The sequence below is a fragment of the Tamandua tetradactyla genome, chromosome 6 (genome assembly GCF_023851605.1).
Source record: "Tamandua tetradactyla isolate mTamTet1 chromosome 6, mTamTet1.pri, whole genome shotgun sequence".
Taxonomy (NCBI): domain Eukaryota; kingdom Metazoa; phylum Chordata; class Mammalia; order Pilosa; family Myrmecophagidae; genus Tamandua; species Tamandua tetradactyla.
In genome coordinates, this window is record NC_135332.1 from 156,599,088 (window position 1) to 156,740,431 (window position 141,344).

Below are 141,344 nucleotides of genomic sequence, written 5' to 3' on the forward strand. Positions count from 1 at the left end.
ATGCTACTGGAAGATTGGCTTACCAAAAGTAAAAAAACAAATAAATAAGAACTGAAAGGATCATGGACTCTTTGCTGAGAAGGGTGGCAAAGAATGTGCTCATCTTGTTTAAAGTAAGAACCAGGCCTGTAGCTGGGAGCAGAACTAGGAAGCAAACCATCCAGACAGAAGGACCCAGAGCTCCAGGGGAGTTCACCAGAAATACAGATGGATCTATAATCAGAGGTATTTTAGCATTGCACCTCTGAGTGAAAATTCATGGTAGGTTCAGAGATTAAAAGAAAGGGCTAATGAAAACATGAGGTAGAAACTTACTTTAGGAGAAAAAAGCACCATACTTTACACATACAATCTGTGAAGCTCAAATGCATACATCAGATATACTCACAATAATAAAAAATCTAAACATCAATTTAAAGTTTGAATTAATTAAAATTTTATTCATACCATATTGTGAGGTTGGAGCTAGAGAATGCATGTTTGTTTTTATATGTGTGGATAAATGTTCCAAGGGTGTGGGTGATATAAAAACATTGAAACACTCTTCTTGAATTGTGATAATTCTATAGCATCTAATTCATAAAAAGAAATTACAGAATAAATGAATTATTTATTTACAAAGATGAAGGTAAATAACATGAAAGATTTCAAGATAATTGTCACTGGAGAACGTATTTGGTGATAAGGAAGACATGTTGCTATTTTACTCTAGAATTCTGTTATGTTTTTAAAAATCATGAGCACATGTGCAGTAGTTTACCTGAATAAATTCTAGGAGCCTTGGTGTAAGGATGCAATACTCAAGAGGATTTGTGTTTGCTCAAAGTAGTTCCAATCTAGGGCTTCTTAAATTAATTTCCCAGACTGGACATTTTTTATACCACATATGTCATGGGAATTTAAACTCCAGTATTGTCTGAGGTCAGCGTATAGTAACGAATTCTCAGGAGTGACTTTCATTTTACAAATAAGCACCTAATCTACAATAAATTTGCTAAATGTCTTCCTTTAAAAAACAGACTATTTTTAGTGTCTTTGACACAGAGGTTGTGTCTTCAAAGCTCTTTACATGGGTTTACTGATCTGACTCTCCACGCTGCGCAGAAGGTAGGTCTTCGTTCTTTTCCTTATTGCAATCATTAAAACTCAGGTTTCTAACAAGAATGCCCATAGGGCAGCCACAGATTCAACAAACCCTTACTAAACTGGTTTCATGCTCCTGGCTTATATTTAACCTCTGAGGAGTTGACTTACTTTCTTCAATTCAGCTATGTACTAAAAAGAGATATTTTCAAACACTTCATTGAGAATTTAACACTTTTATAACAACTTTATTGAACTATAATACACATATCTTCTAGCATTTTTAATTGTTTAAATGAATATCTGCAGGATAATTGGGAATTTTTAGTATATCTTTTGTTATATTTTACCCTTTTTATCGCTTCCCCTTTTTCCTGGATCATTTGTCAGATACTCAGGTTCCTAGGCTGATCTTCAAATTCACTTTTCACTACTCCTTTTTATCTCATTGTCTTTTTACACACTTCCTCTTTGGATTTCTTTGTCTTTTTCTTATCAGTCCTGCTATTCTGTTTCCTTCTGCTGTCATATTTTTGAGTCCAAGAACTCTTTCCAATTTTCTGAATGTTCCTTTCCATATCTTTCTATTTTTTCCTTCAAAATGCAGTATCTTCTCATATCTCTGAGAGCATACGAGAATATTAGAATTTTTTAAAGTTTTATTTTCTTCCTTATTTTTCTAAGTGGGCTTTGTTTCTTTTCCTTTGATGTAAGAGTACAATATCTCCTGATCTGAAAGTGTGTGGTTTTGTTAACTCAGAGGTAGAAATGGGATGTGGGAGGATTATTCCATACAGTGTGACAAAGCCAAGTACCTTGCCAGTTCCTTGGAGAAACAACCAATTTTACTACCCGAATTCTTTGGGCTGCTTAATTTCCCCACAGAGGAATCTTCTATTCTCTTGCCTGAGGATATACGCCTGGTGGATAGCTTCTGAATGAGGATGAGGAAAAGGGATCCACAGTCTCATCATGTACTATGAATACAGACAGTTGTATAATTCCTCTGTTTTTCAATAAGGTGCTTCATCCATTGCCCTTCGCTGCACCTGGGATTTTTGAATCTAGTGTGTCTTTTTCAATTTTTCCAAAACATAAACCTTTCTTGTCTTTTCATAGCGGGGGAGTGGTAATCACCTGGATATTTGGAATGGAGGAGGCAATCTGAAACTTTCCACAAATCCTTCTATTTCTAGCCCCACCCTTAACCAGTGACCAACCTGAGAAGTATCCAGGGCCTAGAATTCTGACCATAGTGGACAGGAGAAGCAAATCATCTTTTTTCTTGTTGTCAACCCCCTTTGCCCCACTTAGGTTTAATAGCCTCAGCTTTAAATCAGCGACCACTTATTCATTTGCTTTCATCTTGCACACTTATTTTGACACTTTTCATCCAGTGTTGCTTTTTTTCCCATTCTCTTTGTTGCTGAACATTTATACCATTGTCATTCATAAAAAATATTTCGGGCGGGCCACGGTGGTTCAGCAGGTAAGAATGCTTGCCTGCCAAGCCCAAGGATCCGGGTTCGATTTCCGGTGCCTGCCCATGTAAAAAAAATAAAAAATAAAAAAATAAAAAAAAATATTTCACTACACTATGGAAGTAATGGGAGTAATGAAAGTAAAGTTTTATTTAATACACCATATTTAACTGGAAGTATGTAAGTTATTTTTATTTGTCTAGTGGCTGCATGTAGCTATTTAAGATCCATCTTTTTGGTATTGTTTTCTATTCAAATTTTTAAGTTTCTCATTATCAATATTATCTACTAGAGCACAAGAATCTCAACTATCTATCACCTTGTCGTCTTCACTACACACAAATCTATTACAATCATTCTAGGGTTTTCATTGTTGAATTGTTATAGTTTATATCTTTGGGGAGTGAGTTAGGGGAAGGGAGTTGGCCATCAGTTCAATGAAAACTGCAATATCGTTAAGTTAATAACTTTCTTGTCCTTGCTACATTTAATAATTTCCTGCTTTTTGAGTATTCCTTTCATGAATGTTTTCAAAGACGGTATCTTTGCATGATAATACATTTAAACTCTTTTATAAATGATCTTTATTTCAATCTTGCATTTAAGTTTCATATATATTTGAAATTCCTTTTCTTCAAATTTTTGGAAACCTTACCCCATTTTCTTTTTACACTCATTGAGGTTGTTGAGAAATTTCTGTAAATATAATGCTTACTCCTTTTCAGATTCCTTTTTTTATCCTGGGCACAATTATCATAATTCTTTAGCTTTGACTCTTTAAGTGGTTGAGTTTAGATGTGAACATTTTGCTTGTTTAGTATGTGTTTTCTTTAAAATCCTTTCATGTCTTCTTTCTTTCATTAATTTTGGAGAAATCTTAAATAATTGTTTCATCTAATATTTCCTCCCTTCCATTAATTTACTGTTTTATTCCCTATTTGGTTTCTTAAAACTTATACTTCTAATCTCCATAAATTTTTTAACCTGGATTTCATTTTACATTTTATGTTTGTTAATCCCTTCCTTTTTATCCACTGCAAAAGTTCCTCAACTTGATATTTTGACTAATTATTTTTCTTGCCATATACTATGATTAGCCCATAAATATACTTACTTTTTAAAAATGTTTTTGCCTGTTAATATTTGACACTAGCATCTAAATTTTTTGTTCTTACTTTGTTTCCATTATTCTTTTTAAGTCATTGAGCGTATTGATTGTGCTTATTTAAAATACTTATTTTTATGGTCTATGATGACTAAATTCATATGTCAACTTGGCCTAGGTGATGATGTCCATTTGTTTGGTCAGGCAAGCATTGCCTGATTGCTATTGTGAAGACATTACTGGACTTAAATCATCACTAAATTAATTGTATCTATGGCTGATTATATCTGCAATCAACTGAGGAGATTGCCTTCAACAATGAGAGAGGTCTCATCCAGTTCAAGGCTTTAAAAGAGAAGTGTTGTAGAGAACCCTGACTAATACATGGCCATTAAGTTTGCCTATTTTCGATTAAATTTAAAGAGAGAAAAAGTAAGCCTCAGTGTGGAGTCTCTGACATAACCTATAGACTAGCCTTCCCTCATTTCCACCCTCTTCTACTGGGTAGCATTCAATTCTGATGCTTTTTTTTTTCTCCCAATACCTACCCTCTGGGGTTTAATCACATAGTCTCTGGAACAGGGTAGAGAGAAGAAGGGAACACTCTACATCTGGTCAGGAAATTTTACCTGCCATTATCCACCTACAAAACTGATGACTATTGCAAGACTTGCAATATGGGAATAAACAAAAAGATGAGAGTGTAAATGGTTCTTCGCTAGTGTCTTGCTGTTCCTTAGAACCGAGCCGTCTTCATTTCCTCCTCATACCACAATCAACCTCCTTTGCCCTCCACAAATTTATCTCAGTTTAGTTCTTATGTTAAGTACCTGGATCTGTCCAATTCGCTCACATTTCTGTAACATCTCCAATATTATATTCAGAGAGATGATTCAGCAACAACCTTTCTAAGATAGTCATTTTTCTATGATAAAAATGTAAACTAACATCACAGTCACTCTGTATCAAATGATTATCTGAGTTCAAAAGGGCTATGTAATTAAAAGCCTAAAAGATATGGATTAACATGCAATCTACATAATGCCTGATTTGTCAAAATCATATCCAAAGAAGTTACAGAAATAAATATCTAGGAAGAAATCTAGTTCCTAAGACATGCAGTGATGAAACCTCATGATATAATTATTATGTCATTGAATCAATTGGGCAAATTTCTTCCTGTAAAGCAATTATATTAAAATACTTTGTATACTCTTACAGTGCAAAGTCCTGGTATATTATTGTCTGTTACCAATCAAAACAAACACAGAATAGCCAAAGACATCCAAAGAAAATCTCACCAATTTTAAAGTGATTCCATTTTCACAGATAGAATGAATTTAAAATAATAGATATTATTCTGGGTTTATTTTAAAGAACCAGAAAATGCTCTACTCTTTGAGAAGAGCCAAAATTATATTGTTTAATAAGTATAAAACATGTTGGAGAAGATGTGGTCTGTAGGCAGAACATCACTATGGGTCAAAGATTTATATAAATCTACATAGGTATCAGTCCCAGATGCCATGATTTGGAATTTTATGCATTGATAATCTTAATTTTAAATCAGAGTGGCACAAAATAATCCCAGACTCTGCAAGAAAATCTCCTATATCTCAAAGTGATTAGAATTCACTCTAAATCCCACCACAGTTCTTTCTTTTGTTTGATTTACAATGGAAAAATTATTTTATACACATATATTTTAATTATACATATACATTATCAGATACTCATTTGGAATGGTGATACGAGTCAAGCTTTGATCCATAAGGAATGAGAACAAACCTGGAAACTGGATTAGTTCCCTAAAGCAGAAATGGATTAAGTCAGGGCAAAATACAGATTACATTCTCATCCTACTGAAGCTTTAAGCAAGATTAAGAAAAACATAAACTCATGGAGTATTCCTGATTCACTTTTAGTAATTTGTTTAACCTTGTTTCTTTTTCTTTTTTTCTGGTTGATCAATGTGGGATTATACCCAACAAGTTAGAGTGGCAGCTTCTTCTCCCAATAAGACAGCAGCCTCAGAACTCAGTGCTATACCAAGGTTCTGTCTTGTACTTTTTGGATATTCCCTTCAAGTGGAAAATCAGAAAGTGAAATAAGATTTCTAAGACATAGTGAAGCAGAAAATGCTTCAGACAGTAATATGTTCTGCAAACATCGTGAATATAATGATACTTATTCTGGACAAGTGATGTCTGGACAAGTGTTATCCGGAAACTAAGCTTCCCTGCAGTCATGACTATTTCCCTTATCTGCAGTCTCTGATGAAGTTTCTAGGAGAGATTAAATCAATCAGGAAACCAATGAAGGCTTTATAAGCAGGCAGAGGATAATTATCATGAAGGCAAATTAAATTTATTTTAATTTGCCTTCATGATAAAATAATATTGCCTCAACTTTCTCTCAAGCTCTCTCATGTAGTATGTGTTTGGAGTGTTTCATGGTACCGTTTTATAAGATTTCATCATCAATTCTTTATTTACTGGAAGCTTAGCCTTCATTGACTATCTCAGTCTCAAATCTCAAAATAAACTTGCAACCTATTGGAGCACAAGTTATAGAATATATTTTTCAAATCCTGGCTTCCTCAGAAGAGATGGGATCCATGTCTAGAGAAGTTGATTTTCATGATTTTCACTGTCGTAAGAGGCAGTGAGAGGAGGTTCCCTATGTACCATGCTTTACTGGGGATATCATTATGATTACTTGATAATTGGTAAAAGATGAATATCTTATAGGATCAGGAACTGATGTGCAGTGAGACATGGGTATCTAAGTTCCTCATTACTAGTACTTTATGGCATTGTGAATTCTAAGGAACATCTGACAAGGGTTCAACATGGTTTGTCATGGCCAGATCTTAATCAGAATAGATAATAAGATCTAAGAAGTTTATCTTGATCTTTCGAGACACCTTTAAAGACGTTGATACTATTAGGTTATTTTTTTATTTGATTATCCACAAATTACAAGTCAGATGAGGCCATGGTACAGAGGTAAGCTTTCCTGTAAGAGTAAGGACTACTCCTAGTTCTCTGACATAGACTTCTTACCCAGGAAGGCAAATGTTCACTTTTGGGACTATTTTTAAATGCATGTTGTCAACAATTTTAGCCACTTTGATCTTCAAAATATGTTTACATTTTCACCTGATCTTTAGAATTAAATGAAGAGTGCAGCACTTGCTGTATATTAAATTTTACTGGCCCATTTAAGTATCTCAGCTGTGAAATGTGTCTGTCTTCCATTGACAGTTAAAACAGGCAATCAATAATGAAAAATGGAATCATTGTTTTTAAAGTTGTTGTTGTTAGGTAATTGAATCCACTTTCTTGAAAGGCTTAATTAGCATGAAAATACGAATACAACTGGTTAACAATTTGTATACAGCTTGAATTGTGTCCCACAAAAGATATGTTGAGGTCCTAATCCTCAGTACCTCAGAATATGAATGCATTTTGTAATAAGATTGTTACAGATAGAATTAGGCAAATTTGCATGAGGTTATACTGGAGCAGGGTGGCCCCTTAATCCAATATGATTGTGACTTTATAAGGAGAAAGGAGACACAGACAAAACAGAAGGAAGACAGCTATGCAATTGAGGCACAGATTAAATTATGCTGCGGTAAAGCAAGGAATCCCAAGGATTGCCATCCACCTCCAGAAGCCAGGAGAAAGACGTCCACCAGACTCTTTCCTACTGAATAAGAGACAGCCCAACCCTTCTCAACCTCAATTTCAGACCTTTAGCCTTCCAGAACTATGGTACAACAAATTCTTGTTGTTTAAGCCACTTACTTGGTGATAATTTGTTACTGCAGCCCTAGAAACTAAGACTGTTTTTTGATTACAGTGAGTGGGATCCAGATGTAACAAATACCTAAACATCTAGTAGTGACTTTGGACTTGGGTAATGTGTAGAGGCTGGAAGAATTTTGAAGCACTGGATATAAAAACACCCCTACAGACCTCAGACTTCTAATCTTTGGAAATTTGAGAAAAATTTCTGTTGTTTTAAGACATCTGACTTGTAATATCTGGTTATTACAGCAACCCTAGCAGAGTAAGACAACATTTTTACCAATTTCCCCAAAATAAGATTGGTCATCTCTTCCCCTTGCTCATGAAACAGAATAAGATTTGACAGCATGATAGGGAAAAATAATCTGAAGTGCCACCTGCCACCCATCCAGAGGTTGTCACGAAGTTTCTGTGTGTAAAATTAAATTGTCTTTTTTATTATCATTTTAGAAACTTAGATCCTGGTCTTAAAAATGTTTCACATCTTGGAGAGAGGGTTTTTGAAATGGCATAATTATTTTTAACAGAAAAAGAAAAAAAGTCAGCCACCTAGGAGGATAAAAAAGATGAAGACCAATAAACTGAATCCAGAATCATCCAAGGTGTTTTGTTTGCTTTTTAAAGACTTCATTCGTGATTTCTTTTCAAAAAATTGTCAAATTATCTTCAAACTATGTTTACACCTTACAAATCTAGATGAGATCTCCTCGTGGTACAATACAACAATGTGTGTTTTAAAACCTTTAAAAAGAAAGAAGAAATTGTAATATTTCCCCACAGGTGCATTAGAGAAAATAAAAATATGAGACCTAATATAATAATTAGAACCTCATACAGTTAATAGAAAATGGCAATGAAAAGGATAATATCTTTGAGATTTTGCTTAGAACTTTTCTTTAACACTTCGGTCTTATGTGTCAGGTGTTGAACACACAAATTTTAAAAGATATTTATGTTAAAACAGGTGTCATTTATTTATTGGCCAGCAAAGTATTCACCTTATTTTTGACTCTTACCTGACTAGGTCTAGTATCCTATTTTTAGCAGATTTGGTTTCTAATTCTACTGTTAAAATAGCCTTTGCACACAAAACTCACAGGGATTTAACTACTTTAAAATGTTCCTGGTAATAAAAACTGGGATTTTTGTTGTTTAATTTTTCAGTTCAATTAGTATTCTGTTCAATCAGAGAGTGGAGACACCTCTACCTGAACCCAACTTCTAGGCCACCGTTAAGCCTTTCTACTACCATTCAGGAAATATCTCATTTCCCCAGGTGAAAAGGCTAAGGGACCTCGCCTACATCTTCATGGTGCCTCTGTATGGTACCTAACTGCTTTGCTATAAAGTGCTTCCTTTTGACCAGCTTCTCATCTGAGTCCTCATATTCTTATACTTTCCTTTGGTCAAAAAGAGGCATGGAAGCTCAAGTTGCACTTCCCCAGAGATGACTTCAAATCTACATCTATGTTAACATGGCTAAGTCCAGGCTGTGCGTAGGTATACTGCAGGGAATTCATGTCCTGGCCAGGGTTTGGGAAAATTGCCAGTAATGTGTGCATGCATAAGACCCCTATTTCATTCCCAGGCTTCTGATTCCAGAAATTTTGCTACCTGTTTGGTCAATTTCTTTAGCTTGCCAGGGCTGTTATGACAAATACTACAAAATTGGTTGGCTTAAGCAACAGAAATGCATTATCTCACAATTTTAGAAGTTCAAAAATCAAAGCCATGATAAGCCATGTCTTCCCCCAGAATCTGTAGTGTTCTGGCAGTCCTTGGGGCTGTGAGTCCTTGGGGTTCCTTGTCTTGCGTCTCTGCCTCTCTTACATGGCAATCTCTCTTTCTGGCATTTCCTATTTCTGGCTTCTGTTTCTGCATCCAATTTCTTTTGCTTATAAGGATTTCAGCCATATGGATCAAGGCCTACCCTGATTAAATTTTCTCTCACTTATATAAGATTTTCAATGATCTTGTATGCAAATGAGTCCATATATTAACTAATTATAACTGCTGTAAACAAATGGTTTCACATCCACAGCACTTTGTTAATAGACTTTGCTCTGATTAAAATAGCCTATTAATAGCATCCCTTCCCATACGTGCACATAAATATACATATCTTTCATTGAAGAAAGAGAATAGATAGGAATTTGACAATCCTTACCTACTTTCCCAACTTGAAATCCCAAATTATTTTTTCTTGCTCCATGACTTGCCATCTTTGCAAGGCCCAAGAACACATTCACATTTTCTTTATATCTCAGCCTAGGAAGATCCATGCCAACCCACGATCACATCAGAGAAAGGGAAAATAGTTACTAAGCATTTTAATTGCCTGCTTGCATATGCTTTAAGTTCACTGTACTTAACTTAGAGCCAACAAATATTCATATACATTTAACCAGAATAGTCACCTGTATTTTTATGTTACCAGTTCAGAAAATTCACAATGCATATTTATTTAGAAAAAGGAGAAATTGCTTTTTGCACACCATATAAACAAAAGATCAAAGTCTTAATTAAGGACTTTTGACTTTCAACTTGGAGGGCATCCTGTTGAAATAAATAATCATTCTTAGTGTGCCTCTAAATATTTTCTCTTTGAACTCAATTATTTTGTGCAACTCACAGAGTCTCATGGCCAGAGTTCAATAAAAGAGAAAAATTTAGAACACATTCTAAATAGAGTTCCATAGTAATTGTGAGAAAAAGGAACTGAAAGGCATTCATTTTAATTTTTCACATAATTACCTCTCTTTTAACATCTGTATATTAAAATTATGCATTACTTCTTCAACATATAGAGAAACACAAATATTTTATTATTTTTTACATCAACATTGCTAGTGCATAGGAGAAATCTAGCAATAGTAGTAGTAGCATTTAAATGCCTATTTTTATTGATAAGTCATGATCCCTTGACCATTTCTCTCAACCTGTATTTTAATATACTTTGGTCTAATGAAAGGACTGTGTCACTTGGGCATACCACCTAACCTCTCTGTGTTCCAGTTCTACATTTACAAAAATTGTCAGTCATAGGCCACATAAAAGACTGAAGGACTTAATATACGCAGAGGACTGTTTATAGTGCCTGATGCAAAAGAAAAAAAATATATTGCTGTTATCCTTTTGAGTTAGTCCCCATGTCCACTTTTGTCTGAAGTTTTTCTCATTTGAGGGTATGAGAATTTTCTTCTTTAATTTCTGTGCTAGATTTCAATTAGAATTGTACATTTAGTGTTTTACCCTTGCAAGTTTTATTTTCTCATATCTCAGTAAATAAGAGAGACCCACAAAGAAGGGATGCTGATCCATAAAAGTGGTAATGCTGGCATGACATGACAAATTTTGCTCCTTACAAAACTCACTATCTGGCAATACTTCACTTGGGAATATCTTTCTTACTACTACTTATTGTACTGCAATGCTTAGTTCCATGACTCTTTCCTTTTTAATATGCTTGAGAAGCTTCTCTGAAAAAAGGAGAAAGTGAAGTGGCTGTCTTAAATTTAATCTTTTTCGCAAAAATACTTGGTGCATGGAGAACAATAATCATTATATCAGTTCTTTATTCAATGTCTAATTTATCAATACTTGCACAGTAATGTTTTTCAAATAGATGCGTGATTAGAGCTAACAAATAAGTAGAATTTTAGCAAATTATAATTGTACAAGCATCTAAATCTTCATTACACAATTAATGGCTTAAAGTTTTTGATATGAATGTCAGCTCTTTTTAAATACTTCACCCACTTTAAACATAGGTAACAAAAAAAACAATTAATTATAACAGGTTAAAAAAATTGATACCAGCTTTTAAATTTCCTCTTTATTGTCTCTATTTTTTTCCTTTTAATAATTAGGTTTTTCACCTAAAGGGAAAATTTGGTTCATTAAAGTCAGTTTTCACTCCCTCTCTCACTCTATCTCACATATAAAATCTTAGGATTTAATTTATTCAATTCCCCTTGTTTTCTTATGATTCTTACCAAATTTTAAAATAGGTTTTAAGTCTAAAAGTTTCAGCTTTATATTTTTAACCAAAATGAGGGGAGGTCTACCCATTATATTGTGTGCTTTTAATCTATCCAGTTATGGAAAAACTGATAAATTGTGCTTCCAACACCTATAGAAGATTAACTATTTAGCTAAGTCAAGTTATCCAGTTAAAAACAATTAAATTGGAAGTACCCTACCCTAAAGAAATGCCAATTATTCAAGCACTTGTAACTATCTTGTTTACAGTTTTGTAGGAATTCATTATTGGCATTTTTTAATATGATCCAAATTCCAAAATGAGTTTTAGGCCATTTCAGGAGTTAGAAATATAATGATATAGACTGTGATGGTAAATGATTTTCTCACAGTGAGGCAGGATAGAATAGGGTATCAAGGCTGTGGTCCCTGGTTTCCTATATATCTTTGAAGAAGTGAATGCACAACTGCAAACTCCCTAAGACAAAACCTTTCCCTAAGCCACCAAACCATAAAGCTTGTAAAATCTTGAGCCCAAAGCAAATTCTTAGTAAGTAACAGAAAGCCTGGGGTCCTAAAGATTGTTAAACTATGTGACCAGAGCAAACTCACAGTATGAGACAGGAGATCACTAACACCTATAGTTATCTTTCCTTGAAACAAAGAAAACAGGTGGAGTTCAAAGGTCAAAATGGAAAAAACACAGCTAGCAAAACCTCCCTATAAAAAAAGCTAAACCCACACCACTCAATGCATATCTCTCTTAAGCATGCCCCACTAACTTCTGCAGTGTGTACTAATCTTTGAATAAACTTCACTGCTTACCTCAACTTGCTTTCTCCTGCTTGAATTCTTTTTAGGGGCTAAGATGCCAAGCCTGGATCAGAACTCGCCTCTGGTTTCAGCAGAGCTCTGGTAACAGCAGGAAGAAGTAGCTCATGAATTCTACCCTGTTGCATACATCTAGGGCCTCTTTCGTTGAAACATTCCTTTTTTTGTTGTACAATTTACAGACAATAAAATATAAAGCATATACATATATATATATGTTTTTGTATGGGCAGGCACCAGGAAAAAAGCATATATTTTAATAAATGTATATATTTATTTCAATGCCACATTACAAAATGCAATATTTCTTTTACCCTAAAAACATTTCCTCCCTTTCATCAGCCTGGTCCCCTGGGAGCCCTTATCTGCTTTCTTTCACTAGAGTTTTGTCTTTTCTAGGCTTTTATAGAAATGAAATCATAGAGAATGTAAGTTTTTGTGCCTGGCTTCTTTCACCTGGGACAATGTTTTGGATATCCATAGCATTGGATGTATCAGTTGTTTGTTCCTTTTCGTTGTTGAGCCGAGTTGATATTCCATTGTATGTTAATCACAAATAGTTTATTCATTTCTCAGTTGATGGACATTCAGGTTGTTTCCTCGGCTAGTATGAATTAAATTACTATGTGAGACTGGGGGCAAGATGGTGGCATAGTGAGGTGTTGAATTTAGTTCATCTTCCAAAACAGCTAGTAGCTAGCCAGGAGCAGTACAGAACAACTGCTGGGGGGGACATCAGTGACTGGACACACAACATACACCAGTCCAGACCAGGTGGAAAGACCCCACACAGAACTGTAAATTTCCCAAGCTACAGAAGCCAGCATCCCTCCTTCTTGGGCATGGCAGGATGGTTCCCTGAAGGCAAAGGAAATGGACTTTACTAGCAGCAAGGGCTTTGCATAGTCAAGCTCCAACTGTGGAATTAATTAGCAAATTCTGATTACTGAAAACAGGCCTCCAGCACAGATAAACTGGAATAAGCACTAAAGATAATAAGAGTTTTTACCCCAGCAGAGAGGGAGGGGGGCTGACAGAAAACAACAACAACAACAAAAACAAACAAACAAACAAACAAACAAAAAGAGGCTTTTTGAGTTGGACAGCACAAAATACAGGAAAAGGTCTGGACTCCAAGAAAAGGGACACATAGAGCCTGGGGACATACAGACTCACATGCAAACTTGATTAGAAAACCTGGGGAGTGAGGAACCTCCTCTGAAAAGGCTTCTTTTTTTAAACTTCTTAAATGCTCACTAGATAGACCTACATTTTTTAGGGTTCAGTAGTATCCTAGGCAAGGAAGGAATTAAGTTTGTCTGAGAAACTAACTAGTTGCGTGAAAGGAGTTAACTCCCTAAAGGGTATATCTTCCCCAAGAAAAAGGGGGCAGGGCCCAGCTCAAGTGAAATTCCCCCTTCAAGGAATTCAGGCCCCAGGGGCTGGAAAACTGAAGCAATCACCACTGTCTCAACCACACCCCCGGCAGGGAGAGTCTGCTGAAATTAAAGGCATCAAATTGGTGGGAAGCTATAGGCAGACAAGTGTCAAATGCTGGAAAGGATAGGAAAAACACAGAGACTAGAGAAAGTTTGGCAACCTGCTGGATCTCACTTTCTGGGAAAACTGATGCTGGCAACTCTCTCCTCCTGAGACATGGGACTGTCTAGTTGGGGGAAATTTGACCAGAATCTATAACATCTAAGGAGACCCTCGTCAAAAAAAGAAAGGCTCCATATAGGCAGGGCAAGAAACAGTGAAGTAAGAACTGAAAAATTCTGATCAATTAAAGAAACCTCCTAGCAGGAGGTCTAGAATAAGTTGAACTGAATGTCAAAGAACAAATAGAGAACAAAGCCATTCAGCGAGAAAACCTTATACAAAAGAGTGAAAACAACTTCCAGAATAAACTAATTAAGGAAATCAAATGCCTAGATGCAAGCAATAAATAACAAGCTATACTAGGAAAATCAAACATATGGCTCAGTTAAAGGAATAAACATCACTTCAAATGAGATACAGGAGTTGAAACAATTAATTCAGCATCTTTGAACAGACATGGAAAAGCTGATCTAATCAATGAGCTGAGGGAGGGTGTTCTAGTTTGCTAGCTGCCAGAATGTAATATACCAGAAATGGAATGGCCTTTAAAAGGGGAATTTAATAAGTTGCTAGTTTACAGTTCTAAGGCTGAGAAAATGTCCCAATTAAAACAAGTCATAGAAGTGTCCAATCTAAGGCATCCAGGGAAAGATACCTTGATTCAAGAAGGCCAGTGAAGTTCAGGGTTTCTCTCGCAAGTGGAAGGGCACATGGCCAACACAGTCAGGGTTTCTCTCTCATCTGGAAAGGCATGTGGCAAACACAGCATCATCTGCTAGCTTCCTGATTTATGAAGCTCCCTGGGAGGCATTTTCCTTCTTCATCTCCAAAGATTGCTGCCTGATGGACTCTGCTTCTCAGGGCTATATCATTCTCCTCTCTCTGAATCTCTCCTTTCTCCAAAATGTTTCCTTTGTTATAGGATTCCAGTAAACTAATCAAGACCCACCCAAATGGGTGGAGACAGACACACCTCCACTTAATCCAGTTTAACAACCACTTTTGATTAAATCACATCTCCAGGGAGATGATCTAATTACAGTTTCAAACATACAATACTGAATAGGGATTAGAAGAAAAAGCTGCCTTTACAAAATAAGATCAGGATTAAAACATGGCTTTTCTAGAGTACATGCATCCTTTCAAACCAGCACACTGGGTCTCATGGTAAGGGTGTCTATATCCTTCTTAAAACACTGCTAAATTGCATTCCGCAATAGGTTTACCATTTTACATTCCAACTAGCAATGAAATGGAGTTACAGTTGATTTACATTCTTGCCAACAATCGACATTTTCATAGTGTTATTTGAATTCTGTTTTAATTTTTATTAAGCCAATAATGCTGATGATGCTAAGCATCTTATGTTGTGCTTATTTGCAATCTGTATATTTTGTTTAATAAAGTATCTGCTTAAATCTTTTGCCTATTTTTTTATTCAGGAATTTTAACTTCTTACTATTCATTTGTAAATGTTCTTCATATAATATATCCTTTATCAAATATATATTTTGCAAATAATAACTATATGAGGTGACAGGTCAAGATATCCACTGGTTCCAGCAAAATTTATTGAAAAGATTATCCTTTCTCCATTAAACTACCTTGATGTATTTCTCAAAAATTAATTGATTGTACATCTATTTCTGGACTCTCTATTTGCTATCATGGATATTGACATCTAGACACCAATCAAATAGACTCTTCATTATTATAGCGTTATAACTTGTATTAAATTTCATGCATAATTAAAGTTTCATCATATATATCATTATATAATCATGAAGTCCCTTGATTTTGGAGGAATGTAGTTTGATATCTTTCTTTTTAAAGACTTGAATTTCATTATTTGTAATTTATGCATACTTTCAAAAACTGAATTTTTCTTTATTGTTTGATTTAAGATTTCCAATAGTGTTTCAATAAAATTCATCCAAAATTTTGGTGAATGTATTAAAAATTTTTAATTTCATTGTAGAAAACTTGAGTTAATTTGCAAATGATTGTTTAAAAGTTTAAATATTCTTAAACTCTGCTTTATTATAGGCAGAAAGATATAAACAAAGATGTTTTTATTTATATTTAACTTCACCTTTAAAAGTATGCTATGTATATGTAAAAATATGCATTTTATTTTTTACCACTATCACTTCTATTTTGAGTAGTAGAATATTACAACTTCTTCAGATGTGATTATAAATTATATGTTCACCACACCCAATTCTAAGAACATTTTTGTCCAGTCTTCCTAATTTAGTAAGAATGATGTTACAGAATCACATTTTGCTTTGGCAAAAATTATTTTATATTATCATGACAAAAAAAGAGTTTAGATTCAACACTGAAACTTTTACTTAAATTTAATATCTCATTCACAAAAGTATCAGAAATTTCTGATAGAATGAACTTTCAAAACTAGTTCTTTGATTCTATGAGTTGGATGAAATACAAATGATTATTGGAATTACTGACTTTCTGTTTGAAGCATCTGATAACACTAATTTATTGGCAGCATTTAACTGTTTGAAAATTCTTCTGCTAATGATCTAACACATGAGCAGCTATCAGCATACTCCTCATAAGTGCAAACGCACACACACCAACTTGGTATCAAACTGAACCAAATTAACTTAGCAATATAAACAAAAGGTCATGCTTTACACAGCACAATGTAAAAGAACCCTCTGCAACTGCACCTGAAAATTTCCATCTTAAAGCAGAATATTTTAAATACCTATTGACCTGTGAAAAAAATTTTTTTTCAGCAGATTTGAGTCTTCTAGTTTTCAAGTGGTTGATGATATCATCACAAACTCCAAGGTGAATGATAAATGGCAACTATTTTAGATAAGTTGCACATTTATCATCAGCTTTTTTGAGAAATGGAAATTCAGAATCTAATCTCTCATTTAACTGCACTTTTATTTTATTGAGTTCATTGCTACTAAAAGAGTTTACAGCAAAATTATTTTTTAAAAATGTCTTACCAATAATATCCAGTAGGACAAAGGAATTAAGTGTAAATTTGAATTGTGAAGTAAGTGTGTTTAATGTAAGGGCTTGTTTACTTTCTTCTAACTAATTTGAGGTTTTCCTCTCTCACAACAAAAGAAATCATTTATTTCAACATAGAAACAACTATTGAGCCATATACATTTTTTGTTTTGCAGATTTATTGAGATATAGTCACACACCATATATTCCATCCAGAGTAAACAATGTCTCACAGTATCATCACTTAGTTGTGCAATCATCATATGCAATTTTTTACATATTTAAAAGTTAAAACAAACATGAGAAGTAAGATATTTCTTCTCAACATTGAAAATCATAGTCAAATTTAACAGATTTTAGCACACTAAATGAAATATTTCACTTGACAGAAATTAACATTTTAATGTATAATTAATTCCCAATTAACAAGTAATTCAAGAGAAAATTAGGAAAAAATTGAGACTAACCCAGTCTCTTAAGTAATTAAATTGCAAATTTCAACAAAACGAGATACTATTTTATAACCACAATTGACCAAAACGAGTAGAAAAATATAATATGCTTTCTAAGATAGAGTAACAGAGCTGCCATGCTTCTCTGGAAGAAATGAGGATTGTTGCAGCCATTTCAGGACAACCTGAAAGTATTGACACTAAGCAAACATATACTCTAGGAACCAATATTTTACTCTTAGATAATATTACCCCCCAGAAATCTCTCATAGAACTATGCGGGTTCTTCTAGCTCTATTTGGCCTATGTTGAGGGAATGTAGGGGTGAGGGACGTGTCCATGGTTAGCTTCCATTAGAGAGTAATGATTAAGCAACATGTGACAAAAACATCCTTTGAGGTGCATTGCCACAATTAAATTTATCTGTGATAGAGATACATTGAGCAGTGCAGACCGATTATACAAAAAGTTTTAAAAATCAGAATCAGGATATATTCAATACCATAAGAGAACTGTTGAAATAAGACACATACATTTACTATATCAAATATGTTTTTAAAAAATATCTCATACACAAGAGCATACACTGTGGAGCAATATGTTATATGGTCTATTATGGGAACACAGGCTCAGACATAACAGAAACTTTTAGCAAATGATCGCCTTATTGCATACACAGCACAAAAGGTCCAAAGAGCAGGGAAAGAGATTCCATTGTGGACCACCTCTCTGAGAGGCAAACTGCTCGAGTCAAGGTCCATGGATGGCAGTACTACACACCCTACTTGGTTGGAGAGGTCGAGAGTGGGGTGTTTATACAATCCAGGGGGAGTGGGGCCTCACCACTGAAAGTTTGTGCTCTGATAATCTTGTTTCAGGGTTTAAGTTGAGGTCAGGCCTTTTCATAGATCTAGTATCTCCCCAGGGCAGCCAAAAGGAAAGATTGAAACATCTGTGCTCAGTAGAAAAGGAGGTAGGGGCAGGTAAGGGCCAGGAGATGGCCACTCAGTGTTTCCCTGATTTTCCTAGCCTACCTCAACATGTTGGGCTAGGTTTTTAAGAGGGGAGAGGAAAGGGAGAGAGGGCTGGAAGCAAAGGAAAGAAAAGAATAGAGTACAACAAGCAAAGCAAATGCACTGTGTAGCACAGCAAAGTTAACTAGAGAAGAGTCAGGCAAACACACTGATGACAATAGTGTGCTGGGAGCTGAAAAGTAAAACTAATTCAAGTGTTGACTCACACTATCCAAAGCAAAAAAAATATATATGCACACACACACACTCACTTATGAGGATTACAGCTTGTTATATTCTAAATGAAAAACAGCATGAACAAAAGATGGAACTACACTTCCAGGGAGGTACTTACAGCAAGGAGGAGAGTCAGGTGTTGAGATCACAGGCTTTGGAAAGTTGAAGATGAAAGTCAAGCAACGCCTACAGGTAAAATTGAGAATGATGCATATAGGTGATGGAGATCTTTGGGTGCACACTGTTAGTCCCACCCCTACCAGTGCTCAGTACAATCATGAATGCAGTATGGAATCTTACGTACCATTGAAAAACTATTTTGATACATTTGAGTTCACCTTTGAGAGCCCACTCTCATGTCTGAGTTTGATGAAATGGTTTGGGGCTGATAGACACGAAAAGCCTAAGCAGGTTAAGGAAGTAAGTGAAGAGCAGAAACCAGAGTAAGTCCTTTGAACAACCCCAGGCAAAAATCTATAAGAATAGCCCAGAGACATTTTTGCTAAGAATAAAGGCAACAAATATTTTCTGACATTTAAGCTTCTGGTGTCTGAATTTTGGAAATATAAAGATTTATGTAAGTAAATAGGAAAAATTTATAGTTTTTCAGGTACAAGATGATTAATGTAAGAACACACAAAAGTTACTTTTCTATATAAACCATTCAATTTTTCTTTGATTATGTTTAAGTTCATCATTTTGTTGGATTTAGTTTCACCTATTTCATGTGCATTGAATGAACAAATGACAATTTCAAGTATGCGTTTATTTACTACCTCACACACCATTATTTTATGGGGCAATGTTGTCCTGAATTAAAATGAAATAATGTTTGTCAAATCAATCCTATTCTTTGAAAGTTAATCCTATGCCAATGAAAGTTAGATGTCAATACTGCTTTAATTTATTTTCACATTACCTTAATAAAACATTTCCATGTTTTAATATAAAAATAACAGACTGTTAGGAAAATCAAAGATACTTAAATAGCAACATCTTATGTGAATTTCATTTATGTTTTTAGAAAGCACTATGCTATTAGGAAAAAAATAATAATATGTGCATGGAAATATTTGGCATTTTTCACATATGTTATTTGTTAATGAAATATATCTAAGATCAAAGTTATAATCATAAACATACTGGAAAATTCCAGTTGAATATAGAAAGAACATTCATTTGAAATGTAATTATGGATGTTAGCCCCATATTCTATTGTAAATTTGCAGAATTTAGCATATCTTATATATTATACATTATTTGGAAAATTTCTTTCTAGGTTTTACAGTAACACAGCATCTTCAACCTTATAAAATCATTAGAGAGTGGTTTGTTTGCATGTGTAGCAGTGAGGTATGTATTTCACCTATTTTAGATGATAGATTATTGATCTGAAATCCACTGAACCTTAAGAGATTCTAAGATCCTTGTGTGGTCAGTGACCTACTCCACAACATCTATATGCAAATACATGCAATATGCCTCTAAGTATTTTAGAGGGAAGCGATTCACAGCTTTCAGTATATATTTAATGTGATCCAGGAATCAGAAAGGGTTAGTGGCTACGGACTTAGAAGGAATGATATATTCAAATAACATTTGACATAAAATGTATCAAATTTTTTGCAAGATCTTTGTTAGAAATGATCTAAGATAACTAGGTTATTCAGAGCTGTCTTATGAACAGAATTGTTTCCCATCAGCTATGTACTTTTATCATCCAATTCTGGTTGCCTAAAAAGGTCAACGTTATCATCGAGACCTTTTTTTCCACTCATGGGTTCCTTCAAGGGTTCTTTGAGTTCTTACCAAGAAATTAATTATTTTTGTTAAAGTAAGACTCTTACGAATGTAAATCCAGGTGTTTCTATTCCTTTTAATCAGATTTTACTTACCTACTCTACCCTATATTATCTTCTATTTAAGCTCTTGTGACAGGGCTATGGCAGATCTCCATTTTTGCCAACACCCATGATCTAGAAAAGTGTGATGATTTTCCCTGGGGGGCAAACTGGGTCACATGTAATGAGATATCCTAATGAACTCAGAGAACCTTGACTCTCATTCATGTACAGGGAGTGCAAAAATATCGCTTTTAGTATAGTTAAATTGAGAACACAAAGATAGTACTTATTCTGGGACAGGGTACAGACGGTGATGGCTTGTTCCTGGAAGAGCTGCTAGAACACATCTATAACATCAGACCGTGGAGCTTATGTTGTGCTGTGGAGAATATTTTTAAGCCTTCAACTTCTTAATGTTCATTGTTCAATTTTTCTATGTATGTTTCTACTAATTTCGCATTTTATGTTACATTTCCAGATGTTTCAGTGTACAGAAATCTAAAACATTTTATTGCTCTTTAATATATAATTACTAGCTTTATTTATCTCTCTCTATATATATATTGAGTCTTGTCTATTTCTTAATCATTCTTGTCAGGGATTTGTCAATATTACTAACCTTTCAAACAGCAATTTTTAGATTCCTTTGCTATTGTTATTTTTTTCTGACTGTTTTGTTTATTCCTTTCATTGGTTTCTGCTTTTTCTTACTTTCTCCATGTTTCTTTAGCTTACTCTGTTGCTCTATTTCAAACTTACTGGTTGAACGATAAATTTGTGCCTCTTATTTATTGCTTTCCAATGTGTTTAAAGCTCTAAATATCCTCTAAGTTCTTATGCAGCTCTACATCGCAAAATTCAAAAATTTGTGTGTTCAAGATCATTCACTTATGAATTTCTAATTGATTTATAATTTCACTTATAATTTCCACTTTAATCTAGTGAAGTTCAAAATATTTTGTTCAGTTCTTCTCCCAGACTTAAAAAAATTTTACAGATTTTGTTATTGATACTGATCTACATAATGCCACATGTGCTGGTTTGAAAGGAAGTATGCCCCCTGAGAAAAGCCATGTTTTAATATAAATCCCATTTCATAAAGGTAGAATAATCTCTATTCAATACTGTATATTTGAAACTGTAATAGATCATCTCCTGAATGATGTGATTTAGTCAAGAGTGGTTGTTAAACTGGATTAAGGGACGACACATCTCCACCCATTTGGGTGGGTCTTGATTGGTTTATTGGAGTCCTATAAAACAGGAAATATTTTGGAGAATGAGAGATTCAGAGAAAGCAGAATGATGTAGCCATGAGATGCAGATAGTCCACAAGCCAGCAACCTTTGGAGATGAAGAAGGAAAACGCTTCCCGGGGAGCTTCATGAAACCAGAAGCCAGGAGAGAAAACTAGCAGATGACGACACCATGTTCGCCATGTGCCCTTCCAGCCAAGAGAGAAGCCCTGACTGTGTTCACCACATTCCTTCTCACTTGAGAGAGAAACCCTGAACTTCATCGGCCTTCTTGAATCAAGGTATCTTTCCCTGGATGCCTGTGACTGGACATTTCTATAGACTTGTTGTAATTGGGACATTTTCTCGGCCTTAGAACTGTAAACTTGCAACTCATTAAATTCTCCCTTTTAAAAGCCATTCTGTTTCTGGTATATTGCATTCTGGCAGCAGACAAACTAAAACAACACACAACATTGTTTGATGTTAATATTCCAGAATTATGAAGGCTTCTTTTGAGACAAAAACATCTTTAAACAGAATGGGAAGTTTATGTTCATGTTTGGGGAGCAAAGTTTTTTTATAATGTGTGTGTGCTATTTTGAGTTAATTAATTTTGTTAACCATACACTTTTTTATTTTTGCTTATATTTATATTGTTGATATATACATTTCTTAGATAAATGTATCATAATTTCCGGATTAACTGTTTTACTCTTTTTGCCGTTCCATTTTTTTCTTGTAGCTCTCTGATTTGTTGTTTTATACATTTTGTAGCTATTATGTTAGATGCATATATACTTGTGATTTTCATATTTTCTTACATTTTGTTCCTTTTACCAGCAAAGAGCATTCTGTCTTAACCAAATGACATTTTTGCCTTGAAGCATAATAATAATATTACATAATTATATTAATATAATATAATAATATTAAGATTTAAATATAGTCAATTGATATCTTTATCTATTGATTATATTTAAGTATCAAAATTTATATGCCAAACATCTTTGGATTTGCATTTCCCTACTGTATCAATTTCTATCTCTTTATTTTGTCTTCTGATAGCATTTTTTAAATGTAACATTTAGAAGACATATTGTCTTAGTTGGCAAATGTAATGAATCTAAGGGGGAAGCCTAAATCTGGGGCATTCTCTATGCCCTTTCCAACAGATCCAGTGTAGTGTGTCTTTGGCTGCAAAGCCTCTGGTCTTGTGACCTATACCTCTGCCCTGACACTGTTGATTTTCAAGATTATGCTGTCTCTCTGTGGAGTGAGTGGCTGTATGGTGCATCGTGGTAACATGACAGAGATTCTCAGCAAGTGACTGCTTTATGACTTACATAGTACCAAGGGTCCAAAACAGCAGGGAAAGAAGCCACTGGTCTCCCAGGAGGCCCGCTGCTCGGTCAGAGTTGATGGATGGCAGCTACTTCCACCCTACACGCGTCAGAGACAGCTGTGTCACCTGAGAGTTTGGTCTGTATACCCTTCAGAGAAGGGGGGCCTGGCCGCTGAGCCAAAAAACATGCATCAAGCAAACTTTGTGTTATATTTCCCCTGGCAAGCAGCTGGGGAGCTTGTTCCTGGTTTGGGGTTCAAGGCATGGTCAGCTGTTCCATTTCTGGGCAGCTTGCTTTCCACAGTTGAAACCTAACATCTCCCCTGGGCTGGAAGCATAGAAACATCTGCAGGCAAACTAGCAAAAGGAGTGGGTTAGGCAAGGGCTGGGAGATGGCCACTGAGCAGGTCCCTGATTTCCCTAGGACTCCCCCATCAAGAACTCCTCAGGATATAATGACAGGGAGAAATGGAAATAACTAAAAATCTCTCCTCAGACCTTTCTTCTCATGTATGATAACCCGGCCTATTCTTCCCTGAGATAACTTTCAGCACACAAATAAGGAGAGTCTCGTTGCAACGGCTTTTCCCAGCACAGGACATTCACACCATCCCAAAGTTCTCTGTCAAATGTGGTTTCTTTGACAGAAAAAGATACAGAAGAGAGTTAGAATCTAGATGTAACTGAAAATTTCTATTAAAGACTTTTTCCTTTTATCTTCCCAGCAAAGAAATTTCAGCTTCTGTTTTCTGTTCCGCGAAGACGGAACATGAGGGAGGATGAAAGTTCTGGTTGAGTTTTATTAATAGCAGGCTCCTGTACACTATCACAAATTATGTTTCCAGTTATATGAAGTTATCTAGCAATAATTCAGCTCTGAGACGGTGCTCTGAATTTTACTGTATGGTATTATACCATTATGCAGTTGTTGGCCTACATTATTGCATAACTCTATGTCCTCCGTGGACTAAGCAGAACCACGCTTTCTCTGACTCATCGGTATCACTAGTTGGGTTAATCAGAAGGAACTAGTAAAATTTATTCACTATTCTTTCGTAGTTCCCTGTTTACTGATAACTGGAAGTCTCTACTGGCATCCCTACTCTAATTTTTTTTTTCATGTTTTACTGTATTTGTTATAAATTAAATTGTAGTTATAAGGTATTTTTATTACTTCTCATTGAATTTTTCTGAAGCCTTACATTTAACCATTTCTTCACATTTTTTTTTCCTCAGGAACTTCATGTCTTTCTGCAGGAAAGAAGTCTCAGCCTTCCTTTTACCTCTTGTCAAGGACATCCTGCATCCCAGGTTTTGGTTAGACATGAATGTTCAGAAATGCCTGACTTGAAAAGGAAAAAAGATTGTCTCTTCTTTTTGGTGGCAGACTGTGCTGGCATTATTTCTGATTTCATTTCTTTGCTATGAGAGAAGCAAGTAGTTTCCTCAAAAAAAAATAAATTTAGCTGGCTCAATAAGACTAATTTTATTGTCTTCTACCAAAGAGTATATATCCTGCAACACCTGGGGAAAAATATTCCTTCTGTTAACCATGCTTTGACGCTATTGCTGCATTATTTTCTATGCTATGCTAATTATACCACACTATAGTGTGCTAATTATACCACACTATAGTGACAGAGAACCACCAAAATGGTTAAGAGTAACTTTCCCTTAAGTCAACTAAGGTGGCTTCTTATTTTCTCTAACACCAAATTTATTTAAAACATTTTTAACCCAACAAGCATTTGTTATATGACTATACCCTGCAAGGCACATTCTAGATTTTGTGATTTCAAAAATAAATAAAATGTATTGACCTGAAGAAGATCCTGGCACAACAACTACAGTTAAAGGATAAAGAATCTGCTATAATTTTCTAGGGTGGCTTAAAACAGCACTTCTGCAGACTAGAGGCTAGAAGTCTGAAAGTAAGGTATCAGCAGAGTCATGCTTTCTCTAAGTCCATAAGGATTTCATGGAGGCTTGCCAACAATCCATGACGGTATTTGGCTTGTAGCGTCATTCAATCTCAGCCTCTGTCACATGGGTGTCGTTCTCCCTGTCTGTGTACAGCTACTGAATCCATATAGCGACACCAGTCATATAGCATGAGGACCCATCCTAATCCAATTTGGCCTCATCTTAATTAATAACATTTTTAAAGATCCTTTTTCCAATTAGGAACATGTTTACAAGACTGAGAGATAGAGCTTAAATACCTCTCTCAGAGGACACAATTCTATTCATGACAGAGTCTAATATTAAAGTACCATAAATAAAGCAGGGCGGGATATCAGGTAGAAGGCGATAAGTTCTTCCTAGGAGGATTGCTGAATTCTTCACAGACAAGGTAATATGTTGGTAGTTCAGAACTGATTATGTTTATTTGGTAATAGAAAACTTCACCTACTCTAGAATACATGAATGGGGATTTGTTTCTCTTAACAATGAGAAATGTGGATATGGAAAGTGGGAGGCCTCATCAGTGAGCTGTAGTTGTTGAGCAGCAAGGTCAGACTAGGTGTCTCTTTGATTCTGTAGACTTTCTCCTCATGATTTAAAAACGGACACTGCAGCTCCAGATAATGAGTTCAAATGCAGGGAGGAACTGAAGGAAAACCCCTGCAAAGTCTGCCTCTTTTGTAAAGAAAACTGTATTTTCCCACCATGAAGTGCTTTTTATGTCCTGTTGATGAGAATTTTGCCACATGGCTATCCATAGCCTAAAGGGAATATGAGAAGAGAACGTTCAGATTTTCTAGTCTCTAGAATGAAAGACAGTAAGGGAGAAGGACAATGCAGTTAGTGTTGAGTTAGCCAACTTGTAAGATTAGCCTCTGATAAGTGGGGTTCTTTACGTTGAAGAAGAAGGAAATGGAGTTAACCTCAAGAGAACAGTAAAATTAAAGAGAAGACAAGGAAATATGACCATAAAAAATGTAATGTGAAAATAGGCTAAGGATAAGAATGGAATAACACATGAGTTCCATTTAGTTGTAGCATTAGCTGTTTTGGTAGGATAAAGAGCCATGTTAAAATATTAGAAATGTCAATTTCTAAAAGTTTACATAGTTATTAAACTACATTGAAAAACTTTCTTTTGGGCGGTACAATGGTGGCTCAGTGGCAGAGTTCTTGCCCGCCATGCCGGAGACCTGGGTTCGATTCCTGGTGCCTGTCCATGGAGGGGAAAAACAAAACAAAACACTCTCCTTTTTTTTTTTAAACAATATCTTGGAAGGCCTTTGCCTTTCTTTTTATGAAAAAAAAATACACACTGTGACATTCATACGCGCTCTAATCCTGTTCAGTCAAGTTTTCTGCACACTTTTTAGGTGCCAGACACTTTGTAAAGACCTGAAGTTATAATAATGGACCATACTCTTAAGAAGTTTTGAATTAGTATTCTAAACCCTAAAGTAATGTCCCCATATTTAAATGGTGCTATCAAAGAACCTAGGCTAATGATTCACTAATAATACTGAAAAAAAGTTATGACTTAGGAGGTCTTTGCCAAATAAACTAGAGTCCACGAAATTTTATGAAGATCATATTCCATTTACAAATAAAATAAACATATTCTTGTAATATATTCTTTGTGATTTAAAGTGTTTATTCAACCTTTGTTTAGAATGTGAAAATAAACCAGAGTAAAGTATTCTTTTAAAAATACATTTTAAATTATATTCAATAATTCAGCTAAAAAATCCTGAAAGGGAAGAATTAATCTTTAAAACAATAATTTAGAATCATCAAGGATTCTTTCAAACTTCATTGATTTGGAGGGGATTGGAAAACAACAATTGCATATTGGAAAAAATCAAAGTTTCAATTTAAAGATTTGCAGGATGAAAGTATAGGGAGACACTTGAAAAGTGTGGGCTGGATACTCAGGCACAGTCTTATAAAAGCTACACAATTGTGTGCCATATTCTAGAAATTCTGTTTCATTTTATAAGCTTGAAAATTTATGTCATGATCTTCAAATGCAATGATGCAATGAAGCTCTGGGTTAGACTTACATTACCTAATCGTTATCTACTTGCAAAAAGATAGGTTAGGAAAGAAAAACATGTAAACACCAATTTATTGATATGTGATTGAAATGTAACTATGATCAAGGAAATGATTAGAAACTTAGCATTTTTCATAATTAAAAAATATAAATTATACAGGAGACCTGGGTTCGATCCTGGCCCAGACACTTCCCAAAACAATCAAGCAAGTAAACAAACAAACAAAAATTCAACAAATGGTGCTGCACTAACAGAATACTCACGGGGAAAATGAATGAAATGTGACTTCATTGATTTGGAGGGGATTGGAAAACAACAATTGCATATTGGAAAAAATCAAAGTTTCAGTTTAAAGATTTGCAGGATGAAAGTATAGGGAGACACTTGAAAAGTGTGGGCCAGACAGCACTGCCATACAGCATACAAAATAAACAAATAAATAAATAAATAAATAGATGACCTTTTATGCAGCCAATTGTGTTCTAATTATTGTTCTACAGTAAGAAATCAAGATATCTAAGGTTTCTGTCACTGCAAGCCTACATACTGGTAGGGAGAAACAAAAATATTTAATATATGGAGAAAAGACAACAAATCGCAATACATATTCTTCAGAGAATTAAAATGGATAATATGAAAGGGAGTGGTCAGATGACTAAATTATATTAGCTTGCCATGTATTTTTTTCCTGCATTCTAAGGTGAGATGTGAGTATTAAAAAAAAAGAAAAAAAAAAATTCCAGCTATTAAAAGCCAAGAGGATCGCCTGCCATGCCGGAGACCCCGGTTAGGTTCCCAGTGCCTGCCCAGGTAAGAAAAAAAAAAGCCAATAGGAAAAGCACTAGTCAGAAAGGCTGTTTATGGAAAAACCCTAAGGTGGAAACAAGATTGACATACACCATTACCACCCCGCCAAAAATAAGCCACTGTGGCTAAAGCATACCAAATCAGAGTAAATAAAAAGCAGATCACATAAGCCTTGACCAGAGTAGGAGATTAGATTTTATCCTAAGTGCATTGGGAAAGTTCTGGAAAATTTTAAGCAGGAAAGTGACATAATACTGCAAATACAACCTCTAACTATTGTGTGGTGTGTTGGGAGCAAGAGAGAAGCAGGGAAAGCATTTAGGAGACCATTGTGCTATTTAAAGCCAGAGATGATGTCAATTTGACCTAGGGAATTAGAGGAGATAAAGAGAAGTAAACCTCACTGGAGATTTGAAAGGACTTGCAGATGGACTGGATGCAGTGTGTATATCAGTTAAGATGCTTTCAAAGCAGGGAAAAGACTATTTCATTGTAAAAGAGTTAAACAATTTTATATAACAAGAAATATAGAGGGAGGCATTTCCAAATTTAACAATGTATTCAAGGATCTGACTTTTTCTTTTTCTGTCTGCCATTGTCAAATATATTAGTTTGTTTCTTAGGCTTCTCCCTTCGGGTCACAAGGTAGCTGACGTAGGTATAGTCATCAAATGTACATATCTGGTTTGCAAAAGACAGAGAAATGGGTATCTCCTTCTGTCTCCATCTTATTATGGGAAAGCTTTTATTCTAGAAGCTCCAATGAACATGTCCTTTCAAGAACTGGCCAGTATCAAAGCACATATTCATGTTCAATGAGAAAATGAACGGGAGCAAGGCAAGCTCTGGCATTTAGCTTCTAATGTGACAAGTCAACTCTGCCACTGAGAGCAGAAGGGGACAGTTATTGGTCAGGTAACCAACAGTATCTGCCACAAAGCATGAGATAGAGAAAATAATCAAGATTAAATCTCAGATTATTTATGTGAACAACTAGGAGGATGGTGGTGCCACTTTCAGGAATGAAGAAGACAGGAGAAAATCATCAGAAAAACAAAATACCTCAACTGTGGAATGTTTTAATGAAGAACAAATGTTGTATATTGTCACATTATTCAACACTTGTAAAATGTGCCATAATTGAGTCACTAGCATTTAACCTCCACAAATTTCAAGAGTTGCTAATATTTCTAGCAATCAGGAAAGATTTTTAATATTTCACTCATAAGAAGTAAATTTGCTTGCAAATTCCATTAATATCATTTAAATTCAGTGGTTGGATTTTTTTAATTCCAAAAACCTCTTATTTATTGATAACTTTTTACTGTCATCAGTTAATAATCAAAAAACAAAATATTTATAAGATAATTTATCATTTACAAAACAATTTCACAAATATTATTTTTAGGATTTAATCTTGCTTTTGGAAAAATACATGTAAATTTTTCTCACTAGAACATGATGCTCAAAAAGTATCTTCAGAGACAACTGAAACACAAATATGTGAGGACACTTTATAAACTTAGAATTGTACATAGAAAACAGAGTCCTCAGTACTAACTTTCCTTTAGAAGCTTTTCTCTGTGACAGAGAGTTGCATGATATGTTCTTCATAAAGTTATTATGCTGCTGCAAGTAATTTACTACAAGATGCAATGATTTTTTTTTGCAAAACATAAGACACAATGAATTTTATATCCTTCTCTACCGTCAGGTGCTAAAACTTGGAAGATAATTCTTATACTTTTTCCAACTGCTTCATTCTAGTCACTAATAAACATTTTATACTGCTTTATATTCACTGATTTTTTTTTACCTTCTATATCTTATCTTTTTTTTAAATTCTAGTAACATATATGACCTACAATTACCCCTTTTACCCAAGAGACAGAATTTGAAGTACTTTACTATTCACAGATGCCATTTCCCGAAAGATGACTGCCATATGACTCTGATGTATATAGTGACCTATTTAAGTTATTCTATAACAAAACAGAGTTGGTTGATGGATTAATAAGTGAATGACAAATAAATGAATATCCTATAGATTGAGGGGTCCTGTGCTAGTTTGAATCTGTTATGTACCCCAGAAAAGACTATGTTTTTCTAATCCATTCTTGCATAGGCAGAGCCACTGTGGATGAAAACTTTTGTATTTCAATTGAGATGTGATCCAGACCATTCAAGGTGAGTCTTAACTTTTCACTGGAGTCTTTTTCAGAGAGGTTAAAAGGGCAATAAAAACCCAGAGAGCCTAGAGATAAAATGCTCCAGGAGAAGCAAGAAGGACAGGAGCTGAGAGAGGCATTGTGAAACCAGAAGCAGGAGAGAAGGACCAGCAGACATCATGTGCTTTCCCATGGGACAGAGGAACCCCAGATGCCAGCAGCCTTGCCTTAGAAAAGGTAGTTTCCCCTTGATACCTTAATGTGGGCATTTTCATGGGCTTATCACTGTAAATTTGTAACCTAATAAATCCCCATTGAAAAACACAACCCATTTCTAGTATGTTTTTGTGTGTGACGGCTTTCAGATATCCAGTCCTTTAGTTTACTAATCTTCAAGCACTTTGTTGTACGTTTCCATTGTTTTTATCATCCTTCTATTGTGTCTTTCATTCCTGTCAGTTCTGTGATTTGTTTTTTCAAATTTTTGAGTTCTTCTTTTTGTTCACCCAATATCTTCTTTATATACACCCTCAGCTTACTGATTTGATTTTTGATCAGATTTTCCATGTCTGTTCGAATATCTTGAATTGGTTGTTTCAACTCCTGTTTCTCATTTGAAGTGTTGGTTTGTTCCTTTGACTGGGCCATATCTTCGATTGTCCTAGCATGACTCATTATTTTTTGCTGACCTCTAAGCATTTGATTTCCTTAATTAGTTTACTCAGGGAATATTTTCACTCTTTTACCTAGAATTTTCTTGCTGGATGGCATTGTTCTCTGTCTGTTCTTTGACATTCAGTTCAATTTATTCTAGACCTTTAGCATAGGTTCTGTTTAACTGATCAGAATTTTTTAGCTCTTTCTGAGGAATTGAGAATTTGAATAAAACAGTAGCCGAATGACAGCAATTCTAAAAAATTCTCAAGGAAAGAAAGGATCATTTCTAAACTCATCAGGATGTCTGATTCTGATATCAGAAGATTAAAAATCAAGGGTAAAGTATGAAATGAATTCCCAAATTCACTGTTACCCATGCATATAACCCTATAGTCTTAAAGTTAATTTTCCTCCATATAATAATAGTAATAATCAAAATATACTATGCATGCATACATATGTGAATGCATTTATATAAACACACATCTCTAAATATCTGATTCCTGCATTTTAACTATGCTTATCTTTTCAAATTATGTACTGAAAAGATAGTGTTTTTCCAACTCAGAACAGACATGCATCTCTTTATGATTTCAGTTAGTTACTGTACTGTACATCCAAATTTGAAGAAACATGCCCTTTCTGGCAAGATGATAAAGAGGGGAGGGGTATCTTTCTACGCTAAATGTTAAAATCTCTTCTTGGTTTACTGTAGTGAAATTGGACCAGTAGCAATATTATTTGCTTCCTTGAATCCCATGATATGCTGCTGTTCTAAGATCAAATGCAAATGGGAGCAACAGGAACTCAGGCGGCCAGACTTACTTCTTTAGTCTTTCTTTCTTAAACTTGAGTTCTGTTACTGCTGTCACACTTTCATATACCCAAACAAGATCATCAAAGCTCTTCTCAGATTCTGACATTCAGAGTAATTTTCTTGGAGTATTTCTAGGAAAAGGTGTTCAGTTGCAAGTTGGGTGTTCATTGTTTCAGAATACTTTCTCTGCTATGTTTTTAGACTCAGAAGTTATACACTTCAGAAAAGAATCTTCACGTGTTCCTCATCTTAAATTCACATGCAAAAAATTGGCATTGCCAGTAGTAATAACCTTGATTACATCTATTGACTACATTTCCTAATTGATCTCTCTGTCTTCAGTATCATCCAGCTAAATTTGCCTTTTCTCACCTCAAAATAATGTTTGTTCAATAAGTGACCTCACTGTTATTTCTTGCAGGCTTGAAGATTTTTATCTCTATGAATTAAAATAATCATTTTCTAATTGTGGAAAGGATAGGACTCTCAAGTACTTTCATTCTCACAAATTATCAATGTTTTGCAGTCATAATTTTTATTTCCTCCCACTACCAGTAAACACTGTGACCCCTTTTAGGATACAAAAAAAAATACATCTCTTCCATTTACATATTTTGGCCAAATGCTATCACCTATCAGTTAAATGCATTATTTTAGTTGACTGCATTCAGAAAAGGATTAAGTTTTTCTTTCTTTTGCGTATGAATTTAAAAAATATCCAGTTTGCAAAATATCTAGTTTGAATCCTGTGTTTTGATTGTTGTTATTCTCAAATACAGCCAAGCAAATTGACCAAAACTTTCTGAGAACCGGATATACATGATTTTGCAGCTGTTACATTTACCTTTTCTTCACCTCTTTCCTTGTTTTGTTGAATTACCAACTCCTTTCAACCTCCTAGTAATAATTTAAATTTCCCTCCCTAGAAAAATAATACAAAGTAGCCTTCTTTATCCCTTGATATTCTTGATCACAAATTATATATTTTCTTTGTAGTATTTATCATAATTTACAATGACTTATCGCATAATTTCCTTTGTGCCTCTCCTACTCCAATATAAATTCCATTCACTTAGGTAACTTGTTTGTCCTTTTCATTTTTGAATCCTCAAAGCTTTAAGAGTGCCAAAGCCTAAAGAATGCAATAGGCCATCTGAAAATATTTGTTGTAAGAAGAAAGGAAGGAAAGAAGAATGTAAAGAAAGAAAAAAAGAAGGAAGGAAGGAGGAAGGACTGTTTTCTACTCCATTTGGTTTTCTTTCCTTTGTATTTGTTATGAAATATAGTGGGCTAAATGGTGGCCCCAAAGGTACATGGTCTTAATCCCTGAAGCCTGTGAATATCACATTATACTGTACAGTTTTTGCAGATGTAGTTAAGTTAAGGGCCTTGAGAATAGGATAATACCCTAGATTCTATAGTGGACTCTAAATGCCATCAGAGTGTCCTTATAAGAGAGAGGCAAGATTCGATACACTGAAACGACAGTGATGTAGATGAAAGCAGAGACTATAACAATGTGCCCGCAAACCAAGAATGCCAACAGCCAAGGACTCTGGAAGTCCCAAGGTACACATTCTCCCCTAGGACCTCTGGAGGAATGCAGTCATGTCAAAACTTTGACTTTGGCCCAGTGAAACTGATTTTGGACTTTCAACTTCCAGAACCATGAGGGAGTAATTTCAGTGGTTCTAATCCACTACATCTGTGGTAATTTGTTACAGTGGCCATAGAAAACTAATGCACAAAATACTTTTAATGTAGAGAAACAAAATAATAACACCTGTGCAAGGCCACCTAAATGTAATAAATATTAATATTTATTATATATGCTTCAGATTTTTTAAAAGGCATGAAATAATAGAGCTACAGCAATCCTTCCTATACCTCCTAAACTCCCTATCTTGTTTTGCTCACTGTGACGCAATCTGGCCTCATCTTAATGGGATCTCCAAAGATCCTATTTACAAATGAGTTCAAACCCACAGGGACAGGGAAATAAATGTTTTTGTGGAGGACATGATTCAATCTACCACAGTCCACCCTTTGGATCCAAAAAGATATTTTCTCCCCATAGGCAAAATGCTTTCAGCATCCCAAAATTACAAAAGCCCTAAGACATTTCAGTAACAACCTGAAATCCAAAATCTCATCAAAATCAGCTATAGGTGTCCTGGGGTAAAATTCTTCTGTACCTGTGGGCCTATGAGATCTAAAAAAAAAAAAAAAAAAAAGCAAGTTATCTGCATCCAAACACAAAGATGCAAAAGGCATAGTATAGATATTCCCATCCTAGAAGAGAGAAATTGGTAGAAAAATTGAGGCTATGGGTCCCAAATATGTCTTACACCCAGTAAAGCAACCTCAGTTAGATTCTAAGATCTGATAATCATCTATGGCTCAATCCTTTGTCTTCTTGGTCTGCTGGAGTGACAACTCACCCTCTCTGAGCATAGCCCCACCCTTCCCGGGAACGTGGCTATTGATTATGCTCTCCCCAAATGCCCAAGCAGAAGTCCTGCCCTTTCCAAAGGCCAGAGCAGTCTAGGATTTTTCTATCAAGCACCTCAAAATTCTTTCAGCCTCCATCCATTAGACTACTTCAAAGTAACTTGCACGCTTTTAGGTTTTGCTATTACAAAACCCCAGTTCTCAGTAACAAAACTATCTTGGTTTGCCAGGACTATTATAACAAAATACTACAGTCTGAAATAATGGAAATGTTTTGATTATGATGATGGTAGCACAACATTGTAAATATAATTAACAGCATTGAATATACATAGCTGATATCTGAATGCAATCAAAAGGTGAAATGTTAAGCTGTATATATGGTTCTAGATAAAAACTTTTTAAAAATCCATGGAACTGCACAACACAATCAGTAAACCCTATGTTAACTCATGGATTATAGTTAATAGCAAACCATAAAAATGTACTTTCATCAGTTATAACAAATGTATCACACCAATGCATTGTGATACTAACAGGGTGGTATATGAAAATCTTGTATTCTATGAATTTGTGTTCTGTAAACCTACAACTTACCTAGTAAAGAAAAAAGGAAGAAATTAAAGGATACCTTGAAAAATGCAAAGACATCCTACTTTCATGCACAGGAGGACTTGATATTGTTAAAATGGTAATACTCCTTAAATAATTTGTCTACAGATTTAATATAATTTTTAATGTACATAAATACAGATTTAACATATTTTTACCAAAATGTAATTTGGCTACTCCTAAAATTCATATAGAAATTCAAAGGACTCATTCAAGGGACAGTCAAGAATATCTAAAAAATCTAGAAAAAAAATTTAGAGGACTGGCTCTTCTTGATTTCAAAAGTTATTACCAAACTTCAGTAGTGAAGAGAGGGTGGTACAGACATTGGCATCAAGATAGACATGTAGATAAAACGCACAGAGTTAAGAGTCCAAAAAATAAAGCCATACATCCTTAATTAATTGATTTTTGATGAGGGTGCTGTTTTAGTTTGCCAGTGCTGTTGCAACAGAACACCACTGACTAGTTGGCATTAAGAAAAAAAATTTATTATCTAACAATCTTGTAGGCTTTGAGTCCAAAATCAAGGTGCCAACATGGCTGTGTTTCCTCTTAACGGGAAGAATCCACTCCACACCTCCTCCCTGGCTTCTGGTGAGTGACTAGCAATCCATGGTGTTCCTTTGCTTAAGACAGTATAATTCACAATGGCCATCTCTCTTTCTATCTTAGTTCTCTATGTCCATATTTCCTTTCCTTATAGGTCACCAGTCATATTAGATTGGGTCCCACCCTAATCCTGTTTAGCCTCATCTAACCTAGCAGCATCTTCAAAGGTCCTGTTTACAAATAAGTTCATTCATGTGGCAAGGATTTAGGACTTGACAGTGTCTTTAGGAGGACACAATTTAATGCAAAACAACCGTTAAACCATTTAATGAACAAAGAATATCCTTTTTAAATAAATGGCTCTAGAACAACTAGATGACTGCATGATAAAGCATGAAGTTAGACCTAAGTTGAGAGTCAAAACTATAAAACTCTAAGAAGAAAATATAGGGATAAACCTTCAGTACCTTGAATTTGGCACATGGTTTTTAAATATGATTCAAAAGACATGAGTACAAAGAAAAAATATATAGAAGTTAGACTTCATCAAAATTAAAATTTGTGTGCATCAAAGGGCACTATCAAGAGTGTAAAAAGACTTTCTACAAGTAGGGAGAAATATTTGCAAATCATCCAATAAGGATTTAGTATAAAGAATATTAAAGAAAAAAAAAAAAAACAACTCACAACTCAACAAGTAAAAGACAAATAACCCTATTGAAAATGGGCAAAGGACCTGAATAGACATTTCTCCAAAGAAAATAAATGGCCAATAGCCACATGCAAAAATGTTCACCTTTGCTAGTCATTGGGGAAATGCAGATCAAACCCACAATGACACATTATTTCACACTCATTAAGATGGCTATGATAAAAATCATGAAAAATGACAAGTGTTAGAGAGGACGTGGAGAAATTTAACCCCCACGAAATGAAATGAAAAATATTGCAGTCATTTTGAAAAAAAAAGTTTGTCAATTCCTCAAAATGATAAACATAGAATTTCCATTAACCCAGTAATCCTGCCCTGGGTATATACCCAAGAGTAATGAAAACACATATCCACATAAAACTTGTACATAGATGTGCATAATAGCATTATTTATAATAGCTAAAAAGTGGAAAAAACTCAACTATCCATCAACTGAACAATGGATAAATAAAATGTACTATAGTAATACAATGGGATTTTATTAAGCTATACAAAGCAATGAAGAACTGATACAAAGTACAACAAGGATAAAACAGTATCTAAGTGAAAGAAAACAGTAGTCACAAAGACCATGTATTTTATGGTTCAATTTATATGAAATATTCTGAACAGACAAATCTTTGTACAGAAAGCAGGTAGATTAGTGTTTGCCAGGAGTTGAGGGGAGGGGAGAGAATCATGAGTCACTGCTAATTGGAATGTGTTTCTATTGCAGGTGAGGGAAAGAAAACATTCTAAAATTAGATTTTGGTGATGGTCACAAAATCTGTGAACATACTAAAAAAAATTGAAATGTACATGTCTAACCAGAGAACTCTGTGGCATGCAAATTATACCTCAATGAAGCTGTTAAAAATATAAAGCAAACAACAACCTGGAAATAAGTCTGCAATAAAATATTCTCTACCCAGAATTGCTTATATTTATGAGAAATGTGTGAAACATTTATATATAACAAGGCAGACAAGGATTCACACAACACTTTTCATGTAATATAATTTTCAGTGTTTGTAGATTTTAGACACTTCTGTTCATGAAAATCTATTTCTAAAATTGAAAGCAAATGAAATAAGTGAGGTGAAATAGGAAATAAACAAGTAATATTTCCTAATTCACTGTTTTGCTCATGGCCAACTTCAGTGATAGGACTTTTTCACACATTTCTTCAAAGAAAGTCTTTATTTATGACATACAGTCACTCTTCATATGCAAACAATGGTATAGTTTAGTATTTGAGAACATAGTATTTTTGGTCAGACAGTTTGGGATTAAGTTGTGTTCCACCAATTTCTAACTTAGTGATCTTGGCAAATATTTTAACCTCTCTAAGTCTTGTTTTCCTCATCTGTAAAAAGGGATATGACTTCCTTTTTCATTTTGGGGGTGGTGATATAAAAGTCACAATAACTAAGATATAATAAAAGCCGATTAATGATATATAGAAACAGTATGCAAGTGCTTGTCATTTTTGTCATCATATTTGTCGTACTAATTTTTCTATTATTCCCTAAATTGTCACCATTAAAATAACATCTCCTTAACTTTTCTACCACAAGGCTGGTTTTATATTATAAATACAATGTATATTACATATTTATTTTATATATGCTAAATATTTTGTGGTATGGACTTTCATTGAACTAGAGATCAAGGGTCACCACTTTTCTTAGTAATGCAAAGAAGTGTCTCTTCCCACTTCTCAGACTTAAAGCAATCTGTCCTATACCTTGGTGTGAAGTCAAGATGTAAAGAAGGTAAACAGGTGTCCATTGAGTGTCTTCTATACTCTAGGCACTTTGTACTCTTTTCATCTAATCTCTGAAACAATCCTTTGATGTAGATAGTATGTTTTCCACTTCACAGATGAGAAATTTGATTTACATAAAGAGTAAGCAGCTTTACAAGTTTACTAAGCAAGTAAAATGCTTAGTAAAGCCTTTGGAACCAAGTTCAAAAGCAGATCTTTCTGATTTAATACTTTTTCCTACAACATGCTTATCATTTACTCAAATATATTTTCTTTATGTTTTCATTATCCCAGTGGGTCTGAAATTGCAAATATTAATTTTAGTCCTTTGAAAAACAGATATGAAAACAGAAAATTGTGCTGAAAAAAAATTTTTTTTCAAAACTTTTATTTTATTTTATTTCCGCATGGGCAGGCACGGGAAATGAACCCAGATCTCCAACATGGCAGGCAAGTGCTCTGCCCGCTGACCCACCATGGCCTACCCTGTGCTGAAAAATTTTTTTAAATATACATGTTCTTTTCACATATCTAGTACACTTTTTTTTTTCCAGAAAAGGGATAGTAATTATTTCATACAGGAGTTCTCTTTGTATATAGTAATATACAGTCTCACTATTGCTTTCTATATTACTTAACTAAAATGGAATGCAAGGCTCTTACATGAAGGATATCCTGTTATTTAATTGTTCATAAGATTTATCCATCCATTTCTACCATAATAAGTATTCTTTCAATAACCAAAGTAAAACCACCAAAGGTAAACAGCAATGAGTGAGAAGTGTCAAAGAGGCCTGTCTACAACAATTGAGCAATCTAATTATGATATAATTTGGGGTATAATTAAAATTAAATGATATTGTCTTTATTGCTATGTAGGGCCTTCACAGCAGGGTCTAATAATTATAATTATGAATGTTTCTGATAAATAAAGTAAAATATATATTAAAATAAATTGTAAGAGGGCGGGCCACGGTGGCTCAGCAGGCAAGAATGCTTGCCTGCCATGCCAGAGGACCCGGGTTCGATTCCTGGTGCCTGCCCATGTCAAAAATAATAATAATAAATAAATAAATAAATTGTAAGAATCTAGCTTTCATGAAGCATCCAGCTTTTTCAAGCTGGGATATTTTTGACAATGAAAATAATTTTTAAAATCTCTCAATATATTAAGACTCAAAACTAATAATAAAGACAATTATGAAAAAAGTGTTTAATTACATCCAAGTTTTAAATATAAAATTCATCAGGTGGTGGATTTGGGCCTTTTACTGTTTTTCATTGTTTAATATTATTCCTAAGACCTAGACACAAAAAAGTTGAATGTCCAGTTAGCATTATTCACCTACAAAGTTGTATGCCTTTTTTTCTCTCCTTTTCTCTTACTTAGTAGCAAAGGAAGCTTTCTAAAACTTAAAAAATCAGTACTAACCCAGAGAACCATTATAGATAATTTCAAACTTTAAGGATTTTACATAAATTATTCATATGGAAATTATGTACAAAACCCAATATGATTGTAGCACCTACTGCTTCTTTTATTTGTACTTATCCTGTCTATGAGGAAGTTCTGAGAAATGAATATTACTTACAATAATGCCATACATATTCATAGAGTAATATTAAAAGATAATTTTCATGGTGTCATTATTCACCATTTATGCATCAAGGCTTAATGGCCTTTGTATCTATAAATAATCTGAAAATTGCAGGCTTTGAGGAATAAATTAAGTCATTTAAAAAGAAAAACTGGAAAAATAGGAATATACAGAATACTAAATATGAGATATATATTGTTTAACAGATAGGTTGTAATTCAGACTGAGAAGAGGAATGTAATTTGGCACATTCATTTCCTTTAATATTTGATAGAATTTCATCTTCTTAAATGTTGATGAGTGTGCCAGAATATATCTATGTGTTGGGGGTAAGAATGTGTATTCATGTCAATTGAATAACAAAATGAATTTCTCAAAAAATAAAAGGTTTATAATTACTTGCCTTCCCAATGTCTGTCAAATTGGGTATATTATAAAACAGACATTGTATTTGCTCATCTAAAAGATTTATTTTAACACAGGAAAAGTTGCCTAGAGCAATTTTTTTTAATTAGAAACAAATATAACTAATTTCTTTAAAGGAAATCTTTTGAATATAGTACCATTTGGTGAAATATTTTAGTTGCTGGAAGAATTTTCCTCTGAATGCCTACCCAATCAGCATGGTTGAGCTATGTGACATGTGGGATGTAAAGAGCTCAGGGATATAGCCATACTACCCTTCAATCAGTTTAATAGCCTATCTATCAGTGTAATTCTTCACAACACAAACTTATTCTAATAATGGAGTAATAAATTCCAAGTCCCAAGCATATCACTGATTTGCTAATTTAACGGAATAACCACCTGCTGTCTTTCTAAAGCATTTCCTCTTCTATCCCCACTCCAAGTTCTCTGAACCTCAGCTTAGCCTCCGGAAATCCCACTAGTTTTCCACCATCCTTCACCTCATCTCATGCCCTCACTTTTCTCCTTGCCTAGCTTAAATTTCAACATCCTAATTAGAAACCACTCTCCTTTGAGTTATTGCTCAGCACCTCATCTAGAGGAACTTCAATGCGGGTCAAATCCAGTGCTCTATTTAATCCATGTCCCCACCCCCTAGTGCAACCCAGCGGGAGAATAACACCTTAAATTCTTGACCACCAGACTCAAGCTAACTCCTAATGCCATTGCTAATTACACCGCTACACTAGTTCAATAACACTTCCAGATATTCATTTTATAGCTTTCCCTTTTCTCCTCAAACCTGTGCGTTCTTCTTCATATCACTTTTAGTGCTGATACTACTAAATATTTAGTTAAGAAAATAGAAAAAAAAAAATCAAAAGAGAATGTCTACAAGTTCTGGCAACCACCTCGACCCAACCATGTATAGGAACATATCCTCTGCCTTCCCTTCCCTTACTGTAGGTGGAATGTGCCCACTCTACTAGATCCCAATCCTGCTTCCCCATAAAAAGTCTGAGTGTCTGTGGTTGTTTTCTGTCTTTACATTCTCCTCTGATCTCCTCCAAGACTAGAGCTGTAATTTTAGATGGGAAGTAAGGGAAGAAAGAACAAGAAAGTTCTTGACTTACACTATTATAAGCCAGCTTCTGATTCCCTGGGTCCTGCAGATATTTAAATTTCCTATCTTGTCAACCTTCAAGCCTCTTGCCTTCTGTGCTTTTCTAGGAAAAGCTTTCTTGAAGTGCCTGATACCTCTTTTTTCAGGTAGGCACTTTTATCTCGACTGTACACTCAGATTTTAGCTACAAGAGTTCCCACATCCTCCCAGGCTGTCCTTTATGGCAGCACATACAAAAATCCTGTGCCAGCTGTTTCTTCCACTTAGCTTACCTCTGGTCCATTGAAAATAGTCCTACATTCTTTGTTGTCAGTGTGAATACATGTTGTTACTGAAGCCCTCCGCTTTTTCCTTTCGGCTATGCTGAGTCACTTTAGCTGTATCAGGTACGAGCCCTGGGATTCCTCAACTGCAGAGAATATATCAGGCTCAGAAATACCTCAGGTTTCAGATGAGGTGCCAGGAACTCTCCACATCTCTCCCATTTTGAACTCTTAGTGTAGTGTTCTGTTCTGGCTAGTACTACTATGTAACAAACTACTTTAAAACGTAGTCGTATAAGAAATAATTTCATTACGTTCACATATTCTGTAGTTCAGAAATTCAGACAGAGCACAGTGGGGGTGACTTTTCTCTGCTCTATGATCTCCGGTACCTGTCCTGGGGAAACTCAGATTGAACACCGGCAGATGGAGTAACCTGGAAGTTTTCCAGTTACTTGTTTAGCATTTGACACTAGCTATTAAGCGGGACCTCAACTGGAGTTCTTTTGCCAGACACCTTATCTGCCCCTTTTGGATGGCCTCACAGTAGTTGGATTTTACACATGATGATTCAGGCTTACAAACTGAGTATCCCAGCTAACAAGGTGGAATCAGGATCTCCTTTTATGGTTTAGCCTCCTAAGACAACAGATTGTAGCAGCTTGTGTATGTTGCATCAAAGATTTAGAATTTATCTTTAGTTCAATGGTTTTCAAAATTGTTTGATTGAAATGCTATTATTGTAATTACTTATAGTGAAGTATATTGTTCAAGCAAAATCTTCGTCACAAAAAAAGATAAGTAAAAAGAGATTAAGTTAAGCTGCTCAATATGAAGCAAGAATGTGGGTGTCAGTGTCCTGCGCTCTTCCTGAACCTTTTCTTATTCATAACACCTGAAGGTCACTACTCATCCTGAGGATAATTTGTAAGGCATTAACTTGAAGCAATAGAAAAACACTGAAGGATTTAAGCAAAGCAGTTACATGATGAAATTGCATTTTATTAGACATCTAGGGCAGGATTCTGAGGATGTATCTGAGTCTTGCAAAACTGAAGGCAGAAAGGTCAACTTGGAGAAAATTGCAATAGTCCAGGAGAACCATGGCAACAAAGAAAAAACACAGGGAAATATAGACAATAAATGAGAAATGGAGTCTAAATAACTTGATTATTTAGTCTCCATATATAACTTGTCTACATAATGGATTATATATGTAGAAAGAGGGAAAAAGAAAGGAGGGACTTCCTAGTTTCTGAACTCAATTGGGTAACTGGGTGAGAGATTGTGTTATTCACTAATATAGAGATTGTAGAAAGAGGAGCAGATATGGAAGACAATGAGTTCAACTTGCAGTGCATGTCGGGCATTCAGGTGGATATGTCCAGTGGTTTAGAGAAGAGTCTTATGTTGAAATTTAGCTTTGAGAATTACCTCTTTCGTCACTCACTCACTAAGTCAAAAATCTCATTAAGTCTATGTACCAGATGCTTTGCAAATTAAGGGATATACAATGGGATAAAAACAGTATTTTTCTTCAGTTATAGTGTTAAGAAATGACATCTAAAAATTGAAAGGGAAGAGGGAAATTCATTGTATATGCCTGGACAAAAGAATAATAATGAGAAAGGTGCTGTGCCTGTTATTGATTTATTGACTTTCAATTTCAAGTTAACCTTTTTTGTCTGCTCTGTGAAAACAGATCTTGTCCATTTAAGTATGTTTTTCTTTGCCAGCTGGCATGATGTAAGCCTTGTCAGCCAAAAGTGCTGCAGAAAAGGATTTCAGATATGCCCCTTTGATAGACTTTCATGGCACAGTCAGTTTCTGCAGCATCCAGCTCCTACAGTGTCTCCTTTTCATAGTAGCCAGGAATGCCCAAGGCTAGCATCTTCTGCCACTAATGCTCCATACAATTTTATAGCCTCTGATTAAAGGTCTCCCTGTGAAAAGTTTTCCTTGGTACCCTGGAGGGTGGATTTCCTGCAAATTCTGCCAGTCCCACAAGAATTTCTCTGCCATTCAGTGAATCACAGTCATGCTCTCTCCACAAGGTATGGAGCTCATCTGGGATGGGGGAACTCATCCTTAGTTGCTCTATCTCAGTCCTAGGAGTTGGGTTGTGTCTACTAGACTATATTATATTCTACTTTTATGATATGGTAATATTTTATATATTATATTTGCCATACACATATTCTTTAAAGTTCTCTTCATTTTTGACAAATGAATCCCTCCTTACACAATTTTCCTGTCAGTAATTCTTTATATTACACTTTCTCTGTTTAAATTAGTCTGTGATTTCTCTTTCCTGATTGAACATAGACTGATATAGGTGTCAGAAAAGGAAGATTCATAGAATTAAACAGGAGGAAAGCATTTTCTCGGTGAAACTAAAATGGAACGATTCAAAAAAATGAAAATGGAATTGCTGTTTTAAATTGTCTTGATCAAAATCTCCTTATAGACACTCTCATAAATTTCCAATCAGTTGTCTCTTAATACATAGTAAAACACACACATACATAGGACTAACTAAAAAATGAAACAAGCCATAAACTAATGCCATGAACTTGGAAAAATATTCTCTAAATATAATAACAAAAGTGCCAGATTTGCAGGGAAAGGTTAAGAGTAATTACATATGGATCGAAATTATCATACACTTTGCCTAATGACACAAGTTTGATGAGGATATGGAACCACTGGAACTATCACACACAGCTGACAACTGTGTACATACATATCCCCGATGACCCAGCAGTTCTACCTCCATGTATCGATCAGGCGTGCACACAGTTGTGTAAAAAAAAAGTACAAAAATGAATAGAGTGGTATTGCTGATAATAGCCCCCAAATGAAAACATCTCCAAATTCACCAAATACAGATATATTAATATCTATTTATTAATAGATGTGTAATATATATTTATTAATAGATATATATAAATAATATGATACATTTATGTAATGGAATATCATATAATTATAAAATGGAGTGAAATAATGCTATATAGGAAAACATGGATAAATCTCACAAGCATAATTCTGAGTAAAAGAAACCAGATACAAAAGACTATATATGTTAGGATTTCATTACACAAAGTTCAGTAAGAAGTAAACCATCCTTATGTTAGAAATATGGATTGTAGTTACGTTTGGGTAGTGGGAAGAGAACAGTGTTTGGCAGGGAGCACAGGAAGCCTTCTTGTATGTTATTTCTCGATCAGAGTTAGGTTTGCATATTTATGTTAACTATGACAGTTCACTGAGGTATAAACTTTCGAGTTATATATTTTACCATATGCATATAATAATACAAAAATTGTGTTTAAATAATCTGTAGTTATTCCATATAGCAGGAATTATAAACTAGAAAATGAATCACAAATTCAAATATCAAAATGTATTGAATTACTAAAAAATAATCCAGGAAATAAAATCTAGAAGTCTATGGATACAAATTTGCAATTAATATAGGAAAGAAAAGATTTGAATAAAATAAGATATACCTTATTCATGGACAAGAGGACATAACACTAAAGTATTCCCCAACCTATATATTTAAAACAATAATAACCAAATTTCCGTCTGATTTTTTTTCAGGAATGTAAGAAATTCATTTTATATTTATACAGAATAGTCAACGTTCACAAATTTAAAAAGAAAAGCCAAGAACAGTAATACCTTTTATATGTAAGACACACTACATTGGTATAGAAATAAAAATAATATGGTATTGGGCCAAAAATTGACAGCAGATGAGCAGAATAGAATAGATAACTCAGTAATAGCAAAACAAATTAAGACTGCTATGGGGAATAGAAAGCCATTCTTTGCATATGATATGTGTTTGCATATAAACAGACTGATATTTAGCTTACAACATTGGTACAATTTCACCAGATGTTAAAATATTGACATGTTGTTAAATAATTACTGCTGCTAGATTCCAAATTCCTTTCTACCCCCAGACTTTGTTGCAATCTAGCCAAGTCAAGTCACACCAGAAATGGACATCCCTGTAGGATCCTTTTCCATCATTATCTGTGTAATTGGTCAGTACTGAAGGCAGTTAGCCCACAAAAATCTTGATTCTCAAGCATCATTATTCGCTCATCCAAATACCAAAAAGGAGTTATGCATCTCTTACCTGGCCTCAGGGATCCTGGGAAGGATAATGCATAGGCAGAACTCATCAACTCACTGAACTGCCAGCCTTAATGCACATGTTCCCTAGCAGAGTGTACCCAGACACCTGTGGAGAGGCAGAATCCAAAGCACCGATATGGACATCTTATCAATCAGAAGCCCAATGTCTGCAAGAAAAAGTGTTCCGCTTCACCAGCTATTAGGGAAAAGCAAACCAAAACCACAATATGATATCATTACACATCTACTAGAACAGCCACTATTAAACAAACAGAAGCTAAAAGTGTTGGAGAGGATCTGGAGAAACAGAAACACTATTCACTGCTGGTGGGAATGTAAAATGGTACAGTCACTGTGGAGGACGATTTGACAGTTCCTTAGAAAGCTAAGTATAGAGTAGCCTTATGGCCTGGCAATCCGGCTACTCATTACATACCCAGATCTGAAAGCAGGGACATGAACAGATATTTGTGCACTGATGCTCTTAGCAGCGTTATTCACAATTGTGAAATGGTGGAAATAACCCATGTCCATCAACAGATGAATGGACAAACAAAATATTGTAAATATATACAATGGAATATTATTTAGCAGTGAGAAGGAATTAAGTCCTGAAGCACATGCCAACATGGATGACCTTGAGAACATTATGTTGAGTGAAGTAAGTAGGACACATAAGGACAAATATCATATTATCTCATTAATATGAACTAATTATACTATGAAACTCATGGACATAGAATCTAGAATACAGTTTAATAGGAGATAGAATGAGGCTAGAGAATAAGGAGGGGTTGCTTAACGTATGCGTAATTTTTAAATAGGTCAAATTTAACATTTGGAAATGGGTGGAGGTGATGGTGGCACATTCTTGTGAGCATAATCAACAGTGTGAATTGTGATGGGAAGGACAAGTTTAGAGTCATGAATGTCAACATGGGACTGTATAACAGTGAATCTTGTGGTCGACAATGACTGATATTAAAAATATTAAGTACAAATATTAAAAAGTTTTTCATGATTAGAACAAATATTCAACATTATCACGAGGAGTTAATAATAGAGAGGTATCTGGGGGAAAGATACCTATTGAAACTGTGGACTATAGTTAACAGTAGCATCTTTTTTATTTATGTGGACAGGCACCAGGAATCGAACCTGGGTCTCCAACATGGCTGGCAAGCGAAAACTCTGCCACTGAGCCACCTTGGCCCGCCCAATAGTAGTATCTTAATATTCTTTCATCAGAATTAACGAATGTACTACACTAATACTAGTGACCAATAGTGGGGGAAGGGGTATGGGATGTTTTGAATTTTCTTTTTTCTTTTTATTTCCTTTTCTGGAGTAATGAAAATGTTCTAAAATTGATCATCATGATGAATGCCCAGCTATATGATGATACTGTGAACCATTGATTCTATACTTTGGATGGATTATATGGTGTGTGAATATATCTCACTGCATTTTTTTAAAGTAAAATACTTTTATGACTATGGCTACCTACTTTCCGACTGTCATCCCCTTGTAGTCACCCTGGTTTAGCTGTTGTGGTGTCCCGGTTTAAAGTTATTATGTACCCCAGAAAAGCCATGTTTGAATCCTGAACCAATCTTGTAGGGTCAGTCATTTTCAATTCAGATTCAGTACTGTGGGGCAGAAATTTTTGACTAGTTATCTCCACAGGGATGTGACTTGCTCAATTGTGGGTATAATCTTTTGATTCAGTGGAGATTTGACTCTGCCCATTCAAGGTGGTTCTTTATTAGTTTACTGGAGTCCTATAAAAGGAGAAAAAAACTGAAGAAACCTCAGAGCTGATGCAGACGCTTAGAGAGCAGTTGCTTCAGAGCTGACAGAGCCAACTTGAATCCAGAAGTTTGGAGATGCGGGGCTCAGTAGAACATCACCATGTGCCTTTCCATGAGACGTTCAGCAAGCCAGAACCCAGAGTTGTGTCCTGGAGGAGCTAAGTGAAGGTTCAAAGTTACCAAGTGAAGAAACCCCACAAGAAACAGAGGCTGAAACCAATGGAGACGATGAGCAAGGGGCCAGTAAATGCCAGTCTTTTGCCTTCCCAGTTGACAGAGGTGTTCTGGATGGCCTCAGCCTGCCTTGAGTGAAGGTAATCTCTTGTTGGTACCTTAGTTTGGACATTTTCTTGGCACTAGAACTGTAAACTTGTAACTTATTAAATTCCCTTTTTAAAAAGCATTTCATTTCTGGTATATTGCATTCTGGCAGCTTCAGACTAATGCATCTGATTACTTCATTTTTTGAAATAGTAAACTACTGGCTGACCACTGAAAAGCCTGACTATTCTCAAAGAGTTGAGAATAGTTGGGGTCTCAGGAGGAAGAACATAGGAACAGAGGATGCCCACAGTGAAGATTCTGTTGAGTTGCACCTTTTAAAGAGATGAATTTTTAAAAATTCACCAATATTTGCTATCACAGGAGTGTTAAGTTTGCTAGCTGCTGGAATGTGATACACCAGAACTGAAGCAGTTTTTATAAAACAGGAATTTAATAAGTTACAAGTTTATCATTCTAAGGAAGTGGAATTGTCCAAATTAAGGCACAACAAGAGGTTATCTTCACTCAAGAAAGGTCAATGGGTCAGTAACATATATTAAATAAATAAAAGGCAATAGATGAAGAAAGCTGTACACAAAAAATATTTGATTAACCTAAATGAAAGCAGAAAATGAGAAATAGAGAAATATAGAAACAAGAGGGTGAAATAACAAAACAGATAAAAAGCTAACCATGCCAATGATTATGTGAAATGTAAACAAACTAAATAATCCAAGTTTATGGCACAGATTTTCACATTTATTTGAAAAAGGGCAAGACTCTACTATGGATTGTATAGTGGACAAATTAAATATAGAGACAAATTATATATAAAATGCACAGATTGCATGAGTAAACCTTTTTTACTAGAGTCATTGTAAGTTTACAGAAAAATTATTCAGGAAATACAGAGTTCCCATATAGCTCCCCATCATTACATTTTGCATTAGTGTAGCAATTTTGTTACAATTGATAAAAGAATATTACTATAATTGCACTTTTACTATAATCAATAGTTTACATTAAGGGTCACTGATTCTACTGTACAGTCCTATGCCTTTTTTAAAAAAAATTATTCAAGTAACATATATACAACCTAAAATTTCCACTTGTAACCATACATATATATGCTATTAATTGTAGTCACAATATTGTGTTACCATTCCTACCATCTATTAACAAATTTTTTCCATCACCCCATGAAAACCTCTGTATCAATTAAACATTGACTCCCCATTCTCTACTCCCAACTCTGGTTTCTAGTAAACTGCATTCTAGTGCCTTAATCTATTAAATTACTTATTCTAATTATTTCATGATTAATAAGATCATAAAATATTTGTCCTTTTGTATCTGATCTATTTCACTCAACATGATGGCTTCATGGTCCATCCATGTTGTGACAATATATCAGAATTTCATTTCTCTTGATGACTGAATAATAGTCTATTATATGTATATATGACATTTTGCTTATCCATTCATCTGTTGATGGACACTTGAGTAGGTTCTATCCTTTGGCAATTGTGAATAATACTGCTATGAATATTGGTGTACACTAATCTGTTTAAATCCCTGATTTCATTTTGTTGCATCATGTTGCATTTTGTTGCATTCATGTTGTTACATAGATGTGTAATTGGATGTGTTTTTTTTTAAAAAAATGGAAAAATTATCATATAGTAAGGAAAATAAAAATAGAATGGCTATATTAACAGTAAAAAATAGGGCAATGTGACGGTGGCTCAGTGCCAGAATTCTAGCCTGTCATGCTGGAGACCAGGGTTTGATGACGGGTGCCTGTTGATGCAAAAATAACAGTAATAATAATAGACTTAAAGAAAAGGCTTATTTTGCAAGATAAAGATGGATAGTATAGAATTATAAAAAGATCAAGTCACGAAAGATGTAAGAACCATAAATGTGTATACATCTAACAACAGAGATTCAAAACATTAAAAAAGCAAAATCTGATAAAATTTAAGGAATAAACAGTCATAGTTGGAGATTTTAGCATTTTTTTTTTTACTAATTGATAGAATATATAGTCCAAAAATCAGTATAGCTATAAAACCTGAACAATACTATCAACTACCTTAACCTAATTTATATTTGTGGAATAACTCTTCCTACAAGGATAGAATAAATATTCTTTATAAAAATGTATGTCACTTACAAGATAGACTATATGCTGCCCCATAAAATAAGTGTCAATAAATATGAAAAGGTTGAAATCAACAGAGTATGTTTCCTTACTATATGGCATCACATTAGAAATTATTAATAATATAACATTTGTAATATTCCAATTATTTAAGAGTTAATCAAAATACATCTTTATATCACATGTGTTTGATCAAGAAAATAGAGAAAATACAAATTACTAAGGAATAAATTAAAAAATACCAGTATGTATCCTACAGATTTTTTAAATATGAAAACCTTTAAGTCAATATATTCAACAACTTAAGTGAAATTTTTAAAAAAAGAAAATTCTTGAAAAGCAAAATCTACCAAATCTGACACAGGAAGCAAAAAAACTGAACAGTCTTATGTGTTTTATAAAACGTTAATGTCTTCAGAAGTCATCATGTACATGCACACACACACACACACACACACACACACACACACATACACACACACACAAGGCTTCAAGCATAAATGGTGTCACTAGCATATTCTATCAAACGCTTTAGGTAAAATAAACATTTACGTTTCACAAAGTCTTTCAGAAATAGTGGATACCTCTTGAGAAGAACTGCTTATTATGAGGAACTAATTGGAATGATGAAATTGTTCTGTATCTTATAGGGGTATAGGTTATACATGCGTACAAGTTTGTCACATTTTTTCAAATTGTATACTTAGGAATTTTTCTTTTCACATCATGCAAATATTAACTTAAATAATTATGAACAAATAATGAATTCTATTTAGTAAATTTGTTTTACACAGTGATGATATGGAGACTTTGAAATGACTTTCTTTGTATTCTAGGCTTGTGTAGGTTAGTAATTATATTGAGTATAATGAGAAACAAGTTTCTCACTAATGGCAAAGGTAATTATAATAAGGAAAGGAAGTAAACTAGAATGACCCTCTAGTGTTTGACGGAAATTGGAGAATATCATTATGAGCATGTTTGTTCAGGTAGCTGGATAGATAGACAGAGTGCAGATACATAGACATAGCTAATCATGTCCAATGAAAGGCCATACAACCAATTTACATACCAGTAGCAACGAATAGGTCTAGCAGTCAGATCTTGTTTTCTAAAACCCTTCTGCACCAAAAAGATCCGAGAATTCTATAAGAAATGTCTAATTCCAAGGATGGGGCAGAAAAAGTTCAAGATGAGTCTGAAATATCCCTTTCGTGCCTGTGGTATAATGAAAAATCCGGCTGGTCTTTGTCTTCAATTCCTGGGGAAGCGACCTCTGAATCTTTGGAATTCCTGTGAGAAGAGTGTCTTTTTTCTTCTAGGTGGGTCCAGGAGCCTAACTGATAGCTCATATGCTAATGTGATGACAGGGAGGGGCCAGCCACACCTGCAATCTTAGGGGGAGGGGGACTGCAGATTGAGTTCAACCCTGTGGACATTGATTCTATCAATAATGTCTGTATGATGAGACCCCAAATAAACTCAGAACATTTGAAGATTTGAAGAACTTCCACAATTGATAAAATACAAATCTGGGCCTGGAGGGTGACACGTTCTGATGCTCCTTGGAAAGAGGACACAAAAGCATGCATTTGAGATTGTTCCACATCTCACCCTATGTGTCTCTCCATTTGACTTATTTGTATACTTTTACTATAGTAAATCTGTAATTGTAACTATGGGGCTTTGGTTACCAGCTTTATGTTGCTGGATTTGGATTCCCAGGTTCTTGAACATGCCATGAGAAAGAATTCAAGGGCACAGCACAGACCAAGGAAGCAGAAATGTATTAAGTCCACATACAGATAAACAGTATGTGGATGCTCTCTCAAGAAAAGGCGTGAATGCTGAGAGGCCCCAGCCCTGTGGGGTAATCTGCTTTTACAGATTTTTCCTTTTGTAATTTTTATTAACGATTTTATTACCCTCACTTTTTCCTTCTTTGTTGATGTTTGATCATAACTGACTCACTCAGGCAGGGTTGATTGGCCCCAGATGCTGTTTATTGATGTCTTGCAGTTCTGCCATTCTCCCGGTGGCCTGACTGCATCTTAAAATTCGCGCTTTGCTCATCAACCAGCTATGGCCCTAATTCTAACTCTGCCTCACTTCCGTGAATTGTATGAGTCCTTCTAGCAAATTATTGAAACAAAGGGAGTTGGGTACCCCCAAATTTATAGCTACTTGGTCAGAAGTGCAGGTGGCCTGAGCCCCCAAACTCCCAACTGATGCCTGAAGGACAATCTTGTAGAGGACTGCTCTTCACCTTTGGAATCTGGCCTAACTCTGGGTGATGAGAGCCAGAATTGAATTGATATTAGTTTCAAATATCTGCATAGTTGATGTCAGAAGTTGTTGTGGAAATTCTAGAGATTTTTTATAATCTACATAAGGTCTTAAAGTAAGGAAAAGAATTATGATACTATGCTTAATGGACACAGGAATTGACTGGAAATGACTCTCACTGACCAATGTAAAGCAATATTAACATGAATATAAATAATGATAATAATGGATTATAACCCATTGAAAAAATAAGAAAATGAGTTCGTATGGATGCAAAAAAATAAGAGAATTAATAAATGAATGTGGGAGAAGGGAAAGTTCTTCCTTGATGTAGTTTCACATGTGATGTTTGAAGCTTTATGGACCCTGGAAGATCATGTTTTTTAAACTAATCCATTTTGTGTAGACCTATCATGGGTGGGACCTATTGACTAGGTTATTTCAGTTGAAGCATGCCCAAGGTGGGTCTTAATCCTTTTACTGGGGTCTTTTATAAGAGGACGAAATTCAGAGAAAGAAACAGAGAGGTAGACTGATGGAGGAGCCAGCACGTGAAAGTGACTGAACCTGGGAGAAAAGGACCAGCAGATGATACCACATGCCTTACCATGTGACAGAAGAGTCCAGGATTGCTGGAATGCCTGTTGATGCCTTGATGTGGAAATTCTTTCAGAACTATGTGCTTGTAACTAATAAATCCTCATTGCTAAAAGCAAGTCTGTTTCTGGTACATTGCATTTTGTCAACATTAGCTAGCTAAAACTTTTCTTAATAAATATATAAGGGATAATGGTATTAGAAAATCACCAAATGATGCTAGAACTAGTGAGGAAATGTTGAGAAAGAGCAGAATATTACCAATAATCTCAAAATAACTCTTCTATAAATACTTATTAGTATAACAGAGAAATATAATAATTTTCCAAAGGATAATCTGGCAGATAACATCTTAACCAAGTTAATAAATCAAAATTAATCAACCAAAACAGATATCACCAATATTGATATAATAAGTGTCTTCTGATATTATGCACTGAGAGTTCACGGCATAGCTTTGTGGCATTCTTGGCCAAAATGAATAATATAAATCTAATCATGGGAAATATTAAAGAAACTAAATCAAGGGACATTTTTTAAAGCAACAAATTTACATTCTTTAAACATATCAAAGCTAAGATTAAGAGAAACAAAGAAAGGCTGAGGAACAAACTAAAGAATTTTAAAAGAGACATGAAAGCCAAGTGCAATTGGATTACCCTAAATTGAATACTGATCGAGGTTTAAAAAAAAGAGCAATAAAGGACACTATTGAGGCAATTGATGAAATTGAATATGGACTTGTTACGTCATGGTTAAATTTTCTTCAGTTTAATAACTGTACTGTGGATAAATAAAAGACTCTCCTCGTTCTTATGAAATACATTCTCAAGTATTTAGGTGAGGAGTGTCACAACTATAATATCTTCTCAAAGGTTTTAAAATAATATATGGATATTATATATATATTATATATATAAATATATATATAATATATATATATATTATATATATATATATATAGCTTATTTCCAGATGAGAGAGAGAAAGCAAAACCAGGCAAACTATAAACAAGTCAAATAAATGAAATGTTCTTGAAACTTTTCTGTAATTTTAAGGTAACAGCAAAGTAAAAATTTATCAAAATTAATGAATTATTTACAAATAGATAATCTCCCATATCACTGACAATGTGGAAACTGGCACTCATTGTATATTCCTCTTAGAACTGTAACTCTACAGCAATTCTGAAAGGCAATATGACAAAAGTAGTGAAAATAAGTATTCAAAAATTGTGAAAATAAGTATTCATATTCAATATACAAGAATGTCATGTGTATATATATATATATATATTCTTCCACTGGTCCTTAAAGAAGGGAGATTTACAAGAGAGTTTAATGAAGCTTTTTTAGTAGTAATTTCCGGTTGAGTCAAGTTAGATGTCCACCAGTAGAGAAAGGACTAGTAACATCATGGGGCTGCACAGTCTGAAGAAATTTATAAGAACAATTAGTGTAACAAACAACATGTACATTAAATGGCATGGATAAATATCAGAAACACATTAGAGCAAAAAAAAAGTAAACCACAATATATAATAATACTTCATGCAACCTAAAAAACAAACATACTCAAAACAATGCTATGTAGCATAGTATTTTAAAAGAACTCAAAAATTATATTATACAAAGCCATTAGAGTCAGCACCTATAGAAGATGGGAAAATGGGACATAGAATTGGATATAGCCATAAAAGAAAATAAATTGGGTCATTCTAAGACAAAATAACAGACTATAACCTGAGGAATATGATAAATGCAGCACTCTGAATCTGCGGTCCTTACATTAAAGGAAACTATAAAAGCATGAAATAGAAATAAAAAGTGTAAGTCAAGAAGAGGACAGAGGAACAGAATTTCTAGATTCTGAGTAAATAAAAAGAGATCATTGCAAGGATACATAAAAACATACATACAATGTGTAAATATATAAGTATTTAAAAATATGTGTGTGTGTGTGTGTGTATAGGTTAAGACCTACAAAACTTGTACATTGCGTAGCTTTTTACAAAGCTCCTGATCATGGTGCCGGGGAAATGGACTTAAACCAGTACTGTCCTGAGCAAACCGAGATGTGTAGCCACCACAATTATGGATAATTGTGTTGGTCCCTGAGATGAGCATGGTGAAACAGCAGTTATGATCTTTATTCTCATCACATAGCAATCTAAAAGAGGAGACACAATAAAAATACACTCACTCTGTAACAGACTGCAGGAGCTTTCCCTAGCTCCCGCCTGGGGTCTTCCTCGCAGCGAGACGGGGGAACTCGGTAGCCGACCGGTCCCGGGTGCTCGAAGGTCTGGAGGGCGCGCGAGAGGAAGAACGACTGGCAGGAACTGGAGGAACCAGCAAGGCCTGCGCACCAGAACGTTTATTAGCAGAAGTACAGAGCTTTATATAGTGGCGAGGCGGAAATGGGGGGGGCCAGGGGAGGCGCGCTGCGTGATTGGTGAGGAGGCTAAGGGGTGGCAGCGAGGGATTGGGTGAGCTGAAAGCAGAAAGGTCCAATGGAATAGCTTGAATATGTTGCTTTGCAGAGAGCTAGAGGAACGGGGCCGAAATTACATCCGGCAACAGATAAGTTAGGATTTAGGGAAAGATTATGATTACCGCATCATTCATAGAAATTTCTTTTTACTTTCTGGTGTATTTGAGTAGGCAGAGGGAAATCTTTGAAATCTCTGAATAATTATCTAGCTGCCTTGACCTCTGATAATGATTGTATAACTTTTACCTTGCATTCTTGTGATTGTGAAAACGTGGTTACTGACCTTCACTTGTACTCCTTTTATCCTTTTTTTTTTAATCTTTAGAAACATGGAATCACAAGGCCAACCCCTCTAATGCTAGTGAAGGAAACTGAATTAGCTCCAAACTTATTGACTTGATTCTAGCTCAGTTCCACTCCCTTACATTTGTAATTGTTTCTGCTTAAACTTGCTATCAGTATGTAATGACTCCATCTCCCCTTGTTTGAATCCATAAAAACTTTGTACTCCTTAGATTTAAGAAGACTGGTTTTTAGGCTGATAGGCCTTCTGATCTCCTGCTTCACGCCTAGCAACAAACTCTTTCTCTCTTTGAAACTGGGTGTCATAGATTGGCTGTTATGCACATCGGGTGAGAACCCACCACTTTTGTCTAGTATCAAAGGAATGCCGCCTTTTATACATGCATATGTCTTGAATTGAGGTCTGAGGAGGAATGGGTGCACAAAGAAGAAACATCATGTGTGTAAGCCCCATAGTGGATGGGACTAGAACAAGTTTATAGGAAACAGAAAGTCATTATGCACAGAGAATAAAGGAGAATGGTGCAGATAAATCTAGAAAGATAGTTAAAAGTTAGATCAGTCAGAGCCTTTGAGAAGACATTAACAGCTTTTGTTTTCATTCCTAAGGAAACAGAAATTTATTGAAGCTAGAGTGCTAAGAATAAAGGAGGCTGAGAGATTAGATAAGGCAAATTCAAAGGGAAAGGCTGAAATGCAAGAAATACCTGATTAAACAATCTTCTTAGTTTATCAAAATTTCCTATTTTACAGAAGAGCAGCATCTTATAATATTTCTTATATGCTAATATAATGTTGCATATTACTTCTTATAAAGTTAATAAAAATTGAGACTACTACCCTAATGAGTGATTGTTCTTGGAAAGATGCTTCATTTGACAGAGCATGCAATCCATTCTTATCTTCCCTTCCTCAAATGATATTTTCTATCATAATTTTATTAGTATATATTTGTAATAATACTAATTTGTCTCCTTTCAGATGAATTGCCAGATCAAAAGGGAGAAGTTGAAATCTAAGTTAAAAATATTCCCCTTGTGTGAGGAATAAAATACTTTAAGAGATTGAAATCAATTGTTTAAACACAATTCTTTATTAATTGCAATTTTAACTCAGAATGCCAATAAACCCCTTCTTTAACATTATCCTAGCAGAGATGATCACAAAGACTTAAATTACAATTTTCACTTAATTGATGTGACCTATTACTCTTCCTTGGTTAAGAAATTGGTTTATTGAAGGTTGCCAGATTTTACTTATATTTCTTAAAAGCTGTCAGTGTCAACTGGATACTTACATATCTACTACAAATATTAGCAAACTCTTTGGAAGGTTAGATGATCAGATACAATAGAAAAGAAATGGTTCAGAAGTCTCCCATCTCCACTGACTCATTCAAATATTTTTTATCTGTTGACTGCTCAAAAAATGCTTTTGAAAGTTTTAATTTGACATTTTACCAGGTCTCTCACATCCAAATTAAACATTAAAACACACATAAAACTATTTCGGGGTTTTAAGCCAAAATGATAAAGAGATACTTTGAGGCAGACGTGACTGTGGACTGATTTCCTGTGTGTGAGAGTGGCCCTGAATATGTGAGGCGGGGATGATTAACTTTCATTCAGAAGCAACTGCCCTGCCAGAAGCTACATGTCCTAGGTGTCTGGCATCTACTAGGGATAATTTGTATATATTATGTACCTTCTGTCCCTCTCTCTGCCAGTTAAATGCAGGAGACTGAAACCTATGGTGATGGCAAAACCGAAGAATACAAGGAGCCTGAGTTTCCCCAGTCATGAAGAGGAAAGTTGCTTATTAACTAGAAATTTCCATATTGGGGTGCAACATGATCAAGGAATAAATTTTATTGGCTTAAATCATTGAAATTTTAGGGTTAATTTGTTTCAGGAGCTAGAACCTTAATAAATCACCTATTGTTGTATTTTACGGTATTGTACCAGAAAATAGGAGAAAGAAAGAGAAAGGGAGAAGGAGAACAGGAGGAGAAAGCAAGAAACTGAGCAAATGAGGAAAGAAGGAAGGAAGGAGGGAGGGAGAAAAGCTGTATTTCTTTTCTTTAAAAAAGTACTCTATTGCTTTCCTAAATTTATTGGATTCATGCAAAATTTTTTTCAGTATTTCTGTGAAGTGATTAATATTGTTTTAATCCACAAACCTTTCTGCATTCTCAAAGACTGAATTTTTTTTTGAGTGCGAACACAGCCCCCTACTAACACAAGTTATGCAGTCGAGTTCCCCACATTTGGGGAAATCGCAGGGGTCAGCACATCCGGAGTGCAATGGATAAGCCTCGCCCTGGGAAAACCACCTTCGTGATCATGGTATCTCCCCTGCCAGGTAAGTATCAAAGACTGAACATTTAAAATAAAAGTCATCTTGACTTGGAAATTAGAGCTTATGAGGTGCTGGACAAGTTACCATTTTCAAACAAAGCTCTACTAATTATCTTCAGGGCCAAGGAAAAAAAGTCACTGATATTTAATTTGAATTCAACTGTTAGTTGTGTAATTTATATTATGTATATAGTGCAAGCTCATTCTCTTGAATTTCAGAAATAATTTATGCAGATTTGTTTTTAAAGAGCACACATTTCCACAATAATTTACTTGGCCTCAACTTTTGTACCATCTGGAAATAAAATATAATGTAGATATTTTCTGTTTCATCACAGTGGCACTTTTCTGGTAGGCAAACAATTCTATATCTTCTGCGTCCCAACGAGTTTATGCAGGTGTGCTGAAAATCCCTACTCAATAATTTACCTAACAACTTCATAAAAGAACTACATTTCCCTAATCGCTCATTGTGAATTCCCAAATGTTTTAGGAGAGAATAAATATAATTCAATAATTAAAATAAGATGTTGTAGAACTAATGCATTAAATTGCTGTCAAGGGTATTATAAATGTAATAAGGATGCAGTGTTAGAATTTACAGGTCATTTATTTATTCAACAAGTATTTGCTGAGTTTCTGGATGTATCTTTACTTTAAAGGCACTTTAAATGAAATGATATATTATAGTTTTTGTTACCTGTATGTCCTGCATATAATAAGGATAGTGATAAAAGTAAATACAATGTACATTTATTGGTAGGACAAGATATAGTGTAATCAGATTTGACCCTTTCTTTATGCAAGTATGAAGACTGAGGGACTTGCTTAATCAGAACAATAGCTGGAAATAAACACCAAGCATGAACTCTTGTGTCTATTGACTCCCAATTTAGTTTACAGCAGTTCATGGGTTGGGGAGGGAGGGAGAGACCTGTAGAGCTATCCCATTCTAGTTATACCATACTACAATTACAGCAGGAAGGATTTTCATGTGTGGGACTGTTTTATTGCTTATCTTCATACAGCATGATTTTATAGATTGTGCCAAGATTTTAAAGATGAAAATACAAAGAGAAAATATTTCAGGTCACTTATAGTTGGAAATAGATCCTATAGAGTATACATAGGTTAGTAGAATGAATCAAATTAATCTGAGGCTGATAAAACCTAGTGTGGTAGTCTGAAGCCATTAAATACTGCAGAAAAGGCCACTTTCTTTTAAACCATTCCTGTGGTTGCAGACCTATTGTGGGTGCAGACCAATTGCGGGTAGGACCTTTTAATTAGATTACTTCAATTGAGATATGACCCACCCCATTCAAGATGGGTCTTAATCCACTTACAAATGTCCTTTATAAGAGGATAGAACACATAGAGAAGCAAAGAGGTAAAATTAAGCAAGGCTCACAGAAGAAGCCCCAGATGTACAGAGGGGTTGGAAGCCACTGAAGCCAGAAGCTGGAAGCAATGAAACCCAGGAACGAAGGACCAGCAGAGGCCAGCCATGTGACTTCCCATGTGACAGAGATGTCCTAAACGCCAGCAGCCTGTCTTCAGAGTCCAGGTAACGTCCTCTTTAATGCCTTGGACATTTCATGGCCTAAGAACTGTAAATTGTAAGTTAATAAATCCACATTGTAAAAGCCAACCTATTTCTGACATATTACATTCTGGTAACTTGAGCAAACCAAAACACTAAGTTTCACGGTTTTATAGTTACATCTTTGAAATGTGGGTTTTCCTTTAAATAGAATTAACCTTCATTACCAGATACAGTCTAAGTCATTATAGTCCACAGTTTTTGGGCAATTGGTCACCCTAAACTCCATAAGATCATATTTTATTTCTGTTTGCCCAACATCATATCTCTAGTTGATAACATAATAACAGGCACAAAATAGGTACTTAATAAGTGTAAAAAGAATTAGTATGGATAAATGAATGAATGAATGAACATACCTGTCATGGTGTTAAATGTATAACTATATTTTCTCATTTAACTCTCACAATAATCTTATAAAATCGACATTGTTACACATCTTTTCAAATGAGAAAACTGAGGCTTAGGGTTAAGTAGCTTGCCTAGATAACATAGATGCTACAAGTTAGAATTGTATAAAAACTCTTTCTTAACCATTATTTCATCATACCTCCATCCTAACAGAATGAGTAAGCACTCTGAAATATGAAACATAACATAAATCATTTTGGAAGGAACCAGAATGGAGTAGGTACTGTCAGAAATTTGAATTGTGCATTTGAGCTTAGGATTTCTAGAAGACAAGGAAAGGAAAGATAAATCTGTATAGTGTTTTCATTCACAACAAAAATAAATCATACTAAGCCACCTGCAGACTCATGGGTCTGCTGTTTTTTTGTTTTGTTTTGTTTTGCTGCTTTCATGTTTCCCTGAAAATACAATTAAAAAAAACATTATTTTTGTGAAAACAAGCATTAAATAATAAGGTGGTCCTATTTTCAATCATAATCTTAAAAAAAATAAGACTTTGAATACTTAATTCTTAAATCTACAATATGTACAGAAGTAGAAAGTAGATATTTAAATAAACAAGGAAAGGTACTCCTTAAGCGGCTGAAGTACTATATTTCAAGTAAAGTTATTTTACATTTGAAGAATATAGAAACAGAAATCATCAACATGTCCATTAGATTGTCTTTCTCATGCAGAAGATGGGATTGGCATAAGTTTTTGATAGGTGCAAATCTCAGTCAATACTAATGAAAAATGTCGTGAGGATTTAGGATGCATTTGACCTGTATTGTTGGCTGATGCTGTCACCATGTATGAATGCGTTTGTTTTAGATATAAAATTTATGGAAGAAAAAGTTATTTGAGCAGGCATCTGTTTTCATTTGTTTGATTTGTTTTTATTTTTCTTACCCAGCTTTTTTCCTTCTCTTTCTTTCTTTTTTTTTCAGATCTGCCTGTCAGTCACATTTTCTCACTCTTCTATCAACACAAGAAACAAAGATGCAGGTTGACAGACACAGAAACTAGTATCTTTATATTCAGTGATCTGGAGAGGAGGTCTGGGAGATATGTGATGCAAAGGGAACCAACAATAGTCCTTTCTGGAAGACAGGGGGGGTGTCTTCCTCTCCTATGGTCATATAGATCATCATGGAAAAAAGGTCTGTCTGAGAATGAACTAAAGCAGGGTTAAAAGATAGAGAGACTTAGAGAGCAACTTTAGAGTTCTAAAAAAATGGAGAGCCTGGATCCAGCTATGCTTAAAGGTCAACCTCAAAAATTCCATTTTGTTTAAGCAGAATCCAATATCCAAATTCACATTCAATAAAAGGATCATGGATAATATGTATTATAGTATACTATGGATGCTTGAAAATGGATTTGAGGCATGTCAGCCCACCAAGGTATGAATAAGACAAAGAAATAATAATATGTCTCTTTCTTTCTCAGGAAATGACTTGGAAATTCTCTTTTATCTCTTCTCATTGTATGCCCTGTTAACTGGATTTATATCTTACTTTATGAATCATTGTTTCATTCTGATGGATGATATCTTTTAGTAGTTTCTTGCAAAACATAGGGAGTTATAGTTTTCAGACCCTATAGTTTAGAAGAGATAGGTAGATAGATAGATAGATAGACAGACAGACAGCAATCTAGAGTCAACTCCCATACTTTATTAATGGTATGATGGTCTATACTTAGGAAATTATTTTTATTCAGAACTTTTTGAGCATTTATCTAATGCCTTCTAGCTTCCACTATTGCTTAGAATAAGTTTTTTAATATTCTGATTATCAATTCACAATACATATCCCATTCTTCACACTTATACTGAAAGATTTTAGCATCATTCTCTTGTTCTTAGTTTTCCCAAAATTTGCCATGATGTGCTTTGATGAGCCTCTTTTTACATTCATAATATTTGTCACTTACTGAGCTCTTCCAAGTGTACATATATATTTAAAAAAATATGTTCCTGTTATTTATTTTCTCTATCTCATTCTGGAAACCCTATTAGTTGGATATTGTAATACTTGGATTGAGCCTCTAAATTCCTCATTATTTTACTACATTTTTCTTTTTTATTTCTCCTTTTTGTTCTGCTTTCTGGGAGATTCCCTCAATATTGTCTTTAAAACTTTTTATTGATTTAAAAAAATTCTATCATGTTTACAATTTCAAGATATCTCATTCTGTATGTTTTCCTTTTTATTGCTTTCTACTATTATATCACCAGAGCAATCTTATCTTAGATCTTACAGATGCTTCTATTTTGTTCTGTTTTATTTTCCTCTGCTTATACATTTCTCAACTTCCTTTTTGCCCTTTGGTGTTCTAGGTCTATGCTTCTCATATTATATGCATTTCTTAAATGCCTAGTAAATTTTAACTGTCTATATGCACTTGAGACATTAAAATTAAAGACTGGAAGCCCTTGGTAGGGGTACAATTTGTTGTCTTGGGCTTTAGGGTGGCAAAATCAGTTAGGAACCAAGTCATTATGTAGGTCTTTTTTTCCTTGGTCTTACCAACATCCTTTTAGTGTGCTGGAGTTCACAGATATGCATGTGTTTCTATGTGTGTCTGTGTGTATGTGCATACATGTGTAAATTCATGCATATGTCTATGTGTGTCTGTGTGTGTGTAGGGTGTTCAGTGGTAATAAAACTGGCTACTAGGATTCAGACAGCCATTTAAAGGAAGGAAGGGGGGGGAATTCTCATCACTCTAGGTGGACTCTCACTTAATCTCTTGGTTTTCAGTTGTCAGTAGAATAACTCGTTCTTCTTTCTGCTGTACCTGGGAGCATTAGACCAAAGCATGTCTAGTCCAAGTTCTCCAGCCATATGCTTCCTTTCAAAGGCCAGATAGGAGAGTGGCATTCACTGGTTAAGTGGATTAGTGGTGATATCCTCTGGGAGTTACTTCTCAGTCAAATTGTCCTACTCATCTGCACATTAACTAGTGCTTCCAATGTTTACCTTTTGGACATTCTGAGATAAAAATAAACTTACTTCATGTCAGCCTTTCATCTGCAGGTTGTAAGTAAATTTTTGGTTTTCTTTATTTTGCAAATTCCTTTATCATTTACCAATCAACTTTCATATGAACAAAATTTTGTTGACATCTATATTTTGGTATCAACTTTCACAGTTTTATCTTGTGGGTTTATAGTTTTTCATGTATGTACTGTATCTCATTGGGATATCATGTGTTTAAGCTAACTATCAGCCTTCAGACATTTATTTTTGAAGCAATTTTTAATATTTTGTTGTTATTTTTTTTATTCCAGGCAGTTGTTTCCAGTGTCTTGCACCCATAACTTTCTGTCTATGTGGCAAGGCAAAGAAAAAATTGAGATAGCTCTTCAACTTATTGCACAGGTCAATAGCTCAAACTCTGAGTACTTTTCTGTAGTTTGCATTCAATGTATTGGCATTCATACATTCAGAGAGATTTTTTTTATTAGCTGCTTCATTTTGAGACATAAAATGCCACAAACTTGACAAAAATGTGAGAATTTTTAAAAGATAAGCTGTAATTTTCAATAACAGATGCTGCCTAGCATATAATATTAACATATGCTCTACCAAAGAACGATGGTATATATGAACACCTTATTTAGGAATAGAAAATGTAATGTAAGCAAAAGATATATGGTTTCTATTAACATAAAGAAAAATTTCATCAGGGAAAATGAAGGGTAAAAATTATTTTCTTCATTTAAAATTTCCTAAACATTCAAGTTTTAATCTAGGCAGAAGCAGATTGAACTAATATAGTGGACAAATGTACTAATAGTAAGCTCTCATTGAATCATTCATTATTTTTATTTATCTTCCCAGCATTTAGCCATCTGTCTCTTATAGGTTTATAGATCCTAAGTCAGGAAACACTCCAAAATATAATTTTAATAGTAAAATAACACTGTGGACATATTGGCACATGGAATACTCAAATTCCCTTTACCTAATACTGTGAAATCTGCTATTTATAAAATTATACCTATACTACCTACTTCCACATTATTTTAGCTTCTCTTTTTCAGAGACATATAATTTTTGAATATTTTGGTCACATATGATCACAATAATTGAAGACGGAAGCAACTGCAGAGCTGAATAAAACTGTCTATATGATCGTTCAAATTATAGACTTTTTTCCCTTTACTTGATTTATTTTTATGTATGGAAACATTAAAGTACCACTCTCACCATGAAAGAAATACTGTCTTAGGAAAGCAAAATGCCCATCACAGAAAAAATTTTAGATAGAGGAATTGCTCTACAATTTAGATCTCTAAAAATAGATTCTAAAAAATACTGCTTTAATATCAGATATTTGGCACATGGAGGCATCAAAAGAAATAAATTTTGTTCCCTGGACAATAATATATAGAAAAATGATCTACCTTTTATCTTTTCTGGTAATTACTCATGTCTCAAAAGTATGGCTGAATAACATGCAAGGACAGATTTTAAAAAGAAAATTTCTATATATAAGAAAGAAGTTTATAGTTTTTTAATATTTATATTTTTTATATTTATAGTTTTAATGTAAAATACCTTAGACTCTCCTATGTTTAATAATCCCTTTGTGATAGATAGTATTTATGAATACTATTTCATACTTTCATTATTCATAGGCAACATGATCCTATATTTGGAAAGTCCTGACAAATACACAACAAAGCTATTTGTGTTAATGAACAAATTTAGTATAGTTGTGGTATGCAAGATTAATACACAAAAATCAGAAATGTTTCTATATACAAAGAGTAACATAAATATGAAGACAATTAAAGAAAAATTCGATCCAAAATAACAACTAAAAGAATCAAGTGTCTGGGAATAAACTTCACCAGGGAAATAAAGGACCTGTACACAGAAAACTACAAAAATTGTTAAAAGAAATTAAAGAAAATCTAAACAGATGGAAAGGTATTCTGTGCTCATGGAGAGGAAGGTTGAATGTTGGTTGTGCTAGTTTGAAGCTATTATGTACCCCAGAAAAGTCATATCCTTTAATCCTCATTCAATAATGTGGGGTAGAAACCTTTTGATTGTTTCCATGGAGATGTGGCCCACGCATTCAAGATAGGGCTGCTTACTGGAGACCTTTAAGAGGGAACCCTTTTGGTAAAAAGCTACAGAGCAACCAGAACCAACAGAGTCTACACAGCTGGAGATGTTTGGAGATGAAGGAAAACGCCCCCCAGCAGCTTCATGAAACAAGAAGCTGGGAGAGAAAGATAGCAGATGTTGCCATATGCTCTCCCAGCTAAGAGAGAAACTTCATGCCTTTCTTGAGTGAAGGTAACCTCTTATTGGTGCCCTAATTTGGATATTTGTAGAGAGCCGCTTTCCGGGTTTGGCCTAGTGGACACGCTGCAGCCTGCTCTAGAGTTCCCCCCGCCCATCGAGTGAGCTAAGATGGCGCTCACATCCTGCTTTTGCAAATGACGCACACGCCCACCAACCCTATCTTCCAATCACCTCTGTATACGTGGCACTAACCTATTGGGTTTGGGCACAGTATATAAGAGGTTACCCGGACGGGGTGGGCGGAGACGACCCGCAGGGAGCCGTACCTGACGGCCGCATAGAGGTTGTTCCCCCGCGGGGCATCTTGTCCCGCGCGGAACCTGTAACAGAGAATGCAAGCTTAACTCCAGTAAAGGTCTGTGCTTACAACTGCTGCGTGTCTTGGATCTGTGTTTCTCACCAGCGCGGATTTGTCTGCGTCTCTCTGTCTCTCCTCATTGTCTCACCCGCCGGCCGGGGGCTTGACGCTGAGCGAGAAGTCGCGGACAAGTGGTGGCCCGTACGGGGAACCCTTCTGCTGCCTTTTCTCGAGCTGGTGAGGACGCGCATCCTGAGCTCGCAGCGGACTTCCCGCGTTTGATCACCGCGAGAAGGTGAGTGCTTCTTATTACGTGAGAGTTAAGGGCTGTGGGCGTTCAGGTAGCCCCAGTGACTCGGAAGAGCTCTCCGAGTGATTAAAGACAGTGCCGACTGCAAGCATGGGGCAGTCAGGAAGTTCACCTTTGTTAGCTCCCTTAAAGACCCTTTTAGCGGACGGCTCCTGTGAAAGTGAGCCGCCCACTTGCAAGCCGCCAGAGTCAGACGTTAGTTCGGACGACTCTGACTCGGAGTCAGATAGTAATGAGACCGAGGGTGCAGACGCGCCTCCGCTGATCGATTGGGGGAGGCCCCCTGTCTCACCCACGCAGCCTTCCGCTCCGCCAGCGCCTGCTGCAGGGGCGCGGCGGCTTCCGGTGAATGGTTTTGGTGATCTCGCCAAAAACCCTCACCACGGGCTCCCTCTGGTGGCCGAATCAGGTAATTACAGTGGCTGCTCTCCAACTTCTAAGCGCTTGTTAAAAAGAATGGGATATGTCCCCGGCAAAGGCTTAGGAGCCTCATTGCACGGGCGCGCAAGGCCTATACAAGCTGTCTCCAATTTTAATAGACTAGGCCTGGGTTTTTCCTAGGGGCCACTGAGGGGAGACTCCCACCCACACCTATAAAACTAAAGTGGAAGACCAGTACCCCGGTGTGGGTGCCTCAGTGGCCCTTACCAGAAAAGCTGTCAGCATTGCATACTCTAGTGTCTATACAGCTAAAAGAGAGCCATATCATTCCCTCCACATCGCCTTGGAACACACCCGTATTTGTCATAAAGAAAAAATCAGGCAGATGGAGATTGTTACATGATTTAAGAACCATCAATAACTGTATGGAGCCTTTAGGACCTGTTCAAATGGGGTTACCCCTCCTCTCAGCTTTGCCAGAACACTGGCCCATTATCATCCTAGATCTTAAGGATTGCTTCTTTTCCATCCCACTTCACCCTGAAGATACTCCAAAATTTGCTTTTACTGTGCCCTCTCTTAACCAAGAGGAGCCCTGTCAACGCTTCGAGTGGACGGTCCTGCCCCAGGGCATGACTAATAGTCCTACCATGTGCCAGCTGTATGTTGCTACAAAGCTAGCTAGCACTCGGCAGCAGTTCCCCCAAGTGAAAATCATCCATTATATGGATGACATTCTCTTAGCCCATAAAGACACAGATCTTCTTAAAACAGCTTTATCACATTTAGTCCTTAGTCTTAGAGAAGCCAACCTGGAAGTGGCCCCTGAAAAAATCCAGATGACAGAGATTACCACCTTCCTGGGGGCAAAAATCATGCCTCAGCATGTTTCCCCCCAAAAAGTGTCTCTCAGAGTAGATGACATACATACCCTTAATGATCTGCAAAAGCTTATGGGAGATATCAATTGGGTTCGTCCGTACTTAAAGATCACCAATGCCAAATTAACACCTTTGTTTGATTTGCTAAAAGGAGATTCAGACCTACACTCGCCCCGGTGTCTCACCCCAGAGGCGAGGCAAGCACTACGTCAGGTAGAACAGGCGCTCAGTAGTGCTGCTTTAAAAAGAATAGACCCCCAAAAGCCATTCGAAGCCTGCTTACTGCCAACAAAACTACAGCCCACGGCAGTGCTATGGCAACAGGGACCATTACTCTGGGTCCACCCTGGAATTTCCCCTAAGAAAAGTTTAGAGCATTTTCCTACAGCAATTGCAGAGTTGGCATTGGAGGCCATCAAGAAGGCCATACAGCATTTTGGCCAACAGCCTAAGTACCTCAGAGTACCTTACTCTTCTCAGCAACTTGAGATACTTACTGGATGTATAGATCAGTGGGCCATCCTCCGATGTACCTTTTCGGGAGAAATTGATAACCAATACCCAAAAGATCCCCTCTTACAATTCGTCACCCGTCACCCAGTAATCTTTCCTAAGGTAACTTCATCTAAGCCACTAGTGAACGCCCTCACCGTGTACACGGACGGTTCCAGCTCCGGTTCAGGAGCATATTGCGTAGAAGGAGGTTCTCCTAAAACTGTGTTCTTCCAACCACAGAGACCTCAATGGGTAGAATTACAGGTCATTATTACAGTCCTGAAAGAAATTACCGATCCCCTAAATATTATATCTGATTCGATTTATGTCGTAAATTCTGTAAATATTTTAGAGACGGTGGGCATTATAAAATATTCCTCCTCAGTAAGACCATTCTTTATCAAACTTCAAGAGACAATATGTGCCAGACAACATCCTTTCTACATAACTCACATTAGAGCGCACACAGGCCTGCCAGGCCCCATGGCACAGGGAAATCACGTAGTGGATGTGGCCACTCGACAGCCACATATCTTCCCTGCGCTGACACCGTGTCAACAGGCCCAAGAGTTTCATACTAAATTTCATGTCAATGCAAGCACCTTAGTCAGACAGTTTCACATACCGCGTGCAGCTGCCAGAGATATAGTCAGAGCCTGCAATAATTGTGCAGAACAGAGGGTAGTCCCTTCAGTTGGAGTTAACCCTAAAGGTCTCATCCCGGGAGACATTTGGCAAATGGATGTCACCCATCACTCAGAGTATGGTAAAGTTAAATACCTGCATGTGTCAGTGGATACTTGTTCTCAAGTTTTATTTGCCTCTGCCGAATCAGGAGAAAGAGTCCACCAAGTAATTGCACACTGCCTTGCCGCTTGGGCAGCTTGGGGTAAGCCGAAAATATTAAAAACAGATAACGGACCTGCTTACACCAGCAAAGCCTTCCAAAGATTTTGTGCAAATATGGAAGTGCAATTAAAACATGGTATCCCTTACAACCCTCAAGGGCAAGGAATCATTGAAAGAGCACACAGGTCTCTTAAAGACTTGCTCAAAAAACAGAAAGGGGGAATAGGCCACGGCCTGTCCCCGAAGGCTCAACTGTCTGTAGCCTTATTTACATATAATTTTTTAAATGAAAATGCACAAGGAATGACACCTGCCCTACAGCACACCACTCCGAGTCCTCCACATAGAGGTCTAGTCCGTTGGAAGGATGTCCTGTCAGGACAATGGCAAGGCCCTGACCCAGTGCTCAGCTGGGCCAGAGGCTCTGTTTGTGTTTTTCCCCAGGAGCCAGGATGTCAACCAGTGTGGGTTCCGGAAAGACTGGTGAGAACCGTGACATCGCCCGAGGAGGCCACGGAGCTGTTGCCTAAAAAACCAACAAGCCTTCAACCTGAACCATCAGATCAGGCCTCCAACTCTGCTGATGACGGCGGCGACTGACGAGATAGCAACGAAAACGCCGGTCACCCTTCGATTGTTTAGAAGGGGGACCAGTTTTAATAACCCCCGTTGCCTTCGACCTTTCCAAACTGGGCGAGACTGTACAAAGTCTGTGGAACCGAGTCACCTCATGGTTCTCTTGGCCCAATTTGACTACTTGGATTCTCGTGGCAGTGGGACTATTAGTGGGCTTAGTCACTGTTAAATGTTTGTTAGAACGCTTGTTCCAGACACAGCAGCAACTACGTGTTTCTACCATGTTAGCTATGTCTTCCCAGTCAAATGTGGGTGTGCGTCCCTCCTCGATAGATAGCCCGTCTGAATCACCTGGGGCAAAGCTCTTGTCAGCAAGGTTTGTTACAGGCTCCCTGGCCACTACCCGTGTTTAGCTAGACACCAGAGGCTGTTAATTTTGCGCGCCTAGCCGCCTCGACGGTGGAGCTGCGGCCGCAGTCCTGGCCAGACTGGGCTTGGCTCTAGCCATTGCACCGAGGCCTCCGCAGCGTTTCCTATGCCCTGGCTGTCGCTCTCATAATCCCCGCTTGACCCAGTTGCGAGGCGAAGCACTGCAGGGAGAGTCACGTGGTATCCAGTTCACGGGCTCTCCGGTCTCTATATGAGGTGAGCATTCTGGTCGGTGCCAGAGGCTCCGTCGATGGCGAGCCTAGTCCAGACTCCCCAAAGCACCAAAACATGTTGTGAGCCACTCAGGCCCACGGGAGCACCATCATCAATAGAGACACTGGGTACAAGAATACGGTCTACGGACCATGCCTCTTATAAAAACAAAAAGGGGGAGATGTAGAGAGCCGCTTTCCGGGTTTGGCCTAGTGGACACGCTGCAGCCTGCTCTAGAGTTCCCCCCGCCCATCGAGTGAGCTAAGATGGCGCTCACATCCTGCTTTTGCAAATGACGCACACGCCCACCAACCCTATCTTCCAATCACCTCTGTATACGTGGCACTAACCTATTGGGTTTGGGCACAGTATATAAGAGGTTACCCGGACGGGGTGGGCGGAGACGACCCGCAGGGAGCCGTACCTGACGGCCGCATAGAGGTTGTTCCCCCGCGGGGCATCTTGTCCCGCGCGGAACCTGTAACAGAGAATGCAAGCTTAACTCCAGTAAAGGTCTGTGCTTACAACTGCTGCGTGTCTTGGATCTGTGTTTCTCACCAGCGCGGATTTGTCTGCGTCTCTCTGTCTCTCCTCATTGTCTCACCCGCCGGCCGGGGGCTTGACGCTGAGCGAGAAGTCGCGGACAGATATTTTCTAAGCCTTAGAATTCTAAACTTGCAGCTTAATAAATTCCCCTTTTTAAAATCTGTTCCAGGGCGGGCCGCGGTGGCTCAGCGGGCAAAGTGCTTGCCTGCTATGCCGGAGGACCTCGGTTCGATTCCCGGCCCCAGCCCATGTAACAAAAAACGGAAAAACAAAATACAATAAAACAAGAAAATGTTTAAAGATGTTTCCCTTTCTTCCTTCCTTCCTTCCTTCTCTCTGTCTTTCCTTTAAAAAAAAAAAAAAAAAAAAAAAAAAAAAAAAAAAAAAAATCTGTTCCATTTCTGGTATGTTTCATTCCAGAAGCTTACAAACTAGAACAGTTGTTAAGATGTCAGTCCTACCTAAATTGATCTACAGAGTCAATGCAATACCAATCAAAATTCCAACAACCTATTTTGAAGACTTAGAAAAAGGTAGTTATCAAATTCATTTGGAAGGAAAGAAACTTTGAATAGCTAAAGATATCCTAAAAAAGAAGAGAAGAGTGAGAGGATTGACACTTCCCAACTTTAAAACTTACTACAAAGCTGCAGTCATCAAAACAGCATGGCATTGACACAGAGATAGATGTATTGCTCAATAGAACTGAAATGAAAGCACAGATTGACCATCAACTTTACAGTCAATTGATCTTTGACAAAGATGCCAAGTCTACTGAATTGGGAAAGAATGTCTTTTCAATAAATGCACTTGGGAAAACTGGATATCAATAGTCAAAAGAATGAAAGTAGGCCCATATATTGCACCTTATACAAAAATTAACTCAAAATATATCAAAGACTTAACTATAAGGGTCAGTACTATAAAACTTCTAGAAGAAAATATAGTTTCCTGAACTTTACACTCAAAGCACAAACAACTAAAGAAAAAATATTGTTAAGTGGGAGATCTTCAGAATCAAAAGCTTCTGTGCCTCAAAGGATTTTGTTAAAAAGGTGAAGCTGAAACCAGCTCAATGGGAGAAACCATACATCAGATAAAAGTTTGATATTCCATGTACGTAAATTAACTATACAACTCAACAACAAAAGAATAAACCACCCAATTATAAAATGGGCAAAATATATGAATAGACATTTTTATGAAGAGCAAATACAAATGATTAAAAAATGCAGGAAGTTATCTTCTTTAGCTATAAGGGAAATGCAAATTAAATTACAATGAGATATCATCTCATACCTATAAGAATGGCTGCCATCAAACAAAAAGGAAACTACAAAAATTGGAGAGAATGTGGAGAAATTGAAACACTTATTCACTGTTGGTGTGAATGTATAATGGTACAGCCGCTATGAAAAAGAGTTTGGCATTTCCTCAGAAAACTAAACATCGAGTTGCTTGTGACTTGGTAATACCACTACTCAGTATATACCCAGGAGAGTTGAAAGCAATGACATGAACAGACATTTGAACACTGATGTTTATAGTGGCATTATTCACAATAACCAAAAGATGGAAGCAATCCAAGCACCCATAAACAAATGAGTGGATAAACAAAATACGGTATATACATATGATGGAATATTATGGAGTAGTAAGACAAAAGTATGCATCAGAAGTCCTGACGCATATGACAAATGGATGAAAGTTGAGGATATAATCCTCCATGAAATATGCCAGACACAAAAGGATAGATACTGCATGATCTCCATATTATGACTCAAGTAAAGATGATAATGTTAAGGTTCAGGCAAGCCAGATGAGTTGCTCCAGATAAAAGGCCAAGAAGTGATCAGCTAAGAGATGGAAAGTCAATGCAACCTCCTCTGACGTTTTGCTCTGACAGTATGATCTGGGTGAAGATTTTGGGGACAGATGGAAACATGGTGCTCTCCTGCCTGTGCTACCCTCCCTTCTCCCCTCTTCTTCTCTCCCTCCTCTCTCCCTTCTCTGTTCCTCTTTCTCACTTTCTCTATCTCTATTTCTCTTTCTCTTCCCTCCTTCCTTCCCTAAAAAAAAAATTATGAATTAATTTAATAAATCCAGGTCCTAATTATTACTTAAGCATTATATATAGATCCTTCAAGTGTCCAATATACCAATCTTCTCATTTGCCAAAATGAATTTGGTAGTTGAAACAAATAAGATCTGAGACAGTGACAATGTTTTCAAGTAAATAAAGTGTTTGTATTTTGAACGTCCTTCCTTAACCAGTCCAACCCCAAAGATATGGCAGACAAAATGGGTTAGATCATGCTAAAGGCAGAGAGGAAGGAGAAATTTTATCATCCTCAGGGTGGCATCTTTAACTGGGAAAAGACATCACAGGTAACTGATAAAAAAATCTCTGCCACACTTCAGCTTGTACATCTTCATCATTCCTCAAGCTCATCGATTTTTCTAGGACCTATGCTTCTGTCTAGATTGGGTTCCACAGACCCATATCAGCTGTTGCTTTTTCAATATTCCCAATTCTTCCAATATCTCCTTTAAATTGATGCTTTATTATGACTTTTTGCCTGACACTAAAACCTGTGTTTTGGCTCTCCTGCATTTCCAGACGGTGTACCTGTGGGCTACTCCACCCAGAGCAACAATCAGAAATTCAGCCCCGTGTCTATCTTCTCTGAGAAACAATTCCATCTACCTTGTTTCTTTATTCCTATTTAAGGATAGGAATATTTGAGAATAGGAATAAATTTTTCAGGTTTATTTATTCCTGCAAATCTGACCGATGATATATCTGGTATGTGGGTAAGTAATCAGCTACTGTAAATAGTAGGTTGCTTTAAAGTCCTTATATTGTACACTGGTGTTCATTCTCAAGCTTTGAGGAGTGAAGTAGAGAAAAAGTCTTAAATGCTCAGAGGCACTAAAGGAATTATGTAGTCCAGTGTCCTCTTTTTAAATATGAAGAGACTTAGAACTTAAATAATTTAATAACTGGCTCACATTGGTATCAGAGAAGATGTTAATGTCCATGCAGCATATGGTTTCCAAGAGTTCTGGAGTCCTCCTATGTTAGAATATCAGCCATGCTACTTGCTAACTGTGCAACCATAGCAACATTGCTTAATCTCACTAAATCCCTGATTTCTCACTTTAAAAATGTGGAAGACAATTGCACTTCTGTCTCAGAGTTATGGAGACTGAAAGACACAGAGTAGATAAAACAAATACTGCCAATAGCAATTTTGTCCTCTAGACCAGTGTTCCAAAATGCCAGTTCATGGATTCGTGAAGTTCAAAATGCAGAGGACCTTCCACCCTTTTATTCTTAAATATTGAATCCTGAGGTCCAGTTTCAGAAAATTTGAATTCAATACATCTCTAGCGTGGCTTGGAAATCCATACCTATGCTTCTCTCTGCCAAAAAGAGGAAACAAAACACCCCCTACCCACATCCCTGAAAAAATAACCCTCACCAGCTGAGCGTTGGATAAATTTATAGATAAGGAAGAAGAAATGGAGAATGTTTGCTTCACACCTAAATCAGCATAGTCTCCTACCATAGTCCGCAAGGTCCACCCTGATCTGGTCTTTATCTGCCGCTTCGGACTCATCTTGTCCTTCTCTCCCCTTTATTCTCTGTGTTGCAGCTCCTTGAATTGCTTTCTCCTCTTTAAGAATCTTTGCACTTCCAGTCCCTTTGCCTGGAAATGTGTCTCTAACTGCCACTGTGCCTGGTTAACTCCTGCCTATCCTTGATATTTCTTTTCACATTCACTTCCTCAGGGAAGCATTCACAACCCTGTGGACTAGATGGGATTTTCACACAGCACTGCATAGATTTCCTTACAGCACTTTATTCTTAATTATTTGACTTCATGTCTATATTCCACCAGACTCTAAACTCCACATTAGCATAAACTTTTACTATTTGAGCTCACCACTGTGTCCTTGGTTCAATGTCTGGCACATAATAGAAACTGAAAATCGTATTTTCCATGAGTGACTGAAGGCTCTTCAAGATATTTCAACATAATTATTTTATTTATTATTGTTTAGCAAACAACCCACATTTAGTGCCTAAAACAGTAACTATTTTAGTATCTCTCATGGCTCTGTGGGTTGATTGGGCTCAGTTGGGCAGTTCTGCTGGTCTCATTTATGTTTTTTTTTGTGTGGGTGCTGGGGCTGGAGTCATCAGGAACCACAAAAGAAATGCTGAGATGATCAGGTTTCTCTCCCTTTCATGAGTTCTCAAAGATTTTCCTTTTCCATGTGCCCTTCCCATTTGGTCTCTCAGCATGGTCTTTCCAGTAGTAGAGCTGGATTTTCTAATGTAGTGGCTTGGAAATTCCGAAAGGGCAAAAGCTGTAGCTTCTAATCCTTCTGAATGCCTAGACTCTTATGTCTGGAACATTGTTTAAGCTGCGTTCTGTTGGTTAATTCAAATCACATATGAGCAGAATCAATGTCAAGAGGAACTGCACAAATGAGTTTGTGTTATCTACCAGCAGAGCACTAAATGCTTTATATAGGACCCAAACAAGACTGAGGCAGAGAATAAAAACCCCATTTTTAATGTGAGGTAACAGAGAAAAAGCAAACATAAGTAACTTGAGCTAGAAGTCAATCTTGGTTCTTTCTTACTCCAAAACCCATACATAGTGTTTACCCTTATGATTTTTATGCTTTTTTTTAAAGAAAGTCTAAATTCTCTTTCCCTGTTTTATGAATGTTTTCCCTAGGCTTTAGTATATATTATTTAAATACAGTAATATTAACAAATATTTCAGCCATGCTCTCTAATATCATCTGACAAAATAAAATAGATTTTTTCATCCTAACAAAAATCTGATTAATGTAAATGAAAAATTATAAGCAATATACAAGTAGATAAATGTTCAAATATCATTGATTAATCAGTTGGCATTTTTACTTGAAGCATTGAAGACGGTGAAATGGTGCTCAGCAATTTTTGAGTGAAAGTTACCACCTGCTATTATGAGGTCTTGTAAGAGTACACACAGTAAATTAATACTGTTGAAATGTCTGATCTATTATATCACTTACCATTTTTGAACTGAAGCCCATTGTATTTTTTTTTTCTTAGGTCTAGTTCAGGGTCTTCTTTTTATTTTGGCATGGGCAGGCTCTGGGAATCGAACATGGGTGTCTGGGGTGGTAGGCAAGAATTCTGTCACTGAGCCAAATGGCCTGCCTCTAGTTTAGGTTCTTGAAAATGCTTCCATGTAGTGTATTATCTGATTGTATAGCTGCTGGAGAACTTTAATATTCTGTACATCTATCTTCAGATGTCAGGATTGTCACAAATATCTGAAATTTTAATCTTGAAACAAGGAACTGAGTACTAGAAATTGAGGGCCACAGGATATCAAATGTGAAGAAATGATGCTGTCGAATACGTAATCTAAATCAGAACAGTGGTTGGTGGCTTCTGGTTCACAGTTTCCAATTCATTTAGAAACACTCTGCTTATTTCGTCTAATCCACGAAGGATTATAATTGCAAAGAGAAAAGCCCTTATTTTAAAATGTACATGACTGGAAATTATTTCAATAGACAAATAGTACTTTTGTTGTTTTAAAAAACTTTAGATCACATGATGGATTCACACAATTAATTTTAAAAGGTTGTTAAATCACTTGAACTATATAAGCTGAAAAATGCCTGGAGGAACCCCTCCTGGATGAGAGTGACTCCATGAACTGGCAATGCCCAAATACCAGGTGACTGTTCTGCTTGATATTAAGTCTGTAAAATTGCATTAAGCTGTTGTCATTATTTAAATCCACCCTTCCACCTTCTTCTTCTGTTTGCTGCCTATTCATATACTCGCAAATTTTGTTTTGAGTCCTGTGACTTTTTCTTATTGATGTGTTGTTTTCTGAATACTAATTAATTGTCCTTTTAAATCCCTTACAACTATTTTCATCTAATCTATACCTTGTTTCATTTTTGCAATTGTTTATTATTTTATTTGTTTGTAATATTGTTAATGGTGTCTTTTGTTGTACAGAGTTTTAATTTTGATGAAACCTGCAATTTGCTTTACTACTAATGCATTTTATATCTAACAAACAAATTTTCAAAGAATTACTTTTCACATTCAGGTAATTAATCAATATGGAATTTGTCTTTGTGTATGCTACAATATGTTTCCAGGTAAATAGCTAATTATCTCAGCATTATTTATCAAATAGTCTATTCTTCTTTCCTCCTCTCAAGTGTTTTCTACACAACAATGACCTACACTTATGGGTCATCATTTCTGTATCCTCTGTTCCCTTCCATTGGTCTATTTGTTTGATCTCATATAAAAATTACCCTCTTTTAAAAACTATAGATCTATTTATATATCTATCGATATATGCTAGTATATTTTAATATATTAAATTAAATATTTTAGTAATATTTCACTTATTCATTTACTTCAAATTGCTTTGATTTTTAATTTTTTTTTTTTGCTCTTAATATTGTGCATGGACTACAGAGCCAGCTTTTCACATTCATACTTGCCAGCACACACACAATATTTGTTTCTATTTTGATGTCAGCTATAATAAACAATTTTTAAAAGAAGAGTGATTGGCATTTTTATCATTATATGTCATCTCATCCATATATATGGAATATTTCAACGTTTATTCACTTTTGTGCACTTTCACTGACTTTTAGTATATTTATAAATGTCTTACACATATTTTATTATATGTATATCTAGATATATTCCTAGATGTATTTGCTGCAACAATGAATTGTGAATTTTCTATCATAATAACACTTAGTTTATGTTTACTATTCTCATTTCTTTTAAAGAGATTTTCTTATTGCACTGAGTAGGACCTCTGATACAATAGTAAATAAATACATGGATAATAATAACTTGCAATTATTGAGGGCTTGCTATGTGACTGGTTCATGTAATAACTCATTTGAAAACATACACCACTTTGGGTACTATGTAGCACTTAAGACTCAGAATAGGAGTTCTGCAGATCTGAAAGTCTGCATTGCCACGTGCAGCAACTGTTAAAGAAACTTAAAAAGAAATCAGACTTTAATTAGAGGCAAGAACAAAGCTGAATGGGTTGGGACTAAAGTCAATCAGAATAAATGGATAAGGAGGACACTGCATTTTAAACTTGACCTACCCAGTGAGACCAAAGGAAGAGGGTTTTATTTTGTACAAAACCTAAATTTTCTATAGCACATAATATAACTCAACTTGTCTGGATAGATCATTTAAACTACCCAAACATATGGACCCCAGAATGGGAATGAAGACTTGTAATTCTGTACAGCTTAATGTAATGCCTAGACATATCCCAGAGTCTGTTGAGAAGATAATTAAAAAGTATTGGCAAAGTCCCTTGAGGAGTAAAATTATGGAATTATTAAACTTCATCACTGGTAAAACTCTTTATACTGTCTCAAACAGTTGGGACTCTCAAGTCAGTAGCCCTAGATTTTGAAGATTTCTTTTTGAAGCCTATCTATATAGCAGAGAAGCTAAGTCTACCTATACTTATGCCTAAGAGTTACTTCGAGAGGACCTCTTTGATTGTTCACCTATGGCCTCTCTCTCTCTCTCTAAGCCCAACTCTGCAAGTAAAATCATCACCCTCCCCACTACATGGGACATGATATCCATCAGTGAAAGTCCCACTAGCAGTGTGGGATATGAATCCCAGGGATGAGCCTGGCCCTGGCACAGTGAAATAGACGATCCCTGCCTGACCAAATGGGGGTAAAATTGTAACAAAATGAAGTATCAGTGGTTGAGAGAGTTAAAATAGACTCAAGAGTCTATTCTGGGGGGCTACTTTTATGCAAACTTCAGCTAGATATTGCTATTTATATAGTTTACCAAACCCCAATCAAAACCATCCCTGCCAAACCAAAAGAACACCTAGGGTTCTATCTAAAATTCTACAAAAGTTCCATGCTTTATGATTATTTTCCAGAAACCTACAACCTCCAGATGAGTTCCTAAGCCAGATAAGTCCTGGAACCCAGAGGGACCAACCTCTCCAGAATATTAACTAGTCCCATCCCCTTTTCCCATATTATTGACAGCCCTTTCCAACATGAAAAGGTTAGAATATGCATAGTTCCAATACCCCTAAAGATTGGGAGAAAGATCAAAGGAAAAAGGGGAGTTATAAGAGAGAAGAACAGATTTAACAAGTATGACTGCTGAGTCATTATATTGATATTTCTTTTGGTCTCCAGTGACTTGGAGCAGCTAGAAGGAAAAGCCTAAAACTGTGGAACTGCAACTCTTACCAAACTCTGAAATCTGTTCTATAACTACCTATTACAATGTACTTTGAAATTTATTGCTTTATTGTATATATGTTATATTTCACAATAAAAAACTGTTAAAAAAAGAAACTCACGACATTCCATATGATGTAGATAATGTAATTATTCCCATTTTCAGATAAGGAAAATGAAGCAGAAAAACATGTCCCAAGGTTTCATAGCTATTAAACGACAGAACGAGGATTCCACCTAGAAAGGCTGCTCAAGCTCTTAGCCACCTTATGCATTGCCTCCTTGCAGAAATACAGGTAGGCCAGCTTGTATTCATCAGATTTTAGAGAGGCTGTATCTGACATTTACCATTAATATATATTTTTATTTTTCAAAATTTATTTTGTATTATCAAACCAAAACAACATACAGATATAAACATTTTTACCATACAAACATTCTGCGTAGGGTGTATAATCAATGGCTAATGATATCATCACATGGTAGCATAATCATCACCATGATCACACCATTAATATTTACAACTGATTTCAGAACAGCTTTTTAACCAGGTAAAATAAATTCCTTCATATTTTTGATTTGTTAAAATACGTTTGTCTGTATTTATCCTTAGGTTTTATGATATTTTCTTTTGATTTATGTATTAATGATTCACGATTAATTCAGTTAAATAATGAGTTTTATCAGTAGGTTTGCTAATGTTAAATTGTCTTTGGATTTCAAGAAAACCCCTATCTAGATATGACATATACATCACCCATACACACTTACACACTACTGGATTACATTTTCTAATATTTATTTGCTAGTAGTATTTGCTTATAAATATAGCATTTATGTTTATAAATAAGATAAGCCAATAATTTTCGCTTCTTATACTATTTCTGTCTGTTTTTATTACAATTATTAAACAAATCTCAAAAAATGATCATGTGAACTATTCTTTTTATATTTAATAAAATAAATATTTAAGAGGGATTATTTATTTACTTATAGTTTGGAAAATATTTTTGTAAAGCTATGTGCACCCGTTGCTTTTCTGTTCTGAGTAGATTTTGGATATCATTTAAATTTCCTTAATGCTAATTGTCAGGGGTTTTTTTGTCTCATCTTGTCAATACATTTTGTAGAAGATGATTGATTTCATCTAAGTTTTTAAGTTGGTATAATAATCATCATGCTATTTTCCAGAATAATTTCATTTGTTTTAAATAAGATCCTCAATGTCCAAGGAATTCATAACCTGAAACTCCCCATTTGGGGAAGCCACTGTGATTCCCCTTTGACTTTGTCATCTAGAGATTGTTTGTTGACAATCCCAATTATTCTGGGGAAGAATTACATCATTCTGAAAAAGAATCTTAGCAGTATCCTCATCTACCTTTTATTTGCCTTAAAGTGACAGAAAAAAAGGGAAATATAAAGCCTCCTAAAATCATCACTGAGTACAATGTTTGTAACCAATGCTTATTCAGAATTAGCCCCCCTTTTTTTTAAATTTGCTAAATCAATTGATAGGAAATTTAGTATCATAGAAACCTGAGTAGTTTCATCTGAATTTTCAAAAGAAATTGAGTAGCATTACCACTAAATATCCTCTATGTCTTGTAGACATCTGAGTATGCAAAGGACATATGAATATAGTATTTAATTTAATGATAAAACACATTATTCACTAGTAATTTTGGTCTTTCTGAAAATTTGATATCTTTATCTATTTCTTAGATAATGAATCTTATAAGTTAGGTTTATGCAATTATAAAAGCTAAATGTTTTCCATGGATTCACGTTGGTGACTTTGGACTTGTCCTCATGACTTCCTTTGGTCAATGGAATGTTGTAGAGATGACATAAGAAGGATCATGAAATGTGCTTAATGCTCTAGTGATCTCCCTATGGGAATAAAATGACCTTCATAACTGGTGCTCCTCCTTGGGCCCTAAAACAAAAATACATGGAAAGACTTGAACCTAACCAACAGCCAAGAGTCAAGTCCAGGCAACCTGCAACTTGAAAGATAGCCACCTAGAGACCATCTATGAGCTTGAAAAATATTTATTGTTTTAAGTCACTGTCATGGTCAGGTTCATGTGTCAACTTGACCAAGTTGTGGTACCTATTTGTCTGGTAGGGCAAGTGCTGGCCTGTCTGTTGCAATGAGGATATTTCATAGAATTAGATCATGTTCATGTCAGCTGCATCCACAGCTGATTCCATTTGTAATCAGCCAAAGGGGAATTGTTGGCCGCTGTTATGACCCTAAGGAATGTTAAAATAAAAACGAGAGAGAGACTGGGGTCAGGGGGTCTGAAGCTTTAGCAGTAAAGACAACAGACAACTTTATTCTTAACTAGTTCCTGCTTATATACTGCAAGGTTTACGTGACTAAAAGCATGCATACATTTTGTGGTAAAACAGAGTGCCTACTTTTCAGTATATTACTCCCTACATACAAGAGATAGCTAACAAGACCTTGGGGTTTAAGAAAAAACAAACATTCTCTCCCTCTCAGACTGTCCTCCAATTAAGCAGAGAACAATCTCCACAGTTTATTGCTGATGCTGAAGTCAGCTGCTCCCAATAAATTCCGCAGGTCTTCTATTAACCCTGGCTCCTACATGGAATGTCTTCTGCAATGAGTGATGCTTAATCTAATCACTGGAAGCCTTTTAAGGAGGATTCAGAAGAGACAGGTTCTATTCCTGTTTCAGCTGGCGAGCCTTTCCTGTGGAGTTCGTCCTGACCCTTCATCGGAATCGTTGGCTTCACAACCTACCCTGCGGATTTTGGACCCTGCGTTCCCACGATCATGTGAGACATATTTATAAATTTTATATTTGTGAGTGTTCCCTGTTGATTCTGTTTCTCTAGAGGGCCCTAACTAATACAGTCACTGAGTTTTTAGATACCTTGTTACTCACCATTTTTGAAGAACACTAACTTATACATCATATAACATTGCTGTAAGGGTACAGTGAGTTACTATATGTAAAATGAATTGATTTGGCTGTCTGATATCTCTGATTTGTCTGTTATCCCAGAGTAAGTGTTCAAGGAACACTTGTTGACCATTGAATAAATGAAGTAAATATTGACTTTCACATAGTAAGTGCTAAAAAATATTAGTTGCTGTTAGGCATTACCCCATATAGACCCTTATCCATTTCTAGTGATGATTATGTCAATTCAACTAACAAAAGATCATACAATATGACTTTCTGTTACATTTATTTACAACAAATAACTCAATTAAGGAGTTCAATACTGAACAGTTAGTAAACAGATATATTTATTCTGCTTGTAACTAAAGTTTGGATTCCCCAAGCCTAGGAATCTATTTATAAATATATGCCAGTGGTCACAGGAGGAATCTTAGAAAAGAATGGAGATAATTAAGAATAATTAATTCTCATTAATCTGACAAAGAACCTTCTTAAATGTAAATAACTTGATGTAGCTTCCAAATTTTGTTAATAGTTTAAACAACAGGAAAATTGGCCATATCTTTGCAGTGGTATATTTGAAAATTCAAGGAACACTAACCTTCATGTTTTGAAGTATATTTTTCATTAATTAAGTAATAAACTATCCAATTACCTCTCAACTGTATCTCAACTTATTATTACTAGGACTGTTTTTAACATCAGTTGTATTCAAATTATCTTCTCAAGAGGAATGGGATAGGAATGGAGTTATATGAAGCAAAGGGACTGAAATTTTCCATCTGTTGGGAGTTTCTCAGGATTTAAGTTAATGGAAGGGATGCACCTTACCTAACATGCAGATATACAGGAAATGTTGAAACCCAGAAGATCAGTATTAAAGGAGTATCAAGAAATCATATACAGAAATTAAACAGAAATAGCACACACATGCTGATTACCCAAATTTAAACCTCTAGTTCTGCCCACCCACCTGAATTCCAGACACTGTATGTCTGACAATCTGTTTGACATCTCCATTTGGACTGCTGTTTTGAACTTATTGCCTCTGAAAGAGAACTCTTCTCACCATCAACCATTCTTCCTAATGGCTTCCCCATAAATTGAGTAAAAGGGAGTAATCAAAGGACACTTCCTTGATATCTTAAAAGGCATATATGAAAAACCCACAGCCAGCATCATACTTAATGATGAGAGATTGAAAGTATTCCTCCTAAGATAGGAAATGAGACAGGATGCCTATTGTCACCACTATTATTCAACAGTTTACTAGAAGTCCTAGGTGGAGCAATTAGGAGAAAGAAATAGAAGACATCCAAATTGGAAAGAAGAAGTAAAACTTTCATTATTTATAGATAACATGATTCTATACTTAAAAAACCCTGATAAATCGATGACAAAACTACTTGAGCTAATGAACAAATCAATAAAGTGATAGGATACAGGATTAATGTACAAAAATAAGTAATGTTTCTGTACTTAAAAGAAATTACCTGAGGAAACAATTAAGGAAAAATTTCCATTCAGAATAGCGACCAAAATAATCAAGTATTTCGGAATAAGCCTAATCAATGTCAAGGACTTGTACACAGAAAACTATAAAACATTGCTAAAAGAAATAAAAATGACCTAAATAGGTAGAAAGACATTCCCTGCTCATGAATAGGAAGGTTGAAAGCCATTAAGATGTCAGTTCTACCCAAACTGATCTACATAATCAATGCAATAACAATCAAAATTCCAACAGTCTACATGAAGAGATGCTCATTTTCACTAGCTATAAAGGAAAATGCAAATCTAGATAACAAGAAGACTTGAAAAAGTTAGGTATCAAATTTGTTTGGGAGGAAAAGAAGTCCCAAATAGATAAAGATATTCTAAAAAGAAAGAGCAAAGTTGTAGAACTATCTCTTCCTGACTTTAAAGCTAATAAAGCCACAATGGTCAAACAGCATGGCATTGGCACAAAGATAGAGACATTGACTGGTGGAATCGAATCAAGAATGTGAAGATAGACCACCAAATTTATGGGCAATTGATCTTTGATAAAGTTCCCATTCACCAAACTGGGACGCAATAGTCTTTTCAATAAATGGGCATGGGAGAACTGCATAACAATAGCCAAAAGACTGAAAGAAGACCCCTGCCTTACACCCTATACAAAAATTAATTCAAAATGGATTAAAGAACTAAATGTAAGGGTCAATCCCATAAAACTTCTAGAAGAAAATGCAGGGAAACATTTTCAAGATCTAATAATAGGAGGTAGCTTCTTGAAGTTTAAACCTAAAGTATAAGTAATGAAAGAAAAAATAGACAAATGGAAACTCCTTAAAATCAAGAGCCTCTTTGCCTCAAAGGACTTTGTCAAAAAGGTGAAAAGGCAGCCAATTCAATGGGTGAAAATATTTGGAAACCACATTTGGATAAAGGCTTGATATCCTGTGTACATAAAGAAATTATACAGCTCAACAACCAAAGAACAAACAACCTAATTATAAAATGGTGAGAGGAAATAGACATTTTTCTGAAGAGCAAACACAGTTGAGAGCAAAAAGCACATGAAGAAATACTCATTTTCATCAGCTATAAAGGAAATGCAAATCTAGATAACAATGATTTAATAGCTCACATTTATAAGAATGGGTGCCTTTAAACAAAAAACTACAAATTTTGGAAATGATGTGGAGAAATTTGAATGTTTATCCACTGTTAGTGGCAATGTATAACATGCAGCTGCTGTGGAAAACAGTTTGGCAATTCCTCAGAAAACAAAATATTGAGTTGCCCTATAACCTGGCAATACCAGTACTCAGTATATACCAGAAGAGCTGAAAGCAGTGACATAAACAGACTTTTGCACACCGATGTTCTTGGCAGCACCATCCACAGTTGCCAAAAGATGAAAACAACCCAAGTGCCCACCAACAGAGGGGTGAATGAGCAAAAGGTGGCATATACATATGAGAGAATATTATGCAGCAGTAAGATGAAATGAGGTCAAGAAGCAAATGACAGTCTGGATGAACCTTGAGGACATAATTATGAATAAAATAAGTACGACACAAAAGGGAAGATACTGCAGAATATAGCAGACCTAGATATACACAAAAGCTAGAGATGTGGAAAAGGCTACCAAATAAAGTTGAACCTAAATGCAAGGGGACCAAAATGATAACTAATTAGCAGGTTATAAGTAATATTGCCATAGTGAGGGTGAATATGATTGAAAGGGAATGTATAGTTCCATCAATCCCACTGATAAATTGGTTCTCACATGAACTATTTGAAAGATTTGAAAGTGGACAAAGAGTCAATAGTAGAGGGGTATAGACAAAAACTAAAAATGCATCTATGGCCGATAGTTAACAGGAAGACATCAACAGGACCACAGCAATACCAGGGGCAACTAATTGACGGGGAGGGACAAGTGATAAGAGTTAGTTTTGATTTGATATTTTGCAATGATGTGTTAATCAGTTCTTTGTTGCTATGGGCCAATGAAAATTGTCTAAATTAAGAGTGCTGCTAATTTTATAACCAAGTGAAGATACTATAAGATGGTTTATTTTTGGACATTACCTACAATCCTAACAGATTGAGGGAGCTGAAGTATATAATGACTGAGAAGCAGAATTGTGAACTATGATACATTTATATGATGGAATATGGTTTGGCTACAAAAAGGAAGGACATTGAAAGACATGCAACAAACTGGATAAACCTTGGGGACAATGTTTTATGCAAAATAAGCCAGAAATGAACAAAAACCTAAGATCTTTTTCAGTAAAAAGTTATAAGAAAATTGGTACCTAGATTGTAAGCCCACATAGCAGCCACACTTAGTCTGAAGCTGTAAATGTATTTCTAGATTCTGAGGCACTGAGCTATAGATGTGTCAGCAAGTATTTCCCTGGGAACTCTGAGTAACTCTGTGGCACCTAAGACCCAGAAATGGAGTGCTACAACCCTGAAAGTTATCATAGCTATGTAACAGTTAAAATAGCTGAAAAAGAGATCAAGTTTCAATTAGAGTTAAAAACGAAGCCACTCTGGTTGGGTCTAAGGTAAATCAGAATACAGGGTAAATGATGAAAGTGTATGTACTCTAGACCTTCAAGTATCATAGGAGAGCAAAGGCAGAGAAGCTTATTATACCTAGAACCTAAAATTTTGGAAACAATCTTAATTAACTTGACTGGATAGCTCATTTAAACAACCCAAACTCCTGGAGTCCAAAACAGGAATGAGGCCTTATAATTCTGTAGAGCTTAATCTAATACCAGGATACATCTCAGACTGCGGTGGACTGATAATTAATAAGTATTAGTAGAGTCCCTTGAGAGTCCAAAGGGGAAAATATATACATGGAATGATAAATTTTTCCCATCTGGGAAATTCACGTACCCTCTCATCCATTGGGGATTCCCAAGAAAGTAGGCGAAGCCCTTGAATTTGAGGTTTACTTTTATGAAACTTATTTCTGTAGGGGAGAAGCTGAGACTACCCATATGAGGCCTAAGAGTTGCTTCCAGGAAACTTCATTTGTTGCTCAGATGTGGCCTCTGTCTCACTAAGCCCAACTCTGCAAGGAAAACCATTACCCTACCCCTACTTGGGAATGACATTCAGGGGTGAAAATTTCCCTGACAACATGTGTCGAGTTCTGGGGATGAATCTGGTTTTGGCACTGTGGGATTGACAATACCTTTTGACCAAAAATGGGGAAAAGAAGTGTAATAAAATAAGTGATCAGTGGCCAAGAGAGATCAAATAGAATCACCAGTCTATTCTGGAGCCTACCCTTATGCAAGCTTCAGTTAGATGGTGCTAATTGCCATTGTTTGCGAAACCCCAACCAACATCACTCTTGTTGCCTCTTAAAAACACCTCAGGCTTGAACAGAGACTCTATGAAGGTTGCTTTCCTGGAACCTATAATTCCCAGAGGGTTTCTAGGCTAGATACATCCTGAAACCTAGAGGGACCAGCCTCCCCAAGATTGTTGATTGATTACAACACCCCTTTTCAAGATGAAAAAGTCAGATGAGCATTGCCTAAAGATCCCTATAGATTGGGAGAAGGATCAGAGGAGAAGGAGGAGGTGTAACAGAAAAAAATGGATTTGATGAATTAGCATGGTTGCTGAATCACTGTATTAATGTTCCTTCTAACCTCCAATGTTTTGGAGCAGCTTAGAGGGAAAAATCTGAGATGATGGAATGGTAGCACATGGCAAATTCTGGGATCTATTCTGTAAGTACTTGTTGAAGTGTGCTTTAAAAATGTGTTTTTCTTTCTTTTCTTTGTTAATATATGTTATGTTTTACAATAAAAACTGTTAAACAAAAGAAATGCCTGATGAAGGAAGAGTTGTTTCTTTTAAAGAAATAATTTATCACTCTGGAGTCTCTGTGCAATTTACGAATATTGCTAAATGAAGGTCATGTAAAAATTTTGAAACCAATTTATTTTCTTAAATAACTCTGCTAAATTTGCCAAAAAATGATTATTTAAAGGTAGCTTTTAAAAATAGATATGAAAACAAATATCCAATATAATTTTTACAAAATCTGAATGAAGAAGTCTGGGTTAAAGAGACTTGTCCTCTTTATCTTTCTTTTTTCTTTATATTTAGTTGCTGCTGTTCAAGTCATTCATCAAGACAATGGTGATGTAAGTTCTGTTTTACTACCGTAAAATGTATTGATGATCTTAGAAGTATCATGAAAGTTATGAAATTGTCCAATAATGGAAAATTATTGTCAACAACTCCTAAACATTCTTGTTGAGATTTTCTTTACACAAGATATAATCAAAATGGCTTAGCCAAAATGCTTATTCTTTGTTTTTAACAATAGATATTTACAACAGTCTGCTTCCCATATTTACAATAATTTATCAAAAAGAAATTATCAGCTTATTTGCAGATCATTTATCCTGATTGGTCAAATGATTTGACCTGCATGTGGTGACTAAGTCACACAATTGAAGAGTTTCTGGAAATCTCCAGAGATTTCTCAAGGTGCTATAAAGAAACATTATTTTTTCTTCTCAGAGAAACTTTACAAAGGATAACATAGTTAAAGACTTTTATTTTAAGATATCTTAAACACTTATGAAATAAGAAAAATATTTAGTTGGGCCTCATTCAATAAGCCATTTAAGGTTTATATTGAGCAAGTGTTCAATACAGGTATTATGCCAATTATGTAAAATTGAATGAAGTATATTCCTTGCCTTTTTTTCCTACCATAAAATATTACTTATCACTTATATAAGGAATGTCCCAGATCACTTTCATGCTTTTGCTTTCTTCTGTTCTATACATTTTTGAGATTTAATCTTGCTATTTTTGTTTTTTTATGTACTCAAACTTGCATTTACACAAATACTAACATTTTAATAATATTGTTTTTATACTAATTATATAATTTTATATTTTTCAAAGCAATCATTAAAATTGTTTATTTTTAAAATAAAGGTTTTTGTATTTTTTTCTTGTTCAGTTTTAGTTTATATTTTTGATCCTATCCTACATGATTGCTTTCAGTTTTGTATGAACTGAGCACAGAATTCTTAATATTATAGAAATATGTAAAATTCAGCATGTATATTTGTAGAAGCCAAGAGTTTAAAGCAAGACCTACAGAATTTGTTGCAAGCTGCTGGCCTCGGGATGGCAGCGGTAAACTGTGGCGATTGTTATGTAGAGCAGCCTGGGAGGAAGAGAATGTTTACCCCAAACAGTTATGTTAAGTATGAAGAACACTGTGAGATAAGAATCTTGCTCCCTCAGGAAATGCCTGCATATCTATTGACATCCTGTGGTATATAACTAGGATCTGGTTGAGAATAAAATTGTCTGAAGTCTGAAGTAAACTCAAGCTTCAGACCCCCTGAGCCCGTCTGTGTCTTTCTTTCTTTCTTTCTTCCTTTCTTTTTTTTCTCATCATTCCTTAATATCCTTCGAGCTCTGTTTCTACAGAAAGCAACATATATTAAGCTGGAAGATTCATTATCAATAAGTATTTACTTTACATTGGCAAGGCTAAAACCTAGCTAGTGACCCAAATCCAGATTTAGGCCTTCTAGCAAAATGAGAGGATTTTCAATTAGAGAAGGTGATTGCTCATTTTATATAAGTAATTAGGAACTTCCTAGTCCCAGCTCACTTCATCTACACATATACACATAAGTGTGTAATTTTAATTGAGTGAAGAGAATGGTTTGGCATGTAGGCCTGAAGTAATTAATTTGCAGTGTAATGAAAATGAAAATTAAGAGCAATCCTGGATTTGAAATAATCACATATGATTTTTAAGCCATTTGGGTAAAGCTATATTATCTGATAGTAAGGGAAATATTTAATTTTAATATTATCTTTGTTGTTTGTTTAATATTATTGTTCAAATCCTTCTTTTTACATTAAGATTCTAGTAACTACTTTCCTGACTTCTTCCATTAATTTCTCCTGAATCGTCTTTCCATTGTATCAGCATCCTTTCTCCATGGGATTCAGTTTTAAAATGATTTCTAGGGATGAAAGACTCTTACTGACTAGAAGCAAAATTAGGATATTCTTATGATTGATTAGCATGCAGCAAATACAGATAGAAATAAATCAGGAGTAGCTGAGAGACCTAGATCTAAAATATCTATATATTAAATAAGGAATGGTAAGATGGGGTGGATTTTTGCCCATTTGCTTATCCATAACCTCATTTATCTGTGTCTACAAAGTGTACCTAGAGGCTCTGGAGAATGTCCCATTTGTGATCAAAAGCAAATTCAGGGCTGGGGGTTCTGCTTCTGGCATGCTTGCCCACATCTCTGCCCTCCCCTCTCCTGCTGCATCTGGAGACCTACTGGTTGGCTGGACAGCCACCATTCACCCAGCATCCAGGCAAAGGTGGTCACTTTGGGAGCAGTGCATCCATGCTTTGGCTTTTAGGAAAGTCCATTCGCATAGACTAGTAGCTGGGTGAACTTGAATGAGGTTAAGTTTCCACATCTGTAAAATGGGATAGCAATTCTTTCTCCTTCAGAATTTCAGTGAGTATTGAATCAGATTGTTTTGTCACTTGGTAAGCATTCAATAAATGGTAAGTATTATGAATAATATATTATTTGTTATATTTTGTGCAATGGGAAAGAGAGGAATAGGCAGCTAGTTAGACACATGATTTGTTTCCACCAATATGAATTTTATCCCACTTAGGTCACATGTACATTATAAAAAAAACTTGTCTGAAATAGATATGATTGTGAATGTACATATTTAATTAAAAATTTCAGACTAAATTTTGAGATCATGTAAATAAGAGAGTATGCCTTAGAATCTATTTAAAAACCAAAGTTATTTTGGTGTGAAGATAAATAAAATTTGGAGATTAAGTCAAGAATTAACATGCTAACTGATATAGGTTTGTCAGAAAGAAGTAAACATCTTAGGAGAATATTAAGATAGACAAACTAATAAAAGTGGCTATAGCTTATTCATGGGAAAAATTAATTATTGGAATGTTTTGCTTATAACCCCCCAAAACTATGACATTAAACTATATTCTTTAGGCATTTTCATAAACAATGAGTAATAGCAGACTACTAATTCCAGTTTTGAAGAAAAGCCATTATGTGATTAAAAGTATTAAAGATGTTGTGCTGGTTTGAAAGGATGTATGTCCCCTAGAAAAACCATGTTTTAATCAAAATCCCATTTCATAAAAGAATAATCCCTATTCAATACTGTATGTTTGGATCTGTAATTAGATCACCTCCCTAGAGATGTAACCCAATCAAATGTGGTTGTTAAACTGGATTAGGTGACAACATGTCTCTGCCCATTTGGATGGGTCTTGATAAGTTTCTGGAGTCCTGTAAAAGAGGAAACATTTTTTGAGAATGAAGGAGATTCAGAGAGAGCGGAGCAGAATGGCATAGCCATGAGAAGCAGAATCCACCAGCCAGCGACCTTTGGAGATGAAGAACGAAAATGCCTCCTGGGGTGCTTCCTGAAACACGAAGCCAGGAGAAGAAGCTAGCAGATGACACCATCCTCGCCATGTGCCCTTCCAGATGAGAGAGGAACCCTGACTGTGTTCACCATATGCCTTTCCAGATAAGAGAGAAAATGTGACTGTATTCACCATATGCCCTTCCACTCGAGAGAGAAATCCTGAACTTCATCGGCCTTCTTGAACCGAGGTATCTTTCCCTTAGATTGGACATTTCTATAGACTTGTTTAATTGGAACATTTTCTCAGCTTTAGAACTGTAAACTAGCAACTTATTAAATTCCTCTTTGAAAAGCTATTCCGTTTCTGGTATATTGCTTTCTGGCAGCTAGCAAACTAGAGCAGATGTCAAGCAAATGAAGTTCATCAAGTTGTAAACTTTGATGAATGTGTCTGAATGTCTTAGTACAGGAGCAGCTTTCAGCTTTCATCAGATATTATTCAATTCCGTTTTTGTCTGTAATAACGAAGTTGCTGACTCTACCAAGAAACTCCAAAAGATTTTTTTCTAAGAGCATATGAAATGTATTATTACAAAGTACAAGAGTTCTATAAAGATCATTAATCTGAACTATCTCATGCATTCATTCTTAATCTAACATATATTCATTGAGTGCCAGCACCAGATAATTCACTCTTACACACATAACTGGATACCACTATATGCTATTCATATGCTAGATGCCGAATCATACAAAGAGGAATAAGGCTCGGTTTCTAATCATTTATAATCTTATAGAGGAAACAAATATGTACAATACGACAATATGTCAAATAAGTACCATTCTCTATTGACAAAGGATACGAAAACCAAGAGAGTAATGAAATCTGCATTGTGGTGTGAGTAGAAGAATGTGGTATTTGGAGTGAGAAAGTTCTAAATTTGGATTATGGTTCTATCCCTACCAGACTAGAGAGTTATTTTTCAGTTTCAAGAACTCACTTAAAGGTCTTCAGGTTACAACACCACAGTTTTCTTTTGAGAAATGACCCCCTCTTATTCTTGGTCCTTGTCTTTAGGTTGGTCTGATCACCCACTTCTACCTGGGACATAAACCCAGGGCTGGACAATCACCTCCACCTTCTTGTTAAAATGCCCTTTTGATCTCCCTCTTAGATTGAACCATTTTTAACATTTTTTCAATATTTGCTGAATTGCATTGTATTTTACTCTTAAACATCTTAGTTTGTATCCCCCAAAACAGTGTTGTTCTACTTCAATTATATAACCACTAAACCACTCCTATATCTAAATAGTATCAATAATGACATCAAAGCATCTAGCATATTCAAATTTCCTAAATTGCCAAAATCAGTTTATTTAAATCTGGATCCATAAAAAAATCACACATTGCATTTATATAATATATCTTTTAAATCTCTTTCACCTAGAATAATCCCTCCCTCCCCTGACTTTTGTTTTCCTATAACACATTTTTAGGCTGGGATAGTTAACCTATAGAATATCTCGTCTTCGGAATTTATCTGATTATTTTCCATTAGAAAACTAGACATAAAGGGATTAGACTCACATTAAATATATTGGACAAGAATATTCACAAGCGATACTGTGTAAAGGAAGGCTCAGAATATGTTTCCCAACATCTAGTAATGATAAGATTAATCACAAAGTTAAGATGGAGACACCTAGATCTCTCCTTAGCAAAGCCATATCGTCCCTTCTGTAATAGTAACAAGAAACTTTGTAATGATTTTGGTTCCATCTGAATATGCAAGCCAAATCACCCTTTCAACCATTGGTTTAAGTACCCATTTACCTTTCTTGCCTGAGTCAATCATTTCATTACCAATTGTCTAATGAGATCATTCCTTCAACAATTATAATTTGACACTCTTTTGCAATAAAGAACTTTGTCAACTGTGGCTTTTCAAGATGTTAGGCGTGCTTAATTCTTAAACCCTAATGATCAATTTTCAGTGTAAGTTGTTTGTTTAACAGTCACCTGCATGGGGAGCTAATGGCATTTTTGTTTGTTTTGTTCTATTTTGGTTGTTAATATATTTGTTGTAAAATATTGCATAAGCAAATAAACATAGTAACTATTACAGCTGCTCATCAATATTTCTGTGCTTCCTCTTCTTCTGGGAATATGAGAGAACTGCACCTCTTCACTTCCTTGAAGTAAAGGGTGATTTGGGGAGATATGAGGTCAATAAAATGCAATTAAGCGCTGCTGTACAATTCCTCATGCTCTCTCTTCCCACAGTTATGGCAAATATCATCATTCCAGAGGCTTCATCTCCTGATTCCTGGATAAGAACTATGGGAATTAGCGTCCACGCAACATGCAAATGATGTGTTAGAAAAACGAGAAATCTTTTCTGTTGCTTTAAGATTTTGAATTGAGATTTTTTATTTTTATTATTTGTTACCTTAACAGAACCTGACAGAGTAAGATATTATACAATATCTTACCGAAGAGGTTTTAAATTATGACTTTAAAATTTTCCCATTACTAAAATATCTATATGCAATATGGGAATGTTTTCAAATATTCAGATATTCTGTGCTAAGTAGAGAAAACTCAGATAACTCTTTACATTTTTCACTTTTCTTCCATATGTTCTCACATTAAGAAGATGCTTGTGACAAGAATGTGCCAGCTCATTTGTTAACAGGAGAGTATTGAAAATCCTTCAAATGCATTTTGCTTAAATATATAATTGTAGTTTATCTCCAGAGTGAGTTAATTGGCAGAGAACTGCAAATAAGAGTCATAACAATTGTTTAACTGAGAAAGTTGATTACCCATATGTGGCTACAAAGCTTGTGTGAAATTGAAAAGGCTAAAATGCTACCAGAGCCTCCTTTCAGCTCCTAATCCCTTTTCAGCATTTTCATCTTTCTAGCTTTCCAACTTTTTCTTAGACTCAATCTTTATATCACACCCAGTGCTATTTCACCATATGCTGTCTTGTGCCCTTTCACACTTTGTGAGAACACTTGAAAAACTAGAATCTATAGTCTAGTCTGAGAAGTAAGAAATGCTCAAAAATAACTGCACCATAGAGGAGAGAGTGATAAATGCCACAGGAGAGGAACACATAAAATGCTAAATAAGTAACTAGACGAAAAAAAGCTGTTTCCAGCTGTGAGATGTGAGAGTCAATGGCTATTGATACAGGTCTTTAGAAGTAGGTAAACTATAGTTATATAAGCATGAGGAAGGATGAGGTTGGTCTAATAAGAAAATGCTGATTGGTGGATGATGAAAGTCAAGGTTCCTCTCAGAATTATTTTAGAAAATTGAAAAAAAAAAAAAAAAAGGCTCTTTCACCCCTGAACTGAAATAAATTTGTGACCTCTTTCCCACTCTAGAGCATTTTCACAGCTATTCTTGCTCTCTGGAATTCTGTAAAATAGCCCCTACTTATGGATAGTTTCTATTCATTATTAAGGTCGCTAGTTAAATGTGACTTTTACATGGAGACCTTTTCTACAACTCTCAAAGTTATGCCCCCTGGTTTTAATTGCTATTGTACATGGGGCTTTTCTCTGGTTGCACTTAAAAAGTTAATTCAATAAGCTGTTGCTTTGTTTTGGTTTGGTTTATATCCTTCTCCATCATCAGACATGCTCCTTGGGAGATGATGAACTTCTTAGAGACTAATTCAGTATCGGAAGCATCACAGGTACCCCAGACATATTTGCTGAGTAAATCATATTTAGACATGAATCAAGTAAGCCTGTAATTTTTATTTTTATTTTAGGGATTGGGGGCTAGGATAAATTAACAAAAAATAAACCTCAAGTTCTTAAATTAAAGTAGGTTATTAGAGATAGCTGCATTAGTTTTCTATGGTTACTATAATAAATTGCTACAGTCTCGGAGGCTTACATTCACACCAATTTATTGTCTTAAAGTTCTGTTGATCAGAAATCTAACATGAGTTTTATAGAGCAAAAATTAAGGTGTCAGGAAGGCTACATTCTTTCTGGAAGCTGTATGAAATAATTCATTTCCTTGCCTTTTCTAGCTTCCAGGGGCCACTCACTTTCCTTGGCTCATGAGCCTTTCTTTCATCTTCAGTATTAGCAATACTGGACCAAGCCCTTTTCTTGAGTCCATCTTCAACTTCTATGGACCCTTGTGATTATATTTAGTACAACTGGATAATCCAGAATAATTACTATATTAAGGCAAGTTGATAGCGGTGTACTTCCATCTGCAACTTTAATTTCCCTTTGCCATGTAAAGTAATATTCAGATTCTAAGAATGAGGATACAGACAGCTTTGGAGGGTTATTATTATAATACTTACCTCAACAGCCTACTTAAATATTAGCGGAATTCTCAGAAATCAGAGTAATATCAGTCTGTTGAAATTACTGATGTGATTCTCCTTGTGGTAATAACTAAATAATGATCCCACGCACTCATTAAGTACCAAATTAATAAAACCATGTAAACAGAACAAAAGAAGGCAGACATCAGCAAAGATGCTATGTATTAAAAAACATAGAAATGTGCACTATTAATAATAGTAAGAATCACGTGAGGGTTTTACTACTGTATGTCCCTAATATGTGCTTATCTGATCTAAGTCGCCCTCTTTCCAGCCCAATCAGACACTGTTTTCATCTTCCTTTTCTTAATATAAACCAATCCCTCTCTTTTCATTTGCCCATTCTAGAATCTATACACTTTAAAAATTTTTTTTTTTCCATGGACAGGCACCGGGAATTGAACCTGGGTCTCTGGCATGGCAGGCGAGAACTCTGCCACTGAGCCACTGTCGCACCACCTATAGAATCTATACATTTTAATACTAATACCAATAGCACTTTTCTTCTATTTGTATCCATGTCTTTTCTCTTTGTCTCTTTCCAGGTTTTAGGTAGGTTCATAAAGTGAATTTATTTGTTTTTGTATACCCTGAAGTTACATAAGACATTATTGTCTTATGTAAATCAGCTGCTCAATAAATAACTGTTGACTGAATTAAGTGAATAAATGTGGACTTGGAGTCAATGAACCAAAAACAGTGAAGTCATATAACTTAGACATAAGTTGAAGAGGAAGGATTTTGTGATTCAAGCCTATAAGAAAAATATTTAGGACGAGAAAAGTCAAGCCCCAAGACCATAACTTCCAATTCTGATTTTAGCAGAAGTAAAGGGGCATACACTGCACAAAAAGATTAATTAGAATATATACACAAATAATACCAATATCTATATATACATATTACTATTGCATAGCGCAGTCCACAGATATGTTACAGATGAACATAATAAAAAGTTGTTAAATTCATGCCACGGTAATTTTAAATTGCTTTTAAATAATATACTCCATTAAAAGAAACAGGGTTTAAGGATTATATCTACATGTATTGTGGTGACCAAATTGTTGGCTTCCTATTATAACTAAAACTGGGCTAGACCCTGGGGCAAGTCATAAGTAATTTTGAAGTCCCATGCTCAAAGAGCAAATGGGCTAGTTCAACAGGTAGCAACCCTGTAGTTTCAATACCATTTGGTTAGTATAGACATAGAATCCTATGCACGTAAATAACGGGGACCTGACCTAGTGTAGAAGAGTCAAGAAGACTTCTCTGAGAAGCAAGTAGCTAAATTGAAAGCTTATGAATGAGAGATGGAGACAAAATGATAGGTTTTGTGATATTAAGTGTGTGGGAACTCAGGATTCAGTGATTTCTGCATGTGATGGATGAAGGAGTTGTTTGGGCTGATTGCAATTCTGATCCCTAAGGGGAAATGGAGGAGGTGGAGCATGTCTGGGGAGAAAAAGACAGCTCAGTGTTGGACATATATTTGATCCATAATTGAATATTGTGCCTGAAATCTACCTATTTATATTGTGAGATGTATTTTCTTTAACAACTATTGTACAACATTCTGTGATGCACTGCCTTTCTCTCTTAGTCCTAACAAAGTGAAAGAGCTATACATTTTGTGAATATAGCAAGGTATAGGACTGAAGTTCTGGGACCAATGTTAAATTATTCTTATAAAAAATATTTCTTGATACCATCAGCAACGACAACAAAGAATTCCTCTAATATAATTAAGTTCATTGCACTTATTGGCATCCTTCTATTGACCAAGACAACTTTATTTGCTAGGAATTCAGCAAAGCATGATACAGAGATCCTACCTTTAAGAAGCTCACAGGCTAGTTGGAGAAACAGACTAATATGCAACTTAGTGCTCTACAATAATACGAACAGAGAAGTACAGTAAGACATAAGGAACTTTGGAATAGTTGGAGTCGTTAACTCTTTTAAACTCCTCCCCCCCCATAAGAAAACCTGTCACCTGTCAATGTTTCCTCCTCACAGAGCAGTGTTATGGGCCACAGTGTTTCTGAACCTGAATTCTTTGCTCTCTGCTAATATCACTTCATTTCGCAGCTGAAATCCAGGCTACCAGCCTAGGTGCATCTTCACTCACCTTTCCAGGAATTATCTTGCAAACTGTTCTGAGCAGTTTTTATTCATTCAGTAAACATATATTAGATAGTTACTACATACCAGGCATTGGGCAGGGTACAGGGGTGATGGTGAAGACAGTCAGTGGCAGATAGGATGCTCCCTATTATCGGAGGACCTACACTATTGAGAAACAGAAACACATAGAACAAGGAAATGTTATAAAATAGTATAGTTGTTCATTTCAAATGTTCCATGTTTGACAATGCATTTTATTAATTATATTATTATTATATTATATCATTAGAATATAATAAGGTATATTATTCTTTATACTTTTTAGCAATCTTCATAAAATAAAGTAATGGATACCAAATTATCTGTTTTTCTGGTAAGAGACAGTAAAAAACAGTACATTCTATCTGTTAAAAACTGGTATATAATTATATGAACCATTTCCCTCAGGAAAGACTAGAGAACTCATTAAAACCTCTATTCTCATTATATGCATAATTTTGCTTGTCTAATTTTGAGGAGTCACATTGGAGTTGAGATTTTAAAGACATAATAACTATAAAAGTTAAAATTATCATTTCCATCCAATAAATGTTTGTCTCTGAACCTGAAATAAGCAATAAATAATTTAAATACTAAGAAAGCTTGGGATGGATTAGCAATATTTAGCACATTTCTAGATTTTCATTTCATATAATATTGTGATGACAAACAAATAACTGGGAATTATCAATATGGGGTTAGGAAATAATCTTCTCATACAGATTTTCCTGAAAGAAACTTTGCCAAACCAGGCCCTAAAATCTCAAAAAATTATTATATCTATTAATGTCTTGTTGGAGACCATAATATTGAAAAGGCTTTTTTTATATTTATGGAAAAATAAATTACTATTTTGTAAATTTATCAGCATGTTTTTTATATTTACATTAGAGCATACCACATTTACTTATTAAAGAACTGGGTGAAAATTCAGAATAAAACATATTCTTGTTACAATAATATGAATCAGGTAGCTCAGATCCCAAATTTATGTTAACCTCAAATTGAGTGATGAACTTTATTATGTATAAAATGACATAAAATTTTGAAATTGGGGAAGTCATTTTCTACTAGTGAAAGTTATCATCTTAACATTTGCTTGTACTATTCTGTCACATTCCAGGGAAGAATAATTAATTGATAAAAAGTGTGATAAAAAAACATACTTTGAGTTGAATGTAGAATTACCATACGACCTGGCAAATGTACCTCTAAGTATATATATCAAATGGATACTTACACAACGATGTTTACATAGCATTATTAACAATAGCCAAAAGATGGAAACAACTCAGGAGTCCATTAACAAATGATTTGATAAACAAATTTGGTACATATACCCAATGGAATTTTTTTTTTTGCATAGGCAAGGAATCAAACCTTGTTCTCTGGCATGGCAGGCGAGAACTATACCACTGAGCCACTGTTGCATCACCCTACCCAATGGAATTTTATTTGGCTAAGAAAGAACTTCTGAGATGTGCTGCACATGGAAGAACCTTGAAAACATTATTCTCAAAGAAATAAGCAAGACACATAAGGACAAATATGAATGATGTTACTTTAAAAAGAGGTCTAGAAATAGCAAAAGCTCAGAGACACAAAGTAGATTAGAGGTTAGGTAACGGAGGAGGGGAGAAGGGAAAGTGAAAGTTTTCTGGATGTAGAATGTTTATAAACAAGATTACTTTTTTTAAGACATATAGATACAATCTTTAGCATTTAGTGCTAGATAAAAATCCTCTCCCAAAGAATAAGCATGCTTTCTCAGATGATGAAACTGTAACTCAGAGTTCTCTTTTTGTAAAAAAAAATCCTTGGAATCAGAGATGATAATCCTTGCTTTTGGAGCACGTGGGTGTTTTAGTTTCCTAGCTGTTAAAAGAAAATACCACTCAAAGTGTTGGTTTAGACAACAATAATTTATTGACTCACAGCTTTTAGGCTAGGAGAAGTCCAAAGTTGAGGTGTCAGCTAGAGCATGTTTGCTCTCTGAAGACTGTGGTGTGCTGAGACTAACTGCCAGAGACCTCTGGTCCTTGGCTTTTCTGTCCCAGGGCAATGCAAGTGGCTGCCTCTCCTGGCTTTTCCTTTCTCTTCTGGGTTCAGTTGACTTCCAGCTCTGGCAGCTCCCTGTGGTTTCTCAGTTTGGCTTTTACTCTACTTATAAAGAACTCTAGTAATTCAATTTAAGCCCATCTGACTCAGTTGGGTCACACCTGAAATTAAGCAGCACCTTGATCAGATCTAACTTACAGTGCGTTTTCACCCACGGGAATGTAAACCAAAACCGAGAACCCATCCAAACTGAGGTACACAGTTCAATCTACCACACTGGGGAAACTTGATTATTTCATTTATCCGTTAAGTAATTTATTCATTTGAATATAAAATTTTGATTTGGCTTCTTCCAAGTATTATTTAAAGTGTTGGGGATAAAAATTTGAAATAATGCAGTCTTACAATCAGGGTTTCCTCACAGCACAGTGAAACAAATGGGTTACAGAATGACAGACTTGTGGAGGAAAGTTCTTTTCAATGGATTAGGAGAGCATGAATTAGGAGATATGTGGCATGCATGCCTATTACTAACGTTGCAATGTGGCTAAATATGGTGCAGATCTTTATAATAGGAAAAGAGATTTTCAATGAAAGAGAACTTTGCTAAGAGTTAACCTGTAGTCATTAACAAGTGAATGGTAAATAAGGGAAGAACAACTAAACTGTAGACTAATTGATAAGAAAGACAATTGCAGGGAAAAAAATACATAAAGACATAGGCTCATGATGGTAACATAAAGAAAGCTGTTCCATAACAAAGACCCCACACTACTTAAATATTTGCTAAATGAAGAAATGAACAGAACAAATTCACTGTGGACTCCTGGGTGAAGACACCATTATAAAAAAAAAAAAAAAACGTTTATGAAATAAGATTCAGAATTTTGCATCACAAAGAAAGTTCAATAAACATAGGTTCAATAATAAGATTTGGATTTTAAACATTGATCAGTTTTGTTAGAATCACTTGAACTTTTGATTGTCTTTATCTCTTTTTTGAGGATAATTTTTTACCAAGCTTCCAAAATTCAGTGAATATACACTTAATCTGTATATGTCAATTTCATTTTATGTAAATTTTACAACAAAGGAAAAATTCTAAACAAATACTGAGCTCTTTTTAAAGGTGTTTTAACCTCCTAGTGTTGCTCTAACAAAGTACCACCAACTGGTTGGCTTAAAATAGGAGGAATATATTGTCTCACGGTTCTTAAGGCTAGATGTCTAAAATCAGGGGTCAGCTAGTTTGTTCTTCCTCTGAATCCTGCAGGGGAGAATCCGTCCTTGCTTCTTTTAGCTCCTGGAGGTTTATTAAGAATCCTTGGCAATCTCTGGCTTGCCACACTTCCGTCTCTGTCTCCGTCACATGGCTGTCTTTTCTACTGTATCTTCTCCTCTTCCAATAAGGATAGCAGTCATATCTTAATTTAATTAATTCCATATGAAATTACCCTATTTCCAAATAAGGTCATGCCAAATTAGATATGGTATTGTCAAATGAATGAGTAAAGTGAGAACAAGACAACTAAAATAGAAGAGAGAAAAAATGAAAAAATAAGAGCAGAATTATCAGATGTTTCCAGGAACTAAATCATAAAGATCTAAGCTAAAATATTGGAAATGGTAAGGAAAAGGAAGACATGGTCATTCTATGTGCCAATTAGTTTGACATAATGGGCCGATAGGTAATAAAACCAGGAAAGGATGGAGTATAACAAAAGTATGGATTCTAGCCTGTGTAACTGAGAGATCAGTGAGAGAGAGGGAAAGGCCAATTCCCTCTAAAAAGCTGGAATGAGTTCATTTTCTGACATGTTCCTGTTGAGCTAATGGGGAAAAAACTTTGAATCTGCAGATCAGCTATAGATCTAAAGACTGCAGCTATAGAGCTCATAGGCCCTGGAACTATGAAGACAATTTTCATGGTGGCCAATGATTCTCTTAAAAGAAAAGACATTTAGACTTTAACCATTTATTTTTTGGTATTAATGATGTTAAAATTTTTCTAATTGCTTAAAATGGTCCCAATTCTCATTAAAGTTTGCCTGGCCTGGCAAGAGTGCTTTGAGAAGAAATGTCTGAACATGAAAGTACAGAATAAAGAGCAATAGGAAATTTGTAAAGAGCCAGAGTTTCTGTGATCCAGACCAGTAGGAGAATACCTGCAACAACAATTGGGGGTTTATTTTAAATGTGCAGATAAAGTGAAAGTTAAAAAAATGAACAAACAAACAAACAAAACGCCAGTGTCCAGCATAGTGATCATGTTCTCCAGTTCTCTCTTCAGAAATTATGTATTTGGAAGGCACCAGATGGAACCAGATGTTTGGAAAATAGAAGTTGTGCCTTTAATCTGAGAATACATGAGTATTTCTGGATAAACCAGAAGAAAATAAATGTCCCTGGAGAGTTTCTGCTTATAATCTGACATTTGGCTACCCAAGACAGTATTAATAAGAAAAATGATAAAAGTATGATTTTATTTTGGCTTGCTAATGCTACCAGAATGCAATATACCAGAAATGGGTTGGCTTTCACAAAGAATATTTATTAAGTTAAAAGTTTACAGTTCTAAGGCCATAAAAATGTCCAAATTAAGGCATCCAGAGAAAGACATCTTGTTTCAGGAAAAGCCAATTTTTGTCACATGGAAAAGCCTGAGTTTGGCATCTATATCCTTTCCCAGTTTCTGGTTTCAAGCAGCTCTCTCAGCTGCTGTGCATCTTTCTGGCTTCTGGCTTCTGGCTTCTGGCTTCTGGCTTCTGGCTTCTGGCTTGCCTAGCATCACATGGGAAGGCACATGGCAACATCTGCTGGTCTCTGCATCTCCAAATAGCCATGTCTAGGCATCTACTTTCTCTGTTGGCACTGCAAGCATTCCCTTCAACACTCAAAGTATCTCCAAATGTCTGCATCTATGTTGCTTCCGATCTTTCTTCCAGTAAAGTAATTAAGACTCCCCTTGAATGGGTGGAGTCACATTTCCATCTAATCAAAAGTCACACCCCAAATTCAGTATCACATCACCATGGAAACAACCTAATCAAGAGTTCTACCCCATAACATTGAATCAGGATTAGAGAAACATGGTTTTTCTGGAGATACATAACAGTTTCAAACTAGCACAGATGGGGAAAGAAGACAAAAAAGATTGCTTGGAAAAAATGAGTAAGTTTTATATGGTGGACACAGAAGTTTAAAATAATAGCAATATTTTTACTTAAATGCAAATAAAGGAAAAAACAATTATTTAATGGCAGTACTTATTTTCCATTGCATTTGAAAAAGTCCTTTAATGTATATCTACATAAATTCAATTTAAATTTAATATATATAAATGTATTAAGTCCTTACATAAGACTTTAATTCACTACTTTATTGAAAAGAAGAATATCAATGAGAAAAATTGGTACTGCTTTTTAGCCATTCAAATTTTACTTTCTGGGTATATTTATGAAATAGTAGTACCAAAGTAGCCCTGTACAAATGTGAGAGCTGAAAGATTAGAGTTCTCAATGAGATTTCATTTATTCAACACGTATTTAATGATGAACTACCATACAACATGAATAGTGAAATTGCTGTGCATTTGCTGGTGAACAAAGTGAAAATGACTGTTCACTTCATGGAGCTTCAGTATAGTCAGAGTAATTACAAGTTCCTCTTTATTATCTCAATTCATCCTTAAATCAGATACATGAGATAAATAATATCCTATATAATTTATTTCAAATAAACTTAGGAATGGCAAGGCTAGAATTAGTTATTCAACAGAATGAAATATTTATATAGGGAAGTTATTGTATATTTGCAACATTACTGTGCTGGTTTGAAGCCATGTCCTTTAATCCTCATTCAGTATTGCTGGGTAGAATCGTTTTTATTGTTTCCATGGAGATATGACCCACCCAATTGTGAGTGGTAACTTTTGATTAGATGATTTTCATAGAGATATGTCTCTACCCATTCAAGGTGGGGTTGCTTACTGGAACCTTTTAAAACTGTTCTGGTTTGCTAGCTGCCAGAATGTTAGAAACAGAATGGCTTTTAAAAGGGGGAATTTAATAAGTCACAAGTTACAGTTTTTAGGCATCTAAAAATGTCCAAACTAAAGCAAGTCTCTAGACATGTCCAATCTAAGGCATCCAGGGAAAGATTCCTTGGTTCAAGAAAGCCCATGAAGTTAAGGGCTTCTTTCCCAAGTGGAAAGGCACATGGCAAACAGAGTCAAAGTTTCTCTCTCTGCTAGAAGAGTACATGGTGAACATGGCAAAATCTACTATCTTCCTCTCCTGGTCCCTGCAAGGTGTTTTCCTTCTTCATCTTCAAAAATTGCTGGCTGGTGGACTTTCTGCTTCGTGGTTCAGTGGCATTCTGCTCTCTCAGAATCTTATGGCTTTCTCTCTTGCCATTTTCTTTATAGGATTCCAGTAAACTAATCAAGACCCACCTGGAATGGATGGGGACACATCTTCACCTAATCCAGTGTAACAACCACTCTTTATTGAGTCACATCTCCAGGAAGATAATCTAATTAAAGTTTCAAACATACAGTACTGAATAGGGATTAGAAGAAATGACTACCTTTACCTGGCTACCTTTTCTAGGGTACATACATACTTTCAAACTGGCACAAGAAGCAACCATTTTGGAAAAATTTTTAGAGCAACCAGAACCAACAGAGCCAACAGAACAAACAGAGACCTAGAGAAGCTACTGAAGAAGCCTGGAGAGAAAGCTAGCAGACATTGCCATGTACCTTTCCAGCTGACAGTTCTTCTTGAACAAGGTATATTTCCCTGGATGTCTTAATTTGGATATTTTTATAGCATTGCCTTAATTTGGACATTTTCACAGTCTTAGAACTGTAAACATGCAACTTAGTAAGTTCCCCTTTTTAAACCCATTCCATTTCTGGTATATTGTGTTCTGACAGCTTTTATGAACTAAAATAATTACAGAGAGAAAATAGCCCCTTTTCTTCCATTCTGGCTCCTCACACTCCATTTAGACTGGCAATTCAAAAGTGGTTGCCTGGAATAATTAGTATCATGGTCAGGTTCATGTGTCAACTTGGCCAAGTGGTGGTACCTGTTTGTCTGGTTGGGCAAGTGCTGACCTGTCTGTTGCAATGAGGACATTTCATAGAATTAAATCATGATCATGTCAGCTGCATCCACACCTGATTCCATTTGTAATCAGCTAAGGGGAGTGTCTTCTGCATGAGTGATGCTCAATTTAATCACTAGAAGCCTTTTAAGGAGGATTAAGAAGAGACAGGTTCTCATCCTACTTCAACTGATGAGCCTCTCCCGTGGAGTTCGTCCAGACCCTCTGCTGGAATCGTTGGCTTCACAGCCTGCCCTGCTGATTTTGGACTTTACGTTCCTGTGGTAATGTGAGACACATTTATAAACTTTATATTTGTGAGTGTTCCCTGTTGATTCTGTTTCTCTAGAGAACCTTAACTAATACAAGATGGTACCATTTATCAAGTGACCAGAAAAGCTGCTAATTTTGAGTGGGGACCTGAACAAGAGGAAGCTCTGCGATAGGTCCAGGCTGCTGTAGAAGCTGCTCTGCCACTTGGACTGTATGATCCAGCAGATCCAATGGTGATGGAAGTGTCAGTGGGAAATAGAGATGCTGTCTGGAGCCTTTGGCAGGCCCCTATAGGAGAATCACAACGCAGACCCTTAGGATTTTGGAGCAAAGCCTTACCATCTGCTGCAGATAACTACTCTCCTTTTGAGAAACAGCTTTTGGCCTGCTACTGGGCCTTAGTAGAGACTGAACACTTAACCGTGGGCCACCCTGTTACCATGAGACCTGAATTGCCTATCATGAGCTGAGTGTTGTCTGACCTACCAAGCCATAGAGCTGGGCATGTGCAGCAGCACTCTATTGTAAAATGGAAATGGTTTATACGAGATAGGGTCAGAGCAGGTCCTGAAGGCACAAGTAAGTAAGTGGCCCAAATGCCCATGGTCTCCACTCCTGACACATTACCTTCTCTTTCCCAGACAAGAACTATGGCCTCTCGGGGAGTTCCTTACAGTGAATTGGCTGAGGAAGAGAAAACTGGGGCCTGGTTTAGAGATTGTTCAGCATGATATGCAGGTACCACCTGAAAATGGACAGCTACAGCACTACAACCTCTTTCTGGGGTGTTCTTGAAGGACAATGGTGAGGGGAAATCCTCCCAGTGGGCAGAACTTCAAGCAGTGCACCTGGTTGTTCATTTTGCTTGAAAGGAAAACTGGCAAGAGGTGCATTTGTGTACTGACTCATGGTCTGTTGCTAATGGTTTGGCTGGATGGTCAGGGTAGTGAAAAGATCATAATTGGAAAATTGGTGACAAAGAGGTCTGGGGAAGAAGTATGTGGATAGACCTTTCTGAGTGGGCTAAAAGCATGAACATATTTGTGTTCCATGTGAATGCACACCAGAGGTGTGATCAGCAGAGGAAGGTTTTAATAATCAAATGGATAAGATGACCCGTTCTGTGGATACCAGTCAGCCTCTTTCCCCAGCAACTCCTGTTATTGCCCAATGGGCTCTGAACAAAATGGTCATGGTGGTAGGGATGGAGGTTATGCATGGGCTCAGCAACATGGACTTCCACTCACCAAGGCTGACTTGGCTACAGCCACTGCTGAGTGCCCAATCTGCCAGCAGCAGAGACCCACACTCAGCCCCCCAATATGGCACCATTCCCCGAGGTGACCAGCCAGCTACATGGTGGCAGGTTGATTACATTGGACCAGTCCCTTCATGGAAGGGGCAGCGATTTGTTCTCTATCCAGAGACACATACTCTGGATATGGGTTTGCTCTCCCTGCATGCAGTGCTTCCACCAAAACTACCATCTGTGGGCTTACAGAATGCCTTATCCATCATCATGGTATTCCGCATAGCATTGCTTCTGATCAAGGAACACACTTCACAGCAAATGAAGTGCGGGAATGGGCACATGCTCATGGAATTCTCTGGTCTTACCATATTCCCCAGCATCCAGAAGCAGCTGGATTAACAGAACGGTGGAATGGCCTTTTGAAAACTCAATTACGGTGCCAACTAGGTGGCAATACCTTGAATGGCTGGGGTAATGTTCTCCAGGAAGCTGTGTATGCTCTGAATCAGCGTCCTCTGTATGGTGCTGTTTCTCCCATAGCCAGGATCCATGGGTCCAGGAACCAAGAGGTAGAAATGGGAGTGGTACTACTCACTATTACCCCTAGTAATCCACTAGGAAAATTTTTGCTTCCTGTCCCTGTGACCTTGAGCTCTGCTGGTCTACAGGTTTTAGTTCCAAAACGGGGAGTGCTTCCACCAGGAAAAACAACAATGATTCCATTGGACTGGAATCTAAGACTGTCACCTGGTCACTTTGGGCTACTCATGCCCCTGGATCAACAAGCCAAGAAGGGGATTGCATCATTGTCTGGGATAATTGACCCTGACTATCAGGGGAAAATAGGACTGCAACTACACAATGGAGGTAAAGAAGAGTTTTCTTGGAATATAAGAGATCCCCTAGGACATCTTTTAGTACTACCATACCCTGTGATTAAAATCAATGGAAAACTGCAACAGCCCAATCCAGGCAGGACTACCAATGGATCTGAAACTTCAGGAATGAAGGTTTGGGTCATCCCATCAGACAAGAACCATGGCCAGATGAAGTGCTTGCTGAGGGTAAAGGGAACGTGGAATGGCTAGTGGAAGAAGGTAGTGATAAATATGAACTTCGACCACGTGATTGGTTACAGAAATGAGGACTGTGATGCTGTTTTGTTTCTGTTATACTATTTAAGTTGTAAGATATCAAATTTAAGAATGAATATTACCCAAAGACTTGCACCCTATTTTGGAGAGTGTTAATGTGTTTCCAGTTATATGCAGGACACTTGAGTATTGTTAGGAGAAAGAAAAAAAATATGTGTTTTTTATTTAGAAATTAGGTATGGTTTAAGGTGATGTGTATAGCTGCCAAGTTGACAAGGGGTGGACTGTCATGGTCAGGTTCATGTGTTAACTTGGCCAAGTGGTGGTACCTGCTTGTCTGGTTGGGCAAGTGCTGGACTGTCTGTTGCAATGAGAACATTTTATAGGATTAGGTCATGAGCACGTCAGCTGCCTCCATAGCTGATTCCATTTGCAATCATTCAAGGGGAGTGTCTTCTGCAATGAGTGATGCTCACCTTCCATCTGAATTGTCAGCTTCACAGCCTGCCCTGCGGATTTTGGACTCTATATTCCCATGGTCACATGAGACACTTTTATAAATTTTATATTTGCAAGTGTTCCCTGTTGATTCTGTTTCTCTAGAGAACCCTATCTAACACAATTAGAAACTTGGATCAGACGTTTCTGTCCTTCCCCTACCCAGGTGTGATATCCTTTGCTAGTTACCAAGATTCCTACTAAGGTAGGGCCTGCCTCTTAGGACCCAAACAATTAGGTTCTTACATTGGAAAAGAGTTTTTCTCTCTATCAGTAGGCATATCAACAAAGAACAGAATAAAATAGGCAAAAAAAAAAAAAAAGGAAAGACATTAACTATACTGTGAAAGAGGATTCCTCTTAATGAAAGCAGAAGGAAAGGTTGGAGACATATATCAGGAAATAGATATTTGTGAAAATCCTCAGTTCCAAAATCAGTAACAAGTGCATTCTGTTCCATAAAGACATAAAAATATAGGGTCATTGGGAAGAAAAAGCTGAAATATAATTTTAATAATACTGCACTATTACCTTTTTAGGGAATAGTTATTTCAAATCAAGGCTCTTTTACTTGGGAAGTGATGATGAAAAATCAATGAAGAGCTATGGGATTATTTCTCTGGATTAACTAATAACTCAGTGAGGTGTCATTATTAATTTTTCTAACACATACAGCATTCTGATATAGAAGATACTCAATAAATACTTTTTTGAGTAAAACAATGGAGCTGACCTCCAAACATATATATAGTTAACAGCTATGCTAATTATATGTGGAAATCCAATTGAAAAGATGAAGTTGGTGCCCAAGAAGGACATCAGGTTAATCCCTTCAATTGATTTCCACACAGAGCCAGTGTTTGCTTAAGAATTTAGTGGAGTATTTTAGTTATGGTATCTTTTTCATATCATGTGTTCAATACTTATCAGTTCAACCAAGTTTATATTTAAATAAAAGATGGTATCAACTATGACATGTGGTAGGAGTTTGTTCTAGTTTTCTAGCTGCCAGAATGCAACACACCAGAGATGGATCGGCTTTTAATAAAAGGGGATTTATTTCCTTAGTTCTTCAGAGGAAAGGCAGCTAACTTTTCACTGAGATTCTTTCTTACATGGGAAGGCTCAGGGTCATCTCTGCTGACCTTCTCTCCAGGCCTCTAGGTTCCAACAACTTTCCCCAGGGTGATTCCTTTCTACAGCTCCAAAAGCCTGGGCTGAGCTGCGAGTGCTGAGATGAGGTGTGCTGAGCTGCTTGGACTGTACTGCATTGCACGCTCTCATTTAAGCACCAGCCAATTAAGTCAAACGTCATTCATTGCAGCAGGCCCTCCTCCTAGCCAGCTGCAGATGCAATTAGCAACAAATGAAGTTCAGGTATCATTGGCTCATGTCCGCAGCAACAAAACTAGGTGCCTTCACCTGGCCAAGTTGACCACTGAATCTAACTACCACAGAGTTCAACAAACTTTATGTTCTTTCTCTGGTATTTGGAAATAGAATAAGTTTATTTGGAAATGCCCTGTTAAGAATGTCAGATATTTTTCATTTTTACAAGATATGTAAAGGAAAGGAAATTAGTATTGACCCACCAGAACTGCTGTAAGAGCCAGCCTATATGTTATCACCTAGTTGTAACAGTGCAGGGGCAATTCTTTACAAAGGCAAGAAAATGGACTGTGTTTTTACACTATAAAAATAACAGTTGAATTTATTAGGGAGAAAACATAGTCAACTTCTTTTCACAACCATATAATCTATGTAGACAAGTCAGACAGTTTGGAAGAAATATTTGTTTTCCAAAAGCTTCTTTTGAAACAGTGTAGACACAGGTTAAATTGCTTGGGTGGCAGGCTTCCAGTTTTCAGGATTTATGATATGATCCATGTCAATAAGATGAAAAGTTTCTCCCTCAGGAGCATGTCTGTTGATAGGAGCAAGCTGACATTCAACTCTAAAGGCTTTATGAGAGAAAGGCTTATTTTCTTCCCTTATTGAACAGGTTATCAAAGAAGAAATGATTCGCAACTTTATGGATCATTCACAAAACTTTAAATTAAAGCAAATGGAAGCCAATCCAGCCAATTTGGGATTCAGGACAACAGATTTAAGAGTTTTTATATTCTTACAATTTACCTTCAATCTGAAGGATTATTTTACAAATGTTTTAATAGAAAATGGCCTGAAATCCAATGGAACTGTAATACAAAGTGGAAATAAAGACTTTATAAAATGCTTACAGAGATAATGATGTACTTTTATTTATACTTACACAATTTATATGAATGTTTATTAGGCCAAAATTATTTAGGGTAATTACATATAGAAATGTATAAGAACTGCCCTGCAAAATTTTTATTTTTTAGGTTTAAAACATTTTAACAGAGGTGCGAGGGTAGTTCAGTGGTAGAATTCGTGCCTGCTCAGGTTTGAGTCTTGGCCCATGCACTTCCCCAAACAAACAAACAGACATACAAACAAACAAACAAAATATCAAACAAGTATTTTGATATCAAAAATATCAAACAACTTCAACAAATGGTGCTGCAATAACGGGATACTCACCTGGAAAAAGAACGCAATGTGACCCCACTATACAGCATACAAAAAACAAAAACAAACAAAAAAAAAACATTTTAGTGAGAAATCTTTAAATGAGATACTTTTTCTACAATATTCTAAATTCTTCTTAAGAATTTAATTTGTTGCTTTGGTATTAGGAATGAAAAAAAAATGCTGCTTGGCTCCACAGATGGAAAGCATATATGGAGACAAGGGGTCAAAAGAAAACTGAGGTCTAGGAACAGATTTTCCTGGGTACCCCCCTAAGGAGGCTTGTGGTTGCTAAGTCCCTCCAACAAAACCCAAAGCCTGTTAGGTCTCTGGTGACCAGCCCCTCACTTTGCCCCTTCGAAAAGTGTTGATGTTTCTTATCCCAGGTATCCCATCTTCCTTTATACATTTCTTGAAATCCTGCCTACAGCTTTGTAAAAATTCCTTTATTAAACTCTCTTCAAATCCTCCCTGTTCAGTGTGCATATGGTTCCTGTAGAGACCCTTCTTGATACACAAGGGAATCCTTAACCCTCCTTCCCTTGGTGAAAAGGCTGTGGAACATATGCTTTCCCACAATGGGGAAGATGTGTAATAATCAATTTAACAAATCCAGACTGAAGGACAAAGGAAGATTTTCAACGAATAGATTTAGCTTCTCTCATTTCAATCAAATATGATTGATGTTCCCTGAATGAGAACAGAGACACAATTATTGAATGGCAGTAATCCTATGAATGGTGATAAATCATATATGAATTAAAATCTTTTCTGCAAAGAGGAAACCTGAAAATACAGTTCAAATTATCTCTGAACAACTAAAGAGTCCAGGAAATGGGACAAGCAGAACTAGGTGGAGCCCTTCCTGTCAGGGTTCACGTTTTTGGTGATGTTTGTGAATTTCCATAGTAATTTAATGCAGGGACAACTGAAGGTGTTTATTTCTATCCTATACTACATCTGAATTGCATCATATGAGAAAGCAATATGCTAGTGAACACTGCAGTATTTAGAATTTGACAAGCTAGATTTTAAATCTTTTACTAACTGTATAACCTTGAATAAATCATATGTCTCACGGGGTGTTTATAGGAATAATTAAGTGACAAAAACATGCATAAAATACATGAGACTTTCAAAACAAAAAGGAATACATTTTTTTACATAAATTACAATGAATTTATGTTTCTTTGATTAACGTATGGAATATTTATATACACAAATATATATATTCATATACATTAATATACATATATGCTCATATATTGAATGTACATGTTATTATATCTTCAAGATATGACTGCTATTTGCTACTCCTTGAGTACTGAAACTTTCCACCTGAGGCTTTAGAGCTATTCCATTTTTTCTCTGTTGATCGCTCCCCTTTTCTTTCAGTGACCTCTGGTGCCCTGCTCTTATTTCCATGTCTAAAGGATTTGGTCTTTTCTTCAGTCCAGCTGCCATCTTCTATCAGAGTCTCTAGGCTTACAGAGCCTCTATGTTCACTCCTTCTCCAGTTTATTAACTAGAGGGAGTCCTCCCTTAACTTCTCATACTATTTCTCATGTGCTGCTGCCTTGTTCTTCCATTACTTTTGCATGCACCACAAGACAAAATGCTTGATTTGGAGTGGATTTTATGGGTGACAGTGTTCACTAAGTTAAAATTTCTCCTTCCAAATTATGGATTTTTTTTTCTCCTACATGTAACTTAAATGGCCATTTTAACAAAATCATAAAAGCATAATTCATATCATTATTGGTGGCATTAGGTCAGTCAAATATATCTGCAAGACACATGATTGTTTTCATTGCAAAGACCATTTTCAAAGGCTCCTCACTCTTCTTTGTGGATAAAAAGAAAAGATAGCACACACAGAAGAAAATATGAGAATACAATAAAATAGGAAATAGTGAGATCATGTGTTTCTTTTTTTTTTTTATTCTATTCAGCCAGTGTTTCAGTTTCCTAGGCTGCTTAAAGCAATACCATTAAATGGTTCAGCTTGAACAATGGGAATTTATTAGCTTACAGTTTTGAAGCTGAGAAAATGTTCAAATGATGGCATCATTGAGGTGATGCTTTCTTCCTGAAGAAGACTGGCTGCCATATGGCAAATTACATGGCAGCGTCTCCTGGTCTCTTCCATCTCCTCCAGGTTTCATTATTTCAGCTTCTTACTTCTGTGGCTTTCTCACTCTCTCTCTCTCTTTCCTCATTCTATTTATAAAAGACTCCCATAATAGGATTAAGTCCCATCTTGAATGAGGTGCATCATAATCTAACTGAAATAACCTCATCAAAAAGATCCTGTTTACAACAGGTTTATACCCGCAGGAATGGATTAGGTTTAAGAACATGTTTTTATGGGGGTACATACAACTTCAAACCACCACAGCCAGTATATCCAATAGATATCTCAAGGCATGTTTAAAGGTCCATACACTCACTCCTCATTTATTCAACAAATGTTTTTTAATGTTCTTTGTTGATGGGAGGCAGACAAAGTGGCAGGGGAAGGAGAGGGGGAAAAATTTGAGGACGACACTGTTTGAAGCTAGAGTTAAAAATAATTGCAACCTCTTGTTCTTCAGAATTAAGCAAATTTCAGTCACTTTCATTTCAATATTAATGCTTTGCTCCTTGTTTGGTTCTCATACATAGAACACTTTCTTTATTTCCCAGAGATGATAAGTAAATTGTGTGGAATTTTGGGATAAATCTGAAGTTTCAATATTGAGCATTAGAATGATCCAACTCTTGCCCTGCTGAAGAGGAATTTAATAAAGTCCAGGTTCTCCAGGACTCCTAGGTGGGTACTGAAAGTGACAAAACCCCACTTTTGGTGCTAGGAGGGGAATAATACCAGGATAGGTTTAAGGTTATCAGAAAAAGGGTTTCTGAGATCAAAATTTTAAAAAAAGTTCTCTTCTGAGAAAGGTTTCAGGTGTCATATGGCTCAAGTGTGTACTAGGGCTTCTTGAGGATAAAATGTCTTTCAAAGCACTCTAAGTTGAGTCAGAATTTTTTAAAATTCAATTCTCCTAGCTACTCCAGGAGCTACAACTGCTGAAGGTCACACACTGTACTAGTAAAAACTATGCAGCTTTTCCTAGGTACTGGGGATAAAATGGTGAATAAGGGTAGAAACAATTTTTGCTAACAGAAAAGATAGCCTCTCAAGAAAAGATTCTCAAGAAAACAGGTTATTAAATTGCAACGCTGTAATTGCCATGGTGAGGGTAGGAGAGGATATTAAAACTCCACATATGGTGATCACTTAGCCTTGGGAAGACTTTTTAGAAGATGTGCTGCTCAAGTTGACATTTAAAATAGAGAAATTAGGTGAAATAGATTTAGAGTTAGAAGGTGGGAAATGATACTGTGTTTTAGCCAAAGGAAAGAACATCCTCAGAGGTTCAAAGATGAGAGGGCTTGGGGTAAAGAAATAGAGAATTATTTATATGGCTTGAGTTTAGAATACTTAAGGGGAATGTGCACTGAAGTTAGAGAGATAAGCAAGAGTAACAGTATGATTGTAACTTAGTAACATATAAAAAAAGTGTGACAGTGCCATTTGACTGAAATCAGAAACAAAGAAGCAATAGATTTGGTGTTAATGAGTTCATTTATAGACATATTAAGATTGAAACATTTAATGTGCTACTCAATATGGCAATATGATTATATGGATCTATGATTCAGGAGAGAGATCTGAACTAAGTTTTTATGCATTATAACATATAGACAGCACTGAATTTCTACAAGTGCATAAAATCTCCCAGGTGGAATTAGCAAATGAAAAAAGAGAAGACCCTTGTGTAAATAACTTTAATGTGATTAACAAAGTAGAAAGAACTTAAAGGGAGACTGTGAAGAAATTGTGGAAGAACCAAGGAGAAAATTTGAAAAATGGTATCAGAAATTTCAGGAAAAACAAAAGCATTTTACAAGTAAAAAAGGGTTGATAGTTACAAATACCATTTAAGAAGTTAGATGTGATGAGGCTACAAAGTTGCCACTAAATTAGTGATAAGAAGCCAATTTTGTAACTGTTAAGTGGTATTTCAGTTGAACCTTGAGTGTAAACCTTAGATGTCAATGGATTCAGTGGTAAATACAAATGAGGACCAGAATCTGCATAGCAGAGAATTCTTTGAGAGTTCAGCTATAAAATAGGAGGATAGAGATAAGGTAGCAATTTGAGCTGACAGAGAAATTTTTTCTTTTGTTTGCTTTTATTATTTTTCTTAGTTCACAGACACTTGAGTGGTTAGTTTTTAACGGGAAAGTGATAAAATAAAAACATTAAAGATAAAGGACAGGTAAATACAATAAATAGAAACTGGAGCACAAGGGAAAAGATTCATCTTCTGATTGAGTAGTAGGAGGGAGCAAAAGTCAGCATTGCCCACAGAAAGGAGTATAAGGAAGTGGTAAAGCCATATGTCAGGGCATCCAAAGAGAAGATATTTTCACCTGACCTCAAGACACTGGTGGTCTTGAAGTGACATTGGGATAGAAAATAATCTAAGCCCATTTTCCATCCTCAGGGGTGCAGCATGTGGTGGAAGGGGCTTCTATGTGAGAAGGATGCAGAGATTCCAGTGTCTTGATAAAAAAATCAGATGGTAATTGAGGCAAGAAAGTGAATAAATTTAGTGAAGAGTTTAAGGAAGTAAAGGAGTTTAACATCATAGTTCTCATAAACACGTTGGAAAGGTTTTTGTGATTGGATCAAAGGAGAGAAGCAGAAAGTACTAAGAATCTGGAATAGGAAGGATTTAGAGCACAGACTATGAATGTGAGTAAAACGATGTGTGCCCTGGTACTTTTAACTGATTGTTATTTTTTCTCTAAAGGAATTAACCCTAATTTTCTCCTCAAAGAGAATTGAAATTAAGAGCATAAGTTATCAGGTTAAAGCCTATTGTAAGTGTTCCTAAATTGTAAACTCTTATATCAGTCACATCTATTCCAGAATTGTAACTATTATTTCTAAATTCTGAGATGCTGAAATAGATGGGTATAATCTGTTCATTCCCTAGAATTGAGGATGTTTGTGTGAAACCTGAGACTCAGAATTAGAGACCTGAAGCTGTGAAAGTCAGCATTACCTCACAGAGCAATTGTTTAAAAAGTTGAAAAAGTGATCTGACTTCAACCAGAAATATGAATGAAGCTGATTTGATAATACTAAGGTAAACCAGAATACAGGATGAAGGATGATATGGTTTATATTTTAAACTTCAACTTCTGTGTGAGACCAAAGGAAAAGATGCTTATTTGGTGCAAAATTTATATTTTTGGTAGCACAATAATTTAACTTTTATGATAGGTTTATTTGTACACCATAATTACGTGGAATCTTGAATAGGGTGTGATATCCTGTTGCTTTGTACGGTTAGTGTGGTGCTCTGATACACACCGGAGTAATTTGGGCAGAGAATAAAAAATATTTGCAAAGCCCTCTGGTGGGACTGGGGAGCAAAGAGGATATATTCAACTTCCCCACCTGGGGAATTTCTGATATTCTTGCGAGCATTGAGAGCAACCAATTTAATAGATCAAGCCTTTGATCTTGAGATTCACCTCTATGAAACTTATTCCTGCAAAAGAGAAGCTAAGCCTATGTATAAGTATGCCTAAGGGTCACTCCCAGAGAACGTCTTTTGTTGCTCAGATGTAGCCTCTGTCTAAGCCAACTCAGCAAGTGAACTCATTGCCCTCCCTACTATGTGGGATAGGACTCCCAGGGGTATAAATCTCCCTGGCAATGTGGGACAGGACTCCTGGGGATGAGCTAATACACTGGAGAACATAACAGCTCCAAATTACCACACAAACATGTATTTTTTGCTTCGGAAAGAGTTATAATTCAAGTGAACAGTTTGGCAAAGGGCTTATCGCATTTTCTTGACATTTAAACATGTATATTTTTCATCTTATAATGCCTCATCAATCATTTTATTGTCAATAATTGTTCTAGTTTGCTAGCTGCTGGAATGTAAAATATATATAGTATGTGTGTGTATATGTATATACACACACACATACTATATATACATACACTAACCAATGGCAAACAATTCAGCTGAAGGCAGGAGAAATTGATAAGTTTTCAAAGCATGAAAGGCTAATGTGTTCAATTAGCTGCTGCCCAGCTCTATCTTTAAGACATTGTGTCATAGTTCAACTTTTCTTTCTGAGTGCTGCACAAAATAATGTTGGCTCTTACCATCAGTGAAGGAATCTTTGCCGATTATATAGTATTTGCTTCCTGGTCTCTCATTACCTTTGGTGATTTACGTGAATTCAACGTTTCCAAATTTGGTCATCTTCATCTTGGATTGATATTACCTCTGAGTAAAGTCTTCTGTCTGTGTTATTGAAAACTCTATAAATCTACATCTTGATAGGTTTTCAGTCTGGATGGAGAAGTTTGGGACTACTGACTTCCAGGGTCCCTGGGGAAAATGCAATTTTCTCCAGTCACTGAGAGTGGCAAAGAGGGTTCATTAGTATTCTAGTGCCTGAAATTATTTTGTGTGTGTGTGTTTGTATGTTCAGTAAGAACTAAATTGTAAAAGTACCATCTAAAAAGGAGAAACTTTTGTTTTCCAGCCAGCAACATACCAAAGGAATAGATATTTCCTGAATATACTGGCTAAGAAACTGTTGGGGCCCAGGTCAGGCTTTCCATGCAGCAGGCCTCTGACTACTGGCAAGGCCACATCAGAGTAACCTTGGAGGCATGGAACCTTGGTCTCCACTGGGGTGAGGTCCAGACTGGGCTGCATCTTATCTAATCTGGCCTTCCTGTGAGAAAGTTCTGCCTCTACAGTTTCAAGCAAGCTAATTAATGTTCACTCTGTTCTCAAGAAAATTCTGTATCCCTATTCATTATGTCAAGCACATTCTCATGTACTGCACTGCCTTATCTAGATTTCTGTTGTTAGACAGTATAAAATAAACTTGCGTTGGCTTCTCGTGATCATTGTCATTGAGCTGAGTCAGGCAATGAACCACCTAGCCCCCGCTCTCTCTTCAACTCTATGCTGAATTTTTTCTCAATCTCCCACTGCCCCTGCTGACCCTGTTTGAACAGTTGCTTGAGCTGCACTCAGCAGAGACCTATCATAAAATATTCCATTGTAAACCACAGTGGACTTTGAGGGTTTATTAAAAAAATAAATAGAGCAAATATGAGATCTTATAAAGAGTTACTGACTTCTACTAAAAGCTTTCACTCTGCTTCTCTTTATAGAAACCTGACATGTAAAATACTGTGTTTCTTAGCAAATGTGTTTAGTAATAATGATTTGCTAGTCAAAAATAATTTTCTGTTAAAATAGTGCCCCTTATTTCCTTTAGATTAAAAAAAAACTTTCATCAATGCAAATATGCAATTTGGAATATCAAAATTAACTTTGCACTGAACATTTCTGGAGGCTTATTGTGAGTAGGGAAAAATTAATCTCCTAACTTGGGCTGACTGCTTTTTTTTTTTTAACTCTTCAAGAGCAAAGTTAATGTATGAATCATTTGCGTGTGGACTTGTTGTTTTTCCAGATGTGCTGTATCAATAGGCAGCTCACCAAAGGCCGTAAAGGAAATTTGGTCAATTTGACCACTTATAACTGTAGCAGAAATTAGAGCAGCCAATGGGATCTTTCCAGCTTCATCAGAGCAGAGCAAACAGAAAGGTGTGAGAGTCCTATTCAAGATTTGGGCTATTCTTCCAGCGCTTTAAAGTATGTTATGAGAGCAACTTCCACACTTCACATGAAAACAAATAGTTAAAGTGAGTATTATTTATATTCTGATATAGTTTTCAACACAATATTCCAAGACTAAATCAAGATTTGCTTTTGGACATCCCTGCTGTTGATGAGTAGTAGAGTCCAAGAACCAACCATTCTGGGGCCCCTGCCAAAATGCATACTTGTCTAAGGACTTAACTGAATCAGAAAATCTGGGAAATCCTTGTGCATTTTAAACAAGCTCCTCAGGAAATTTGATAGCAATAAAATTTGCAAACCATTGACTAGCATGCCAGTGTAAGAACTAAATAAAATGCCCACTAATTTGACCCGTTAACTAGCATCAGTGATTTGAGACATGTTGCAACACACAACAGTAGTAATTTTTATAAAAGGAAGAAACAGTTAAATTAAATAATCTTGATTTTTTTTCTTTTAAATAAATAGCTTTCTTACAATCAAAACAATTCACAACAAGGCTATATATTCTAAAGATTTATCTTTGAAATAGTTTGCCAAAGTTGGCACCCTCTTGCCTTTTTTTGAACTAAATAAAGTTTATTCCAATTATTGGCTTTAATATATTAGGTAAACAACATTATAATAAAATATAGAAATTTATTTTATATGATATACATTTTGAATACATATATTCTAAGATAAAACATAAATTCCTATAATTATAAAACATAATTATAAACTGAGTATTGGGAATTGGACAGAACAAAGGATTCCTTTTACTTTTTAGTGACTGACTGATATTTGTAGAAAAAGGCATTTTAATCATGGTTATTCCTCTGTAAGATTATTTTGTAATAACTGAATTATTCAGTATCTTTTACTGCCTCAAAATTTAGTGGCTATTCTAAAACACTAGACTCTAAAAAGATGAATCTGTATAATGAGTCAGCAGTCACAGTCATTTCTTAAATCCTAAACTTCTCAGTTATACCTTCTTCCTCTCATCCGATATTTCTCTCAGTCTTCAGGGATATCTGGGCAATAACTATTTTAACTTCCTCGTGCTGGAAAGGGGTGTGGACATTCTGTGATAGAGGAATGAACCTGGTTGCTGTTCTTGAAGAGTCTGGTACCTCTGGTTTTCAGGACTTATCTGGCCTAAGATCAATCTGGAGGTCTTAAGTACCCAAGGATCTTGACTGACAATGGGCCCAGCTAGATTTTAGAATTGCTTGGATCAGTGACAGCCATGTGACTTCTCTTTGTCCAACCTGCTAACAATAGAGATCAAAACCAAGCCCCCAGTATAGCATCGTTCTCCAAGGGGACAGCTGATCACCCATTGCCAAGTTTATTACAATGACTTACTTCCATTGTGGAATTGGCAGTGATATCCTCACTAGAAAAGACACTCTAGACTTGGAATTTGTACTTCCTGCCCACAATACTTCTGCCAAAACAGCTCTCTGTGGATTTACAGAATGTCTTATCCACCACAAAGCATTGTAAAATGACCAGGTCACTCATTTTATAGCAAATGAATGTGACAGTAATCTTATGTTCAGGGAATTCTCCATTCTTATCATATTATCTGTTATCTTAAAGCAGCAATCATAATACAACAGTGGAATGACTACTAAAGACTCAGCTATCACCTGTGCCAGCTAGGTGATGACAACCTAGGACCTAAAACTCTCAGTGTCTTAGCACAAATACATTTCTACTTGCTCATACTGCATGTCCACTGCAGGTCATCCTTGTCTCTTTTCTCATCATCTTTACTCTGAGTATCAGGCTGATGGAAAATCTCTATCTTGGACATTCCCTGTCTCACGGGAGAGGGAAAAGAGAGATGGAAAACCATGTACTGGATTTTGGAACTTCTGTTTGGCAGGAGATATACATCACTTCCATTCTTATTTCATTGACCAAATGAAGTCACACAGACTGTACCAACTCAATGATGCTGCCAAATGTAATCGTATAATCCTGCCTGATGTCAAGAGGGTGGGGATGCAGATATTGGGAGGCTTTTATGTGCAGATAATATTTATAACCGTGAGATTATAACCAAGAGTAAATTTAGATTAAAAAAAAAAGTTTCAAGGATAAAACTAGGTCAACTAAATGTTCAGATGTCAGAAAGATATGAAGCAAAAAAGTTGTCAGGGAAGGAGCAGCCAGGGAAATTGGAGGAAAAGCAGAAGAGTGTTGTGTCCTGGAAGCCACGTGACAAAAGTTTTGCATACATAAAAGAGGTTAACTTTTTCATATGTTTCTGATAGAACAAGTAAAATGAGCCTGAGATATTGGGTATACTGCAATGGAAATTGTTGAATGACATTAACAGTGTGAGCTTTGGTGAGGTGCTGGGGAGGGAGGGGCAAACAATTGTGATTGGATTAAGGTAAAGAGGAACAGAGGGGGGTAGATGGAGATGATGAGCAGAATCAGCTTTTATAGGGAGTTTTGCTGTGAAAGGGAACAGAGAAATGGTGTAGCAATTGGAACAGAATGCAAGGTCAGGATATGTTTTGTTCTTTTAATACAGGGAAATTGCAGTGTTTTTTGTACTAATGAAAATGATTCAGTGGAGATTAAAACAGGGAGAATTGCTAGAGCAATTTCCTTAACTAGGCAAGAGGGGAACAAAACTGAGGAAGGACTACAAGATCTTTACAGTTACACTCGCTGCAATACTGCAGGTTCCTTTCTCTTATGTAAAGGCATGTCTTCAGGCTATGAGATCCAGGTCTGGAAAATAAACAAAAGATATTGACCCTTTGTGGGGTTACCATCCTGTGCCTCTTTTTTTTTTTTATTATTCAAGAAGTTGTAGGTTATCAGAAAAAGTATGCCTAAAATGTTGACTACTTATATACCCCCCCCATTAATAACATCTTTCATTAGAGTGGTACATTTGTTACAGTTGATTAAATAACATTTTTATAATTGTACTATTAGACCGTGGCTTACATTAGGGTTTAGTTCATTGTGTTGTACAGTCTTATGTTATTGTTGTTTTAATTTTTATTCTAATAACATATATACAATCTAAAATTCTCCTTTAACCACATTCAAATATATGCTTTGATGCTGTTAATTACTTTCACAATATTGTGCTGCCATCATGACGACCCTTTTTTGGGATGACCACCCTATGCCTCTTGTTCCTCCCATCTAGTCTTTCTATGATTGCAGAAGTCAAGCAGCACCCTTTGGTGGCTGTTCATCTACTTTTTCTTAGGATCATCATGTCCTATTGAGCATTTATATGATTATCTAAAGGTCAGCACTCTTGCCTAACCTTCTTATCTTGAAGATTGTTGGCTTTGGTGAATATAGCATCCTCTGAGCTCATGAGGTGAATATAGCATCCTATAGCATCATGGACTACAGTACTTTGGAGGAGTTTTGGTTTCATATACCTATTCCAGAAGGAACGATTCCCTAAGCCTCTATTTCTTTATCAGGCAAAAATGTCTCCAGCTGGGATATGCTGTAATTTGCCTTCATTAATGGCCTCTGTGGTAGCCAGGAGGGAAAGTTAGGGCAACTCCTAGAGGAGCCACTATTATCTTGCAGAAGAGTTGCCTCTGCAGTGTATTCCTTAAACCAGGGGAAACTCTACCCCTTAGTAGAGAGAAGTCGCTTCTGCAAACTCTGCATGTTCAGGGAAGTCTTCAGAGTACAGCCACCCCACCCCCACCCCCATGTCTTCAAGTCCAGTTCTATCCAATCAAGACCCTCATCTTAGCATAACAGACCTGCCTTGGACAGTCATTTCACCATTTTTGGAGCACCACATATCAAAATATTAAATTCTTTACTCGCTTCTCAGCTCTCCTTCTGTGAGAGATAAAGTTTTCTTTGCAAGCTACTGAAAAATCCTCTTGTTCTACTGTTTGTTAACTGCCTTCAGTTTTTCATTATACCACTGCAGTACATCGATGAAACTTAGTAATAGTCAACTCCACTTTCCTTTTATACATTGCTCTCCCTTACCTTTTAGATACTACCTGAATCATTCCTCATCAAGGATGTTTTTCTTCACCAAGACCTTTTCCCAGATAACCACCAGTAAATTTATAACTAATGGAATGCTTCCTTATACTGGGAATAATTCATGTACCACATAGAACTCAGTATGTAAAATCCTTTGCTAGGAATGTGGTAACCCAATTTTTCACTTAATTTCTTGAACTACTATCGGTATCCACCATGCATGTCCTGGTCTACTAGAAAACAAAGGCCAGTATGACAATAAAATGCAAAGTATTTATTGGAAAAAAATGCCTATCAACAATTAAAGAAATTGAGATGAAGAAAAAGCAGGGAGCATTCAAACGGTGATGCAGGTGTGAAACCCATAAAAAGAGGAGAGGACAGAGGGACAATTAAGTAAGATTAAAATACTGCTATAAAAACCTCAGGCTGATGGGGAGTCCTAGAGCACAAATTACTGGCTAGAAGAGTCACACATTGGCCCAGATTGACTTGGCTCTAGTACCCCCACAATGCTTAATCATTGGCTGTGAATAGTTTGAGAAAAGTGCAGCCTCTGAGTGAATGCTATGGCAGATCCCAAAGGTGCAGTAGTTGGAGTTTTTATGAGCTAATTACATTTCTCATGCTTTTTCATTCTTGATTAGAAATCTCAGTTCCCATTCTATCCTAAAATGAAGTCTTAGCCTACCTTGTAGGAATACAACATGAGGATTTTGGATTAGCTTGAATTAGCTATCCTTTGCAATGTCCTATAAGGCCCTTTGTAGTATGGCTATCTCTTTAGTCTACTTTGTCATTCTTCTCTTTCCTTTGCTTTCTGTGCTCCAGTCCCACCACTTTGTTTTGTTCTTTGAATATGCCATGCTCTCCTGTGCCAAAATATATTTTTATATGATTTGCACTAGGTTGAACAACAGTCACCCAAAAGGATCAGGTCCTAATCTCTGGAACTTGCTAATGTTACCTTGTTTGGAAAAACAGTCATTGCTGACATAATTAAATTAAGGAATTTTAGATGAAGAGATTACTTTGGACTATCTGAGTGACCCAAAATGCCATCATAAGTGTCCTTGTAAAAGTGATATAGAGAGAGATTAGTCAAAAAGGAGAAGGTAATGTGAGGAAGGGGGTAGGAAGTGTTGTGACATAACTATAAGCCCAGGAGTCTTGGGCAGCCACAAGAAGCAAGAAGAGGCAAACACACTCTCCCGTAATGCCCACAGGAGGAGTCTAGCCCATCTAGACTTTGTGCCTCCATAACTGAGAGAGAACAACATTTTGTCTTAAGTCACCAGGTTTGTGATAATTTTCTAGAGATGCCTGATGAAACTAATATAATGGTCTACCACTTGTGTCGTGGTGAGGGAGAAGGAAACACATAACTTGGGCAAAGAGGAACCATATCCAACCTGATGGAAAAACCATGGTACATCATCTGTAGACCCTGGGAACTGTTACCTGAATAAAATCTGCATAGGAATTAGGGGTGTGCCTTTTGGAAAGGAATTGAGTGAGTGTGTTCAAAGTATGGAAAGAAGGAACAAAGGGAAATGAGGTGAGCAAAAAGTGAACTGTGGCAGACAGTGCTTACCAAGTATATTCTATCCTATGCTGTATCTAACAGCTACTCTTGAGATTAAGTTAGGGGTCTTGATAGTTCTGACAAGTGACTATGGAAGGAAGTGATATGTGTAATTTCCTGGCCAAGAGTGAAAAGTCAGTGTCCCATAATTGTGACTCTTGAAATTATTTTCCAACTTTCACCCAATCGTGGTGTCTTAGGTTTCTTCAGGCAAGTTCCTTCCCCTTTACCTTGAGGTGTAAAATGGCTGCTACATTTTAGGCATCAATCAGACTTGGCAATGTCTAGCTCCAGCAGTCATGACGTTGTTTTTTACCCCTTGTGATTTTTTATTGTTATCAAAGAAACCTCTCCTAATGTTACTAGTAGAATTTCCCCTTTGAGATAGGATTTGCTTGAAACTCCATTGCAAATAATTCATTAGCAAAGGGACTAGGATAAACTTGTTTGGCTTAAACTAATCAGCGATTTCCCAGAGTCATTTGGGGAAAGAGTAGAAAAATGGGGCTCTATTAATTAAGAAGAATCGGTAAAGTCTGTGGATAGGCAACCAGTAGTATATGCTAAAGTCCTAAAAGATAAAGTGGGGAAAGATTTCAAAAGAACATGAATTCCAGCAGAGAATTTGGAAATTTAACTCACATGTGGAGACATTAATATATTTATGTGGGGAGGGAGTTTGAACAAGGTTTGCATTAGAAAATAATCTTACATTTTTGCATATATTTATGTGAAATTGGTAAGTTTTTATTGTGAGCATTGCAATTTTCTAAGAATAGTATGCAAATAACTTAAACTAATATATTGAACATGACATTATGAAAAGAAACCATGGAAGAAGTTGGTGATTGAAAAGATTAATTCAGGATGATACTATAGTTGAGAAGGTCATTAGAGGAGACAGATCTCAGCTTTCTAGCTTGGGTAGATCTGCTGACGTCATTAACATAATTAGGTTAATTAGGATAATTTATTATAATGTATGAGAAATTTAAGTATAATGATGAATTTGGAAAGTGGGAAAAATTGGTTGGGAATAGTGGAGATATATCTCAAAATGGGGAAATTAGTTGGGCTTGATATTTAGGAATAATTTACAAAGAAGTGTTAGTTGACATAATAAGAATGACTTAGGGGAAAAAGTGTAAGGAGAAAAGTGTAAGATAAAAAAATAAATTGTGGAAAATCCATAAATTTAGAGGGTAGCAAATTAAGGACATAATAGAAATACTAATATATATGAGGAATTTTAAATGTTTAATGGAAAGAAATTGAAGATACTCAGCTAAGTGAAGGAATCCCCCCAAATAGTTAAGAATATGGTTGGCAGCTTGTTGGGAGAAAAGAACTCTGAGAAAAATAGAGGATATAAAAAGTAAATAAACAAAATATTGAGCATCAGTCCAATTGAGATTAAGCAGCATATATTTTTAAATAACTCAAGAAATAAATTTCTTTAAATTACCCGACAATAATGAGTAGTGCCTCATACAGAAGTGTGGAGAAGAAAGATAATATGGACTGCATGGGCTAAGTAAAGTAGAAAGTCAAGTATAGTAGAAAATCAAAGAAAACATTGCATTTGCAGTATCATTAAAATTCAATTGACTTGAACAATTCCTTAAATTATTTTGCAGTCTTTGCTTCCATTTTCATTTTTTTTTTTTTTTTTAATTTTCAGGTTCCTTTTTAAACTTTAATTAAATAAACAAACAAACAAAAAAAAACTTCCTTGAGTTTGGTAAACATCCCCTTCTCTAAATGATTGACGTTCTTAAAATACACATTTCTCATCAAGGATAGGTAGCTCTTTGTTATTTTCCAAGGAGAAATGGAAACTGACTGCAGTATTAAACAGCTGAAACACAGATCATCTTTCTCTCCTAAACTCTTTTTCACTACAAAAAAAAAAAGATGGTTTCATTGATAATTATTCTCTCCTTTGTCTAAAGAGATAGTTGCAATGAGTTGCCTTTTTATAGAATGTCCCTATTACCCCAAGAGATATCACTTTTTTTATTTCTTAGTAAAACATTTATAAATTGTTCAAGTTTTATTCTTTAATTTTTAAAAATATTGTGTGTTGATTAACTCTTACCTGGATAAATCACTAACTTCTTTCCTGGACTTTTAAATAATATGTTGTTTTTGACAAGTGAAATGTCATTTACAAATGAGATTTATTAATTTTTGAAAGGGAAAAATGGGTGAGGTATTGAACTAGAGCATTACAGAAGTGACCTTGAATCTTACAGGCAGCCACAGTTTATGGAGGCTGCCCTAGCCACATTTCAATTTCTGAATAGATTTTTTCACTCTGCAATTCTGAAACTAGAGATTGAGAAGCAAGTAGTAGTATTTCACCTGGTTGTAACTCTGCTGCATAAAACCATGCTGTGAAGCTGGAAGGCATTCTTGGGAAAGCCTCAAAACAAAAAGCTTGGTTTTTGTTTGCTTTGCTTTGTTTTCTCACCTGAAGGTTTTGAGGGAAAATCACCAAAGCCCCATTTCTCTGCCTGATTCTGTTTAATGATGTCTGTAAAAGCAACTCCTAGATGACCAATTCTTTCTTAAGAACAAAGATACTTAGATGCACTCTAGGAGTGAAGAGTTCATGTTAATAAAAATAAACATGTCAACAAGTTTCTAGAACTGCTGATACCACAGCATTTGGTTAAAAAGAGTTTAAGAACCTAAAAAGCACCTCAGTAATGGCTAGGTTCTGATAAAGCGGTTATTGGAAAGAAAGATATAGAGGGAGATCAGACCTTTCCATCACTTTCCATCACTAACGTTATAGTTCCTTAAAATGTTAACCTCTATTTTTCATGTGTAGTCATAATGTTTCCTGTGGTAGGTTGCATTATATATCCAGGAAACACATGTTCTTAATCTTAATCTGCACTCCTGTGGGTGTGAATCCATCAGAAATAGGACCTTTTTATTTTTAGTTAATGTGGCCAATTGAACCAGGCTAGGCCTTAGTTCAATTGACTGGAGACCTCATAAAGAGAACCCAGAAATTACAGAAGCAAGAAACGAGAAGACATTACTATGTGTCAGGAGTCAGAAATATAAACCAAGGATGCCCAAGGACTACTGACAACCAGCACCAGAATTCCAGTCCTCAGGGAGAAAGCAAGCCTTGCTAATATCTTGATTTGGGACATCTAGCCTCAAAACTGTGAACCAATATATCCTTGTTGTTTGAACCGAAATCAGTTGGTAGTATTTGAGATAGTTGCTCAGGCAAATGAAGACATATGTCTACATGCTTTAACAGTAATTTAGTTGTGATGTGTATAGGTGTGGGTTTCTTTAAATCTGTCTTCTTGGTGCTCACTGAGTTTTTCTCAATCTGTACATTTACACCTTTCACCAAACTTGGGAAGTTTTCTGACATTGTTTTTACAAAGATTTTTTCCTGCCCCAATCTTTTCTTCTGAGACTAAGTTATAGGTACATTGGGCTTTTTTATATTTTCTCATGGATCTCTGAGGCTTTTATTTTTTCATTCAATTGTTTTTCTTTCTATTCTTAAGATTTAATAGTATGTATTCATCTATATTCAAGTTCACTGTTTCTTTCCTCTGATGTCTCTATTCTACTATTGAGCCCATCCAGTACAATTTCCAAACATACAAGACCAAAAAGAGTTTATTGTCAACCAAATTTCACCACAGAAAATGTAAAAGGAGTCCCTCAGACAGAAAAAAAGTGAAATCAGAGGGGGCTTTGGATATTAAAATGATGAGCATCAGAAATGGTTTATATAGGTATATGTAAAAATAGTATTTCTTATTATTTAAATCTATTTACAAGTTGATTAACTGCTTAATAATAATGCATTGTGGATTTTATAGCATGCGTAAAAGTAAAATGTTTGTAAACAATAGAACAACGATTGGGAGAAAATAAATGCAATTATACTATTTTAAGGTTGTAATAGTATACACAAAGTGGTATAATATTACTTTAGGATATATCTGTGAGCAATTTGTAATTTATACTCTTCAATGTCGCCACTAAAACAATATGACAAAGAGTATAGCTAATAACTCCTCAGTGGAGATAAAAATGAATCATTAATATACAGTCAATTTGGGTGGGTCATTTCTCACCTACCATGCCAGAGATCTGGGTTCAATTCCCAGTGCCTACCCATGCAAAAAACAAACAAAAAAAAACAGTCAATTCATCAAAAAGAGGAAAGGGTAAAAAGAACAAATGCAATGAATTGGAAGAATACCAATAGCTTATATTTAGGACTATCAATATCTATATTCATATCCAAGTCTCTAAACTCTCCAATTAAAATGTAGAGAATGTCATTTTGGATTTAAAAAAGGAAGATCCCACAGTATCCCACTTCTAAGAAACTCACTTTAACTATAAAGACATAATTAGTTTCTTGGTTATGGACAGGGGTGATGGTAGCATAACATTGTGCTTATAATTCTTTCCACTGAAATACATCCTTAAGAAGTTTTAAGATGGTAAATTTTGTGTTATGTACACTACCACATTTAAGAAAATACAAAAAAATGTAAAAGGATGGAAAGAGATATACTAAGCTAATACCAATCAAAGAAATCTGGACTGACTGTATTAATCAGAGGAAGAAGATATTAGAACAATTACCAGCAACAAAGAATTGCATTATTTAATGAGAAAAGAATGAACTTATCAAGAATTGATTACTTCATGAAGAGTAAATAACAATCCTAAACTTGTAAACCCTCAAAAACAGAGCTACAAAATACAAGAAGCAAGGGTGCATGGGTGGTTTGGTGGTAGAATGCGCGCCTTCCCTGCGGGAGACCTGGGTTTGATTCCTCGACCATGCACTCCGCCTCCAAAAAATATAAAGCAAAACATAACCGACATGACAGAACTTCAACAAGAAACAATTACTACAATTATCAAAATCAATAATTTTTACATTCAGAAATCTACAATTATAATCAAAAGATTTAACACCTCTCACAATAACTGATAGAAAATTTACAGAAACTCAGTAAGAATATAGAAGATTTTACAAGATTTTACAACACCTTCAAACAAATAAACTGATATTTATAGTGCATACTTATAGTTCTCAAGAATAGCAGGATACACATTCTTTGCAAGTGTGGATGGAAAACTGAAGAGAAAAACATATTTTGGGGCATAAAATAGGTTCTAACAAATTTGAAAGGATTCACATGTACAAATTATGTCCCTAACCAAAATGGAATTAGAAAACAATAACAGAAATATGTCTGGAAAGTTCCACATACTAGGAAAAATATAGCATACTTCTTAATAGCTCAAGGACAAAAGAATAAATTAAAAGGAACATTAGAAGGTATTATTATGCTACCATCATCCATTACCAGAGAAGGTAGCACATTTTGAGCAAAATTAATTTAGCACTGAAATAGATATCTGAATATGATTAAAAGGGGAAATGTTAGATTTTATAATTATAACTGAATACATTAAAAAAATCCATGATACTTCATTACACTGTAAACCTTAAGTTAAATCATGGACTACATAATAGCACGATAATAAAAATAGGCTGGTGTTCTGGATTGAAATGATGTATGCATCCTAGAAAAACCACGTTTTAATCCAAATCCTATTTTGTAAAGGCAGCTGTTTCTTCTAATCCCTATTCAGTATTGTATGCTCAAAACTGTAATTAGATCAACTCCCCAGAGATGTGATTTAATCAAGAGTGGTTGTTAAACTGGATTAGGTAGAGGTGTGTCGCCACCCATTTGGATGGGTCTTGATTAGTGTCTGAAGTCCTATAAAAGAGGAAGCATTTTGGAGAATGAGAGATTCATAGAGAATAGAGAATGCTGTTAACACCATGAAGCAGAGTCCACCAGTCAGGGACCTTTGGAGATGAAAAAGGAAAACACCTCCGGGGGAGCTTCATGAAACAGGAAGCCAGGAGAGAAAGCTAGCAGATGACACTGTGCTCACCATGTGCCCTTCCAGCTGAGAGAGAAGCCCTGACTGTGTTCACCATGTGCCTTCTCATTTGAGAGAGAAACCCTAAACTTCATCAGCCTTCTTGAACCAATCTTTCCCTGGATGCATTTGATGGGACATTTCTATAGACTCACTTTAATTGGAATGTTTTCTCAGCCTTAGAACTGTAAACCAGCAACTTATTCAATTCCCCTTTTTAAAAGCCATTCCGTTTCTGGCATGTTGCATTCCAGCAGCTAGCAAACTAGAATAGCTGGTATCGAAGAATCATGTAGTTTATGCACGATTGTTCTGTAAGCCCACAATTTCTCTAATAAAAGTAGAAAAGGTATTTTAGATGGAATAAAAAGGAAAACACAGTGTACTTAACATTGTTGGAATTAGGGAATTTGGTACTCAGAGGCGATATTATTATAACTCTAAATGCTAAAATGTCCTTAAATCAATGACCTCCATTTAATTGTCCATGTGTATTGGAAAGTTGTATGTACCTCTCATTGTTTACAGAGATGTTCTTTATCTGTAATTGTTGTCCTTAGTTTTCCAGGCTGCCATGGCAAATACAGTGGTTTGGCTTAGACCATAGGAACATATTGCCTCACTGTTTTCAGGCTACGAGATGTCCAAAATTGATGCCTTAGCAAGGTGATGCTCTATCACCCAAATCTGTAACATTCTGGTCCTGGATGTTGGAGATCCCTGGGGTTCCTTGGCTTGAATTCCTGCATCACGTCACATGGGGATGTCCTCTCTTTTGCTTGCTTCTGGGACTTCTGAGTTCTCCTGTAAGACTTCCAGTGATCTGGATTAACACCTACCCTCATTCAAGTGGGCCACACTTTATTTAAAAATATTATTTTAAAGAAATTCTAGTTTTGTCCACAGGAATGAGGATTAAAAACATGTTATTTCTAAGGTACATAACTCAATCTACCACAATGTTAAGGTCATTTTAGCAGTGTTCAAATTTCCTCTATGCTTACTGAATTTACTGATAGTTTTATTAATTAGTTATTTAAGAAATATTTTCCTATCACAAGTCATCATTAGCTCTTCTAAAAGTTTTCTGGTTTTGAGTTTTTATAATCTGATTTATTCTTTCTCAGGGGTTGAATTTTTTGCATAAGGTCTAGCAGTCCAATCTCTCTCTCTAACATGGGTACTCGATTTTCCTTGAACTAATTATTGAAAAGGCCATCTTCTTCTTAATTCTCTGCAGCAAAAACTCTGTTAAAAATCAAGTGTGTGTGTATATATATATATATATATATATATATATATATATATATATATATATATTTGAATTCTGTTATCTTGAGCTACTGATCTACCTCCAGAGCAATACCACACCATCTTAATCACCGACATTTTATAATAAACTTGGCACTAGATAGAACTGGTATTTCATATTCTTCTTCAGTAGTGTCTGGACTCTTCCTGGATATTTGTGCTACCAATTTGATATCTACTAGAATGTAGGTGCTACAGGAATAGTGAATTGTGCTTATTTTTTACATGAAGATATTCCCAGCACCTAGAAGAATGTCTGGCTAATGAGAATTATTTGGTAACTACCTTTTAAAAATTGAACTTATCTTACTCCAGATATTCCAAATATCAATTTACAACTTAAAATATAAATTTTAGAACTGAGAATGACCATTTTTTATGTGAAAATACAAGGATATTTCTTCCTTTGATTTAATATATGTTTTAACTTAGGCTAATATTATATTGGTCCTTTTAGTAGCTCTGTTGATTTATATTGAACTTGAAATAATCAAACCTGATACTTTCATAACAAACTTGCTCTCCCCATGTGAATTTTTAAAATATGTTGAACAGGATTGCAAATGCACTTCATAAATATCATTTTTCTTTTGGTTCATTATTATGTAATGCATAATATAATATAATATATTATAAATACCCCTAAATTGTGATTTGAAGTGTAAGAAAGCAATTTGATCCATTTATTAATTTAGTTATTTGACACAAACTTTTAACTGTATCCAGCTCCTTACAAATTTCCTACGCCATTCAGCATGTAATGTTCCATTAAAAATAAATCTCTTGGTGAGCATATTTAAAAGACAGATATTTAACTAGCTATGAATAAAACATTCTATTATAATTCAATTCATATTTCTCTATATGGATTGCCAAGCTATATAAAGAACATTGCTAAATGCTAGCTAACATCAAGATACACTTGAGTCTGTATGATTTCATTGACTGAGTTATCCAGGATTTAAAAAATAAAATCTGTTGTTTCCAATTAGTCATTAAATAAACACTATGCTAGTCACTGGGGAAGTAAAGGTGAAATAGCACATTATTCTGCCCTTCTGAAATTCTCAATCTGCTTGGAGACAGGTATATACCTAATTAATGTAATTACTTTATAGCAGTTGGGCATACAAGCTTTTACAGAAGCACTCAAGAATGATGATTAATTTTGCCCAAGTAGGGGTGTGCAAAGACTTAGATGAAGGTTAGGGTACACAGGTGGTTCAGTGGTAGACTGATTGCCTTCCATGCAGGAGACCTGTGTCTGATTCTCTGACCATGCACCACCACCCCCCAAAAATATTAACTGACACAGTGGTTTTTGATTTTGATAGTGAAGAATAAGTAGAATTTTGAAAAGCAAAGGGAAAAATACAAGTAAAAGAAATCTATTGGGATAAAATTGCATGAAAATGATACATGTTCAACAGTTTATTTGTGAATTTATGATCACTTTCCAGTTGGATCACCAATAATCAGTTTAATATTCCTTCGAGCTTTTGCTGGGTATCTTTACAGAATCTGATTTGACTGATTTTTGACTGGCAGGATACATTATTTTAAAAGATAAGTTTTGCTTCTCATGCTTTTACCCCATTCTTTGCTTTTCTCAAATATTGAATTGGAGTGAGATTTTATAGATATTAACAGGTATTATCTTTGTCCCATTTCTTCCTTTATTGCCTCAATACTACCTCAGATGACTGTTAAAATGGAAAATAGTCTGCATTTTTGACGAATTATAAAATTTAAAGTTAACAGAACATTCAGCCACAAATGGCCCTTTTAAGCACTAAATAATATTTTAAGTATTAGTTGTACAATAGTTTGAAAAGAGACAAAAATAAGCAGAATTCTCAGCCAAACATTAAAATGAAAACATTTCATGAACTACCTTTATATTCTTGTAGTCCCAACAGCCAAGAAATTTTAATTCTTTTACTCATTTTATCATGTTCAGAACAGACATTGGTGGTAAATTTTCTGATTGCTCTGAAAAGACTTGAGGTCAGGCTTGACAATTTCCATATTTTCTTTCAGATTAAATTTCTCCCACAGCAAATTCAAAATCACCATGAAAACGTGTCTTCATATAGTCTGGTTAAAATAAATCACAATTCCAAGGATATTCTCTTCTCTACTTTTGAAATCAGGAGGAAAATTGAAAGGCACTAATGATTTCATTAAAAAAAGCATTTATTGATTTACAGAAAAGTAAACAAGCAACATAATTTATAACTGTAGATACAATGACCACAAATCTATGTATCATGCAAAGTAACCCAGACTATTCTGTTCCTTAGTGGGTGGAGCTGGTATGAATGTACAAGAAGAAAAAAAGGTAAGATTGCATGGAACTAAACTTAAATTCTATAGTCAGTAGGTGGTGGCAGATTATAACTTGAACTCAATAGTCATTTACTTATAAAAAACATTTCAAAATGCAACAGAAGTTATGATAGAGGAGACATGCTACTGCTAGAATAATAAGCATATATGGGAGGTAAATTGCACTTACCACTTTAGAGTGAACTACTCCTGTGCACATTCGCAAGGAAAATTTTTAAAGAAATTATCGTTTCTTTGATTTGCTTTTGTTCACAATTTATTAGACTGGTAGTAGATGGAAATTCAATTGAATGGCATTAAAAATTAAACACTATAATTTATTTTTACTTTTTCTTTTCAGTGTAATTGACGTTTCTTTCCTTTGTCTTTGTTCTGTTTTCTTCCATGCTGCTCAGTGTTTTTCTTTCATTCAGCATATTCTCTGTACCCTCATACTATGTAAAATGATATTTTAAAATATGTGTAGCCTCCTCTGTTATTTGCTTTACCACATCTTTAGGTCTATTCTTGGAACACTTTTAGACCCATTTTTGGATAGCCTTAAAATATAGTTTAAGTGCTCTCTGACCTCAAATGTGAAGTTGAAGGGCTGAAGTTAATAACAAACAAGCATTACCCAATATGTATTGATCACTACTCCATGTTCCAAACTATAATAGATTCTCAGGAATTGTACAGTAAAAATGTATAAAATGTAATCTCTGTCCTTGAGGGATTTTAAAATCTATACATAGAAACAAGATTAATTGAAAAAAATGTTGTAGCTTTGTTTCTAACTAACCCATTGTATTATGGCTATCCATTTTTAGGAAAAACATTGTCTATTAACTTTAAGAATGAACACAACTGATAAAAGTAGGACAGTCATTTAAAGTGAATCTGCTTACTTTTTTTGCTTAGTTAAAAAATCACCCTGGCAATAGAAAAAAAAAAATGAAATGAAGAGAGATGAATTTAGAGCTAAAAAATTTAGTTGTAAAGACATTACAGTACTCTTATGAGGTCTAATGAGGTCTAACTGAAACCTGCTATAAAATCATTTACTTTGCTTAGAGAAGAGGATATGCATTAGGGTTATATAAAGGAGATGGGTTTGGAAAATTGTGGTGAAAAATGTGGTAAAAACTGAAGGGTTGAAGGTGATAGAAGATGACAATGGATTAAAGAATAAGTTTAAACTGACTCCCCAGGTTTCTGGTCTAGGGGTTATGGATTGAGAGTACTTACACTGGGCACAACAAAGCATGGGAGAAATCGTTCCTATCTCAAAGGGATAGCTTCAAAAATATAGATCATTCTATAGCATAGGAACTTGGAGTACAGTTTTGATTTGTAATTCCCTCTCTCTCTCTTTCTCATACACACGCATACACACATACACACACAGATGCACACTCAAGTGGGTTAACTTGTGCCCCCTAAAAGAGACATGTCTAAGTTCCATTCCTGATACCTGTACGTGAACTTATTTAGAAATAGTGTCTTTGTAGATGTAATTTAGTCAGAGATTTCACGATGAGATCATCCTGGATTTAGGATGAGACCTTACTCAAAGACTGGTTTCATAAGAGAAGGGAAAGAGTCTTGAGACAGAGACACAGATTGAATATCCACGTGAAGACAGAGGCAGAGATTGGGGTGATGCAGCTAAAAGCCAAAGAATGCCAAGGTTTGCCTGCAATCACCAGAAATCAACTCATGCAAACCCAAATCCTAAATAAGTCCTTTCCTACACTCTCCTTCTGAGCCACGCCCTGGTTTCCCATGATGTACATTGTCCCTTGTAATAAAAGCAATTTATTCAAATACAGGTATGTTCTGGGTGGGCTTCAGGTAGAGTATATTGGCACTGACATATCCAATATCTAGATACAGGCAAAATAGTTGTAGTTAAACAGCTGAGAAAAATAACCATCACATTAAAGTACCTTTTGCTACAAAGAAAGAAGGCAAATATCAATGGCAATTTTTAATTCACTAAAGACTTTACTTATTTACTAACATGCTTTCTAGAATAGATAGATGTAGATATTACTGAAATAAAGGAGATGGCCTAGAGAACATTAATAAGTTGTTCGTCTTGGGTCACTCTCATCCCATTGTTTTGAAATTTGCAAAAGCCTTTCTCTCCATATAAAAAGAAAAAACTTTTTTCTCTCTATCCAGTGTATGCCTGAAAAATAGATCAATTTTATCTAGCATTCCAAACTATGTCTAGAAATCTGTAATTTTCTCACATCAAAAACCTTGACACCAGTCTCAATTAAAAATTATCTTAGCCCAATTATTTACGAAATCACCAAACATATGGATTCTTGTGCAATTTAAGTTAACTATACTGTTAGTGCAATTTCCATCTGAATCCAATTTTGTTTCCCAGAAATTATTTTCAAGAGAGTTTGCTACATTTCCTTCCTGAACATTATATAGTGTTAACACAAACAAAGCAAAATAATTTATAGAGTCAGCTCTCGAATCAAGAAAAGAATATAATCAACTTTATTCAAAAATCTTTATTTAGCATCTCCTTTATGCTGGTTACTATATACAAGGATTTAAATGACTTTATTGCAGAATTACAAAAGTGTTAAATTTAATACATTTTATAGTTAATGCTAAATATGTATATTTATACTAGATATATATTCTATTTATCTCTCTCTCTATATATAAATATAGCCTAGCATTTTCCCCAGTAAATTACAGCTGTCAATAGATATTCATCTTTTTTCCTACTGCAGTCCCAGCCCCCATCACTGTATTGAAATACAAAAATAAAAAAGATTTGACTTTGTGAATGAGCATACCATTTAGAGGACTGTCAGATCTTTCAGTACATACATGTAATAATAAAAGAGCTTTAATTAATGTAGATAGAAGGATTATGAGACCATGGAGAATGGACAAACTCAATTTGCTTGGAGAACTTTGTGAGCTGCTAAAAGAAAATGGTAAAGAGGAAAAAGTATTAGGAAAGGAATGCAAATGCAGATTATAACTTCTGTGTGGTTTCTCATGAAATGTAGGTAGGGCAAAAAACATTACCATTTGACTGTTCTTTTAAAGGTTTGTTGGTTTTAATTTGTTGTTATACTACCTACATATTTTAAAAATACGAGCTCTTTTTTCTTGCCTGGTCGTCTTTGGGAATCTCAATAGTTAGGATGGTAGTCTGCTGTGAATACAACTTTTTTTTTCTTGGATGTTATATGGCAGGGTCACAATTCATTCTTTTTCCACATGAGTATCCCATTATTGCAGCACCAGCTGTTGATCTTTTGTTTGTTTGTTTTTTGTTTCTTTGCTTGCTTTTTGGGGAGTACACAGGCCAGGAATCGAACCTGGGTCTCCTGCATGGCAGGCGAGAATTCTACCACTGAACAACCCTTGCACCCCCTATGAATAAAAACTTGATGGTAAATATCAACATTTGGTAAAAAAATTTTCTTGAGTTATAATGTTCTATTCTCTGTTTAATACCTGTCTAAGGTATTAAACAAGATATACCAACCATCATAAATACTTTGGTTGAAATATTTTGGAGATATTTAGAGATACTAATCACTAGGCAAATTAAAAATAGAAATGTTTTTATGCTTTTATATATCTTATCAACATGCCAAAGATGATAAAGATCATGTATTATTCATTATATTCCAAGAGACACCTAAAAGTGTGCATTATATGATACACTAGGATAAAACAGGAAAGGAAATATTAGCTTCCGTGTCCCTAAAAATATCACTGAAAGGGATTGGGGTTCATGGGAATTATGGATATGGGGACATGGATAAGAGGGGGACATTTTGCTTTGTATCTTTTATATCTTTCTGATGTTTGAGACATATGAATGGATTAAACATTCAAACATAAATTATAGTCAATTCTACTTTGTGGGAGCAAGTTGCTGCAACAGTGTTTTTTACATTATTTAAAGAAAATAAAATTAATAAATCCATTGAAGAACCAATGATTTTTGTAAAATAGCCATATTTTCAAATGTATGTAATTGACCAGAATTATATTTTTGAATAATTATTCCTTGGAGCCTATAAAGTTAATGAATCATTTTTTCGTGAGCCAATTACAGTATCCGACCTAATTTTTTCCCTACTGGATTTTCTATTACTGGGAAGAATTTAAGGTACTTTTAGCTTGAACAATGCCATGCATCTAAGTACAAGGCATCATTATTAAGTGATACTTTAAAATATTTCTTAGCAAGGTAAAGAAGAAATCATATTATCAATGCAATTTTAACGAGTGATTTCTTTATTTGAAGGACAATTTAGTTGATCATACCACCATATGATATCGTTAATGGCAAATCTTAACTGCAATTGTTTTGGGAAAGCAAGCCCCAAATATTCATGTATAAAAGATTTTATATACTATTTCAGTAATGAATTCTAGCAATACCTTATTGTTTAACTATAACGTCATTTCTAACTCCCAGGATGTGATTGACATGCAGATTGCAATGGGGTATAAAAGTATTTTTAAAATAAAATGAAAAGTTATTTGTGATCAGTGTAAAGTGTGAAAAAGTTATTAACTTTTAAGTCTCTATAAGAATCAATAAAGTAAATTTGTTCTTTAAAAGTTATATACAAAATTAAAATTTGGCAAAAATTAATACAATCAGTTCTTACACGTGTTTTGAAACTAACATAATTCATATATCAGGAAACATTTTAATATAGCAGAATTTCACATTTACTCTCTTCGCCGCTCGGCTTCAAGAAACACTGGGTGAACACAGACAACCTCCCCCGCCGAACTTACCCATGTAGCAACACACAAACACAGTGAACACCCTGCCAGCTCCCTCAGTGCACTAAGTATCTGACATACAACCATCCACATCTGCTGTTACAACTTTCCGTCAGAGTTTAGTCTTCCTCATTCTGTTTTACAATAACTCACAAGCTGCATCTCGTATGGTCTCACTTCCAAAGCATACTTCATTCAGGTTTTACAATGTCAAATTTATTCTAGTATTTACATATTTCTTAGTCATTTAACAGATGTAAAACTATTAAGTTAAATTCTATTTTAATTAGATTTCTTTCTTTATGTGCCATTGACACAATTTTTAGTTGTACTACTTACCCCATTCTCCTCATAAGCCCTGTGGTTTTCACTGGATAATTTTGTTTAGCACAATTATTTTTAGGAACATATATGCACATTAGAGCATGTTAGGAAAGTCAGAGACACCTACCCCCACTTCCTTCTCTCTAAGCATTCAAGCTGTGGCCGTCCACCTCAACCTCCTTTTCTATTGTGTGTTGCCTCACAACCTGGGGGAGATGTTAAATCTAATGAAAAGAACTTGAATACAGAATCTGGGAACAAGCAGCCCCAGATGCTTATCAGAGCAGGCATTCTCAGTGGGAGACCCCCACCCCCTCAAGATGATAAAAACCACATTCAAACAACATAAATATGTGTTTCTTTCCCAGGGCAAAGTTTCTTTCCCACTTTGCCCTGGGAAAGCTGCCATTTACTGTCCCCAACTCAGAGCAGATGTTGGCCACCTCAGGAGACCAGCTATGGTGGGATTTCTTCCTCTGCTCTCTTGGAACCTTTGTATTATGATCAGTGACAAGGAGATTATTTGCCCTCTCTAGACTCTATTCTGTGCAATAAAGAGATCATTTGCTGAATGTTTCTGCTGTGCCCTGAACCTGTGTTCCCATGACAAAAGAACAATTATGATCATTCATACTTCTTAGAACCACATTTAACTACTATAAACATTTCATTTATTTGCTTCCTTACATTTATTTTTGCATATATGAGTATTTGGGAGAAAGAGAGAGAGAGAGATTTTAATTTTGTGTTAACACTGGTTTCTTTTACATATCATTAAAATTTGAACATGATCTTTATAGTTATGAATGTTTGATGATTTCTAAGTCAATCTCAGATCAGTGAGTATTTATGTTGCTCGGCATATTGGCGACTAGTAGTAGTATTCTATTTCATCCAAATAATGTATGATTTGAAAAACCATGCCAAATATACATCTCTGATTATTTCCTTTATATAACATGTTGAAAATTGAATGCTAATTTCCCTTACCTAGTAGGAAGCAAATAATGAAATATATTTGTTTTTAATTTCTTTTCCACATTTGATATCCATTAAAATTTTGGGTGTTTTTTCCTTCAAATAAATTTTACAGAAAAATAAAAACATCAACTAATAAAGATTGCTAAGGTAACAAATGGATTAATTAAGGGAAAGAAAAGCATACATTTTCCACCAAAATTGTGAATATCTTATCACCATTTTGTCAAGAAACATCCAAATTTTCCATGGCATTAACTTGACTTAGCATGCTGTCTCCAATTAATTAACTGCATCGAATTCTGAATATTCTGAGACATGTATTGATGCCACCATGGCCTTGATTATCCCCATATCACACAATCATTAGAAAGAAACTAAAATGCAGTATGTTATTCAACACAGAAATTTTGCCAAAATTCTCTCTTCGAATTCCATGAAAGTCCATTTTAACTACTAGAAAGGAGTTAAAGAATGAAAGCATGAATCACATAGAATAATTGTGTGGTAGCTCCAAGACATACTTTAAGAATTTCTTTCTAGCTTAACAACTTAACAAGACTTCACTTCAGGATAAGATCTATGTTTCTCCTATTTTTATTTTTATTCATCCAAGCTACTATTAAAGTTTATAGTAGAATAGTATGAAAGCATTTAATGTTAGAGAATATTTGTTGCATTGATTAATGACATTTTGTTACTTATTTTTGCTATTTTGTTTTAGTTATTTGTCTTCCGGTTGAGGATGTCTTCTTTGTGTCTACTGACTTATGTTATTATTTGCTTACCAAGGTCCAAATCAAGCTCTTCATTTTGATTCCAGTAGCACGCGACAGCAATCTGTTCTTCCCTCTCCCACCAGCAGCTAAATTCCAGCCTCTATGGTGAGTTCTTAACCTGATATACAAGTAGAATTCCATTTAACTAAGATGGGGGAAAATCACATCTTTACTTCCACTGATCTTCTAAATAAAATAGAGCATTTCCTTCAATTATAAGTTTAGACAAAAAGAATCTCTGATTTTGTTACCAATAAAAATATTCTCACGTCATGTTAAATGTGATGTGATATCTCAAAATGCTGCTTGTGATCATTACTCCTCCAAATTACAGTAGTTGTTAGCCCCACCGCTTGTTATTAATGCATGAACAGAGAAGCACACACATAATCACATACAGAGAAACTGATATATTTAAATAGTATATATCTTAGTATCTATATATATATATATTAGTTTGTATACAAATATATTTTTAAACAATACTTTGATAATTATTTCATTATGACTAATTTCCTTTATGTTTCATTTTATGCATTTAAAAACATCATGCTGAGAATAGGCCTCAAAGAAATTGTTGTTAAAAAAAAAAGGCTTAGGAAGGTTTGTTCTACAGACTTGCTCCATGATAGCTAAATGTTAGTTTACCTATTGGGATTACAAAGCCGCCACATGATATTCTCCAGATAACATATTTAATTCTAATAAGTTCCTTCAGGACATGAAAAAGAATCTGAACTCACAGCTGTGAGGAAGGTACTTGGTGAGAAGGAGCATCATGTAGATAGTGCTATTTCTTATATAAATTCATATATCTCATTGGTCCTGATAAAGCCAACAGGCTCTCCCTATTTTCATGGGTACCCTAATGGAAAGCAAGGTTTGGATCTTATGAATCTTCACACACACATCTTTTCATGCTTTTTTGTTTTGTTTTGTTTTGTTTGCATGGACAGGCACCGGGAACCGAACCTGGGTCTCTGGCATGGCAGGTGAGAACTCTGCTAGCTGAGCCACCGTGGCCTGCCCTGCAAACAGGTTTCTGTTTTGTATTTTGCAATACAATTTATAGCTATGAATTTGAACACATGGAATATACTTCTTTTGCAAGACTAATAAAATTTTTCCACATGGGAACTTATTAAAGATTGGGACTGTATCTGGCAGATATTCACTAGTTCCACTGCTTTGTACACTGTGGAATGAAATCTAATTTCCAGTAGCCATTTCTATTCCCCAGTAACTTTTAAATCTGCTCTTAAATCGCCTACAACTCCAGGCTCATTAAAGTGATGACAGAAAGATATTTCCCAGATTTTACAATGTGTACACCTTCTCAGATCAATATTCCCTCACCTCCAATGTTATCCTCAAATAAAATAAAGCAATCAATATTTCTTTCAGTCAAATTTCAAACTACCCAATTCTAAATTACTTTGTAGCCTCATGTGCATTTATACTTTCAGAGAAGTTATTTTTATTTTGCTAACTTACCTCAACTATGCCTTTTATATTTTTATAAATAGTCATAGATTGATACTTCAACAAGTGATACATTTTCATACTCTCTTAACGTATCGCCTAATTATTTTCATTGATTTTTTTGAGACAATTTTATGTAACTTTTCCTCACTTGTAAGTGAAAGTAATTTCTGAAAAGGCAAAGTAAGTGAAGTGTGAAAAAAAGTGGCAAAAGATAAGATATAATAAAAGGCAGAAAAGGAGAAGACATAAAAAGAGGAAAGAATGTAAGAGAAAGCATTAGAAAAAGAATGCAAAATTCAAAGACGGAAAAACAAAAAGGATGGAAAATTTAAGAACAGAGAAAATACAAATAATGGCAAAGAACAACAATGGAAAATAAGGAAATGTGAAGTAAGAATGAATGAAAGCTGGAAATAATACAGGTTAACAAAGGGACTACAATGATAGTAGGAAGCATTTATTTATAAACTGAAAATATGAGAAAGAGAATAGATTGTATTAAGGCTGGAGTTTAAGGTTCTGAAATTGAGAGAGAATACATTTGTGGAAAAGTCTTTTCCAGTATAATTTAATTTAAATAACTTGTGATTTGAATTTTATTGGAACTTAATAACTTTATGACAATAAAGCTTACATGCTCCACTTCTTTGTGAAAAGCCTACATACTGAAAAAGATAAATATACTTTTGTATCTTTGGGTGTTGTTTAATGCAGCTGTTGAATTTATAAATGGAATATACTGAATTTAGATTTATGAAGCATGATAAAGATAAAACTCTCTATATTGCAAAAACATTAGAAATAATCAGGT

At 35.6% G+C, this 141,344-nt stretch overlaps 1 long non-coding RNA gene and 1 other non-coding gene across 2 annotated transcripts; both read right to left on the bottom strand.

Moving 5' to 3' along the window:
* Positions 1-8,117: 8,117 nt before the first annotated feature.
* LOC143686452 (uncharacterized) lies at positions 8,118-54,536 on the bottom strand. The gene is made up of 4 exons (XR_013177162.1): positions 54,429-54,536; positions 45,106-45,271; positions 9,652-9,752; positions 8,118-8,225 (listed from the first exon to the last, which is right to left on the bottom strand). It is a non-coding gene; the product is annotated as an uncharacterized LOC143686452 (long non-coding RNA).
* Positions 54,537-57,232: 2,696 nt separating this feature from the next.
* On the bottom strand, positions 57,233-57,391 carry LOC143689114 (U1 spliceosomal RNA). Its single transcript, XR_013178582.1, has one exon. It is a non-coding gene; the product is annotated as a U1 spliceosomal RNA (small nuclear RNA).
* Between the last annotated feature and the right edge of the window lie 83,953 nt (positions 57,392-141,344).